The 144,179-nt window shown below is 35.3% G+C and overlaps 11 protein-coding genes and 2 long non-coding RNA genes across 13 annotated transcripts; 4 read left to right on the top strand and 9 right to left on the bottom strand.

Annotated features, from left to right (window-relative positions):
- Positions 1 to 15,285: 15,285 nt before the first annotated feature.
- On the bottom strand, positions 15,286 to 17,179 carry LOC123702284. The gene has a single exon (XM_045649992.1). It carries the CDS (start codon positions 16,672 to 16,674, stop codon positions 15,286 to 15,288), a length of 1,389 nt encoding a protein of 462 aa, XP_045505948.1. The 5' UTR covers positions 16,675 to 17,179.
- Positions 17,180 to 37,014: 19,835 nt separating this feature from the next.
- Positions 37,015 to 40,747, bottom strand: LOC123702542. The gene is made up of 5 exons (XM_045650318.1): positions 40,415 to 40,747; positions 39,282 to 40,128; positions 38,932 to 39,167; positions 37,595 to 38,625; positions 37,015 to 37,510 (listed from the first exon to the last, which is right to left on the bottom strand). The coding sequence occupies exons 1-5, from the start codon at positions 40,635 to 40,637 to the stop codon at positions 37,217 to 37,219; spliced, it is 2,631 nt and encodes an 876-aa protein (XP_045506274.1). The 5' UTR covers positions 40,638 to 40,747; the 3' UTR covers positions 37,015 to 37,216.
- A 988-nt stretch (positions 40,748 to 41,735) lies between these two features.
- Positions 41,736 to 45,549, bottom strand: LOC123702541. The gene is made up of 2 exons (XM_045650317.1): positions 45,029 to 45,549; positions 41,736 to 43,637 (listed from the first exon to the last, which is right to left on the bottom strand). Exons 1-2 carry the CDS (start codon positions 45,155 to 45,157, stop codon positions 41,736 to 41,738), a joined length of 2,031 nt encoding a protein of 676 aa, XP_045506273.1. The 5' UTR covers positions 45,158 to 45,549.
- Positions 45,550 to 50,383: 4,834 nt separating this feature from the next.
- LOC123702287 lies at positions 50,384 to 52,027 on the top strand. The gene is made up of 2 exons (XM_045649999.1): positions 50,384 to 51,890; positions 51,967 to 52,027. Exons 1-2 carry the CDS (start codon positions 50,634 to 50,636, stop codon positions 51,982 to 51,984), a joined length of 1,275 nt encoding a protein of 424 aa, XP_045505955.1. The 5' UTR covers positions 50,384 to 50,633; the 3' UTR covers positions 51,985 to 52,027.
- Positions 52,028 to 70,539: 18,512 nt separating this feature from the next.
- LOC123702301 lies at positions 70,540 to 71,700 on the bottom strand. The gene is made up of 2 exons (XM_045650017.1): positions 71,216 to 71,700; positions 70,540 to 71,128 (listed from the first exon to the last, which is right to left on the bottom strand). The coding sequence occupies exons 1-2, from the start codon at positions 71,265 to 71,267 to the stop codon at positions 70,746 to 70,748; spliced, it is 435 nt and encodes a 144-aa protein (XP_045505973.1). The 5' UTR covers positions 71,268 to 71,700; the 3' UTR covers positions 70,540 to 70,745.
- Positions 71,701 to 81,407: 9,707 nt separating this feature from the next.
- Positions 81,408 to 82,052, bottom strand: LOC123702539. The gene has a single exon (XM_045650316.1). It carries the CDS (start codon positions 82,050 to 82,052, stop codon positions 81,408 to 81,410), a length of 645 nt encoding a protein of 214 aa, XP_045506272.1.
- A 9,499-nt stretch (positions 82,053 to 91,551) lies between these two features.
- Positions 91,552 to 93,588, bottom strand: LOC123702538. The gene is made up of 5 exons (XM_045650315.1): positions 93,455 to 93,588; positions 93,046 to 93,123; positions 92,435 to 92,512; positions 92,012 to 92,120; positions 91,552 to 91,636 (listed from the first exon to the last, which is right to left on the bottom strand). Exons 1-5 carry the CDS (start codon positions 93,459 to 93,461, stop codon positions 91,552 to 91,554), a joined length of 357 nt encoding a protein of 118 aa, XP_045506271.1. The 5' UTR covers positions 93,462 to 93,588.
- A 3,922-nt stretch (positions 93,589 to 97,510) lies between these two features.
- LOC123702286 (protein ALP1-like) lies at positions 97,511 to 100,958 on the top strand. Its single transcript, XM_045649998.1, has 2 exons — positions 97,511 to 98,034; positions 100,091 to 100,958. The coding sequence occupies exons 1-2, from the start codon at positions 97,555 to 97,557 to the stop codon at positions 100,904 to 100,906; spliced, it is 1,296 nt and encodes a 431-aa protein (XP_045505954.1). The 5' UTR covers positions 97,511 to 97,554; the 3' UTR covers positions 100,907 to 100,958.
- Positions 100,959 to 108,411: 7,453 nt separating this feature from the next.
- On the bottom strand, positions 108,412 to 109,178 carry LOC123702342. Its single transcript, XR_006752859.1, has 2 exons — positions 109,068 to 109,178; positions 108,412 to 108,562 (listed from the first exon to the last, which is right to left on the bottom strand). It is a non-coding gene; the product is annotated as an uncharacterized LOC123702342 (long non-coding RNA).
- A 1,137-nt stretch (positions 109,179 to 110,315) lies between these two features.
- LOC123702537 lies at positions 110,316 to 111,689 on the bottom strand. The gene has a single exon (XM_045650314.1). It carries the CDS (start codon positions 111,687 to 111,689, stop codon positions 110,316 to 110,318), a length of 1,374 nt encoding a protein of 457 aa, XP_045506270.1.
- Positions 111,690 to 111,749: 60 nt separating this feature from the next.
- On the bottom strand, positions 111,750 to 114,332 carry LOC123702536. The gene has a single exon (XM_045650313.1). The coding sequence runs from the start codon at positions 114,330 to 114,332 to the stop codon at positions 111,750 to 111,752; it is 2,583 nt and encodes an 860-aa protein (XP_045506269.1).
- Positions 114,333 to 115,746: 1,414 nt separating this feature from the next.
- LOC123702421 (putative nuclease HARBI1) lies at positions 115,747 to 117,562 on the top strand. Its single transcript, XM_045650171.1, has 3 exons — positions 115,747 to 116,112; positions 116,197 to 116,465; positions 116,592 to 117,562. The coding sequence occupies exons 1-3, from the start codon at positions 116,042 to 116,044 to the stop codon at positions 116,732 to 116,734; spliced, it is 483 nt and encodes a 160-aa protein (XP_045506127.1). The 5' UTR covers positions 115,747 to 116,041; the 3' UTR covers positions 116,735 to 117,562.
- Positions 117,563 to 137,687: 20,125 nt separating this feature from the next.
- Positions 137,688 to 139,602, top strand: LOC123702501. The gene is made up of 3 exons (XR_006752883.1): positions 137,688 to 137,842; positions 138,057 to 139,252; positions 139,419 to 139,602. It is a non-coding gene; the product is annotated as an uncharacterized LOC123702501 (long non-coding RNA).
- Positions 139,603 to 144,179: the final 4,577 nt, after the last annotated feature.

The following is a 144,179-nucleotide window of genomic DNA, read 5'->3' as shown; positions in this document are numbered from 1 at the left end:
TTTGTTTACTATTTGAAAAATTTTTAAACAACGTTTCAGAAACAGCTATCATACACTCTTTTATTAATTCAGCATCAGTAAAGGGTTTCATACGTTTTGCCAGAATGTTACAACTTAAGTTGAAGGACCCTGCCATGACTTTTTTGGTCTATAATTCTGATGAATATAAGTCTCATCTAGATAAATTATTTTTTTCCCTTGCTTATTGCTATCGCTTTGAAGTAATTGACCTCAAGAACCTATGTCGCCAAGTTTCGATATCATATCGTTCTACGTGTACAGAACGTTGGATTTTGTTCCGTGTGAAAACAAACCCATTTGATAATAATATCTAGCATAATGTTTCTCTGCAGCCATTAAATCCGATGCTGTTCCTCAAGTCTATCAATAGGTTCCTTAGTTATGGCACTTCCTTCTTTACAATATAATATTCATTGATTTTGTTTCTAATTGCTTTAATATCGAAACAGTCCAAGTTTTACCAGGGGTGCTGAAAACTCTCTGGTTTCCTTTTCCCTCATTATATATTTTTTTCGGTTTTGAAGCACTAATTTCTGGAAATAATAAATATTTCATTCATTCGTATAAGCGTTCCAACCTTTTTAAAAGGGAAATTTCAATGACTTTTTTTTGTTTTTTTTTTCAAGTGGGGAAATCTTGCCTAAGATACCCACGGCTCCCGGGGAAGGAGCCGTGGGTTATGTCGGATTCCTACCGACTAAAACCCCACCGTGTACCAACGCGCTGCTTTAGACGGGATGCGGGTACACATTCGCAATCTTCCGCAAGTCCCGCCCAGCAGTTGCCCGTTTCCAGGCCCTCCGCCACTTGCCCGTTTCCAGACCCTCCACCAAATGCCTACCCCATGGCGGCGCAAGCTGTACACAAATTTCAATGACGTGGTGTAACATTAAAACTGCAGCCTTAAAAATAAACAGATAGCGACAGAAACGGGATAGGTATGATGTAAGCTGTTGCGTCGCTGTCGCACAACATATGCTTCCTGCGACTGATGCACTTGATTTTTGCTGCAACTGGTTATTTATCACTTAAATGCTCCAAATGTATGCATCATAGCTCCGCCAAAAGTAGCATCCACATTTCATCCTCAAATATCTAAGAAAAAAATCTACATTATTAGCGAGAAGTTAATTCTAATATTATCACAGGATTGGAAACATTGTGCAAGTTAGTTTGTTAATAATTAAAGTTTTATACAAAATAATAATAAATGGGTAATAAATAAATTTAAGCTTTGTAAGTAAGTAACTATTTGGACATTTCTAGAATGTTTTCGATTAAAAAATGTTCTTCATGCTCTGAAGGGCTAATGCCACATCCGCCAACACGCACTTGGCCAGCGTGGTGGATTATGGCCTGTATCCTCATAGGAGGCCCGTGTCCCAGCAGTGGGAACGTATATGGGCAGATGATGATAATGTTATGTAAATGTTAAGAAAAAGTTTCATGGTACATCTATACATATAATAAATCTGTAGAAGGGTCAATTCTGTACATTGAAAATATTGAAAAAATAAATAACAGGGGGTGTTCCTGGATCGATACCAAACCCAAATATTTGATTAAAAATTTTTTTGTCTGTCTGTCTGTCTGTCTGTCTGTCTGTATGTGAAGGTATCACGTGAAAACTAACGGTTCGATTTCGATTAAACTTGGTATAATTATACCTTATTATCTGGGCATAAAATAGGATACTTTTTATCCCGGAAAAATACGTAGAAAAAAAATTAAACTTAGGCGCAGGCCAGACAGAAGAGACGTAAGACGAGGACGCGTCGCGGACAGGGCGGAGACGAGACACGGACGCGACTTTTGAAGTTATATAGAAGAGACGGGGCGCGGACGCGACGCAGTCGCGCAGTCAGGACTATTTTCGGCATTCAACAGTCTGATTTTGTCACGTCGACATGTCTTCTTCTGAAGATGAAGATGTACTAGCACTGGTACATCTCGCTAATATACAGAGGGTTAGACGTTACTGGGTACATCCGGTATGGCTAAGCAATGAAGACAGTCGACTTTTTAAAATAATGGAGGACCTACACAATTACCCAGATCGTTTTGTCACAGTGTATAAAATGACTCCACAGGGTTTTAATATTATCATGTCCAAAGTGAGAAATGCTTTACAGAGAAAGCACACAAATTGGAGAGTATCTATTAGTGCTGAAGAAAGATTACTTATAACGTTAAGGCAAGTGAAATACATTATCTTTTTTAATTACTTTAATACTAACAGAAAATTGTGATACATAATAAGGTTTAATTAACTTTTGAAATATGTGCACGCTCAAACCGATGTTGATGTGTATAATTTTTCTTCTCACTAAAGTAATCCGATGGATTACTTTGGTGTAGAAAAATTGTACGTGTAGTTTAGAGGTAATTTTTCATTCAAACAAGATGTATTGGTGACGTGTGCAGCCGAAACTGAACTAATTGTTGAATAGGGTGATAGAGTGAAAAACGTTGGGGTATTCTCATCCTGCACAGATATTGATGGAGATGCAACATTCTGATTTTGCTCTATTGTTGATGGAGGTGCAACATTTTGATTTTGCTCTATTGTTGATGGAGGTGCAACATTTTGATTTTGCTCTATTGTCGATGGGGGTGCAACATTATGAAACGGCTGTTGTATAGAAGATTAATTTTTCCGCGCGGATGGAGTCGCGGGTGGAAGCTAGTATCAAATATACACATACTTCTTAATGATGATATTTTTTGTTAGCTGTGTTTGTGGAAATTTTATATACTTGTTCAGTATATTAATATTATTTAGTGCTGTTGTCACTTCTAGTGATGCAACGGAACTGGCATAACGGAACACCATGAAAAATTTTTTTTTTTTAAATTGGTATTTTAGTAGTCAAAATTAATCAGCGGCAAGTTATTTTTAATAAAGAGTAACTTGGCCGCTTTTTCACCTTTCAGCCGATTTCGATGTTCTTCATATATTAAACCAGCTCCGCTAAATAATTGCTCACTGGCTAAACTGCTGGGGGGAGCTGATAAGTATTGGCGAACTATTGGCAAAATATGGGGGTATTTGTGCGCATTTCCATTCCACCACATAAGGAAGTGACTCACTTCTCTCACAGCATTTGATACACTAGGCTGGCTTAATCCAAAAAGATCATTCTCACTACCTTTTGGTATGAATCTGTTGCATAGAAAGAGAAAGAAAGTGCTGTTAAGACCTGAAAATTGATTATTATAATTTAATAAATGGGTAGAGTACTAGAGAGCGAACATGCTTAGACAATGCTGCGAACAATATTAGGAGTGCGTTCAAGTCAATTCTGTGCGCCTTGAATTCAACATCTGTCATGCTCAATGTCCTTGCTTGGTTACGAAAATTTCGCCGTAACCAAGCCACACCATGAGCTTGTGACGTATAACGACGTCTATCTGACGATAACAGCTTCGTGGTTTTCTAAATTGATTATACATGTTTTGTACTCTTGGTATTCACGATATTTGTTGTATGTTTTTTGAATATCGGCATTTGATTATTGAAAATTTCCACAAGATCTTGTGTTTTGCCTTCCATTTTTCCATTTTATCATCTATAAAGATGTGTAGTGAGAAAAGCACGAGTATAATAATATACTCGTGCTTTTCTATAGTCCAAACAGGCCATTTAATTTTGCCATCAATTTCACCCGCTCCTCGTTTCCTTTAAATTTTTTTTCCGACCAAGTCTAGCACCTACTATACATACAATCCTTTGATTTAGGATCACATACCAATTCGGACACTATGAAGTTTAAATCATCGTTGTCCCGAAATCTTGCTTCCTGATTGGTTGGCATGTATGTCTTTGATGCCAATATCAATGTATGAACTGAATTTGCTAGTTATTTTGCTGCATTTGTTAGTAAAATGAAAATATTAAAGCGTGTAAAAATAAGTAAACTCATTTTACGACATTAAGGCGTTTAGCTGCCTTTGATTTTATAGGCCTCTAATTTATTTATTTATAGTGCGCTAATTATGTATACGACAGCCACAGAACACTTTCATGGTCTCCCGTTTTCCTTTCTGTCTTGGTTGCAGGTGGTTGCTGTTGTTCTTTCGTTCGGTTACGTCTCTTTATGCGCTGTCTAGTCATATGTATTAGAACCAACATGACCGCACACACAAGTATCGTATAGACAGGTATCGTTGTATAATGGAGGATACTTGTTTGCACGCTGTCAATATGTAAAGGAGGCTGGACTAAGATTTTATCTTGGACGTGGTGTAATCCTCGCAGATCGAGCGAGTTGAGACTGAAGCGGGCTGCTGCAATCTTTTGATTTCCAATGTCATATGTTCATTAATTAAAGGGGTTGGCCTCTGATCTCATCGTTGTTGTTAGCAATAGTCAATTGTCCTGTCTTGAAACGACATCCAACAGGAACCGCGATGAGATAGCTTCCTTGAAGTGAAGCTCCTATTGTTACAAGTAAGAGGTACTTTAGTTTGCTGAGGGATTGCTACAATGTAGTGCTGATCATCGAGTTTTTCTATGGCCTCCCGTAACAGATTTACTGTAGTGAGTTCGCAGGATTTCTGAAGGATTTGGTTCACGATGAACTGGTTACGCTTTGTCGCCTTTCTGGGGTAGGACTTGCCCAACTCGGCATTCGTAGTTTTGAAGGTATGGGGTTTTGGTCGATAAGAAGATTGGGGCGTTTTAGGGATCTTCTTTCTTTGTTCAAAGTTTGTAGAAGTTCTTGATGTTCTTGCATGCAATCCGATTTGGTACGAATCTAATGAATTTACCACAGAGATACCAGTTTTTCAACTTCGGGCATTCTGCCTCTATGTACACGAACGACAACTCGTTGGTTGCTATGAAAGGAAAGGATGGTATAAGGGCTTGGGCGTATTTATTAGGAACTATGGACAAGCTATAAAAGTCATAATTATCTCAAGATACTATTGGAAACTTAAAAACGAAAACTATATTCCTACCGACATAATATGATGCCGGGATATTAATACCGTAATATTTTCTAAGTTCTTTATCTAAAATCTGCTCTCTACCGTAAATTACTTTTCTACTAACTATTGATTCTAGTATATCTATATCTATCATTGAATGATGCATACTCGAAGCACGAATAAAAGCTAAACTATTTTCTATCCTAAGTAATTCTTGAGTTAGATCTTCTACATTTTCAGTTAACACTTCTAGAATTATTTGTTGTACATGCTGCGGTCTCGGTTATTTTATTTAAGATACCGTTTAGCAAGCACAAATTTGAAAATTCGCTACCTAGTTCGGTGCTCAAATATTGCACCACTACCTGATCGCATATTCTTATAAACCGTGGTAAAATGTTGGGGTTTACATCAAAATCGGGAACAAAAGGATACGACGACACTGACGATACGTCCATTTAGTCTTCCTTTTGGATGCACTCCAAATGGAAATTTATACAGATACGGTACTGTTACGCGAGGCGAATAAAACCTCTTTTTAAAAAAGATTATTTATTATTTAAACACAATAATTGAACTTATGGAATTAATACAATATTGAACTTATAATATGAATTTGCCGGCAACCGTACTCTGTGGATGTAGGATCTAGACTGGCTGGATGAGAGACGCGTAGGAATCATGGCGGGAATGGAATGTGCTGACAGGATAGCTAGGGGGATGGCTGTATACATTAGTACATACAGTCTCGGGATGTAACAGTACCATTCGCTATACTTCCATTTGGATGCATGGCGTCACTACGAACTTTGCAATCGTATGGAACGGAAATAAATAACACTTTGGATAACAATACTTTACTGGTGGCAGCAGCTGTGTGTATTTTATTAAAAAGACAAAAAAAAAACCTAAGAGAAAGTGGATGAAGGATTGGATGAAACAAAGAAATACTTTTACACATACCAACTTATTGTCGGAATTGTCTCTAGAGCCCACTGATTGGAGAAACTTCTTAAGAATGGACGAACAGACGTGTTTCAAATTATTTGTACTTGTGACGCCAATAATAAAAAAACAAGATACTAATATGAGGCAAGCCATAGCTGCTCACGAAAGGCTACACTTCGTTTTTTAGCCTCAGGAACGACATATGAAAATCTGAAATTTCAAACTGCTATTTCTGCACAGTGTCTGGGAACCATAATTCCGGAAACTTGCAAGGCAATCATAACGGTTTTAAAGAGTTATATGAAGGTAAGTAAATAATACAATGTGTATTTAGTATTTTTATAATCGAGTATTAACAATCATTTATTAGAGTAAAAGTAACATATTTAAAGTAATTATTTAGTGTTGTCTGAATCTGTGTCGCCTATAGCGGTAACAAATGCTTCATACAATAAATTATGGTGCTGTTGTGAAGATCCAGGCTCATTTACTGAATTATTCACAAAAACAGAATTGTCATTATTCTGGTTTGGCAGATTCATATATATTTGCGAATTATTTTCATTGTTCTGGTTCAAATGAGCGTCTACAGTGTGCGAATTTTTTACATTTCGATATTTGGAAAACGTACTCCATCTCTTTTACATCAAATGAAGGTGCTGGTAAACACTCGATTACATCGTTTTGATCTATAATAGATAAATCATTTACAATTAAACGATATTTACTTTTATTGTTCTTGATAGATTAAAATCCTTGAACCACCATTTTGTCGCAAGTAATTTCTTCTATCCTGCATACGTATTTATATTCTTGTTTGACTTTATAAGACGCAAATTTTGCTAACACAAATGTACCTTCTTCTAGAATGTTATGTTTCTTTAAGGTTTGTGTAGAGACTACTTAATTGAGATATGGGGATCATCTTCCAGAACAAATTTAGATACACTACAAATAATAATTAGAAAAAATCCGCTAGGTATTGGTAAATATATAATTAAAAAAATACGCTAAATGTCGCCAAATCGTATTGATAACAATCAAGCACTGTTGCCAGATTTTTTTTTCGCTTTCTATACGCTGCCTTCCAAATTTTTCCCCTCCGACAAATTTCGGCGAGCAAAACAAAAGGCCACATCTCCGGTTTTCATCGATTATTTGCAGTTTTATGTTGATTTCCGTATACTTACATAAAAATCCTGAAATTCCGTATAAAATTCCGTATGTTCACTTTTTCCGTCACGAACCTTAAAATTCCGAATAAATACGGAGAAATGAGTATATCTGGCAACAGCGCAATCAAGTCTAATGATCTAATTTTGATCACAGACTAATAAGAGTACTAGGATCTTGATTGAAGTCCGCGCATCACAGATAGTGGATTGTCTATGCACCATAGCTTAGGGTTTTTCAGAGGACAACGATCGTCTGATTTTGGCAAATATTTTTATTTTTCCCAAAAAATTACAGCAAGTCAAAATCAACGTAGGTATTTATTAAAAAATCACAACAGAAAAAAATATGGTTATTAAAAAATCTTCATACATTTTCTAACAATTACATACTTCAAAATCAAAACATATGTCAACCGGATATTCAGTATCACCAGCATTGGAAGTGGAGACCTCTCCAATGTGTTCACCACCTACTCTAGGCATTGGTTTTTCGACTTGTTAATCAAGTCGAAAAACCAATCTGGCAGTCACTTCATCTGGCAGATCGTAACTCGAGCAATCCTTATTTTTTATTGGTTTCTAATGAGTAAAATGGAGTTTAAAGTTTGTTCTGAAATTTTATTTCGGAGTTTGTTCTTCACGATATTCATGGTGCTAAAAACTCTTTCTATTTCTGCGTTTGAGTTTGGAAGTGACAATATTGTGATAGCAAAATCACATAAATCCTGGAATGAATTTATTCCTATAGAATTTTTGTATGAAGCTACTTTTGCCCAGAAACTAACAGGATCACCGTTTAAAGGAGACCAATCCACAAAGTTAATGGTCTGCCATTGCTGTAAGATTTTATCAATTTTTTCTTCAGACATGCCTACTTCTTTTGCAAGGTCTTCGGTCATCGATGATGACCGTTACAAAATGACGTCACAGGCACATCAACTGGTACCGTCGAAAAAAATAATAACTGTATTTCTACTGCATTGTTTTTTTATGATTGCATTTGAATTGGCCTTCAGACTATAATGATAAGAGATACAAATTTATGAACTTGTTATTAGACTAAATTAATTTATTTAAGAAATTAAAATAGATTATTTATTTATTTCTTCTTAATGTACAGTCAACCTTGAGGAGGTGCAGAGAGCTGTGTTATACTATTTTTTTTTGTGGTAAAACCTGGTAGTCAGGGAGAATTTCTCTAGCGTCCGTCCTTAAGTTAAGTACGTTCTGACCTGAACTACGGGCTAATTCTAGGATTTCGAGGTTTAAGTGGGTCGTCATTGCATGGGTAAACATAGAGAGGGGTAGTCTCTCGTGTAAACGGGGATCTACACCAAGCATCTTTATAAGTCTCGTTGACCAATGGTATAAAACCTGAATAATCGAAGTTCTGACAATATACATCTTGTGACGGGATTAGCGAAGAATGCGGCCCGATATCGTAGAGCGGCTCATCTCGCATAGGGTCTTCAACGGTGTCAGGGACAACCGTTAGGGGAGAGTGGGGTAATTGCGAACACTTAAGGGAGAATTGAAATAGAACAAAACCATACCAAGTTACGAATACTATTTATTGCCAAAAGTTTACTTAAACTAATCAATCTTCTGTTCTCATACTTAACGTAGATATATTTTCAAAATAAAATCAACTAGTATCAAAAAAACAAAACCCTTGTATCCGGGATTACCCCACAGCACGTGGGGTAAGTACGGACACAGTGTGGGGTAATCTCGGATGCGTTGGGGTAATAACGAACGCGGTCTAACTCCTATAAAAATCACAGAGAAAACCCTTTGAAGTGCTTTCACCACTTGTGCAGTTTTCGTGGGCCCACAACCTACATTTGTGACATTCAATCCAGTCTTCACCTGGAGGATCTTCATACTTTTTGGCACAAATCAGACAATAATACTCTTTCTCCGTCGTAGCTCCTTTATCGACTTTCTTCTTTTTGCGTGGTACATTCCTTTTTTGCTTCTCAATTTCATAATTCTCATCTGCAAATGCTCTAACTTTCACTCCTTTTTTTCCTTTATTTGTATTTACGGTCTTTTCAGTTTCTTTTATCTGCTCTTTATATTTCTTTTTTTTTCTTTTTCCTCAAGACTGTCTTTCATCGGAGTGCTCGTTATTACCGTAGAATGTTTTTTTCTGGAAGTTTGTTTACTCTTTTGTTGTGGCATTATGGGAACATTAACAATATTTGTAAGTGGAATGGATTCATTTAAGTTAACCAAAGATGTGGCTGGTCTTTGCTGCTCAATTGATGTTGGTCATGTTTGTGAATCAGGGGTCACTGCTCTTTGTAAAATGCTGGGATTTTCCTGTGATGATGTTGCTGCATCTACAAACTGTTCATCAAATTTAGTTGTATCTATGGGCCAAATACCAGTTGCGCGGAATCCGTTTGCTGCTTTCTCTATATTGCTGATGCGGTTAAAAGCCTTCGTAAAAAGTTCTACGACCTCATACTGTGTAATTTTTCTGCCCACATTTGAAGCCATGTATAAGTCGCATTCTCTATTATAGGTACTTCAGGACCAGTTTTAACTGGTTTAGATTAGGTTTCCTGTAGTTGGAAGACCTAGCTGTTGGTTTACGATTTTTCACACGCGACGGATCAAAAGGAGCTGGCTCAAAGGCCCAGTCTTGTTGCATGTTGCGATCATTAAAATGGTTATACGCACGCTGCGCGTCGCGAGTAGCTCGGCGGTTACCACCGGAAAACTGGCTTCTGCCACGTGGATTTCCACTGTTATTTCCATTATTCATCATCTCAAAAATGAGGAATTCGAATATTGTCTTAAAAACGACAATCGACAATAAAACGACAATTAAATCAAAAGCAATTGTGGCGTGGGAGATTAATTAAAGAATCAAGTTAATCAACTCAATAAATATTTCATACTTGTAATTTTTTAGTAATCAACACCTGCCATTAGTTCAACACACTCATCTCTGCACTGTCTGCATCACTGAATTCAATATCTTCACTAGAGTCACTGTCAGATCCTACTGAAATGATCAGTTCTTGTTCAATGAGCTGCTAGAGCAAGAGCAGCCTATCCCGTTCCCGATATTCTTGTCGTAACCGGTCAATATGGTTTATTTCTTTCTTCCAGTCCTCTGCAGTGATGCTTTTCATTGCATTTAGTGTTAGTTTTTCTATTTCTTTTTCGGATTGACTGACGTTCTTTTCTGCGATTCGGTATTTTACTAAATTCCTTATATACTCAATGGGATTTAAGTCACATTGGTATGGCGGTAGGCGGAGAACTTTATGACCGTAACTTTTGATAAGTTTGTCAATTTCGTATTGTTTATCCGGTTTTGCTCTACATATTAAATAGTATAGTTCTTTTTTTGTCATGCGTGAGTCGTAGTTTATACCATTTTCTTGTAGCCAATGGTTTATTTATTTATCTGCTATGGTATGGCGCGTTATCAAGCACAAGAATGCTATTTGGGTAAAATAATGCCGGTAAAAGCTTTTCTTACAGATAAAAGTTTTGTCGTAATAATTTTCCACATATTAGTTTTCTCACTTGGGAAGTTAAAGTCCTTCTTGGCTTGTGCTTACACTTTTCGCAAGGTGGGAAGTTCTTTTTTTGTTGTATAATATTGCTCAATTATATTGCGTATTGAGTAAACCATAAAATCATCGATATCCAATCTCTTCTTCGGAGGTTTACTCTTTTTTGGTGTAGACAATTTTATATTTGTAGTGCCTGAAGTACCTGTTGTTGGCGACATGGCCATTTTGTGTTGATAATAATAATTTCTAAGACAGGCTAGTGGCACATCTAATAATTTCTCAATTACACCGCGTAACATTGCTAAATAATCACCACCTGATAATCTTCCTTCAATAAAGACCGGCCAACAATGATGTTGCCAATTATGCCAGCCCAGACATTGACACTAAAGCGGACTTGATGGTAATTATTTCTGATTACGTGTGGATTATTTTTATAATGTGTACGTGTGTATTTCTTTTAGACTAGCGAAACGCGGATCGAGCAAAGAGGCTGCGACAATATTTTCAGTCACAGGAAACCTTTTGTTCAGACTAAGATGCATCTGGTTTCTTAGACGTTGAATTAATAACGATTCATCATCTGGCATCGCCAATAGGACGTCTTCTATTTCAAATCGGAAAATAAGTGCCAAATTAAGTGATGACACCTTTTGCGACGTGTATCACTAAGCGCGGCCAAATCTGTTTCCAATCTTTGCGCCGAGCAGACTTCGATGTACTCGAAGCTTGCGAACCTGGACTGCTGTTTGCCCCCACTGCCACGTGTGACGCGACTGGTTTTTTCTGATCCAAATTCAGTGATGGCTCAGATTTTACGCTCCCCACGTGTAAACGCAGTTGAGAAAATTTTGCAGCAACCTCGTGCCCTTCCTGGCTTGCCGCACCACGTGCTCTCGAGCGTGTCCTTTTTGGTGTGCGGAACATGATTCGGCTCGAAAGACCACTAATGTTGGTGGTGGTGTAGAAATAAAAAAGGCCAGTCGCGTAGATGAACAGATGGAGGCAGACAATCTTGACCAAAATATATTATAATAATTTATTTAGAAATTAATTTATTGAATGGCACGTCGCTTACACGTGTATTGAATAAACCCACTCTACCAAATGTGGTTTCATCAATCCAAAGATTTGTAGGCCGTTCAGCAAGCAACCAGTTACAAAAATTCACTCGTGCTGGTTTGTCAGATTCCGTGAGTTCCTGAACACGATGAAGGTGGAATGGGTATTTGCCTTCATTGTGAATGACACTCCACGCGAAGTACTGTGACACGTTGAACCTTCGCGCTGCGTCATTAGTACTCGCTGAGGGGTCCGCCTCAAAGAACTCCAGGATCTCTTCGTGTTCATGTACAGTGTGCCTCGAGCGCCCCTATCCCTCATCCTGTGCTGGGACAACTGGCCGTAATCTCGTAGTCGCTGTGTGGCTGCTAACATTGTCTCTCGGCTTGGTATAGGTAAGTTCAGATACCTAGCATATTGCCTACAGTTTGAAGTAAGATAAACAAAGAGATTGTGTATTGATTGATAGTTTAAAAAACTCAAAGAGATTGTGCATTAACTAAAAGGGATAGTCTAGAATTGTAATTTTATTGAATAAAATATAATGTGATGTTTTTTGATTATTGTGTGCAGTTGTTATACTATTATTTTATTTATAAGATTTCATTGGTTTATAGAATTTTATAACAAAAAAAAAGAATTCATATACATGTAAAGTATTCATATTATGTAAAAAAAAACAAAATATCAAGAAATAATTATTTATTTAATTCTTTGAGTGCTATTATTTTTTTTATCTCTAGAATTTCCATTTCCGTATAATGTTTTTCCAATAATAATTTCTTCTCCAACTCAAATCTCTCTTCCATATGCTGGAGTCCATTAAAGTAATTCCCACTAAAGTAGCAAATATTTAAATATGCGATCAGTACCCACGACGTAAATTGAAAGTGCTGTTAACAATTTCAAAATAATAGTTTATTGAAATTGTGTAATTTTCTTTTCCTATTGTTACACAATATATATGGAGCAATTATATTTTCCTTCTCACATGCGTTATACTAAATAAGATAAGATATTCCAAAAAGCGGTTCCAACAAGGTCTGCGAATAATGTGAAAAAGTATGCGCATAAAAACGTGAAACGGAACATATAGTCCCCTCATCACAGCAGAATACGAGCAGAGATGTGTAGAAATATATCAGAATATATAATCCAAACAACAATATGATGAGATGATACCTCAAGATCATGGAATCATTTTAACAAAGTATTATCATTGATTGTTGGGTAGTGCTTCTGCCCCCAAGGTTGCCAAATAATTATGCCTTTTCTTTAATCACTTTATTATTCTTCACAATACATGTGTTGTTTAAGCTAGCCGTTATGCACTACTAAGTTACTGACTCTAATAATTATTCTAATAAATCTAAAAAGCGTCGGGGAAACAATGTGGACGCACACATATACAAAAAGCTCGATCAGCGAATTGCACATGTGTGTCCCTACATTATTCCCCCCCCCTTTTTCAAAAAATAATTATACACTCCAAAAAATACAAAGACAAACACAGAAATTACCGTAAAATACAAAATGAGATAACAATGCAATACTGAATACACATATTAATTCGTAATATTTCTTAATTTTACATCAATAAAAGAACATCTAAACGGCTTAGCCTAATTAAAATTGATCGGATTACGTAGATAGATTACGATATGGTCACACACTCACTATTCACTACACGAATTTATCCTTATGTTACAACTACGTTACGATATTATTTATTTTACGCGTATCCCGCAGTGGGCGGCGCAGGCTGAGTCACTTGCCCTAGCGTCGCGGACGCTTGTCCTTGGTTGGCCTTATCCACCTCGCGACGTAGCCAACTCCTGATTCGGCGGTGGCAAAAACCACGCAGGCCCAATAAGACTATGGCCGTAATGATCACAGCCAATACGCAATTTTATTAGAGCAATCACGTGATTGCTCTAATAAAATTGCGTCCTAGCTGCGTAATTTGCAATCGAGTCCCTTTGCATAGTCTCGGCGCTTCGATATTTCTCATTAACAAAACTGGAACCCCAACTTTCAGTCTCAGCTTATGAGACGGCACTCCTGACAGCTATAAACAGTTTAAAAACTCTGTAGGATAAGATGTCACCTGTTCACTGTCCATGACAATCTACTGACAAATATTCGACAACATCGCCTTGCACATGTGACATCATTCGTTCATTGATCTGTCCCACGATTTCATTGGTCGGTGCTAATATTGCCCTTTCACACAGCCACTCTCTATTCCTTATGTTATGTTCCAAACCGGGATAGACGTTGTTTTTTAAGATCTTTCAAGTTGTGGACAGCATTACAAAATTATTGATTTAATGTAATCATGCCGTAGTCATACGGCAGCGGCGGCGATGCAGAGTACCTATTCGTTAAAAGGAACTTCAACTTCAAAAGCCAATTTTTTTTAACTTGATACAGTATACTCTAATCAGTATACACCCAAAACTTCTAAATATGATGTTCCTAGGTTCAGTGGTTAAAATTTTGTATACAAAATGTTTGGCTTCCTAATTCCCGTTCCGAATCCGTTCCGTTCCGTTCGAATTACGGGAATTCCGTTTGATCCCCACGAAATTCTATTTCACCCCCACGGTGGTAAAAATTTCAAAATGCTAGAACAAACGATTTTTTCAAAAAAAATTCCGATAATGTCGTAGCGATCCTCTTGATATGTTGTTTAAAGTGGTCCTGAGCGGATTGCAAAACGTCTTTTGTTAGATCTTCATTATTTTTCCGCTTTGTTTGCCGTTAAAAAAAAAATATCAAGATCTATTCCCGATTCATCCGGATAAATTTGATTAAATATTGAAATACCTATGATATTTTCCCCATTCATCCGAAGAGTAAATGGTATGTCCGATTCATCCGAGAGTTTTAAAGATAGTTATTAATAAAAAAAGTGATGGAGGGTTGACAAATAAAACAAATATTTTAATTATGTAAATATATATTATTTCTTTGTAAAACTTTAAATAGTAAGATGTAACATATAATATAACACCAGTAATACAGTACCATAAAAATCAACTTTAGGACTTATCTATTATTCTTCCTGTATAGGTTTGATACATATAAATCTGGATATACAACTATTTGTTAATTCTTTTTTAAGCTGTAAACAGTAACAAATACAATATTTAAATTACTACATTAGTAATAAAGTGTTACAAAATCAACTTTAATGCCTATTGCCCTTTTTGTAAGTATAGGTTTGATACATACAGATTTGGATAATAATATTTTTTAACTAATACACTCAAAAATCAACTTTAGGACTTATCTATTATTCTTCCTGCATAGGTTTGATACATATAAATCTGGATATACAACTATTTGTTAATTCTTTTTTAAGCTGTAAACAGTAACAAATACAATATTTAAATTACTACATTAGTAATAAAGTGTTACAAAATCAACTTTAATGCCTATTACCCTTTTTGTATAGGTTTGATACATACAGATTTGGATAATAATATTTTTTAAGTAATACACACAAAAATCAACTTTAGGACTTATCTATTATTCTTCCTGTATAGGTTTGATACATATAAATCGAAAGCCTATGATGTATAAATTTCAGACTTTAATATTAATAACTACGTTAAGTTGCAAATTTTTTCTAAGCAATGACCCAAGGTAATTTCACAGTTTTGATGCTGCGTAATTATATGAGCGAGACGTTTATCAAAATCTATGACATTTTTGTTTCTATATGAAATTGGAATACCCTGTTCAAATTGTTTTATTTTGAGATCAAATTCTTTTATATTTTTCAATAGGAGATCTAAAAATTTAATAAATGACGGTTTTGCATTCGATATTCCTTTATTTAACTTTGAATGCCACCCTTCTAAATGATTTGTGGTCCTGAATCTTTCACCGTAGAATGACCATTTTCCGAAAAAACTAGATTCAATCCAGGCGTTCACAAAGTAGTCATTAAAAGCTAATATTTGCCCGTTATTGGAACAATCTTCCATTATATATAAATAACCATCACTGATTAAGTGTTGTGGCAGAAGTGATAAAGCGCCACAGATTGCAACGTGAGCTTTATGTACGGGATTTTTATTTAATTTTAATTCTTTTGCTTTTTTTCTTAGAGCACTTTTAAAATGAAAATAACAACCTACAATTTTACAATTAGGCATTATTTTTTGCATTGCGTTCATAGCTGCTGCCTCGTAATCAGATTGAAATTTTTTTGGATTCCAATCCGGCACTTGCGACTTTATTATTTGAAAAAGGATTTCATAAGTAGCCTGTTTCTTATTTAATAATAACGCGTATACCAGCGGGACAACGTTAGATGTTTCTTCGGAACTACCCAAATCTCCATGGATTGTGTAAAGTTGGTAGAAGGGCTTAGGACATATTTTAAACGTACCATCTGCAAAAATATGTTCAACTGTTGCTAGTAAGTGCTTCGCATTATGTGTTCCAAATACTATGATTCTGTTCCTTTGGTCTGTATAGTCAGCCAGCAATATTTTGTCTTTATATGCATCTGGGATTTCAACGGCAGAAGCAGTTTGAAATGTGGTTCTTTTCACTCCCAGTGCTTTATTTCTGGAATGGTATAAACTGTTCTTTATTGATGTAAACTTCGGTATTGTTGCTACTAGGTCGAGGCCAAAATCAGCGAGCGAAGACATCTCATTGTTGAATAACGTTGGTATTGGGTCTGATTTCGTTGCAGCTAATTTTCGGCATTGGTTCAGTTGTTTCTTTATTATGTTGGCAGCAAAATTTGGTTGGCATGTATGAGGATCATCACTCACAACTAGATTGTTTTTTGTGACTACACGTCCACGACATTTCCGAGTTTGCCACTTCACACAACACCAAACAGTTGTACCGTTTTTGTTTTCGCGTTTTTTGTTATGCTGATAGCCACCACGCAATAAAAGAAGTCCTCCTCGTTCTGATTGCTCAAAAACTAATTGAGTCTGACTGGAACTACTAGGTTCACAAGTAGAATCCATGATAAACTAATCCAAATCGTAGGCAAAACAACAAATCCGATCACGAGCAAGGGTCAAATGTTCAGAAAGTGATTACAGTAAGTGATAGTAGAGATGTTTCCTGATCGCGAGCGAAAAGTCAACTAAATTTTCATTTATGCAAAATATGTGACATAATTTTTAAAAAGAAGGGTGGTTTTGCGTTATGATGCCGACAAAAGCAAAGTTAAAAACTTTTTACATTGTCTTTTTAAAATTAACAATTACATTTAAATAACAATATTTTAACAAATACTAATCCATTCCGAAAACTCTCACCAGTGTTATCTATCCCATCATAAAACCCCTTTTATGCAATATAGAGCTCGTATTTTTAAATACCTACCTGACGCTCTGTAGCCCTTTTGTTCGGTTGCCGACTGCAAAATTCTCGTAATAAGAACAATTGGTTAGGCACACTTATTAACATTTTTTTGTTAATATATAATGGAAGAAGGGAAAAGGTATTATAAAAATATGGTATCTACCTATATATATATATATATATATAAATACCAACTTGGGCACTAAGTTGATCCAGCCCGACTGCCGTGCATTCCTGACTCCACCTTTTCCCCGATATTACTCGACTCCGGTTGCGTAGATCTTGCCCGGAGTGGCAACGGCGCAAATTTTTGGGCGATGTTGCCAAACGTATTCGTGGAGAAATTGATATACTCAACATTTTTATTGCTAAGATCTTGAACTGAATCGACTCCGTAACGGCCGAAATTCAGAAACCCATAAACACTTGTTGGCTCCGTTTTATATACCAAATCCAAAGTCGTATGTTGATCATAATCATTTATATTATCAAAATTACAGCTTTATTTGATCCGACAAAACGAAACTGTATATTAAGTAACGTAGATTAATTTTTCGTAAACACTACAGTATTTGTTGGCTCCGTACACAAACATATTATAGTTAGGTAATGTTCCATACATTGCTAAATCCGCCTAGACTAGACGAACTCGACTCAGTAACGGTTCAAATTTTGAAATGCTCAAACACTTCTTGACTCCGTTTTCCAAATCATAAGTCGTATGTTGATCTGTTCCATTTATATGCACTTGCATGACATTGACATGGGGATATGAAATTAGGGCTACCAAAAAATCTCCTGAGTTTTATGGAAGTTGAAGAAGTCGAAAATGTTGTGAAACTAAAAATACGGAACCCTAAAAAGATAGATATTTGGACGAACCTTTCGTCATGGAGCGACGGTGATAATTCTCAAGTAGTATGCATCCTACAAATAACAACCTACCTCTTGAATCATCAGTAAATATCAAGATAATTATCATAATATTTATTGACGTATAGCGTTCGCCTTTGCCCTGATGCTGATATCAATCTGATAAAATAATTAAAATGTAAGATTTAGGTCAAACAAATGAGGACTCATATTTCTGCACAAATTATCCATTGCGGAGTAAATATGAGTGTACGCAGATCGCCAATACGTTTAACCAGCAGTGGTGCAGTGGGTACTGCCGGTGGATCACATCCCGATCTACCGAAGCTAAGTTCGTTTTCTACGAGTTCTATGCCAACTGATACTCAAATTACTTACAGAAAACGGAAACAACCGCTAGAACAAGATTGCAGATGTAGTGATGATATGAAGGATATTCGGTCGGAGTTGAGCCGTATTAGTACATTACTTGACAAGTGATAACTGCGTTAAAAACAACCGACTTCAAACTTGCACTTGCAAAATTTACAAATACCTACGGACAAAAATGCTCATAAAATAAAAACTACTGGGCCTATCCGAATAAAATTTTTATGGGACCAATTTGACACCATCCCGCATCGAACAAAAAAAGAATCACGTAAATCGGTTCAGAAACCTCGGAGTAATCGGTGTACATACATAAATATAAAAAAAATTAAAAAAAAAACATACCGGCCGAATTGATAACCTCCTCCTTTTTTTTGAAGTCGGTTAAAAAATATGTATGCTCAAATGAACAAATAGTAAACAAAATTCATGAAAACATTTCTGAGGTAAAAACACAAATTACCGAAATTAAATCGTCCAACGAACAATCCTTGAATTTAATTCGCCAAAATACGAATCAAATCAATGAAATTAAGTCATCAGCATACAGTATGATAATTACTGAACAAAACATATTGAAGAGTACTATTTCTCAATTAGAATCCCAGATTAACCAGGGTAAGAGTAAAATAAAATCACTGAAATTAAATCTTCAATCAATAAATCAGTCAGCGGGTTTTACGTCTAAAAATTAACTTCATATAAATGAACACTTAATCAAGGAACTACGGGACAGAAAGAGCAGCGAAAAAAATGTAATTTTTACTGGTTTCCCAGAATCGACATCTTATAACTCAGAGGAGAGGAAATCTAAAGACAACTACGAAATTTTAAAAATTACCTCACTAATAAGTTCAGACCTACCGAAGCCAGTAAAAATATAAATTTATAAATAATTATAAATAACCTTAATTCAAACTGTAGTACAGGTCTTGATGGTATTACTACAAAAGCAATTAAATGCATCAAAGAAAAATTAAATCATACCTTAAGCGACTGTTTTAACCAAGCCATAAGTCAAAGACGTTTTCCGGACTCGTTAAAAATAGCGAAGGTAACTCCTATCTATAAGAGTGGCTCAAAATTTGAACCTGGTAACCATAGGCCAATTTCGGTTTTGCCAGTATTGTCAAAAATATTGGAGAATATTTTACACACGAGATTAGAAAAATATTTAGACTCATTTAATTTTATTTCAGTGCGTCAATACGGATTTAAGCCAAAAAGTAACACTCTGTCAGCGACTATGGACCTAACTATTAAAATAAAACAGAACATTGACGCAAACAATATAGTTTTGGGAGTGTTTATTGACCTACAAAAGGCCTTCGATACCGTTTCTCACGAACTTTTAATAAAGAAATTAACATCCATTAACATTTATGGTAAAGCACTAGATATGCTGAAATCATATTTAAAAAATCGATCACAAATAGTTAAAATAGATAACCACGATAGCATTCCCTTACCAATTACATGTGGCATACCACACGGTTCGATTCTAGGCCCATTGCTTTTTTTAATTTATATTAATAATTTACAAGATTTAAAGCTAAATGGTCACCTAACACTTTATGCGGATGACACCTGTCTGTTTTATTTTGGTCCCTCTATACATGACATGATAGCGCAAGCACAAAATGAATTAAACAAGTCAATAACTGTGTTAAAAAACAACCGACTTCAAACTTGCACTTGCAACATTATTCATACAGACAAAAATGCTCATAAAATAAAAACTACTGGTCCTATCCGAATAAAATTTTTATGGGACCAATACGACAACATCCCGCATCGAACAAAAAAAGAATCACGTAAATCGGTTCAGAAACCTCGGAGTAATCGGTGTACATACATAAATATAAAAAAATTAAAAAAAAAACATACCGGCCGAATTGATAACCTCCTCCTTTTTTTTGAAGTCTGTTAATAAATGGTTTCAATGCAATGTACTAAAAATAAATATATCTAAATTCAAAGCTCATAACAAAATTATTCCACCACACGCTCAACTTAAAATTAATGGTGTTGTATTAGAACATAAAACCCACGAAAAGTACCTAGATTTGCGAATCGGCAGCTCTCCGAAATGGAATTATCACATCGACCACCTAAAAAATAAATTATCAGCACTTCTTAGATCTCTGCGTAATATTAATCCTTGCATTCCTCATAAATTACGCCACACCATCTACAACACGTTAGTAAAGCCGCGCAATGGGGGAGTGCTTACAAAAATAAATTAGCGCCACTCCAAATTTTACAAAAAATCATTAAAACTATCTTTAACTATCCTTTTTTAACTTCTACAAATAAAATCTACGACGACACTAAAATAATGAATTTAAAACAATTATACTTTTATAATACGTGTATGTTCATCCGCAAAGCGCTACATAAAAACATAAATACAAATATTATAATCTCAACATCAAATCGCCACTATCCTAATAGACGAGCTAGCTATCTTGCCCTCCCGAAGATCCGAACAAATTATGGAAGGCGAACGGCAACATACGTTTCTATAACGGGAATAAATGTCTTGAAACCTTCAAATGGCTAAGGCCGCAAGCGACCAATGGCTGAGCTCGGTGGGCTGTGATTGGCTCATTTGAATCGGATCAACAAGAGCTAAAACGCAAAAAAGGTGGATTTGTATAAAAAGCACGTAATTATTATTATTACTGATGGTGACACTTGTGGCTCCGTTCGGATCCACATACGGACGGTGGTGTGGCAATGGATCCACAAATACCAACCGGATCAACAAGTGAAAACGGATCAAATAATTACTAACTATATGGCACGTTTGATCAACATAGTGCCCGTGGAGATATCTATATATATATATATATATATATATATATATTTTTTTTTTTTACAGGTTGGTCGTGTCACCTGACCGACGACAAATAAAAGATTTTGAATATTAGAAGATATTATTTTTGTAGTAAGTAGGTAATGTTTTTCTTTTTAGTTTTTTTTTGGGCATTTTAGATAATGTAGGAATAGATTCGTACAGTTTATCTTATAAAAATAAATTTAAAAAAAACCGACTTCCAAAAGGTAAAAATAATAAACCTTCCCGACTTCTAACACGTACTTAGAAGTCGGACAGGTATATTCAATTCACTTTTTAGTGTTGTAAGAAGGGTACAACACGAAATTTCAAGCGAGAATTCGTTACGTATGTAGGTACTTCTTCTTCTTTTAAAAGTCGGTTAGTCTCTATCTACATTCGTATGCAAAGTTACAACACGATACGTGCAGTAGAAGTTAGTGTACATCGTCTCGCAAGTTCGAGAAATCGACCGATTGTCTCCGCCTGGAAACTACTGGATCGATTTCAAATATTCTTGAAATGGGCCCACTCGGAATATATTTCGGGTCGAATGTAAAAAGAATCACATCAATCGGTCAACGCGTTTGGGCGCTATCGATGTACAAACACACAAAAAAACACAACTCGGCAGTTGAGACCCTCCTCCTTTTTGGGAAGTCAGTTAAAAAGTGAAAAAATATTGTAAAAAAGTGAGTACTTGTATTTATACATACATATAATTTGTAATACCTAATACAGTATATTAAAAATATGAGTTAATATATTTTAAAATATTTTTTCTGCTATCTATACTTTTTCTTGTCTTATTTAAGGATATTTTCATGCCGGATGAAAAGGGAATATTTTTTCGGATGAATTGGTAATTATATAATTATAATTTGGATTTCGGATGAATCGGGAATATTTTTTCGGATGAATCGGGAACTAAAATAATTCGGATGAGTCATTATTTATTTAATTCTTTGAGTGCTATTAGTTTTTTGTCTCTAGAATTTCCATTTCCGTATAATGTTTTACCAATAATAATTTATTCTCTAACTCAAATCTCTATTCCATATGCTGGAGTTCCCTCATGTGAATTTTTTTCCTTACTCCATCAAGAGTTTCCACGTCCTCATTATTTTCTTTCCTTTTGCTTGGCCTTCTTATCTGTTATGGTGCAATAGTCGAGGAAGCAGGCTCTTGACTTGAGGCCGATGGCTGTTCTATGTTGTCTTGGCTTGACTGTGCTGGGATAACTTCCAGCCCAGTCCTAACGCATATCCGCAGTGCGGACACGGCTTGAGTCTTAGGCGTTCTTTTTCTAGTTAACAAATGTTTGTCTTGCTAACTGATTGTGAAGGGGCGGGAGTTTTTCTTTTAGGCGAAGCACCCACCGGTGGTCTTCGTCTGCGGGGTGTTCTTGGTTTGTCTGCGGCTGGTGGGATTGGCATTGTAGCTTCTGGTGGGGTAGTGGGTTGTGGTGGTGGCAGGTTTGCTGACTCGAAGATAGGGGGCTGGCTGCTAGACCCTGGCACGTTCCATTAAAACAGTAAAAATATATGGATGTAACAAAAATAGTGAATACTTTCAAGAGATAGTTTAGATCAACAATCTAAACAACTTTCCCTATGAGACCAACAATTTCCCATGCGGAATAATAGATTTTCAACGCTACTGCTGACGCTGACGCTATCAACCAAGTTCAAATTCATGTTATGCTTTGTTCGCAAGTGGGTGTATATATATATGCCTTTAGTAGAGCGAGCAGAGATTTTTATAATAGCAGGACATAACTTACATTTAGTGCTTGATCCATTTTCCGCTCTTAAGAAATGTTTCCATACTTCACTCGAGCTTTTATACTCTTTATAAACTAAATTGACACTCATTTTTAATAATAAATTGTATTTTTTCACTCGTAACGTGCTCTTAGCACTTTGATAACTTGATAATAAAAAATAATAGTCCTCTCGTACGTTACGTAACCTTTTCACATCACAAGTAAGACGCAAATGACGCAATAACATTCTTTGACACTTGACCACGCGCAAAGGTCCCCGTGCGCCCTAGGGGAATCCCCAGTCATAGAGTACTGGAACAGACATTGATTACGTTCTGTTCCGTCCGATAATAGTTCCGATCATCGTCTGAGCCTATTTTTCTTACTTTTTTTCAATCCCGCGAACGTATGGGATCCCGCATGAGTAATTCCGCATTTTTGATCCCGCAAAAAAGGTGCGGGATTGGATTCTCTACGGCGAACCATTTCACTTTGGGTTGGTAAACATTGCCACTAGCACCAGATGTGGATGATTTCTTAATCTTGTCTAGTTCAAGGTAGTATGTCGAACGAATACTTTTTATTTTGCTTTTCACATATCTTCCGGTGTGAATCCTTCAATTTCCATACCAATGCACAGATTTTGCAAAGCAGTTTGGCGCATAGTTTTGTTTTTATAATGTTTTGATGTTATATCCTATAAACACTGATTTTCTCTGTATATAGTGACTTACTTTTTAGTTTCGTCTTCAGATTTTAGCTTTAATAAGAATAATATTGTAATTATACTATATGGAGATAGTTTAAATATAAAAAATAAGGATATTGATGTAGGATTTCAAAAAATGTTGGAAATTAGTAGTCAGACTAAATGTAAATTTATGTTGTGTACATTGCCGTACCTACCTGGTTTGACACAAGAACAAAATAGATTAATTCATAATATGAATTTAAAATTGTATAATGTAACAAATCATCATCGTGATGCATTTCTTTACTTTGACATTAATTTGTGTATTAAATCTTTTACTTTGACAAAGAATACAGTGTATCTGCCATCTAGATATAAGCGAGAACTTGCTATGTTAATAGCATATAATATTAACCAGTCTGGTACATGTTTGTTATCAGACCCTGGATCTACTATAATTTTATGTAGTAGTAATAATAATTATATACACCAACCTTGTGTTGACAGAAAATCTAGCCCTAAGCTAGATTTAAACTAGTATATAAGACAACAGCTAAGCAGACTTTTTCTATTGTACATCAAAACATTCAAGGCTTGGCTAGCAAATTATTAGAAATAGAATTATTTTTAAATCATAATAGAATTAAGGTTTTTTGTGTAACAGAACATTGGCTTAAACAATGTCAGTTGGTAATAAATATTGATAATTATACATTAAAAAGTATATACTTCAGGACATATGCTATTCATGGAGGTTCTCTTATTTTTGTACACAATAGTGTAAAATGTAAAGAACGAACTGACATTGTTAGTCTTTCTGTAGAACGGACCATTGAACTGTCCTGTGTTGAACTGGAGCGTTACATTATTGTTTGCGTTTATAGACCCCCTTCCAGTGACTATAATATGTTTGAGACAGTCATGGAAGAAATATTAAAGCGTTTAAGTAGGAGTAAAAAAAAAGTTATAGTATGTGGTGATTTTAATATTGATATACTTTTACAAACACAAACGGCTACACGAATTGTTAATTTGTTTCAGTCATTTAATCTGTATAAACTTTTTAATGAACCCACACGAATTACACCTACTTCTGCAACCTGTATTGATAATATATACTGCGACTGCTTCTGTTTAGAGAAAAATATTCTCAATACACTCACTTCGGATCACTGTGGCCAGAAAGTAGTTTTTGAATGGGATTGCTTACCTGAATTTAAAAGAATTATTGTTAGGCCTATAAGTAAAAAAGGCATTAATAAATTTAGAGATAATATTGATAAAAACCTGCCCGTACTGAATGATCAATCCTGTAATAATAATCCTTGTGAAATGTTTAAAAATCTTTTCAATTTAGTTCATAATGAATTTGAAAAAATATTTAAAGTTAAATCTTTAAATATTACCAAGGATTTACCATTTAGTAAATGGGCGACACCTAGCATACATAGGTGTAGGATCGTTCTTTATGAGTTATATGGTATGAAGCAATATAATAAAGACCCATCTTTTCTTAGTTATGTTAGAAATTACTCAAAAACTTTTAAAATTGTTTGTTTTACTGCGAAGCGATTGTATATCAGAGATAAAATACGCGAATCGGATAATAAAGTTAAAACAGTTTGGTCTATTATTAATGGTGAAATGGGTAAAAGCAAATCAAGTAATACTATAAAACTTGTAAATAATGACAGGGTTATTGACAAAAGTGCTGATGTTGCTCTAGCTTTTGAAGAATTCTTCAGTAGTGTCCCTGTTACTATTACTAATAGTTTAAATTCGTCTTCAGCACTTGCAGAAACCTTTTTGAGGGACCATGTTGCGGGGTGCAGTACATTATTTGAATTACGACACGTAACTGCTAGTGATATTGTTACTGCCTTTAAGACGCTTAATCTAAAAAATACTTGTGATCTTTGGGGAATGTCCGTAAATTTAGTTAATAATATCATAGAAAATATTGCGAAAAATTTAGCTTTTATATTTAATAAGTGTTGTGACTATGGTACATTTCCTAATTTACTAAAGCTTAGTAAAGTTATACCTCTATTTAAGAAGGGCGATCAAGAAGACTGTAACAATTATAGACCTATCTCTATTTTACCAACATTAAGTAAGGTATTCGAGAAGTTAATATTAAACCAACTGAGTAGTCATTTTGCATCTAATGATTTACTGCACACCAAACAGTTTGGTTTCACAAAGGGGCGCTCAACCACAGATGCTGGGGTTGCACTTCTAACACATATATATAAAGCATGGGAAAACTCAAAAAATGCTCTGGGGATATTTTGTGACCTCTCCAAGGCATTTGACTGCGTTGAACATTGTACTTTGTTACGTAAACTTCATCACTATGGAATTAAAGGAAAAGCACAGAACCTCATAGCCTGCATGATAGGATACAGACTGTAGTTGTTAATGGAGAACGTTCTAGCGGTGCGTCAATTAACATTGGTGTTCCACAGGGGTCAATTTTAGGTCCCTTCTTGTTCTTGGTATATATCAATGATCTTCCCTATTATTTGCAGGATAGGTGTGAAATAGTTCTGTTTGCAGATGATACCTCATTAATTTTTAATGTGGATAGGCATGACCCAAATGTTGACGAAGTGAACAGTGCTCTTTTACACATATCTGAATGGTTTAATGCCAATAATTTATTATTAAATGCCAAAAAAACCACTTGTGTTGAATTTCTACTTCCTAACGTAAAAAAGTTGAACAGAGATATTACCTTGAACGGGGAGGTATTGCATCCTACTGAGTCTACTGTATTTCTAGGGTTAACATTGGACGAGAAACTACAGTGGGGAGCCCATGTCAACACCGCTGCAGGTAAGCTCAGTTCAGCTGCATATGCAGTCCGAAAAATAAGGCAACTCACCGATGAAGATACGGCTAGACTGGTTTATTTCAGCTACTTTCATAGCATTATGTCCTATGGAATTCTACTGTGGGGCAGGGCTGCAGATATAGAAACTATATTTATCTTACAGAAAAGAGCCATTCGCTCTATATATAATTTACGTGCTCGGGATTCACTAAGAGATCATTTTAAGAATACTGGTATCCTTACTGTACCATCACAGTATATATTTAATAATATTTTGCATGTACACAAAAGCTCCGACTTACACACAAGAGTAGGAGATAGACACGATTATGGCACAAGGAACAGGAATAGAATTGAAATGCCATTTTTCCGATTAGCTAAAGTTAAAAATTCATTTATGGGTCAAGGTATACGCTTTTACAATAGAATTCCTCACAATATTAAAGAGTTTAGTAGTTCTAAATTTAAAACTTATATAAAAAATGTATTAGTTCAGAGAGCGTACTACAGTATTCAGGAATATATGGACGATAAAAACCCATGGAGGGTTGTCGCGTAAAAACCACAAGACAGTTCATTGGCATATTATGTAGTTAGATATAAGTTTCATATATTGTAATATTTACATGATTTTAAAAGAGCAACTATGGAGTTTCTTGCCGATTCTTCTCCATAGATCACTGCTTTCCGAATCGGTGGTAAATGTTAAAATAATTATGTAATGACGATTCGAAAGTGCTACTAAATAGTAGTCTAATTGAATAAATGAATGTTTGAGTTTGAGTTTGAGTTTGAGTTTGAGATAACTTTGCACATAGCTTGAAAAACGAATGAAATCAACGGGTTTTTTATCGTGAGATAATAAAAACAAAACAACTTTTAAATATGCATTTAATATATAAAAATATAATGACATGAAATACAAAAGGCTGTGGCAGTTTTAAGTAACTTAAGTAAAAATAATTAGGTAGCTTCATCTTGCTCTTCCTCCACGTTGTACATTAGTATATTAATCAGGATCTTTTGCTATTTCATATTTTGATGTTTTTAAGGTTTTATAAAAATAATCGCACTCCCTATCTATAAAAGGTAATAATTCTAATAGATCCTTTTTTTTCTCAACAATTATTGGTAGTTGCATTTCGGAAATGACAGTTAAAGTCAAAGGAAGATTTTTAGTTCTTCCGTGCCTTTCGAAAGATAGTTGAATGAGCGAAATGAACTAGGATCCTTGTGATTGAATAGCCATCTAAGAGGTCTGTGATCAGTGACGATTTGAAATTTGTTAGGTATGGGCCGGTTACCAGGATGTTTTTGCATCCAAACAGAATAGCTAACATCTCCTTCTCTGTTGTACTGTAATTTGTTTCGATTTTATTTAGAGTCCTTAATGCATAGGCTATAACTTCCTTGAGAAAGGACACTGGACAGAACAAACACAAACAAGAAGCACTTAAGTAACGGTATATTTTTTTTATAGTAATATAAAATATCTTACGTAGTATTTGTATTCTCTTCGATAAAATACACTGTGACACGAGTAGGGTTGCCAGGAGTTGAAATCGAAAATCCGGTCGCAAGTGTTAAGAAATCCTGATTTCTGTTAAAAAGTCCGGTCTTTGTCGTAAATAAAACTCTATAGATTATAAATAGGTATGTTTAATTATAGTAATAATATTGAATGAATGAATGAATGAATGAATGAATGAATGAATGAATGAATGAATGAAAGCCTTTATTGCAAGATATTTACAAGTAATAATAATTTAATAGCTTAACTAGGTTTCTTCTGGGTATCTTGCTTGCCTTTCGACAAAAGCCTCCTCCAAACTCTTCCATGATTGCCTTTGAAGTGCTATTCTTCTCCAGGTCGCTCCTCCTACAATTTCCTTTAAATCATCCTCCCATCTAATTTTTTGTCTCCCTCTGTTCCTTTTTCCTTCCCTGGGATACCATTCCAAGAGATCTTTAGTCCACTTTCCTTGTTTATTCCTCATTATATGCCCTGTCCAACGCCACTTTAGAGATTTGACTGTCTTCACAATGCTATGCAATTTCGTCTTTTTTCTAATATTAGTTATTTTTACTCTGTCGCGTCTTTTAATTTTTAACATGCTTCTCTCCATTCCTTGTTGGCACACCTTTAATTTTTGTAACTGTTTTTTGGTTAAACACCATGTTTGGCAACCATAAGTCATCACTGGGCGTATGCATGTATCAAAAACCTTACTCTTTAATGTCTGGCAGATGTCGTCGTTTTTAAAAATATTTTTCAAGGACCAAAATCGTTTCCAAGAACTTGCTACCCTTTGCTCTATTTCTTTTGTCATAAGATCATTGGGAGATATGATCTGTCCCAGATAAAAATATTCTTCCTCATACTCTATGTACCTGTTGTTGACTTCTATTGGAATTTTAGTTCTATTGGTCATTATTTTTGTTTTTAATGTATTCATTAAAAGTCCTACTTTTGCGCTTTGGTCGGCAAGCTGTTGTAACATTTTTTGTAGAGTTTCAGATGTTTCAGCTAAGTTAATGTTATAATGTTAGTAATAATATTATATATGTACGTAAAACGGAAATACAAACATCTCCTCAATTTCAATCAACAATTTCAATCTTATTTGTACCTATATTTCTTTCCACTAGCAACAGCTTTCAAAGTCTTTTTGCTTTTTTTTTGTAGAAATTTCGTTGTGAAATTCTTGACACGTCAAGTGTAATTTTAAAATTATACTGTGTTAGTAGTATTGCCCTTATGGACTCCACAGAAAATCTGTTTCTCTCCTTCGTCCACTGAGAAGTCATGAGAGAAAAAACCCTTATCATGGGGCATGCATTATGGGGCATCATGATACTATAAAAGTACTGACAAATCTTCAGTAATTTGGCAAATCGAGTGCTGTCATTGCAGGCTTCAAAGAAAATTGTCCATTTTTCGCTGCGAACGGCAGAGGCTACTTGAGCCGTTTTGAGAAGTTTGCGAGATTTTTAGTAACTTACGAGTCTTTTGTTAATTTTTTTTTCTAATATTTTGGACTTAGCAGGTATAATAGAAATAGGTCTATAATTTTCGACATAGTTCCGGTCCCCAGACTTGAAAATTGGAAGCACAAGGATAAAACTCACGAAAAACATATTTTTTATTTATTTATTCTATTTTTCATTATATTACTATGGCAATGTCATGAATGTTCCCGTAGTTCCATATTTCTTTTGAATCTTGGATCGATCAATTCTGGAAGGAGGCAGTTCTTATAAAATCGAATTAAATGTGTTTCCATATTCTCTTTTCAAAATTTATCGTCTTTGCCAGGGCCCTTCCAAATAGCAAAGACACAAGTCTTTTCCCCTGTAATTCGTAGCTGACCTTGAATTTGGAAATACCATTTATGTTTGTGTTGTGTTTGTGTTCACAATTAATTGGTTCGAATTCGAAGCGTATTTCCAAGTCTACTTTTTTTTGTCGTATCGCTTCTTTTGGGTCCATTCCATATGCTGACGACGCGACGCGACGGGCATTTGATTTCTACCATGCCGTGTTCACACTTTCCATCAGGACTTGCACCGAGACAAGAAATTTCTTTGTCGTTCGACAACCCGCACTGCAAAATTTCCGTGTTTAGCATTTGTTCAAGATCGCGTAGTGCGGCGTACTCATTATTTACGACATAGGTGGTATATTTATATGACAAAGAACCGTATTGAGCTGTGTAACTCCGGCACCAACAGTCATAATACCGGCGAAATTTATAATCCCATAAGTATAACTATAAATAAAATCTTACCTTGGTGTGGTTTGTACTAGCTTCCGCTCTCTTGTTTTAATAAAAAGTGTTTAAAAAATTAAAAAAAATATCTGTTTACAATAGGTATAAGGTACCTATGTATTCCAGGGGCCAGCGTCACGTTGTGTACAAAAATATTTTAAAATTACCAAATTTAAAACATTTTTGTACACAACGTTTGCTGTTTTGTTATTATTTGTTAAAATGTGGAGATTGAATGGACTCGACACTCGTGAGCAGGCCACGTACAGTTGGCCATGCTAAAAATGGACACCTGCTTCTTTAAGTGTTTGTTAATGGTCATTGCGAAGGCTGGTTTGAGGGGAAACTGGATTCTTTTAAACTGAAAAGGTAAATCTGTAGGGATCATGGGTATACGGGGAATTAAAACTTCTTCGTCTTTTTCCTGTTCCTGTCATTATAATTGCTCTAATAATATTGAGTCTTAGCTGCGTAATTTGCAATCGAGTCCCGTTGCATAGTCTCGGCGCTTCGAAATTTCTCATTAACAAAACTGGAACCCCAACTTTCAGTCTCAGCTTATGAGACTACTGCACTCCTGACAGCTCTAAAGAGTTTAGAATTTCTGTAGGATAAGATGTCACCTCTTTACTGTCCATGACAATATCTACTGACAAATATTCGACAACATCGCCTTGCACATGTGACATCATTTGTTCATTGATCTGTCCCACGATTTCATTGGTCGGTGCTAATATTGCCCTTTCACACCGCCACTCTCTATTCCTTATGTTATATTCCCAACCGGGATAGACTTTTTTTTTAAATCTTCCAAGTTGTGGACAGCATTACAAAATTCATGCCGTTAGCGTCCGTACTCAAGTTTTTCAAAAATCAAATTAAAGGTTTTTGGGCTTAAACAATTTTGTGAGTTCACTTCACATGCGTTCTTATAAACATTCTATAGCTCAATCATGTTACTGTAAATAGGCTCTAAATATTCTTTGCTTTTGAACAGATTGTAAAACTTCAGTAGTTGTGTTTGAAATTGAATGAGTATCGGAAGTTGTTTGTGTGGCTGGAGGTGACTGCGGAGTTGACTGCGTGGCTGGAGGTGACTGTGGAGGTGGCTGCATGACTGGAGGTGACTGCGGAGTTGACTGGGCGGCTGGAGTTGCTTCACTTTCAATTTCCTGAAACAATTAATTTTTTTACAGTTCCCATTCTCGGAAAAAGAATGGAAGGATGTGGCCGAAGTGTTCGAAAAGAGATGGAACTTTCCGCACTGTCTAAGCGAGATGGATGGAAAGAATATAGCAATTTTTCTTCCTCATGGATGTGGCTCAGAGTATGTCAACTATAAAAACCATCATAGCATGGTGTTATTGGCAATCGTTGATGGAAATTAACGATTTCTTTTAAGTAATTTTGGAACAAATGGAAGACTTTCAGATGGTGGCGTACTCACAAACACTAAGTTTTTTGAAAAACTTGATAATAATCAGTTGTGTATTCCAACCGACACAGTTGTCGCAAATAGCACTAGAAAGTTGCCTTATGTGTTTGTGGCTGACGATGCGTTTCCACTTAGAACAGATTTAATTAAGCCATTTAGACAAACAGACTTGACCACAAATAAAACCAGAATTCTAAATTACCGCGTATCACGAGCAAGGCGCATTGTCGAAAATGCGTTTGGGACCTTGGCCTCTATTTTGAATTTTTCACATAAAAATTAGTATTGATCCGAAAATAATAGAGTCAGTCGTGATGGCCAGTTGTGCTTTACATAATTATTTAATGAAGACTTCTGGAAGTTCTTACTGTCAACAAGAATGCTTCGACGTAGAAAATGTTGATGAAGGGTCAATAACCCAAGGATATGATATTCCGCGATTCAGCGTATTCAGCGATAGTAGAACTGTAACAGTTACGTAATTATGATTTTTTATGTGTCTTTCCACATTAGTAAAATCCAATTGATTAGCTCCATTTTGAGCTATAATTATTTCCTCGTTTTTACTGTAAGTTTTACCCATCTTGAAGATAATTTTTACTTTTTATTAATTAAATAAGTAGTGTACTTTCAATGGGGTTTGTTAGCAATTGAAATAAATATCTTAAGTAAGTAAATTGCATTGTGACTGTGATCTACATAAAAATATGCATCGCTTATAAGTATCTACTTGGTAATTTCGTAACTCGCCCGCTTCGTGTGGTACGAGGTACGTACTTACGACGATAGAAATCCATATCTATCGATAGAATATTTTAACTATACCCAAATGTGACGTATGCAATTCTTTTAAATTCCGATTTCGCAACGAATTCGGTATCTTATGACCTCGCATTAGACACCCATTTTCATACGATAACTGTAATCTACAAGTAAAATATGGTTTAATTCCAGCATCGCTAACTGCTAACTTTTTTCAGTGTCGGATCTTTAAAATAAATCTCTTCGTGCCTTGATAAACAAGCGACGTCGACGACGAAAAACGTTTTTCATTTTCCTTATTTTCAGATGATTTGTTTTCTTCGAGTGTTAGATTTCTTATGCCCATACCACGCGTATGTCTGGTATTCACGGTTTCAGGAAGTATGCATTTATGGTAAATCTGTATTTTCAATTATTTCGATGTGGACTGGCTCTTTTCTCCAGCCCAAATACCAATACCATTGCTGTCGGATTGGTAGAATTACTATTTTTCAAAGTGTTGCAGTACGCGTTTTTTTTTATTAAATTTTAATATTTGTATTTTGTTTTCTGCAATTGCTTTTTTTCATGCCAATTTTTGATGCTGAAAAAAAGACATTTAAAGTCTACGAGAATGTAATTTCCAATGAGCCGAATTGTTGTTGTATCTCGTACAATGTTTGCTGCTCATTTTCAACACCATAAGCAATTGATGCAACATGCCTATTTTTTTCTTTATACAGTATATTTTTTACCAGCGGTGCGGTGTCTTTTGATACTTGTCTTTGCAAATAGGGCAAAAATTAGAGGCAGTTATAAGATTTTTTATCGAATTTCTAGCCATTCGCTTTTTAATATTGTGTTACGTTCAATCGCGTCCTTGTCAGCAGTAAGTTTCCATTTTTTTTTTAATTCTAAGGATAGGATTTGGGCGCCCACTTGCGTGCTCGGCTGCGTAGACCGTCAATATCAATATCACCTCTAAACTGCCGTCGGTTCTGTGTAATATGTGTTCCGCTCACTGCCACTTCATGAAGCTAATTGATAGCCATCAAATATAATTGTTAAATGTCGAATCTATCCCTCATAGGTAGTTTGCGTGGGAATTTGTGGGTTAATAGTGGGTTAATTATTTCTGATAGAACACATTTGAAATTTGGTTGGAACGTTTTACAAATTTGTCCAATCATTGAAGCAGTTATTCTTTTTCTACGTTCAAAGATCCATAGATCGGAGTTCGATCCTTTTGTTTGGCCATGAATTCGTCCATCGGCATATCAGGCTCACTTGTGACGTTGCCGTAATGCTGGTCCGCCGGCTTTGCCGCTTTGTTCGCTTTATGCCTAATAATATTAAATAGAAATAGAGCGTTTTATATGCCACCACGTAAAAAAATATAAATCTTCAGTTCTGCGTTTTCTTTTATTTTTAACTAGATTTCCGCCCGCGGCTTCGCCCGCGTTTGCAAAGGAAAACCCGCATAGTTCCCGTTCCCGTGGGATTTCCGGGATAAAAACTATCCTATGTGTTAATTCAAGTTACCCTCTATATGTATGCTAAATTTCATTGTAATCGGTTCAGTAGTTTTTACGTGAAAGAGTAACAAACATCCATACATCCATACAAACTTTCGCATTTATAATATTAGTAGGATTAATGTTTGTTTTTTTGCAATATATTTTTCAGTGTATGAACGATAAGGCACTCCCTGTGGGACACCTTCACTAACACTCTCGATTCGCGGTATAAAAGGTACTGGAGGGGTTCGGCTAAATCAAACCAGTCTTGTACTCAGAGTAATTCATTACCACCAAAACAATGTTGAACTGACAATAATATGATCTTAGCAAAAAATAACTATGGCGCGATTTAAAAACGCTTAAAATAAATTACCGCCCGCCACCTATGACTATCTTAACGGACAAATTTAACTTACAATCGAATGATCAGTCATGAACAGTGTACATATTTTTGATGTTGTCATCACAAGTAAGATTTTTTTGTATCTTTTGCCCAGCTTGTAGTCTTTTGTGTTGTATGCAGAAACTGCTGCATAACACCTTTCTTCATAAGTTCCTCGAAGGGAAAAGTTTACTCGCTTTCCAGCAAGGAATTTTGATATTATTGAGTTGAAATTTTCTGCAGGTCTGCAGTTTCATTTAGTAGGAGACTTTCTGCATTCTGTGTCAACCATCCCAGATTCTCATTAATGTCAGCCCATATGCCACGCACGCGCTTTCAATTGACGGATTAAAATTTAGTAGGAGACTTTCTGCATTCTGTGTTAACCATCCCAGATTCTCATAAATGTTAGCCCATATGCCACGCGCTTTCAATTGACGGACTAAATTTACCTCCACTGTATTTTCATTTTCACAATTCAAAATTTATTTATATTTATTTTCCATAAATTTTTACAAACTTTCACATGAAATGTAAATCCCTGGTTAACCCACTAGGAATACCTGTGCGAGGTCAACCAGTGATTTTGCAAAAGTAGTTCTTACATGAATTATGAAAACCAAAAACGTGACATGGACCGTTCAGTAGGTCTTCCTTTAAGCTATTAATTTTTTCTTCTAATGGTATGTCCAGCTTTGCAGAGTGTTCTATAGCTTCAGTTACTGCTTTATGTAGGCGTCGAATCGAACGGTCGAAACGGTCACTCAGTATTTTGCGTAGTGTTACAGGTACTGGTCAGTTTCGCGGTACAAAATTTGCCATCTTTATGCTTTGAGTGTAACGTAGAGTCTGGTTTACAAAGCTTGACAGGAACGGTTACAACATATCTTTATTCTGTATTGACTCGCTTGGGAAGAAGCCTTAAATATAATCCTGACTGACTTGATATAGCCTCTCTTAACCGATTCAATGCGGCTGTAGATTTTTTTGGCCTTTCCATTTCTTCAAGAACAACTTCGAAGCAGCAGAAAATACTTCAACAGATGTAGCTGGTCGCAATGCATCAATGTCTTCCAATAAATATTTTCTAAAATTCTTCCCTGTTGTTTGATCCAATTTAGTACAAATCTTCTTTTAAGCGTGAGCCCAACACATTTTCACAATCGTTTCTTTTCCAAACACATCACGAAATGCATTCTGTATTTTTTTGCCGCGTCCCAAACTAGGATCTTCGGTTCAAAGGTTCAATGAGAAAAAATGAACAAAAGATTGCTCTTTACTCCTTGAAACATTGTTTTAAAATCAGCTTAACATTCATTTGTAAATACTGTCAAGCAAATCGGGTGAAATTTTCTGTTTTTATCGGTTGTTCCTACTATCAATACAGGATATTTATATGTAGCATCTGCATGCAGAATGTCAGCAGAAATACATTGTTTCAACTAATTCTTAGTAGATAATACGATACGAAAACTAGATGGATCACTTTCTAAAATATCACAAAGACTTCGTTCTCGTTGTCAGGAACATTTGTATGATTAATAATCCATTTTTCTAGCTCTCCTAAAGAAATTGTGGATGGTCCATATTTGATACGCCAGCGATCTGCTAAATAGTTATAAAGCTGCCGTTTTGTAGGTATTAAATTAATTAAGGTAAGGTATTATTATTTGTTTTAAGCTCAGAATTTTTCTTCAAATTCTCCAAGATTGTTTTCGGCTTTAGGTCGACGTCATACAGTTTATTAATTAATATCTTTGAGTAACTATACATTCCTTACACCGGGATTAAGATGAATGTTATGGCATGTTTGTTATAAGTAAAAAGAGTGAGGTATTGAACGAATTTGAACGAACTTAGTGCGAGTTGTGTGTGAACAACTGTCAAGTCAACGTGACATTCGTGACAACTGACAAGTAGGTGGTGTTCAGTTTTAAATATTCTCGAGAAGATATTATCGTCACTGGAAAGCCAATACTACTGAAGCGCCAAAAGGCCTTTTTACAGTAGATCAATTCAAAGTTTTTTTTTCCACAAAACCAGACATAACTTTTTTTCTGATTTATGCATCGAAAAATGCTTAAGGAGAAAAAGTTTTGTGACATTATTACGCATCTAATAAAAATAAAACCTTCTGCATACTTATTTTAATTCAGGAAATAGCTGTCGCTTTAGTACTTTTAATTTATGAAGTCAGTAAACAGAAAGTACTTAATCTGTGAAATATAATATTTGGGGTGCGGTGTCAAAAAATACTAACAGCGCAGGTTTGTTAAATTATACTAACGCAAATATTACTAACGTGCATTGCGGATTAATAATGTCTGAGGGTATTATTACTGAACGTTCTAATATGTCACTTATACCGTACGTTAAAACGATTTATATTATAGTAAGTTAGTACTATTGTGTCATAAAAAAAAACTAATGTATGAAAATATGATTTAAATTTAAATCTATTTTACTTATGGCGCAGTTGACATTAAGTAAATTAGACAAGTGGCAACAAAATAACTCAATCCTGTTTATTAGCAGTCGCGCGAGGTCTCATCCAGGTAGTTCTAGGTATATCTACGCTAAAAAAACCATAATAGGTTAATCACATAATATCGCAAAAAAATATAATGGTTTTAAAACAAAATGTACACAGTTTCGTAATAATCTTTATTGAAAAAAAAAAAACGTTATTTTAATCAGTCTTGTCTTAAACTTCTTATTAAATAATTATTACTTGATAAAAAAAAACTTAAACAATGTCATTTAAAGTAAAATATAATAATCACAAATGTTAGCTTTATTTGGTATCATTTACGAAAAGATCAATCAATTAGGATGCATAATTAGATCCTTCATACCCGTATGAAGAATATGTATTTATGTAGTATTTTGAAATAATCATAGTTATAAAATTTTAGGTATAAAAAATATTATTTAACTTAATAATAATTAGAATTTTAATTTGTTGCCATTTTTTGTAATTAAACGTTGTCTTCGACATCCGTTTCTTGAAGGCTGTCCTGGATATTCATGGCATTTGGAAAATTTGCATATTCTTGATGGTAGTTTTCAGGAATTATTTTTGTTGTACAAAGTTTCCATAAATCTTCGTATTTCTTTTTTGATATAGGTAGGCGACTCTTGTAAATATTTTTCGGTTGTAGATTTTTGTTTTTATTAATTATTTCAATGTTTTCCTTTGCTTCATCCGTCGCCATTGTATATTTAACTGTCATCTTCTGTGGTTCAGCTTTTTTAAATGTCGCTGTACGCACCTGTAATATTTTTAAAGTTAGAATATTTATATCAAAATAGTCTCCTAAGTGTAATTATGAAAAGACAACGATTGAGTTACCTACTTTCGATATTTTTCCCGTCAGATTTCCCTTAAAGTATTTATCTGCGACAATATCCCAGCCGCAAAAATCCTTAAATGTTAAGACATTCACATGATAGGGCTTAGGATTCTTTCGGGCTAAATTAAACACTGTCGGCCATTGAGATGGTGCCCAAACAATTGTGTTTGTAACACTTTTTTCTATAACAGAATGCATTGAGTCCACTGGCATATAAGTGTGTCCGGGCAAGAGATAATTCATTTGGATGCTAGTTATATTCTTGCATTTTTGTAGACAAATATGGATACAAGCAAGGACGATTTTGTTTTTATTTTGTCCGGGGCAGGCATCACTGTAAAACAGAAGATGTTTGATAGAGCCACGACCGTCCACCATCTTGATGTATTTTTCTAAGACAGTGCACACTTCGTTAGCTCCGCGTTTTCCTTCTGTTTCCGTCCAAGTGTAACAGTAGCCTTCTCTAGTTCCAGATTCGTAAAAAGTTAGATTATATACAGCCAATTTGCGACTGTAATACAGTAACATACTTTGGCCATACGGCGTATTCAGAACTTTCTGTAAATCAAAAGATACGCAAAGTATGTTTCCATTTTGAATTTTCTGATGCGCTTGAAATCTTTCATAAGTCTCCTCTTTGTCTTTCAGATGAGCCAATTTCTCTTCTTCTTTTTCTCCTTTTTCTTTTTCGAAACGCACACACTTAGCACATTTGTCTTGTTTGTTTGTCTTGTCTTTACGAGGTATATGAAAACCAATATTATATTCTTGAAATATCTTCTGAAAAACTCTTTCTCCTATTAATCTTTTATCTTCGCGTATCATAGATTCTTTGTAAATTTTATACAAATTACTCATATTTCGAAATTCTTGAGGCAGATAAAATCGTTTTGAGTTTTTGCGGCAATAATGAGACGGTAAATATGGTAAACTTTTAATGTAATTCCTTGTTTCCTCTACAATGATCTCTGGTGTTTTATTTGCTGGAACATGCTTTCCCCGTAAATCGTCTTTAGATGAGCCGTATGCAGCTTCTGTAATAATGTTATATAAATATTTTTGTTTTATATCTAATGTGTTCAATAAAAACTTCAAACAAACTTTTCTTTTTCCTTCGCCTTCATTAATAAAATAATCAAAAGTGTATTGTCTACGACTTTGGTCTTCTTTGATACGCTTCCTCTTAATCGTCGTCCTCTTGGCATTTCCCACTAACCAATCTCTTCGTCTTTCAGTGCTTAGACTCCAATAATGATTAAAAATAGCTTGTCTTTTTTCGGAACCAATCTTATAGCATTCATTATGGCAATTTTCAGGTGTACATAAGTTATCCTTCATACTCTTCTCTGCAACAACTTTGCCAGTTATAGATACATACTGCGTTCCACTATTTCTTAATTGTTTTCTAACTTTGTTTTTATTAATCTTTCGCTCTTTTTTTTTCGGCTCTGAATTTTCTTTTGTATCGTCAAAATTATTCAACTTCTTTGTTTTACGTTTCTTCTTTAAACGCTTCTTTTTTTCATTAACACGGTCTGTATCATTTGATTCTGTTGAATCCTGTCCAGTGCTCGAACTATAAACAAATTCGTCACTGTCTGACAAGAAATCAATATGCTTATAAATTCGATTATTCTTTACATTTTCTTTGTTTATTGTTGTATTAATATTTTCAATCTCTTCTTCATACTCATTTTTGTTTTCTTCTGGTTCAATATTAATAACTATAGTTGCGTTGTTTAAGTTTTCAGTAGAAGCAGTTTCATCCCTAATTTGCTGTATACAAATGTCCATTTCCTTAAGATGCTCGTATAATCTTCGTTTTTTATATGGTTGCTTCAAACATAGTTCAGAAGATGGAGATCCAAAAGATGTGCTTGCTTGTTGATTATCTTCATATACTTTTCTTTTACCAGCTTCGTCTTCTTCCAAATTGTCGTCGAATCGCGAAATTACTGTTAATGAATGATTTATGGTCGGCTCTATGAACGTGTTTGACTGTGTGAAATGACTTTTGAATGGGATTGGTGCCTGTTTAGAATGTATGTTATTGACGAAGGATGTTCCTTCCTGAGCATGATCTTCTATTGGTAGTAGATTATCTTGATGTATGTATGTTTCTGCCTGTATCAAATCGCATGTTTGTGAGATTGATGCCTGTGTAAAATGTATGTCTTGAGCAAAAAATGTTTCTTTATGAGTGTGGTCTTCTAGTGGATTATTCGGATCGATGCATATTTCTGCCTGTGCTAAATCGCCTGTTTGTGAGAATAATGGCTGTGTAGAATGTATGTCTTGGGTGAAGGATCTTCCTTTCTGAGCGTGTTCTCCTGTTTCAAGAGGATAATCTTTATGATTGAATATTTCTGCCCGTTCTAAATCCCTTGTTTGTGAGTTCGTTATTTGAGTGGGATAGTTTTTTTGGACTAAGGATACCCCTTCTTGAAAAGTACAGTCTTCTATTTCTGATGAATTCGGATGTATAAATTGCGATAAATCCAATCCTTGTTGTGAAAAACCAGCTTCTTTCATCATACCTGTTTAAACGACAAGTATTATTAATAAGTGATTTAATGCCCCATTTTTTTTTGTTGTTTTTACTTTTCCATATTTATATTTTTTAATATTGTAGAAAAAAATATTTTAATTATATTTCTTGTAAATAAGTATAATTATTAAATGTTGTTTATTCACACATTTATACACACGACATGACATTCACCCACATCGTCAGACAGGCAGAGTTATCTTAGCTAAAAGAATAGTATTGATAGCTTAGTGCTAGTTAAAATTTAAAGTTAAAATAAGTAACTGAAACTTCACCGTCTTTTGTTGGGAGTATCTCCAAAATTTTATATTCTTCATTGCGTGGATGCCGTAAATTTGTGACGAAACTATCCTGTTCGGAGTCTGACCCAATATCGCTTTCGTCTTTGGCAAATAGTCTACGAACAACATTTGGCTTAGGCGATGATTCTTTTGAATTTGCGTTTACAGTACGCATGTTTGTAAATTTTCTAAAAAATGAGGATCGTCGACTGTCCATGCTCCGTTTTCTATGATTCTGAAAATTTAGATTGTAAGTGCCTAATAATAATAATACAATAATTATGAATACCTAATACAAATATCTGACGATAACTAGTATAGGTAGAATACGCACTATTTCAAGAATGATGAAATAGAAATAACAGAAAACATTGTACCTATACATATCTATGTATTATTTGTGTAGGTTACTAGTATGTTATCAATATTATTAAACTTCCGTAATTTGTACACACATTCTCGTTACCTATCTTGTCTTGCAAGAATAATCTCTTTAATTAATTACCTTTCCTAACAATATAAATGGGCAATAATACCAATGAATACCTACTTATTCTTAAATAGATAGGTAACGACAATTACGACAACGCAAACAAAGCCAGATAATAATATGCGAATAATAGATCATACAGAAATAGTTTTGTAAAATGCAGGAATAATATTTACTTACCTAGTTTTAATTATACGAACAACTAACTCGGCCGCCGCGTAGGCGGAACAAGCAAAAATGCGTCACTCAGTCACCGCTGCTCGAAACCGACTAACAACGGTCAACTGAACCGCCGTCAAATCCCGCGCAATGTAGGTATTCTAAATACTTAAAAGATGTAACCAGAACTTATTTGAATTTCAAAAGACTAAGGTTAATCTTTATGATAAGTTTACGAACTTCTTAATACTAAACGACTAATGTAATTTTTTTTTTGTAAAATAATCCATACTAAAAGTACAATTCTCTTCAATTTCACTGATTGCAAATATTCTTACTAAAGACTCAAACAAATATTTAAGTAAAGCAAATATACTTACACTATTATCTATTAAAAAACTGTGTAAACAAAATATACTAACGCGCCACCACATCTGTTTCTACGTAAAGCAAAGGATCATGGGCATTTTTGTATGAGAGCTGGGCGTAAAACCAACAGAAATAAAATGTGTTGTAATTTACTTTATTGTACTTCTAAATACCCCCTAAATACTTGTTAACCCCAATATCGACCGGGTATCACTGCAAAAAAGTCCCAAAGATTGGTTAAATAAAACACACATATTTGTAATAAAATAATAAATATTGATACCTTTTATTTAAATATCAATGGTTATCATCAACTATAACATCTAATAAATGTTCTGCGGGTGCAATGAAAGGCTCGTGCCGTCCTAACCCCAAAAACCACAAAAGTGAAACTATGTGGGCACAACTTCCTACTGTTCTTCTGCCTGTTAAGCAAGTACAGTAATGCTCAACTATCGCATTTCTACCGATTTGGTCTCTATCGATCAAAATGTAAGTGTTATATGTGCGCGATCTGACATGCCGCGACTGTATTTTAATTCGAAGCAACCACACATTAGTTTGCAGAATATTACATCTGTTTAAATCATCTAATGACTCCTCTCTATATAATTCAATTAAATAAACACCATCGCGGAAATGTTCTGCGACATACGATTTTGCCAGTTTTATATGATAAGTTCCCAAAGCGTGAAGCACTATACATTCCTCTGTTAAACGTGGAAAATCATTTAGGAATGGTAGATTTGCTTCCATTCTTACAAAGTCTCGACGTTGTCGATTCAGATTTTTAAGTTCGACGTAATCGAATAAACGATTCGGGTTGTTTATTTTTTCATCAATAATGTTTATTATATCTGAAGCTAGTCGATGGTTTTCAAAAACTGGGCGAAAAGCATTTAAAAGGCTAGCACCAATTTTGAAATCTACAAACATGTGGGGAAGAGCTCTATTAATATATGTTTGTCGCAGCAGTCTAAAACACTGTTTTATTTTGCCATTCATGGCTTCCACTACCCAGCGGCTAATGGTAATCGTTCGCGATTTATTGGCTTGGTCCGTTGTTAATTGGGTTTCGTTTCTGTCTTTTGTGGGTGGTATGTGTACCTCATAACCCCACTCTTCAATACTAGCTAAGCTATCCCTAAAACCCCGATCAACCAAAATAACGTCGTTTTGTTGAAAAATCCAATGCCAAGCACTATTTTCATCACGCATAATGTCTTGCATGATTGTTGCATCAGATGTAGTGGCGGCATACGGACCTAGGACATCCAAAATGTAGCCATCAGTGCTGACAATCATAAAGGGTTTTAGTAAATTCTCATACTTATGCAAGCTGTAAGACAATCTTTGAAACAAAAAATTAGAACTTTTTTCTATATAAATATAAGTACCATCGCAAATAACTATTGCTTTGCTGTTTTCACTGTTACCGAATATGTGTTTTGGTATCAACAAATTCCTCTCTAAGATATTATTCCTTGTGATATGGTCAAACCCTAGATGTAAAGGGGTAAATTCTGCCTCTATACATTCTCTAGCGATTTTCAATTTTCTTTCTAGAGTTCGACGAGACATACCAAACAATGATGCCAATCGTTCATTACTTTCACCTGTGCGAAGTTTTGTTAAATATACTCCAAGTACTGTCCGGGGACGACTTTGATTTGCGAGTGAGGGTGTTTGATTTAAAATAATGTTAAATTGTTCGTAATTAAATCCTACCCAAAAAAACAAGTCTTCGTTGTCTAATTCAGTCATTGAATCAAAATCGAATCTTGTACCACGCGAAGCAGCGTTTTTAAAAATATTACAAATATCTGTAAACTGAGCAGCATTAAAATCGTGATATGTGCGACAGTTGTTAATTAAATCATTCCAGTTATTGCTTTCAAGGTGCTGTCGACACGCTCTAGCTTCTCCAGGTATATACAAATTATGTTCACATAACATGTGTATTTTTATAGACATAGGAATTCGTAACCGTGTTTCGTTATGACAGTTATTAAAAATACAACGATCTGCTCTGTTTGGAGCTCTCATAAAATCATCTACTTCTAAAGTTCGTTCCTGAGGTTGTATAGCTGCATTAGGCTGCACTGCTTCATTGGGATGTACTTCTTCAATCCTTGGAACATCATTAGTTAATCGTTGCCAGCATCTATGACACGTTGAATAGACGTTATTGAATTCAACCTGAAAAATAAAAACACAAATAACTATCGTGATGTAGGTACTTCAAGGTAAAATCACAAATGCAACGGAGATAAAACGACATATGTCGGTATAGTACTTATAATAATAAATATAATTATTTTTATATAAGAAATATTTAAAAATGTAACTATACACACCGGCACAATTAGCGGAACAGAAAAAAAAGTGAGACTATGAGATAATAACGCATATATTTGACGAAAATGTAATTAGATACAAAATAAAAAGTTGATTAACATCTTTTAACAACGACTTTGAAAAGTCTTCGTTATTTTTTATTGAAAAATTAAGAAATTTGAAATAAGTGAAATTTTTAGATAATTATGAACCATCACAAAAAAATAAAAAAAGTAAGCATTAAATGATTTGACAATAAAATTAAAGCAAAATTAATAACGAGTGTTTCCCCCTCTTGCTCTGATTACAGTTTCCATTCGTCTGGGCTTGCTACAGATTATGTTATCGATGATTTCTTGAGGCAACCGCTCCCACTCCTCAAGTAATGCGTTTCCAAGATCATTCAGATTGTTGGGGGCTGGCATTCTGGATTTAACCCTTCTTTTTAGCAAGTCCCAGACATGCTTTATCGGATTCATATCGGGGGAATTTTCTGGCCACTGCATCTCCGGTATACCTACGTGGCTCAGATATGCCTGTACCGATTGTGCACTATGAGCACGAGCATTATCTTGCATTAGAATAAAGTAGTCACCAATAAATGGGGAAAATGGTACAACATGTTCTTCTTAAATGTCTCTGATGTATCTATCTGCTGTCATGGTCCCTCCTGTGACTATCACTAACTCCGTGCGAGCTCTCAAACATATCCCTCCCCAAACCATTATCGAGCCGCCACCATAAGCCACTGTGTGTTCAAAATTAGACTAAATTTGGCGTTCTCCTCTGTGTCTCCATATTCGCTGTCTCCCATTGATCTGTTTTAAAAGAACTCTGCACTCATCAGTAAAGAGAACCTGCTGCCATTCGTTCAAATCCCAGACGATGTTCTCGCGTATCGGTTTCTGTTCCGCTAATTGTGCCGGTGTGTGTATAAGTTAAAAAAATGAATAAACAAAATATAATTAGTCGCTTGCTTTGTCTTTTGCGATATTTTGTTGAGTGAGCCATAACAATACTTTTCACAGAACAAAAGTAACTAAAGATCTTTACGTTTTACACGCAATTATGCTGCTTATTGCTAAAACCTTATACACTTGAATGGCATTAGTAAACATTTTGTTCATTTTGTTTATGGGTCATCTTAGCACTGGATTCGTCATCGGGACAGGTAGCAGATAGGTAAAGAGTTCCAATTGTGCACTGCGGTGTATGTAAATATGATTATATCATAGGTAATGCGTAATACTTACATGTATCACGGCATGTTCTCGTATATATGCTGCCATTTGTGGATCGCGCTGAGGAATATCTTCATGCAAAACATGACGTCTTTGTCGATAAACAGAGCGTTGACACATAACACACTGTCTTTCTTCCATTGTACTTAACAAAAACAGCAGAACACAAGTTGAACACACCTACTTTCCGAGCATGAGTAATGAAAAATATGAATAACGACTGACGCGCATTGCCCGGCCTGCTCGCACCCTTGTTTTTTGGTCGGCGCCTGATTAAGAGAGAAGTTAGAAAGGGATGGAATGTAGTAATTCCGTTAGGTTACCAACCAATAGATTGGTTTCTTTGGCCTAGCTTTGCACAACATCGTGTCGTGTTATCTCCGGTTTTTTTTTGGATTCTATAACAAATACGTTTGAACATCACTGAATATCTCTGCTCACCGATTGTTTGGGTGATTGCCGTCATAGTATAAATTTAAGTAATGGTCATTAGCTTTCACATAAAATATATTTTAAAGCTGTTGGTTTTACGCCCATTTTGACCGTGACTCTTTAACTTACAATCGAATGATCAGTCATGAACAGTGTACATATTTTTGATGTTGTCATCACAAGTAAGATTTTTTTGTATCTTTTGCCCAGCTTGTAGTCTTTTGTGTTGTATGAAGAAACTGCTGCATAACACCTTTCTTCATAAGTTCCTCGAAGGGAAAAGTTTACTCGCTTTCCAGCAAGGAATTTTGATATTATTGAGTTGAAATTTTCTGCAGGTCTGCAGTTTCATTTAGTAGGAGACTTTCTGCATTCTGTGTCAACCATCCCAGATTCTCATTAATGTCAGCCCATATGCCACGCACGCGCTTTCAATTGACGGATTAAAATTTAGTAGGAGACTTTCTGCATTCTGTGTTAACCGTCCCAGATTCTCATAAATGTTAGCCCATATGCCACGCGCTTTCAATTGACGGACTAAATTTACCTCCACTGTATTTTCATTTTCACAATACAAAATTTATTTATATTTATTTTCCATAAATTTTTACAAACTTTCACATGAAATGTAAATCCCTGGTTAACCCACTAGGAATACCTGTGCGAGGTCAACCAGTGATTTTGCAAAAGAAGTTCTTACATGAATTATGAAAACCAAAAACGTGACATGGACCGTTCAGTAGGTCTTCCTATAAGCTATTATTTTTTTCTTCTAATGGTATGTCCAGCTTTGCAGTGTTCTATAGCTTCAGTTACTGCTTTATGTAGGCGTCGAATCGAACGGTCGAAACGGTCACTCAGTATTTTGCGTAGTGTTACAGGTACTGGTCAGTTTTGCGGTACAAAATTTGCCATCTTTATGCTTTGAGTGTAACGTAGAGTCTGGTTTACAAAGCTTGACAGGAACGGTTACAACATATCTTTCTTCTGTATTGACTCGCTTGGGAAGAAGCCTTAAATATAATCCTGACTGACTTGATATAGCCTCTCTTAACCGATTCAATGCGGCTGTAGATTTTTTTGGCCTTTCCATTTCTTCAAGAACAACTTCGAAGCAGCAGAAAATACTTCAACAGATGTAGCTGGTCGCAATGCATCAATGTCTTCCAATAAATATTTTCTAAAATTCTTCCCTGTTGTTTGATCCAATTTAGTACAAATCTTCTTTTAAGCGTGAGCCCAACACATTTTCACAATCGTTTCTTTTCCAAACACATCACGAAATGCATTCTGTATTTTTTTGCCGCGTCCCAAACTAGGATCTTCGGTTCAAAGGTTCAATGAGAAAAAATGAACAAAAGATTGCTCTTTACTCCTTGAAACATTGTTTTAAAATCAGCTTAACATTCATTTGTAAATACTGTCAAGCAAATCGGGTGAAATTTTCTGTTTTTATCGGTTGTTCCTACTATCAATACAGGATATTTATATGTTGCATCTGCATGCAGAATGTCAGCAGAAATACATTGTTTCAACTAATTCTTAGTAGATAATACGATACGAAAACTAGATGGATCACTTTCTAAAATATCACAAAGACTTCGTTCTCGTTGTCAGGAACATTTGTATGATTAATAATCCATTTTTCTAGCTCTCCTAAAGAAATTGTGGATGGTCCATATTTGATACGCCAGCGATAGTTATAAAGCTGCCGTTTTGTAGGTATTTTAAGCTCAGAATTTTTCTTCAAATTCTCCAAGATTTTTTTCGGCTTTAGGTCGACGTCATACAGTTTATTAATTAATATCTTTGAGTAACTATACATTCCTTACACCGGGATTAAGATGAATGTTATGGCATGTTTGTTATAAGTAAAAAGAGTGAGGTATTGAACGAATTTGAACGAACTTAGTGCGAGTTGTGTGTGAACAACTGTCAAGTCAACGTGACATTCGTGACAACTGACAAGTAGGTGGTGTTCAGTTTTAAATATTCTCGAGAAGATATTATTACTATTAAAAAGATATGAGCAAGAAACGCAATCGCTCCGTTAACTGGGATGAATAACTGGGGTAATTTAGGTTGATATTGCGTGGTATTTTCTTGTTATATATATAGATTATATATAGATGTATATATTTAAATCGCCGAAGACTTGTTGCGTCTTTTCAAAATCGAACCCTATGGCGTCTACCATTTCCAATGACTTTTTAATTGTTATTCGTGCGAATATATATTGCTTGCATGTGAATTCCATTGTCGACGAGAAATTTTATTTAGGTACGAAAATTAGATATTCAATTTGAAATAATTCTTGCTGGTTTTTTGCGTCCGTTCTCGATAGAAATCATGTGACACATTGTATGTTTTTGTATTCATACCATACATTTAATAGTTTTTCCTACATCCATCTAAATGTATGGATATATTGATACCGTATATTGTACTGTATTAATTCCATGCATTCTACTAATTAGATGACTCCTTACTATATTTGAGATTATATCGGTACCGTATATTATTTTTGTATGTAAGTATAAACTGTTAAGTTTGTTGCTTCCTCCTAACCTTAAATAAATAAATAAATATTTCAGGACATTTTTCACACACGGCACGATCTGATCCCATACTAAGCTTTCGCTTGTGTTATGGAAACCAGATGGCTGATAAACATAGATATATAATTTTAAATAAATACTTATATAGATAATTAACACCCAGCCAGCAATAAAAGGTAGCCTATGTTCTTTCTCAGGGTCTAAAGATTGTCTGTGCCAAATTTCGCCAAAATCGGTGCAGTAGTTTATGCGTGAAAACCATACATACATACAAACCTTTATAATATTAGTATAGATAAGTCCACTAGGCTAATAAAAGAATATTAAGGATATGATATTTAGGTTTGTGTGGGAGCATTTTATTTATGTGAGCTGGTTTCTTCTGAATTTAAGTATGAACACAAAATAAAACAATTGTTTTTATAGTAGGTATTTTAAATTTTATTGTTTACAAATCAAGTAGGTACAGTCGGCCAAGAAAGTGGTGTACCACCCTAAGTTTGAATATCGCTTGCAGATTCATAGGTGATAAAGATTAGTTTCGCTTGCAGATCGATCTGACAACTTCTATTGCTGTCTTTATCTGATTATTGATAACGACGATTATACTGTTTGTAACGTGACAGCTGTTCTTAGTTTGAACTTGATGGAACCAATGACGTCGTAAAATCAACGGCAACGGGGGCTGTAGATTTTGATGACAAAATTGTATCTACAAATTCAGAATTGTAATCAACAAGTTACATAAAATTGTAAAGGCACAAGGCGAATCCACAAACCTACAATTTCTGTAAACTTGTAATTATTACAATATCAATAAAAAACAAGCTAAAAATAGATTTATCCTTTTATTAAATTTCTAGAATCAATTTTAAAATACTTATAACAAACAAAAACATAGCATATATAGTAATATTTAGAAGATATTGAAAATTTTTAAAAATTAGAAACGGGTGTAACCGCCGTTGGCCTCTATAACCTCTAAAAGACGAGACCTCATTGAACCAACAAGCCGTGAGCAAATATCGGTTCCCCGCATTTCCTCCCAAATATAATTACAGTGACTAATAAGAGCTTGTTTGGTTCTTTCATTTTGATGCGACCATCGTTGGACCATAAGGCCCCATAGATTTTCTATCGGGTTGAGGTCCGGCGATCTTGAGGGCCACTGAATTACCCTTACGTCAGTGTGTGAACAAAACCAGGCTCTTACGATCCTCGCATTATGAATTGAACAATTATCTTGAACAAAATCAAATTGTGGCACTTCGTTCTCCGGGTAAACATTACGGACTGTCGGTAGCATTGCATTCTGAAGCACGTCGATATAATTTACAGCCGTCGCTCGAGGAGGTAGAGAACACAATTCTCCTACACCATCCGCACTCATCCAGCCCCAAATATTTACGGAAATTCGACCTGATACTCTATTTGGGATTACATGATCATCTTTATACCGTGTTGAATTATATCGCCAAAGGTGAAGACGTCCATGCTGACTGGATTTAAACGTTTTTTCATCACAAAACACTGTAGTAGACCAATCAAACTCTAAGTGCTCTCTGGCGAAGTTCAGACGAGCAAGTCTGTAAGCATCCGTCAAATATATTTTCTTGGCTGTGGTGCAACCCCATGTAATGTAGATGATTCCTTATTGTTTGGGCACTCACATCGAACATCTCCGCAAAATGTTTTGTGGGCTTAAAACCATTGATTTCATATTCATATTGTTATTGGAGAGTGCAGGCCGGCGACCACTTCTTCTGTGATCGAACAAACTTCCCTCCTCTCTTTCACGACGATGTCAGTTTTCTTTTTCAAATGGAATTCGGTTGTCTATTTAAATAGTTTTTATTACTTTTGTTTGGAAACATTTCAATTGCTTTGTAGAAACTAATTTCCTTTTCATTTATACTAAAAGCATATACAGACGCTCCGATTTGGTTGGTGCCAACCATATTGGAACCGATATGGCAACCATTCCAACATTGCTACAGATTGTCCGACGGTTGGCCTTCCAGCTGTCAGTTGACCATAGAGTAATATAATATATGCAGTTGACTTTGCAAGAAGTAGTGAACGGACGTCTTGCCTCATGCCACCGGTATTATCGAAAAATGCTAAAATAGCGTTGGTTGCAGCAATTATTGTTGCTACAGCACCGCTACAAAAGGAACAAAGGAAAAAACGAAGAGAATGGGCTAAATTCTACTATAGAAATAGAATAGAATAAGAATAGAATAAAATACATTTATTAGAATCACCAAAGTACCACCACCACATAAAAAAAAAAAACAATAACAAAAGCACTCTTAAACACTGTACGCGCCGCCGCTAGTAAGTAGCTTTAGAAATTAGTAACCATATTACTTGATCTGTGTTAGTAACGAAATAAACGTTATCAAGATTAGACGTGCGTTTTACTTAATCAAGTTTTACCAAGCAAAAGTGAACCTTATTGCCTCAACATATGGTCCATCGCCGGATAGAATCAATGAGCGTTAATGCTAATTACATCGACGAACCGGTTTCTACGGAAGGATTCTATTGAGTGACAAGTTACAGATTATTGTTATTTACTTTACACGTTTATTCGTTACTCGTACAATATTGATAAAAGACTAAACATGAGTGGTGTCGAGCAGTTACTGGCCTTATTGGAGGATACGGCTTTATTGTTACAAAAGGCGCAAACTAATTTAAAAAAGTGTCCAAAACAACGACTGACGAAGGGGTACGTGGAAGCCCGCTTACAAAGTATTGAGGAGTATTGGAACACTTTTAAAGAGGCTCACAATAGTTTGGTGAGAACAGTGCCTAAAGAAAAGAAATCTGAAATATCGTATTTTGTGAACGAAGATTTTTTTGTATTTGAAGATCTTTATTTATGCATCAAGGCCGATCTAAAAGATCTTTTAATAAACGCTAATAAGAGTCCTGCCTATGGAACAAGTTTGGAAGTAGCAAATAACGCGAACGAGCAGTTAAAGCTGCCTAAAATCTTGCTACCGACGTTTTCGGGCTCATATGAAGATTGGCCCTCGTATAGAGACATGTTTCAGTCATTGGTGCATAATAACTCCGCGCTTGGGGATGTACAAAAATTATATTACTTAAAGAGTAGCTTAACTGGTGAAGCTGAAAATATATTAAAACATGTTCAGATAACACAGGCGAATTATGAGCAATCCTGGAATTTATTAAATAAACGATTTGGAAATAAAAAAATGATGGTTAATTCAATATTAAAAAGATTATTTAATCAAAAGAAAATGAGCTCACAAAATTATAAATTAATAAAGAACTTACTGGACACTACCACAGAGTGCCTTAATAGTTTAAAAAACATAAACATAATCACAGACTCTTGGGATCCTTTAATTATATTTCTGGTTGTACAGAAATTGGACCCAGAGTCACATAAGGATTGGGAAGAGTATGTCCAGAATGATACCGACAAATTACCAAGTTGGGAACAATTACAACAGTTTTTACAATTAAAATTTCGTACTTTGGAGTTATTATCGCCATCGACATCTAAAGAAAGGTCATTCCATATAGCGACGCCCGCAGTGCAATTTAAACCCTGTCCAAAATGTCAACTAGAACATGCTTTATGCCACTGTAAAGAATTTATATCACTTACACCACAACAAAAGAATGAGTTTGTTCGTTCCAATAATATTTGCTTTAATTGTTTATGCAGTGGGCATATGGTGAGCAAATGTCGTTTGCGGGTTTCTTGTAAGGTATGTCAACGGCGTCATCATTCTTTGTTGCATCAGTCAATGGCCGTGGTCAAACCCAGCAACATAGAATCGCACTTTAATCAGGTGGAGGATGAGATAGACGAAGAACAGCAGGAGCAACACTTGGAGGAACAGGTTAACACTATCTCTTCTTTCGTAGCAACCAAACAAGGTTCTGCTCTGCTAGCTACTGCTCTTGTCCCTGTTACAGATGGCGCCGGCAGAATAACTGTACTCCGCACGCTAATAGACCAAGGCTCACAAGCGAACTTCATAAGCGAACGAGCTGCTCAACTGCTTAAAGTTAAACGTAAACCATTGGCTATAGATGTAAGTATTACGGGAATAGGATCTACACAAACTAAGGTAAAACACACGGTGGGATTAGAGCTTTTATCAAGATATGACGACAAGTTCAAACTGTTCATTGATGCATATGTCATTTCTACTACTCGTTTAACAAATGTATTACCATCCAAACATTTGATAGACAGTGAAAATTCATGGTCACATCTTCAAGGTCTTGTATTAGCCGACCCTACATACAATATACCTGGACGGATTGATATGCTGCTGGGCGTAACCACATATGCACAAATAATCAAGGAACCTTTGATCAAGGGTCCTCCTGGTTCACCATGCGCACAAGAAACAAGCTTGGGATGGATATTATTCGGTTCCGTGTTAGACAATACGGAAATGAAATCTAATAATGAAATGCTAGTTATGCACCATCGTATAGATGTGGATGAAATGTTGCAAAGGTTGTGGGAGCTGGATCCTGAAACAAACAAAAAATTAAGCATAGAAGAAGAAACATGTGAACGAACATATAAAGATACATATACAAGGACAGCGGAAGGAAGATATGTTGTAAAATTACCTGTAAAACACGAACCCCCACGAGCAACACAAGGTGATACCCGTGATATTTCAATTTTCAGATTTAAGCAATTAGAATCCAAATTTGTCAAATCCCCGGATTTAAAGAGAGAGTATATAAATGTGATTAATGAATATTTAAAGTTAAACCACATGGAAGAAGTTCCAGAAAGCGAAATTAATAACCCATCTATTTACTTACCGCATCATGCAGTTATTAGAGAAGCAAGTGATACCACAAAGGTTAGAGTAGTTTTCAACGCGTCTGCAACAGGCAAAAATAATATATCGCTCAATGATGACTTACTTGTTGGTCCACTGCTACAAGAAGATATGAGATCCTTGATTATGAGATGGCGACTTCGGAAAATTGCCTTTGTCGCAGACATAGAAAAAATGTATAGGCAAATATTAATAAAAACAGAGGACGCTGACTATCAAAGAATTGTATGGAGGAATAGCATTGATGAACCTATAAAGGATTATCGTTTATTGACAGTTACTTTCGGCACAGCATCGGCACCTTATCTTGCTGTAAAAACTCTTCACCAAATTGCTAACGATGAAGGAAAAGGCTATCCTGCGGCTGCTAATGTAATAAAAAATGATTTTTTTATGGATGATTTACTATCCGGTCAGGATTCGGTGGAAGATGCTACAAAAATAGCGAAACAAATTTCAAATATACTTAGTAGAGGAGGAATGAAATTACAGAAATGGTCATCAAATAATAAGGATTTTTTGAAAAACTTTTCTTCCGATGAACTAAGCTCTCGCCTGAGTATAGATTTTAAGTTTGAAGGAACAGTAAAGACGTTAGGGCTATCATGGAATGTGGTCGATGATACTTTACATTATTATGCTGACTTACCTGCGTCACCAGCAAACATAACCAAAAGAACCATACTCTCGGAGATTCAACGCTTGTTTGATCCTCTCGGTTGGTTAACTCCTGTACTCCTGCCTGCCAAAATAATAATTCAAAAATTGTGGTTGATGAGAATTTCTTGGGATGAAGAAGTAGTACCTGAAATAAAAGAAGATTGGTTAAAGATTAAAGAAAGTTTAAGAAATATAAAAGATATAAAAATAAATAGATGGTTATACAGTCATACTAAAAATATGTCTGATGTTACAGTGCATGGATTTTGCGATGCTTCTTCAAAAGCATATGGCGCAGTAGCTTACCTGAGAGTCAAAGTAGAAAATAATTCATATGTTACAGGCATTATAGCTGCGAAGAGTCGCGTTGCACCGGTTAAACCTGTATCCCTGCCTCATTTAGAACTATGTGGCGCTGTTTTACTTGCCAAATTATTAAAACAAATAAGTGACGCTACACACATACCAACCGATCGGATATATGGTTGGACAGATTCAACCGTAGTTTTGTCCTGGCTTCAAGGAGATCTTTCTCGATGGCAAACCTTTGTACGGAATCGGGTTGCAACTATATTAGAAACTATAGGAAATAAATGGTACCACGTACCTTCTGTAGAAAATCCTGCCGATGTTGCTTCACGTGGAATGTTATTACCTGAACTTAAAAATTGTAAATTATGGTGGGAAGGTCCAAAATGGCTACGAGATGAGCAGCTTTCTTTGAAAAATTTCGTTTATAACACCAACCTAGAAAAAAGGAAAAATATTATAGCAAATACAAAAATAGTAGATGAGGCACATTGGTCAAATAAATTTAAAAATTTTAATAACTTATATGAATTACTGAGAGCAATAGTCTATTGCACACGGTTTCTGAATGTAAGGAAAATTAAAGAAGTTAAGGCTATAACTACAAATGAGCTACATGACAGTTTAAACAAATGTGTAAGATTAGACCAAAGGGAATCTTTTTCAGTAGAAATAGAAGATTTAAAACAAAAGAAAGAAATAAAACGCAACAGTTGTATTAAAAATCTTAATCCTTACCTGGACGCTGAAAATATTCTCAGGGTGGGCGGCAGACTCAGGCATGCCCATCTTGTAGAAATCGAGAAACATCCCATGATTTTAAGCAATAAGAGCTGTTTAACTACTTTAATAATAGCTGATGCACACAAATACCAGGCCATCTACCAGCTACTTTAGCAGAAGATGGCATACAATGGCACTTCAATCCACCTTACAGTCCAAATTTTGGAGGCTTATGGGAAGCGGGGGTGAAATCCATCAAATATCACTTGCGAAGAATTTTAGATAAGCATCTAACTTTCGAAGAGATGACAACATTGCTGTGCCAGATAGAAGCATGCTTAAATTCCAGACCGTTGTGTCCAATCGACAATACAGATACCGATAATTTGAATATTCTTACACCTGGTCACTTTCTCATTGGTGAAGCCCCATTCAATATACCAGAACCAGATTTGAGAGACATAAACCTTAACAGACTTTCACGATGGCAGTATGCACAGAGGTTACTACAAGACTTTTGGAAGAAATGGCAAACAGAATATTTGTCACGTCTACAGCAACGACCCAAATGGTTAAAACGACAAGATGAATTCAAAGTGGGAGATGTGGTCCTGGTTGTGGAAGAACATTTACCTCCTGGTAAATGGGCTTTAGGTCGTATCCTAGAAAAACATTCGGGAGCAGACGGGATATGTCGGGTGTATTCTTTAAAATGCCGCGGAAAATTGATGAAGCGATCAATTTCCAAATTATGCCCATTACCTATAAATAATGACTTGGATTTTTAAATATTAGTTGCCTAGTTAAATTATAAAAAACAAAATGTTATTACGTAATTAATCTAAATGTACAATGTTTAGATAATAACAGCTACTGATTGTTGATTTATATAACTTAATTTTAAAATCCTTTTGTTGTTTGTTTATTTGAAGAATGCATGTTTAAGTTTATATTCGATAATAGTATGTAATGCAAAACGTTTAGCAAAATGTTAGCCAATTAAGATAAAACCTAGTTACCTATAGGTTTTGGTGGGCGGTATGTACGCGCCGCCGCTAGTAAGTAGCTTTAGAAATTAGTAACCATATTACTTGATCTGTGTTAGTAACGAAATAAACGTTATCAAGATTAGACGTGCGTTTTACTTAATCAAGTTTTACCAAGCAAAAGTGAACCTTATTGCCTCAACAAACACTATCTATGGACAAAAACAATATAAAAAAGAAAACTTAAAAGCTAAAAATCTAATATATAAAAATTTGTGTGGCGACTGGTGACCTAAAGGGTAAGGCCACTCAGCATATGCTATGCCGCACCGGTATAGTCGGCATAGCGCTGATTTTCAGGGCCCAACCAGACAACAGACCCGTAAGTCTAAAGTGTCCCTAGTAATAAAATATAGTTATATAACAAAAATAAAATGAAATAATATAAAATAAAACAAAGTAGAAAAATTTAAATAAATAAGTGAGTGTTTGTATTTATAAAATATTAACATTTACAAATTAATGAAATAAATGAAACAAATATCAATACTTAAATTACATAAATAAATAATGAAATATTACATAACATATATATTGAATGCAAATATATTGCATAGTATATATTGAATGCAAAACATAATATACAACGCAACTAAGGTTTCCCGACGAATTCGCTAATCAGGTGTGTTTTATACTTATACTTAAAAGAGTGTTTGGAAATCGACTCACGTAGCGGCGGCGGAAGGTTATTCCAACACTTAGTTGCGTTGTATACAAAACTGCCTCTAAAAGCGGTTGTGTGGTATCTTGGCATAACCAACATGTAAGTGGATCCTCTTGTAAAGTGCGAGCCATTTTTCTCACCGACCCATCTAAGCTTACTGTGCAGGTATTTTGGTATTTGAGACGTCACCACCTCAAAAAGCATCACAGCAAAGTGAAGGCGCCTGCGTCGTTCCATGTTGAGCATTTTTGCTTCGATGAGATATGGCGTAACATGATCTCTTGCAGGTATGTCCCAACAGAACCGAGCACACGCGTTCTGAACCCGCTGTATTGCATTCTTGGTCCTTGCAAGCAATATTGCACCGTACATGGTATCTCCGAAATTAAATTTCGAGAGAATTAGTGCCTCACAGAGCCTTATACGTAAGGGTGTGGTGATGTAGTTCCTGATGCGATAAAGTAGCTTTAACCTGTAGAAGCAATTTGATATAGTAGCTTGGAAGTGTTTTTCGAACCTGAGATGCTCATCGAAAACGATCCCGAGATTTCGAGCTTCGACGACCCGCTCTACAGGTTGACCTTCAATGTTTAATATCGGATTGAATTCAATGACTTTTCCGATCGACCTCGGTGTTCCCAAGACCATGAATTTAGTCTTTGCTGGATTAAGAACAAGTGAATTTTTCTCCGACCATTTCGATAGGCGTACCAGGTCTGAGTTCAGTTCAGCAATAGCATCAGGAGTTCGGGACGGATGGAATGAGATATACAACTGTATATCATCCGCATAAAGATGGTATCGGCTATATATTATCTCCTTGGTGATATCGGCAGTATATAATATAAAGAGAAGCGGACCCAAGATAGAGCCCTGTGGGACTCCTCTGGTAACGCTTCGCTGATTAGAATACACGACCGATCCATCCTCCTTGCGAACTGCTACCGTCTGAGTGCGATTGCTGAGATAGCTATTGAACCAGCTAACCGTTTCCTTGCCAAACCCATAAAACGACATCTTAGAAAGAAGTAATGGAATGTTAATCGTGTCAAAGGCTCTGGTGTAATCAAGAAAGACGATAACAGTGCTCATGCCCGAATCTTGTGCTGTCAAGATGTTGTCAACAACTTCAGTCAAAGCAGAGACGGTACCACGACCTTTCCTAAAACCGGATTGTAGGTCTGGTAATATTCCGTTCTGCTCCAAGTACTGATAGAGTTGGTCGTGTGCTATCCTCTCTATAACTTTAGACAGGCATGGGAGAATACTGATTGGCCTGAGATCCTTTGACGTAACTGGATTTTCTTTTTTAGGTATTGGCTGCACAAGCGCTCTTTTCCAAAGTTCAGGAAATTCGTTTGTCCTAAATGACGTGTTTATAATGTGCGTTATAGCTGGCAGAGTTTTGGAAATCGTAAGTTTTATCATATCAAGCGATATGTCATCTACTCCTACTGCTTGTGATTTTAAGGTTTTTAAAGCCTTAAGAACCGTATTTTCTGTTACAGATTTAAATTTAAAACTGGACGTAGCGTCGCTGTATCGATGAAATTCATAGTAAGTAAGGCTTGAGAGGGCAGTTTGACTGTTTCCAGGAACATTAAGAAAATCGTCATTAAGTTGATTTGGATCATTGAAATGTGGTGGTAACTTGTTATCCTGTTTAGGCTTAATGACAACTTGTTCCTTAATATGTTTCCAGAGTTTTGGAGGATTGTTGATGTTATTATTAACATAAGTATCAAAGTAGGATTGTTTCTCTCTATGCAGGGCATTACTTACCATTTTTTTTAATTCTCTGTAATATTCCTTATTTTTTGTGTCCTTACTTCTCCGGGCTACGACCTGTGCTTCATCTCGAGATTTCATCATCATTTTGATGTTATATGTAACCCAAGGATAGACCTTTCGTTTCAAGTACTTCACTTTCTGAGGAGCGTAATGATGAAAAATAATTTGAATGTATGCAGTAAGAATGTTCACCATCTCGCCGACATCATCCAATTCCAAAATTGTTTGCCATCGCACTTCTTCCAAAGTAGCTTCAAAACTTTCCATGTCAATGTCCTTGAGTGACCTGTACGTTATCCATTTTGGAGTATATTTATCTTTAGGTACATCTAATGTACATGATACGAAAGCATGGTTAAATAGAGAAAATTACAGTCATATGCGGCTCCTTAAGGAATTGGATGATGAAGATTTCCGAACATATCTTCGAATGACTCCAGAATCATTCGGTGTAATATTAAATCTTTTGAAAAAATATATAGCGAAAACCGATACAGTAATGAGGCGAGCTGTAACTGCCGAAGATAGATTAGTGGCTACTTTAAAATATCTCGCGTCAGGAAGAGAATATAATGATCTTAAATTAAGCACATGTATATCACCACAACTACTGTCTGAGATAATACCAGAGACCTGCGAAGCTATCATTAGAGTACTCAACGATTACCTAAAGGTATGTATTCAATAAAACAACTTTAATATATAAAAAAAATAGTTTATTTATTTTTATAAAGTAATAGTATACATAGTATAAAACAAAGTGTCTTTCCCTGTCCATATGTCCCTATGTATGCTTATATATTAAAAAAAAAAAACTACGCAACGGATTTTGACGTGGTTTTTTATCAAACTCAAATTCTTCTTCTTTTTCTCTTAAATAATGGCTCCTAAGTCAAACTCAAACATTTATTTATTCAATTAGACTTCTTCAAGAAGAACTTTTGAAACGTCATATTTTTAACATTTACCACCGATTCGGAAAGCAGTATCTATGGAGAAAAACCGGCAAGAAACTCCATAGTTGCTCTTTTTATAGATAGAGCGATTCAGGAGGAAGGTTTTAGTATATAATTTATTAGGTTTTAGACAAAGCGGGCGGAAAGCTAGTAAAAATTAAAATGGAAAAGTACGAATATCACTTCGAAAAATTACTTTTTAAAAATCAAATATATTTTTAACTGCTTCCCCTTTCCTCTGACTACCTGTTGTTGATTGCTGCTAATGTAATTAATTAATGAATTGGAATCTAATTGGATTGTTGGCAAATCATAGATTATTTGTGAAGACGAGTCATCCGATGTAAGCTGAGAGGACACTGCGTGTTGGTTATATGTTTGTGGCACCTGCTTCTGGTACGCGTACCCCTGACCTAAATATTGTACTGATCTTCTTTTTACATTTATTGATGTTTCAAAAGTAAGGACTCCTAGTTTTGCATAGAACAATGTTTCTCCTATTAATTTTTCGGCAAGGCATCTTTGTACTTTTGGGAGCTCCTTGAGCTGAGAACTCACGGAGTTCCCGAAAGCATCAGCTGATGTGCCGTCGCCAGATATTAATATTTTAGCAGACTCTAGTAATTCCGACTGTTTCTTTAAAATGTCATTTTGCTTTCTTCTCGTAACGCGTTCTCTTTTTGTTGCAGGTTCCTGAAACAGAAAATGACTGGTTACAAATAGCTAAAGACTTTGAAATAAAATGGCAATTTAATCATTGCTTGGGTGCTATTGACGGCAAACATGTTATTATCGAGAAGCCGCCAAAATCGGGTACACTGTACTATAATTATAAGGGAACTTTTAGCATAGTCCTGCTTGGTATTGTGAATGCAAATTACGAGTTTATTTATGTAAATATAGGTTCTAATGGCAGTATTTCTGATGGTGGAGTATTCAAACATACAACTTTTCATGAAAAAAATGAAATCGAACCAACTCAATTTACCATCACCTTCTATTTTACCGCAATCAAATGTTATCGCCCCATATTGTTTTGTGGCAGATAATGCATTTGCCATTAATGAAAATCTTTTAAAACCATATCCAAGAAGAAATTTGACACATGATCAAAGAATTTTCAATTATAGACTCTCCAGAGCAAAAAGAATTGTAGAAAATGCATTTGGTATTTTAGCTGAACGTTTTAGAGTATTAAAAAGACCAATTCAAATTAATGTTCATGATGTACCCAAAGTTGTAATGGCTTCATGCACACTGCACAATTATTTAAGAAAAAAGTCATCAAATTATATAACAAGAAATTGTGTTGATACCGAGGATACTGAAACATGTACTTTTCGGCCAGGAGACTGGAGATTAAATGACAACTCAGTAGGCCTTAACAGAACAGAAAGGCAACGTACTGCATATGGTAATTCTGTTAGACAAATATTCACTGAATATTTTAACAATCAGGGCCGGGTACATTTTCAAGAAAGAATGATTACTACTCTGAATATTTAAAGCTTACCTCATCATTATGTGACTGGGAAGAATTCGTCTCCATATTATCAATGACCTCTGTCATCGGCGTGATTTTTTCATCCAAGAATAAGAGGTGTTCATAGTACCATAATGATGGCGTATGCACCTCATCGTTTCCAGCGCTACTAGTCTTGCTAGCTTCCACCTAAAATATGTAAAATATCCAAATTTATTGTTTACTGAAACCCATAGTTGTTTTATTTCTTCAATAAAGTACTTAGAATATATTATAATTATTTTTTTACTTGTTAAGTATTGTCAAAACATGTCTTGATTTACCATTATGCATACTTGCTAGTCTTGCTACATCAAGACATGTTTTGATATCACGCAGCCGTATATCACTTCATATATTTTCTCTTGTCATTTAGACTGTAGAAGCCAGTCTAGGGAATGGGTGAAATCCTTTAGCAATCATGTCATCCATACTAATATTATAAATGCGAAAGTAACTCTGTCTGTCTGTCTGTTACTCAATCACGCCTAAACTACTGAGCCAATTTGCATGAAATTTGGTATGGAGATATTTTGATACCCGAGAAAGGACATAGGCTACCTTTTATTGCGAAATATGTACCACGGGCGGAGCCAGGGCGGACCTCTAGTAATATTATAAATGCTAAAGTAACTCTGTCTGTCTGTCTGTTACTCAATCAAGCCTAAACTACTGAACCAATTTTCATGAAATTTGGTATGGAGATATTTTGATACCCGAGAAAGGACATAGGCTACCTTTTATTGCGAAATATGTACCACGGGCGGAGCCGGGGCGGACCTCTAGTAATATTATAAATGCTAAAGTAACTCTGTCTGTCTGTCTGTCTGTTACTCAATCACGCCTAAACTACTGAACCAATTTTCATGAAATTTGGTATGGAGATATTTTGATACCCGAGAAAGGACATAGGCTACTTTTTATCCCGGGAAAATGATGCAATCCCGGAAATCCCATGGGAACGGGAACTATGCGGGTTTTTCTTTGACTGCGCGGGCGAAGCCGCGGGCGGAAACCTAGTTAGTTATTCATAATGAAACGGAATAAAAATAACTACGTAAAAACAACCGACTTGAAAAATGGAGAAGTAAAAAATAAAAAAGATTTGATATTATTAATTACCTTCTACAATCTACATATTATTTAGATGTGCTATTTATTTATTTAATAGGTTTGATATTTATTAAATACTTTTTAGTGAATCAAAGTTGCTACATTTCAATTATATTATGTCATCGAGATCAGACAAAAATGCTCATAAATGAAAAACATAAATTATAAAACACATTATTTATTTATATACATAACAGGATATTTGACTTGATTGATTGATGATTGATTGATTTGCTTACCTTTTTTCGCTCCCTCCTATAGGATGTACGCATATTGTCCAACTTATTTTTTAAGGTTTTTAATGTAGCCCCACTGTCAATTTTTTTTAATACTTCTAACATAATAAAATACGCTTGGTTTCGGGCATCTCTATTTGCGTAATCTTTGTTAGTTAAATCCCACAAACAGGGAAGGTCTATATAGTTCCAGTAATTTTATTATTATATCACGTTCGGTGACTGAAACTCCCTCGGCGTTCATGTTGACGTACACCGGCGGCGTTGCGAATGCGAATGAGTCAATTACCTATATTACTCTATGGAATGAGCCGATTTGGTCGGAACAAAGCTTCCAAACGTTCCAATTTGGTTGGATCGGATAGGAAGTTGTTTTGGTCGGGATCACCGGCACATCCGACCACGTCAAACCAATATTAGAAAAGAAAAGAAAAAAAGAAAAGAAAAGAAACATTTATTTATCAAGGACAGCACAACACACACATATAAAACATAAAGAACCGTAAAAGATAAATAAGAAAGCACCACGACAAGAAAATAGCAACAATATTAATAATAATTATGTCGGACCGACCGCTCTCTTCACTTTCCGATTTGGTCGTGGTCGGATGGTTGGCACCAACAAAATCGGAGCGTCTGTATAAGCTATAAAGGTTAAAATGTCATGTTCTTATATGTGACATATGACGTATGAATACTAAATAGGTTTACGTCATGATAATGTTGTCTCTTTCAGTAATATCTTTTTATAACGAACCTTGTTGTAATTTTCAAACTAAATCAAAACTGGTACACCACTTTCTTGGCTGACCGTACAATAATAAACCCATAGTCATAATAATTAAATTGTCGGACAAATCAAATACACCGAAATCAGAACATAAAAGTAATTTAAGAAAAACAATTTTAAGAACGATCAGTTGAGCGGCTAATTTACTGTGTCATTGACTATAATTCACTTGTGTATGTGACACGTCGCCGTCGTTAAAATTTAAAAAGTTGTAATTCGTTTAGCCGTTAAATAAATAAAATAAAGATGATTAGAAAATTATTAACCTGAATAATCACATATAAGACATACCCATCAGTACAAAGTCTCAAAAATAAAAAAAGCCATTTAGGCGTCAACAAGTAAAATAAAAACGCTTTAAAAAATTATTAATGTACCTATCAAAAATAAAATAAATCAGTCCTGAAATAAAAATTACACAACAATACTCTTATTAAAACATAAAAGAAGCAAATCTATTGAGGTAGGCGTTCACATCACTAAATATTAAAAATAATTATTATAAACTAACAAATCAGCCATGAGCTAAACAGCTGTTGCTTGTATGGTTATTAATATTAAGGCTTCATATAGTTATACTAGCGTTTAGCTACTATTATGTATTCTGTGGTTATACCTTATTATATTAAAAGATGAGACACAATATTAATTACTTAAATGACATAATATACATAATATATTCAAATCACTTTGGAAACAAACAAAAATAATACAAACAAAATAAAATTGGTGAGGTTATGCTGAAATTAAATCAGTCAGAAGCTACTATTTCTTAGTGTAAATGTTTTGTATAAATACTTTTATTTTTGGCCAATCTTTATTATGCAGGAGGTCTCGGTGCTTTTCTTTAAGAGCCTCACATTCATGTCTTTTAGGTGGTTGTTTGATTTTAATATGATGTTTAAAAAATGCAGAGCACTTTTTTTTGTTCTGCAGTCCATGGTATCAGGGTCCTCTTTTTGCCTTTCTTGACGTGATGATCAGACTCCAAGGTATTTGTTTGAAGACCAGATGGTCCTGGCTGAGGTGGTGGTGGTGTTGATCGCGGTGGTTGTGACGTATTTCCGTCTGTTATATCTTGCGCTTGTCCACGTGACTCGACATCATAATCCAAAATTACTTCATTTTCTGTCATCCCTTCATCTAATTTTTCATTTAAATCAAGTTCAATCTCATCCAGGGATTTGCCTCTGAAAGCGTCTGCTTTCCCGTCTTCCATTAGGATGAGCAGCTTAGATATCTTGGCTGTTTGATAGACATCATCTGGTAGCCGATATGATTTTTTGTGTACATCATTTGTATGGCCCATAAATGTAGCTAGCTGTTCCATGTCATTTTCAGTCATACTGAATATTTGAGATAACGTGGCTAAATGTTTCCTAAGCCTGGTACTTGATATTGATTTCGGATTTTTTGCTCCAGATAGCCTCGCATGCCTTTCTAGTACTTTGTAACCATATATTGTATTTTCAAAACCTGGATTACCAAATAAAAAACGATTTGATGTTGAAACAAATGTGTCTCTGATCGAGAGCAATAATTTAATGTCATCTTGAACCTCCTTATTAAATAATACTGGAACCCCACGCCCACGCTTGCCCCTAATGACAACTCTTTTAAATTTCTGTACCAAGACCCTTTCCGATAAAGTAAGAGCCCGGTCAAATTCTTCGTATTTATCAGCAGCATTATTATCAGGTTTCTAAATAATCGTGAACTTTGATTCTCTGAAGCTCTCCAGGCCTGCGCCTGTTCAGTAACAAAACCCTACAATATACAGTCTCTAATAGCTGAATATAAGTCGAAACATTATACAATACAATACAATTGTATAAACCTTCTTTGATTTTGTTCGCAGCTTCTTCTGATTTTTTTCCGAGGTATTCTTTTAGGATTTTTAAGTCATTAGCTAACGGGACTATAGTTACTTTATTCCACTTATTTGTGTTAAGATCAGATGCTGCTTGGCTAGATATAATATCAAATTTCTATTTTTACAATGATTTGAAATAAAGTTTTTAGGTCTGCCTCTATTTCTGCCGTGTTTGTTTCCATGTAAGGTCCTTGTTTTTTTATCAATGGTATCGTAGTGTATCGGTCTAAGTGCGTCAAATAAATCTTTTATGGAAAATATTGTGCAAGACCCCTGTGGCAACAATAACTCTTAAACAATTTTTTAATTGCACCTGCATGCCCATAGCCAGTATAGGGAAGCGTCGTTTCCATACCCCAAAGAGTCGTTCTATCGGATTTCGGCTTCTGATTTGGGACTCATTATAGAGTATCTCCTCAGGTGTTCTGGGATCTTCCAAGGGCATCATTATGTATGGTCGGTTCATATACCCACTGTCTGCGAGTAGAACTGCATCTCCATATTTGTTATTTTCAAATTGAGCATTTCTGTATGATGCATTCCATATAGTTTGGTCTTGACTGCTTCCTGGCCATCGTGCAACCAAATCAATAATTTTTAAGTTAGCACTACCAATCACCTGTACATTTATAGACATGTATCCTTTCCTATTTCTAAAATACTCTGCATTCTCGCCACCAGGTGAACGAAGTCGTACATGTGTGCAATCTAGAGCACCCAACGCTTTTGGAAACCGTGCTATATGTATTATAAAAATCCAATTGTGATTTCCTCAGTTCTTCTACAGACTCTGGAAATTTGATATATTTATAGCTGAGGGATGCTATAGCAGTCGTAACCCTGTGTATAATCCTATGAGAAGTTGATTTACTAACTCCACAATAGTCTCCTACTGTTATTTGCTGCGAACCTGTGGCATAGTATCTTAATGTCAAAAGCAATTGGTTTATTGGTGAAACTGATTGATTCCTGTAACAGAATTTAAAATCAAGATAAGTAAATTTTATAATCATAAGAAGAGCCTGAGCCCTATTAGTTGTAGACGTAAAGGGTTGTTGATGATGAAGTTTACATTTTAGGTATAGTGGTATTCAACACTAGATTTGACTCGCAGGATTATTATGGTTTAATTAAAAGTAATAGTATGTAGGTAGGTACCTATTATCTTCCTATTATGCACATAAATATAAATATTACCTCACTAGATAGTTTTACTTACAGATCCGATGGGTATTCGAGTTTGTCTTCAATTAATTTTAATACTCCCAAAGCCGATTTTTCGATAAACGAAATCTTGTGGTAAAATCAACATCGTCATATTTATCAAAATAATGACGACGTACTTTATAAATCCTGGGCCGTCGCACTATACCATCCAAATTATCCAAATCATCCAATAAAATATCTTCATTTTCAAAAATAAAATTGTATGCAGAGTCCATCTTGACAGCAAGAAAACATCAAATCATTTTTTCTAATCGCTTGTTAAAAATTTAAAGAGCCTCTATCCCACGGGTTAAATATGATGCCGTGTTAAGGAAACTAAACCTCGATTAGGTCATGGTGGGACACTCCCTTACATTGAAGTCCCGTTAAAAGAGTTAACAGCGTGTTAAAGTAACTAACAGAGCTTGGTGAAACTGGGCCTAAATCTTTTTCATTTCTTACAATAATTTCGCTAACTCCCTCATTTTTCGAGAAATTACATTAACAAAATGTTGTTCCTTGTGGGTTTTCATGTACTGGGTTCCAAAAGCACATATTAGGACATCGGATTTGGCAACAAGTGATGTTTTATCGGTTCTCATTCGCAGAAATACAGTATCCTTAAGTTTTTCATCTATTTTTAAATGTCTTAATAATAGGTTTTGGGCTTCAGATTGAACATTTACAGTAGTTTTATTCGAATTTTGGAATGCCGATTTTTTAATGGCAGCCATCGCAACTGACGCTTTGTGATCTGGTGCGTTGTCTTGGTGAAACAGCGTTCAGGTCCGCAGTTTGCCATGTCTCTTTTCCTTACTAACCTACCGCAATCTTTTAATTTGGTCTGTTTAGTAAGAGCCCAATAAAGTGGCTACCTTTTTAAAATATTCCACCGTAATTATTCCTTCAGCGTCCCAAAAAACTACCGCTTTAATCTAACCTACTGATTTTCACTTTGAATTTCTTCATCGTCACTTTGGAAGCTCGCATCCAGGACATTGATTGTTTTTTGGTTTCAGCATTAACATGGTGAACTCGGGTAACGTCCGTGATCATAAAACGTGACAAAAAATTATCCTGATGTCATTAAAAATTTTGAAATTTACCCTCTACATGTCGAATCATTGTTTCTTCTTTTCGTCGGGAAACATTCTGGCACGCACGGTTCACATTCAAATTAATGTAAATATGTAATTGGAAACGTGGCCTGTTGATATGATTTTTTTGTGATTACTTAGTGAATACATGAGCAAGCAAAAAAACATTTATTTTATATTTTTATGTGCACAGGAAATACCCAATTATCATTACTTTTGGATCAACCTAGTGCATTTAATATGAAAGATTTTAGCTTTTTTTTTCTTTTTTTGGTTTTCTGCTTTAATTACTTCGCAAATTTGATGGGAAGTTCATTTAGAAACTGTAAATAGAGCTCCTCATCGTATTGCACAATGAGGACATCACTTTGAAAATCTGCTATGAATACAAAATGTATGGGAAATAAAATGTATGGTAGCGTTTAATGTAACATTTTTGAATATTTCTCGTTTTATTTTTAAAAATTTATTATGGCCATTTTAGTCATTAGGTTAAGTACTTTCGATATCAGTTTAAAGTTTTTTGGTATCTGCAATAGTTACGGAATAATCGCTTGTGCACACTTAACGATTACACCCTGTATATATACTTGTTATATATATAGATATATTACTATTAAAAAGATATGAGCAAGAAACGCAATCGCTCCGTTAACTGGGATGAATAACTGGGGTAATTTAGGTTGATATTGCGTGGTATTTTCTTGTTCAAAGTTGTGGTATTTATTTAATGCTACCGTTGTGTTGTTTACTATTTAGTCAAGTTCCAGCGACCGCGGGATGTCTTTAAAAAAATATATTTTAATTTATATGAATTTAATTAAAGTCTGTACAATACGATGGTTAGTGTGTAACTGATTTATTCTATGTTTAAACAGTACCACGATCTGGAGATCGCGTCTTCGAGGTTTACTCACAAGCTGCTCGTCTGCATTCTTCCTGAGTTACACACACTGCACGACACTTTCACACGATCACTTGACGAATTTATTTGGTTCGGAATTTTCGCATCTACGTATAGATATTCCTTTTACTTAGATATTCGCGTAAAACTGAGTTTGGAGTTTTTGCGCGAAAACATATTACTATATAAGGATTACTGAATATAGGGATTTCCACGCGAAAATCCTACCGGCTGCGCCAGTCAAGTTCTAGCGACCGTGGGACGTCTTTTAAAAAAAATATTTTAATTTATATGAAAGTTCTGTACAATAAGATGGTTAGTGTGTAACTGATTTATTCTATGTTTAAACAGTACCACGATCTGGAGATCGCGTCTTCTTAGAAATGATTAGGGATGTCGTCACGACGGTTGAGTGGGCGATTCTCCGTAATCACTTCTAAAATCATAACTATTGCAAAAAAGTGGATACATTGTTGCAAGTACTAATATTTAGGTAAACTACTAAAATATGGATTCAGCAGGTTTTGGATGTATAAGTCCTCCCTCCGTAAGTTCGAGATTATCATCAAGGGTTTGGGGATGATTTCGAACATTACAATTTCTAATTACATTTTTATACGATTTCTTATAAACTATGAATACAAGACAAATATTTAAAATTAAAACTGTTAAAACAATGTTCCCTATACTATACTCTTAAAAGCTAAAGCACTGTTTTCACCCCTTTCACTAATTGCCTTTTCACTTATCACTTCACTTTTCTTCAGAAATACGTTTAAAAGCTGAATATCGGTGAGGTCAATTTCCTTTAAATTTAATGGTTTTCTTTCACCGACTGTTTTCCATATATGCGGTAAGTTAATAATAATTATTGGTATACTGGCGGAAACAATGTTCTTTCCTTGAGATTGTTTCTTTTCAAAGTGTGGTCCTATACTCTAACACAACAATCATCATCTACAGTGACCAGGTAAGTACCACGGAGTTTTTTATGGCTTAACTCATTATTACAAAAATTTTATATTATAGTTTCAGTTCTGGTGTAAACGAGCCATCGATTGAGTTGTAAAAGTTCAATCTTAAAATTTTCAATAATAATGGGTAATGAACGGCATGTACTTATGTTTGATGAAAAGTTAATAAGTTCTGTAATACATTCGTCCGCAGCAAGGATGTTGTTTCCATTTCAGGACATAAGAAACGTGTTTCGTCGAGTTCTAAACAGGACTGCTTGGGCATACTCAGGGGTGCAACATCGTTCATGAAAAACATCGATGTCGAAATATCGATGTTTTTAAAAGTTAAACATCGATGTCGAAAATATCGATGTTTATGAACGATATATCGGTGTTTTTTAAAATACTTACAGGATTGACAAAATGGCCTTGAAATACAGAGAAAAAGCGTTTTCTTATCTGATTTATATAGTTAGACTGATTACTGATAAACAAATGACTTACCTACTTTAAATAATACAGATATAATTTACTAGGATATGCAGTCTGCAGAGTGGAAGAACTATGAAATAAACAAAATCAAAAGACACGAAGATAAATTTATTATACCTAAGAGGAATTTAACAAAACAACAACCTATTTCTTTTTCAATACAGAATTAAAAAATAATAATTTCGATAATCTACTGCCAAGCAATCGGTTTCTTTCTCGAGTAATAACAGCTCCAGCTTCGGAAAATAACCGTTCACTGGGGACTGAAGTTGCTACTATTGGCAAATGTTTCATAGCCAGTTTATATAAATATGGAAATAAAGTTTTCATATCGTTCCAGATTTCTATCGGATCTCCTTTTATTGGGGTAACAGGTGAAGATACAAATATGTGAAATTCTGATTCCACTTTCTTTGTGTCCGTGGTTTTATTTTTCATATTATCGGGTGACAATTGTTTGTGGTAACTCCATATATCAAATTCACGTTCTGTCTTTTCATCTTTTTCTGATTCGTCAGAAGACTCTGTGGGTAAATTCATAGTTTGCATATTTTTTATATAGGTGTTCACATAATTCAAGACTTTAGATTTTGCCACTGCATCTTTAAAATAACGAGTTTAAAGCGCGGATCCAGTGCAGTTGCTAAAGCCAAAGACGAGCAGTGTTCTAGCTTATCAAATCGCTTAATCACCTACTTCTGAATTTCTGTCTTTAAAGAAATAGCAGCTTCAAATGTCGGAGAAAAGTTTTCCAAGTGGGATGACCTTGCTCACGGTGACATATTCCTTTCCACAAATATCCTTTGTCAGTCATTTAAAAGGTTGTATCAGATGGACGATTTCACGCAGACAGCCTATTTCACTAGATGTCAGCATTGGCGGAGCATCTGAACGGCACAACAATATTGCACCAATCGTCGTAACTAATTCCAAGAAACGTTCTAGCATATAAAACGTGGAATTCCAACGTACATCTAGAATCAGCTTCTTTGTTTGTCCATCTTTTAAGCCGTCATCTCTTTGTTTTTTTACGCAACTCATCGCTCGCATTGACACTGCGATTAATCAACTTAACAATTTAACTATTTCTTCAATGTTGCTAAAATGCAACTCGTCACTAGTTGCAGTAAGGACTCCTGTTTGAGGTTTTTGTGTATGCGTTGGGGTAGATGCATTCAGCATATGTAGATGTCTATATATATATATTTTTTTTATAAAAGCACCCGCCATCGCAGGGCATTCTCTGGAATATAGTCCAGAGACATTTATTTTACTTTTAATCAAATAAAATACCATAAAATTATTTATTCACAAATTAGGCCTAAAATAAAATACAATTAAAAGTAAAAAATACAAATTAACAATTGAGGCAATGAGAACCATAGTAGCCATAGTTTAAAAAATTCTTTGCATACAGTTACATGCAAGCCATCACAATTAGGAACCTGATACACCCTTGAATTTGAACGCCTAGATTCAGCAGAAGCAGTGTGACATGTCTTTTTTGGCATCACCTTAATTAAAGAAAAAAGGTAAGATGACTGCAAGTTATAATTTCCCAAAGCTCTTGAACAGAATAATTTGCTGACTAGGCAGAATCTTTTCATGACACTTTTGTTGGCAATTACACTCACAAGCCGTATCAATTTGTTTTGGTGGCACTAGAACACCTTTAACATTAATATATTCCTCACCACTTGAACGCTTTTCCTTTCTCACATTCTTCTTCCATTTGCTTGGTTGTCTTACTCTTTTTCTGGGTTTACTTTGAACTGGAGTTATTTCAGAAGTTATATTATTTGGAGATTGGTTTTCGTCACCTAAAATATCAATTAAATCTGTACTAGATGCCGTCGAATTACGTCCAGATGGCTGGTATTCTGAACCAGAGTCTTGAAATGGGCCTTCTTCTGCTTCAGACCCAAAGATTTCTGTAAATAATGAAAACTCTTAGAACACTATTAACAAATAACACGTCATATAATTATTTCAATACAATGGAATATTGTAAAACATACCTCGACGTTCGGTATCCACATTGTTTGAGCTTTCTTGTTGATCGTTTTCCATATTACTTATTAGAGTCAAATATCCACTTCACAAAATATATAATTTTACTGAAAGTTATAGCCATAGAGTAGTTAAAGCACGCACGGGATACGCACGACATTTGTCATCAACAGATTGCCAAAAGTATGTCATCCTGACAGAGAAGTTTTAGCGGGCATAAACCATAGTGGCCTATCTTATTTAGGCCAGTATGGCCCCTCAAATTTAGATCACAGACTAAAAACCATAACAGTGATTATGCTGCCATCTAGTGAATATTCGTTGTATCACTTTTAGGCCACCCTGGTTCTATCAAAATGTTCAATTTTAGCTGAAAAAAATCATTGTAGGGCGATAGACCCAGTGGTGGGCTACGTGGCTAGTGTTGGAGGGATTTGTTATAAAATCAAACTAAAATTTACACTAATTTATTTCTAAAATCACTGCTATTATAACTCTGTTACTGGCTAATGTTTATCTGTTAATGCTATAATTGTTCATTATATTATGTTAATTATTCTGTTACATAAATGTTATAATTATGTTATGTTATATGTTTAGTGTACAAAGGCTGGGATCTTCAAATGAAATACTGGATATGTTGAACTACTTTATTACATTTATAAATTTATACTTTATTACACGTTAACTCAGATCGGCGAGTAACAGGCGACTGGCTCTCGCAGGAGTGTCGCCATTCGCCGCGCCACAAACCGCTGAATTTACGATATTTGAAATGTGAATAATAACACACACTACATATGTTTAATGTTAAAATGTTACGCGTCGCGCGGTAAAATGATGTTTATTTATTTATTTATTTTATTAAGGCTCATTAGCAGCTGTACATCAATTTTTTTCAGAAAGAATACACAAAAAATATAGGACATGATGGACAACTAATAAAAAATGAGCACTGTATGTATATATGTTTTGTGGACTGATTGAATTTATGTTAAACGCCGCCCGCGATACCTAGTATTGCTGACTAGGGTGTTCGGTGGTCATTGCACCGAACATGCTCCCGGGCGACAAAGATGAGTAGATATGAGATGAAAATGTTAGAAAATGTTACAAAGATTTAAATGATCCAATGATAAGACGTATGAAATATGTTAGTAATTAAAATGTTCAATATTTATGTTTGATTAATCTAAAGTAAAGTGTCAAATATAAAGACTTAAAATTCTAAATGTATGTTAGTTTAATCTAAAAGAGAAATGTTAAATTCTTAGTCTCTCAGCACACACTATCACTATCACTGATACTATCACGAACACTATCACTAACACTATCACTAACAGTATATTCACGAAATAGCCTCACGTTATTCTCGACTTCACAGTAAGCAACTTATAAATGTCTTGGTGATATGATTCACCGTCAATAAAATGTAGAGTTAATTCTTGGGAGAGCTGACTAGTTATTATTATATTTTGTAGTTCTAATTTTAACTGTTCTGGGGCCATGAGGTGTAAATTAATTAGACTCAATATTGCAAAAAAATTACTTAGGCCACTATGGTTCTCATGGCCTCAATTTACAATAAAATTTCCAAAATAATAATAAAATACGACACTTAAATATTACGTTTAAAACTTACATTATTTAAAAACATTACAATGAGAATAATAAAAAAAAAGAAATAAAACAATACGGCACAACACTTATAAAACTAAACCCTAACATCACAACTTATCACAATATCTTTTATTTATCACCCTCACAATTCGTTCACAAAATTCCAAGAATTCAGTCCTCATCTTATCCCCCTGGGCCGCAGGCAGATTCTCACCCGTCATCGCGATGCCCAGTTTTTACTCAATAACATATCTATCTCTTGCAAAAATCGGACACTCGAGCAACAGGTGACAAACCGTCTCGTCGACTCCGGGCTGACACAGGCACGATGGATTCTCCTTCAGCTTGAATCTATTCAAGTAGAAGGCGAAACCACCGTGTCCAGTCAGTGCTTGTGTGGTGTGGTGTGTGATGTTTATTTTCCGAACTATCGAAGACTTGGTCGGCTGAGATCTCTTTAGGGATCGCTTTAATTACAGCTCTTAAGGAGCGTTCCTCCGGAAGGGGGAACGAAAAACGGGAAGAGGGGAAGGCGGTTTGCGGGTCACGGCGTTGCCCGCGGTCGGGTCTTCGGATGCCTGAGGGGCGGGGGGCGCACGGCTAGGCTCGGCGCGCGAGGAATCGCGAACGGCCTGTGAACCATGAACGCAAATACTTGTTTTATGTACAATACAAAGTATCTTCAATTATACATTGTTCTTAAAACAAACTATTGAATTAAAAATAATACGCGGTTTCGGGCGCAGCACTCAATACGTAATTAATAAACAATTAAGAAAACAAAAAACAATTATTTTACTTGTCTTTTCTTACAACAATCAGGGTTTTAAGCAATTGATAAGAAAAAAAAAAATCCTATAGAACTGCGTTAACCCAAGTCTCGTCCAAATAATATATTGGTCGTCCTTCATCTCGAAACTTCTTTATTTGTTTAAGGTACTTGATGCGCCATAAAACAATATCATGCCTTTCAATTAAAGCGCTGTTTCTTTTCTTTTTTACGTATTTAAATTTTAAATGTCTTAATAGGCGCCAAAGTGATGTACGGTTGAAATTGCTTATTGGCTTATTTAAAAGAAGAAGCAAATAATACTTACATGAGAAACTTCAGTACTTGTAGTTGGACGATACTCATTCGAGTCTTTCAAAAATGAGTGCATTTCTTCAAACCAACAAGTAGTTATATACATTGGACGCACCAGAACCAGATCGCTTTGAACTTTCTATTTTTTTAAACTCTGTATGATATACCGATCTTAAATTTTTAATTTTTCTTTTCAACATTTTTAATGTAAAATTTGGCTCGTCATTAGTACTTAATTTATCTGGGTAAGCATTATTTCGAGCAATGTTGTTTTTATACAGAGGTGAACGTGGATTCCACAAACACTCATGGTTACGGTAATTAATAACAAAATTTATTATTATTTATATTTATTTCTTTATTTAACACTTTATTGTGCAATAAATCAGGTACATGAAATAACAATTTACAATAAACAAAAGCACAAAGGGCGGCCTTATCACTATGCAGTGATTTCTGCCAGGCAACCACGGGGAGAAGGCAAAGAAGCGAGATAATAAATTGAGAAACAGAAGAAAAAAAAAAACAATTATTAGATTAAGTAGAAGTAATTATAAATAAATATTAAATAAATATTACAGGACATTATTACACAAATCGACCTAGTCCCACAGTAAGCTCAATTAAGGCTTGTGTTGTGGGTACTAGGCGACGATAAATATAATATTTAATAAATACATATATAGATAATAACACCCAGACCCAAGAACAAATAATTGAGTTCATCACACAAATATTTGCCCTGACCGGGGATCGAACCCGGGACCGTCGGCTCAGTAGGCAGTTAGTTTACCACTGCGCCAACCGCGTCGTCAATTATATAATACAATAAAATGCATATACAAGATACACACAACATACTATACATTACAATAAACTAATCATATTAATACAACTAAAGACACACATACATACATAATATATAAACATACAAATACATACTAAATAGTAGTAACTATATAACTTAAAAATATATATAAATATACTTATACTACATAAATATATACTAATCCGAATTAAAGGCAGTTGAGAGATAATGGTTACGGACTTGGTATTTAAAAGAAGATAGGGAAGGAGCAAATCTAATTTTTACTGGTAAAGAGTTCCATAACTTGACTGCAGAGACAGCGAACGAACCCGCGTAGAAATGAGTGCGTTGAGAGGGTTGAGAGTACACAGAATACGTCTATCCACTGATCGAAGGGAGTAGTTTTCGCAGTGTTGAAAAATGAAGTAGTTTTTAAGGTAGGAAGGAGAGAAGAGAGGAGAGGAGGAGCATTTTCTCAAAAATAGCATGCTTTCGTGCTACTTTCGAGCATGTGTATCTGTAGCTTGTGTAACAGTAGCTTAATTAAAGCTACTGTTACACATGCTCTAAAATAGCATGCTTAAAACCTAAGCTAATGCTACTGTTACACATGCTCTAAAATAGCATGCTTAAAACCGTGCTATTGAGTATGCTCAATACGAGCATGCTGGTGAGCAGTTTACATTTGCTAGCAATAGGCATGCTAGTTTTAAGTATGCTCCTGAATAAGCATGCTCAAAGCAGACATTCAAATACACATGCCATTTTATAGCATGCTTCCTTGCTCTCTGTCAGTTCAAATAAAGTCATGGACTATCAAACAGCTATCCGTATGGAGCTAAACAAGATCATTATTTTGCTGGCGATGCAATGCATCCAGAAGCTTATATCAGCTCGTCAAAAAAAGAAAAGAAAGAGAGAGATTTGGGTCTGTGATTGGATATCTAGAAGAGAGGACTTTGGAGCAAGTGCTCAATTGCTTACAGAAATGCGAGTAGAAGATGCTACGGGTTATAAAAACCATATGCGGATGCTACCGCATTAATTCGACTGTACTTCACTATCTGACTGACTTTTTTGTAGAGACTTTTTCTTGTAGGGGTATCTTGAATCTAAAGTGTATGCCAACAAACCAACTTCTCTAGAGCATTTAAAAGAAAATATCCGGCACGAAATGGCAGCCATCACTGTGTCTACCTGCCGAGCTGTCATAAATACTGTAATTTTACTGTTCGATTAAATGAGTGCCGTGAACACAATGGACTGCATTTGGACGATATTATTTTTAAGAAATAAATTCCCATATTATGCACTTTAATAATTAATAAACATTTTTTCAATACACCGCTTACTTTTTTTTTTATACATCCACAAAATATAAACTTTCTTTTGAGACACCCTGTATTATAATGTAGGTAAATGATAAAGAAATTCAGGGTCAATGCCCTTTGCTTATCAAAAGCGCATGTTACCATTATCATTAGTTATATAAAATTTATTTATTATCGATATACAGGTATTATTGTTTCATATCTATGAATTTTATTTTTGTGTGTTCTGTAAAAATACTGGAGCTGAAATTCTGTATATGATAAACTACCTTTCTGCCAGCGGCTTCGTCCACGTGGATTTCCCTTCCTCAGGTCTCCAGCTATCTCTTACCAAATTTGAAGTAAATCCATTCAGTACTTTTTGAGATTATCCCGATTTTTGTCTGTCTTTTTGTTTGAGATATACAGACAAAAAGACAAAAATGCTATAAACTATATTTTTGATTTCGGTATCTAATGTAGATCATGCCCCAAGTATTCTTTTAAATAAATTTTCATTCCGGTTGCAGAGCTTGACCGACCATCAGTGCGTACGTCAGTCGCGCTTGTCATATGTATGGAAACTACAGCCGTTCCAACGTGTAAACGAAACACACACGTTTCTCACGAGAATACAGTAAGCGGCTATGTACCGCTAGTTCACGGCCAAGGTCTGCCAAATAGTGACTTCCTGAGTTGTCACATTTAATAAAATAATTGTGTAGTTCTGTATGTATGCGGGTATAGTTTGAATGCGTGTAAATATAATATTATAATCTATTGTAGGCGTATTTATAGATAAAAAGAGCGTGTGTGCTGAGCACACGTGTCAGAAGTGAAACTTCTTTGGCAAGATTCAAAGATACCAAAATGGTCGCCTTGCTCCATAACGTGACGGTATTGCCATGATGTGACCTTGAAATTATATTCGCCTAAAGAAGTTTCACTTCAAAAATATCACATAAAATAGTGTGCATCTGTTTATTAGATAGGTCAAGGTCGATCTTTCATGGGCTCCCAGGCTATTCATGGAAAATAGTTTTCCGTTTACTGTTTCACCCGCGGCCGCGTTATCTACAACTGAACAAATTATTTACTGAATCCTTCCTCGAGAACCATACTAGTCACTATTGTAGAAAACAAAATTTAAAATTGTGAAGGTATTTTGGAGTTTATAGCGAACAGACAGACAGGATATTACTGGCTGCCCCAGCAGACGTTGTTCTTTCCTATTCCTTCTTTTTCGTGTTTTATCTCTATAAGAACTTTCCTTGTACATTAACAAAAACATTAAAACAAGTGATAACTGCGTTAAAAACAACCGACTTCAAACTTGCACTTGCAACATTTACAAATACATACAAAAATGCTCATAAAATAAAAACTACTGGGCCTATCCGAATAAAATTTTTATGGGACCAATTCGACACCATCCCGCATCGAACAAAAAAAGAATCACTTAAATCGGTTCAGAAACCTCGGAGTAATCGGTGTACATACATAAAAAAAAACATACCGGCCGAATTGATAACCTCCTCCTTTTTTTTGAAGTCGGTTAAAAATGGCAGAAACCAGCTGTTCTCCAGTTTTACGCTTATTATTTGGCTATTATTTTTGCGGTCCGCCCCGGCTTCGCCCGTGGTACATATTTCGCAATAAATGCAACGAATGCAAAAATTTTGCAAGGGCTCAAGTCTATTCAACTGGACTTCCGAAAGGTCAAGAAAGGATGTGTCAGCGTAATCAAGGTGGGACAGGAGAAGGGAGTGAGCTAGCATTATTTTTGTAGGGATAGGTAGCAAGTTGCGCAGGCGCCGAAGTGAGCCAGCAGAAGCCTACATCCTTCAGCTCACTTCCTTGAGATGGAGATCCCACGATAGAGTTTGGTCAATGTAAATACCTAGGTTTTTGACGTGAGTGCTGTATTTAATTTGTGTTCCGCCCAACGAAACTACTGGAAGAGTTGCCCAGTCAAACCTTGACAAGAATGACGGACTCCCGATGACGATCGTTTGGGTTTTGGACGGATTAAGTACTAAGCCGAAATTTTTGCTCCAGTTAACAATCATAGATAAGTCATCATTCATCTTGCTGATTGCATTAGGCAAATCTTCCAGAGTTGCTTGCGTGTAGATCTGGACATCGTCGGCATACAGAGAGTCTGAGCATCGTCGGTAGAGAGAAGTTAAAGATTGGGTTAGAGTATAAATAAAAATAGCGAAGAGGAGTGGAGACAAGACGCATCCTTGTGGCACGCCGGCATTGATATTGCGCCAAGACGAGGAAACGTCATCGAGCAAGAATCACACGCTGAAGGCGACAAATTAAGAGAGCGTAGCAAACTCAACAATAAATCGAAATCCACAGAGTCAAAGGCGTTGCTGAAATCGAGTAACGTGAGTACTGTGAGTTGCTTATTGTCCATACTTACATAGTATAAAATAAAGTCGCTTTCTTTGTCCCTATGTCCCTTTGTATGCTTAAATCTTTAAAACTACGCAACGGATTTTGATGCGGTTTTTTTTAATAGATAGATTGGTTCAAGAGGAAGGTTTTAGTATATAATTTATTAGGTTTTAGTCAAAGTGGGCGGAGCCGCGGGCGGTTAGCTAGTAACAATATAAATTAATAGTCATTCAACATATTATTTCAAAAATATTTAACGGTGCATTTACATCAAACGAATGCTCATTCTAAACCCACTAAGTATGTCAAATTATTTTAGTGTAAACAGGCGTAGAGCATTCTTTCGTGTTCTTAGTGTTCGAAAAGATTCTATGCAATGTTATAATAACAACACTGAATACGAGTTTTCGTTTGCACTAAAAGATCACGAAAGAATGCTCTTGCTCTAGCTCTATGTTCGTTTGATGTAAATGCACCGTAAGACGAATCTAGCGACACTAAAGTTAAAACTTAAAATCCATCAAGCCATTACGCTGAAGAGCGTAACAACACATACATATACATACTACATAATATTATATCACTCTAAAAACATAACCCCTGACCCCTTTTTTTAGCAGTCGGGCAAAAACTTCGTCAAATGCGATACAGGAAGAACTGAATTAAACGATGCGATGTGTAGAACAAATATCCATGAAACTCAAAGATTATCTTCGAAATAAATATTTTTATTGCCGCTGAACATTATAAACTTAGAAAAAATTCAAGTGACTACACAATGAACGAGAAGACCGCACTCAAATCGGAGACAAGATGCACAAATGCTTATGGATAAAAAATGCGGAGTTGATAATTCTTATAAAAAATATTTAATGAGTCATGTCTAATGAAAAGTACCTTCGAAATATGATTGCAAAGTTGGTGGCTTATCAGTTGGTTTCTAACTTTCTACTAATATGAAAAACAAACATAAAAGGTACCTAGGTAAAGCAAGTTTATTTAGTTTTTAGAGTAGAAGTAGGTTGGTACTCACTTTTAATACGCATTCTTATGATTTCAGTTATCTGGTATGGTTCGTTAAAAAATAACGCCTTTTCTAACGAATCCGCACATATCGAACAAATAGCACAAATGTTTTTAAAATCATTTGATACCTGAAAAAAATAAGAGAAAATTATGATGAGGCTTCAAAAACAATGCATTTAAAATTTCGTTGAACAACCTTATTAAAATCGAAACAAGCTTCCAGCATTTGCGCGTGAATTTCGTCATTGTTTGAATAAATAGCAAATATGTCGCTTAACACTACAGCGCACGCGCCCTTTTTTTTTACATGGTTGCTCGCGTGCTCTACCATAGTAGAAAACTGTATTTGAAATATTAAAAAATGGGTGGTCCTAAAATAATAATACTCAGTAATATTAAACTTTTAATTATTGTAACAAATAATTATAGAAAAAAAATAAAATTATAATAGCATATAACTCAAATTAGGATCAAATTATGAGATCAAGAAAATAATCAACATTTTTGGCAAGTTGGAGATCAGCTCAAAAAAAAAGAACTTCTAATAAGCGATGACCGACTTATTGGCCATCATCCCGACATTCAATACAGACCACAACTTGGTGATCAGGACAAATCCATCTGGCACATCGCTTACACCATTTTTTTGTCGACCGATTTCGAGCTCATCATTGTGATTACGACGACCCGAACTTGAGACTTCAATGCCGAGCAACAATCCAATAAATGCCTTCATTTCAACCAAATCAGTTCTCTTTGCATCTCTTTCTCTATGGTATCGGATCTGTATTTTATCAATGTAAATATTCGTGCAATTAACTAAGATTTCGAAAATATTTTCATCAAAAAATAGTTCAAAACAAGATAACGGTGTTTAAGCGTTTCTTGCGTCACCTTTTGGCCCTGGAATCTGAATCGGATGTTTTGAGATCTTGCCCGGGTTGCTGAAGGACATGATTTACTCCAGCGTGTTCCACATAAAAGTCATCACGTGTATTGTTTTGGACAAGTTCAGAAAGAGGCGTGTCATCTTCATGCATGCAGATGCATGATTTTCACTTACAGCTTCCTGTATCTGATTTCTAGCTTCCTGTTCCATTGGTTGTACATATACTTCCCCATCGTCCCAGTCACTTTGGATCACTTCCTTGTCCTCTAATTCTTCGTTCAGCATTGGGTCACGCGCGCTTCCAATACGGGGTCCATTTTTTCGTTTAAGCAAAGAAATATTAATTATTAAATACATCATGACACACGAAATAGTAATGCAACTGTACATAGTTAAATTCGAAAATTTAAATCATTCAATGTCCATTGATAATAATTTAAAAAACCCAAAAAAGAAAGTTTTACTTACCTTCAGTTTTGTTACACCAATACTCGCATGTACTACTATAGTAGAAGCCGAACTTTGACACGTCATAACAGGAACATACGCGTACTTTGCAAGTATGTGCCATACTAATCCGTTCGGCAATTTTGTCGACTTAACTTATCTGGGAGCCGGGGGGGTTAGGTGTAAGAATGAATGAATGGCGGTAAAATAAGTAAGTGCGTTCTACTATAGTAGAACGCGCGTGCACTGTAGTGTTAAATCGTTAGCGCTCATGCAATTAATGCAACGTTTAAAGTCTTTTTCGTCCTCCATTTTCACCTTACAAGTAAATTAAAATCATGTCGGCCGACTGAATTTTCCAATGTCGACGGTATTGCAACGTACTACTCGGTTACATTATCTCTGGACCTGGCGTCGATGACGTCACGTTGCAACGGCGTTCTGGTACAGTGTGCAAAATAAGCATCACAATATTATTTTAATAATTATAAATTACATTTTTTTTTATAACTTGTGTTGTGTTGTGTTGTGATGATGATTATAGAATGATGACAATAAATTAAAGAATGTTGTTTAAGTACAAAAAGTATTTATTTATCTGACAGAAATATTATAAATCATCGTCAGAATATACGATTGGTTCTATGCCAGTCATTGAATCTTCTTCTTCATTGTCGCTATCCCCATCACTTATGTCACTGTCCGAACTTTCTTCCCCTAGGGATATAATAATTTCTCGTACATTATTTTCTTCGAGATGGTCTTTTTCCCAATACTCTCGCTGAAGTCGTTCAATGTGTTTTACTTCCTTTTTCCAGTCGGAAGGTGTAATAGAACTAAGTGCATCTCTTGTCAGTTTTTCTATTTCTTTCTCTGATTGATTAACATTTTTGTTTGCCACCCTTTGTTTCACTAGATTCCAAATGTATTCTATAGGACTTAAATCACAGTGATAGGGTGGCAGACGTACTATTTCTTGACCATGCTCTTGCATCAGTTCATCGACAACATATTTTTTTGGCGGCTTTGTCCTTAAGATAATAGGATACAATTCCTTTTTCGTCATCTTTTCGTCGAAAGGAATGTTATTATCACGCAACCAGTTTTGCATATCAGCTTTTAGAGACGCGCTTGTGGGTGCCTTTATTGATTGCCTTGAGTGGTAAGGCGCATTGTCAATGACAACTATACCGTTCGGCGGTAAGTTAGGTATTAACTTTTCTTTCAGCCATTTTACAAAGTTATCTGTATCCATCTCATGATGCCAGTTGTTTGTTTGCATTTATATAGCAACTCTGCACCCGGAATGAAGCCGTTTTCTCCCCCAGCATGCACAAGAATCCATCTTTGTCCGGGATTAAAATTTTTTTTCACGCTGCTGTCGGTACTGTTTTGCCAACATTTATTTATCGTATAGTGTGAATGGATCCACGTTTCGTCAAGGTAGGTAACAGGTTTTTTATCTGCACCAAGATTATTATTTTCTTTCATTCGGCGCAGGTAGCGAGCCCTCCAAGCGGCAATATCTGGCTTTTGAATAAGCACCGTACGGGCATTTTTGCATTTTTTGAATTTATATCCCAACTGGTCTATTAATATTTTTCTTAAGAAAGATTTTTCGCCTTTAATTTAAATCTCTTTTAGCGACTGCCAGGATTTTCTTTAATGTAGGGATTTCTTTTCGGACAGTATAAAAACTGATAATAATATTCCTTATAGCACAGATGTCGAAATTATCAATTTCAATTTTCTTGTTGTATCGCTTTCGCTTCTTACCCGGTGTTGACAATTTTATCTCCCTGCTTGGATTGTCGTTGCTCGTACTTGGGCTAGTACTCGATGAAGCAGTCGGCGGTGCATGACGTGATTCTTTTACCTCCTTTTTTATATTCATCAAAGTTGATTTTGATATTCCAGTTGCAGCACAGGTTCGTTTGACAACTTGATCTACAGGTATGGCGAATTGCTTGTTAGCTTTCTCTAATTCGAAAAATTTCATCACCTTAAGGATTAAATTCCTTGCTTCACTGTGAATAGTTTTTCCCATATTTTTGGAGTAGAAGTGCACGTCAAACTAATAACTAAATAAAGTCCAAACTTAACCGTAAATGTCCAAACGTAACAACAACAACAGTTCAAATATAACAAAAAGTCCAAACGTAACACAAAAATGTTCAAAAATAAAGCAATGATAGCACGAAAATATCAAGACGCGTATCGGCAACGAAATTGCTAACCGTACTGACGCGCCGGGGCGAGCGCGAGGTGGTGAAAGGGGAACGGGGAGGGGCTTCACATTCCAGCGAGGTCCAGAGATAATGTAACCGGGTAGTATAAAGTCTTCTTCGTCCTCCATTTTCACCTTACATTGAAGTAAATTAAAATCATGTCGGCCGACTGAATTTTCCGATGTCGACGGTATTGCAACGTTTAAAGTCTTTTTCGTCCTTAGATTACAAAATAAAAGACAGTGGAGCATGACAACCGCCCGTCGCCCTTGTCAAAGAAAATACAAAATCAAAAGCAAATACGTCGCCACAGAGTACTTTTGTATATACTAGGAATAGAGAGCTATCTCAAGGACTAATACTGGAAACACAAGACTACTGCCCTCTATTAGCTTATTTCTAAACTACACCGTTCATAAGGCAGGTGGGGTAGGTACTTACCTACTTGAATGAAGCAAAATAAAAGGAAAATTTTTTCGCTTACAATTAAGTTGCTGCAGTATTTGAAAATTAAAATACTATAGCAAATTAAATGTTAAATACATATAGCGAAAAAATTTTCCTTTTATTTTGCTAAATCTATTAATGGGCAAAACTTTTTATGTTTTCTGTGTAAAAATAAAACAATTTCTTAACATTTTTGTTTTTTATTGACTTCAATTTGTTTTTCCAGGAAAATATATCGGTTACTTTCTACATCTTTCTAGAAATTTCTAGATCTTATACATTATTTAATCATATTGCACAAACTTTCAGGGGTTTCTAACAGAGCAAATATACAGGGCGTCCTGCGGCGATGCCCCACATGGAGGGTAAGTACCTTAAATATTAAAGATTTACTGAAACTTCTTTCAGTAAATGGCTCTATCTTCAATATCGCCGCGGGACACCCTTTAATAGCTATACATATAATAGTTATTTGTTTTACATATGGGGAAAGTTGATTTTTGGCGTGAGTGCTTAAATTGAAACCTGAGCAAGCTAAAGGTTTAAAGAAGAACCCTGAGCGTTGCGAAGGTTTCAAAACACTAAACGCTAAAAAACTTTACCCATGACTGAAACACATTTTTTACCACAATAGCACAAAACAACTAACGAGGAAAATAATCAAAAACTTGGCTGATAAAGTACTTTACTGCTCGACGGAGCCGGAAAGCGGCATTTTCATTTAGCGCAGCAAATACAATATACGTATTATTATAAAAAAAACAAAGGCATAAAATAATGCAAAAGTGATTTAATCACGTTTCATAGCGTTATTTTTAAAGATTTTGAGTGGTCATATTCTTTTACTCACTTGAGAATAAAATAGAATTTTCCAGTCAGAAATCAATGAATAAAATTGGCGTTTTATACGTAGTGCTAATGTGGTGAAAAAATATTGAAAACAAAACAAATAACGACTTTATCCCTAAAAACAAAACAAATAACGGCAGATTTGCCTTACACTTAAAAGTCCCATTCAGCTGTTATTTGATTTGTAATTTTCTTTTAAAACATTTTTTAGCCAATTTTTTAGCTTTTATTTTGTACGAGTCCTCATCATCGTCACACTCTCTTTTATTTGACAAAATGTTATTTATTTCTTTACAATAATTATATATGAAAAATCTGCATGATATCTTGATCAAATAGGATATTACTCTTTCCTTGTGGTCTTCACAGTTAACAAAATTGAAATCAATGTAAATTAGTGTGATTGTTTTAATCAACTCCTTCAAATTTTTTTTATTTAAGTTTTTTTTTATAACTGTTCTGTTTATATCCTGCAGATTTGACACACATTCCACCAAAGCGTCACTAGGGCAGCAAAGCCACTTTTTTTTTGCGTACTCTCTGTATTTTAAGTATTCTGATTCATTTTCGTTGAATAAATCCTTTTTACATTGCTCACACCCCTTGAAATTTTTTTTTTTACATTTCTTAAAAAGTAACCGGTGACATATTGAAGTCCACCAATTTCCCGCGGATCGTTTTTATTTTCAAGGGGTGTGAGCGTTACACTTGGTATTGTATCGAGCTCACAGACATTGGGATCTTTGCTGCCCTCGCCACCAGTGATGAGAACTTCGTACAATACAAAACAATCGTCTATTTCACAGTTGGCTCCAGGAGCATGGACACTAGAGATGTTATTCACCAGCAATGTGGAAAATGCGGACTCAAATCTTTCTGGGGTAGGATTGATATTGCGACATCCATGGCTTCTTATGGACCCAAAAAAGTTTTCTAATGGGTCCTGATTTAGATGTCGCAACCAAACCGATGTCACCCCATAATTATTTTCCAGATTTTTCAATATCTTTTCAATTCCCTCTAGTGTCCATACCCAATTTTTTAAACAAGGTACTGACTCACTTTTCATTGTTTGTGGGTTGATAAATTTCATAGTATTCAAAGTTTCTTTGGCTTCTAGCCATGTTTTATGATGTATCGAATTAGGCGTTGCTGGCCCCAGCAGTGGTTTGCCGTGCTTCTTCCTCTTCCCAAAACTGCCATTTACTGAATCAAATATTTTGTCAAATAATAAAAGGATGTCAGCTGTTTCTTTTGTTTCCTCGGGCAATATCCCTTTATCTGTAAAATATAAAAGTAATCATTGTTTCATTTAATTCAATAAAATAAGTCCGAATAACATAGAAACGATAACCAGGACAACTGACCAGAACTTAGCAATTATTTACCATAGTTAATTATATTATTCATATAGTTAAAATAATAATTAATTACCTGCAAGGTATCCCATATTTGATGCCACAGTTTGACTAAATAACTGTGTGGCATATTTCACCTTCATACGGGGCATTTTGCTCGGATCACAGTGAGCCTCGGTTAACTTGGGGATAAGTCTTATTCCCCTGTATCCTGGATTTTCCTGGTATAACAGCCTTATATGTGACCATTTTGCTGTTTTTGTTTGATTATCTTTCTTATAATTCAAATCTTTGGTTATCAAATTATTTCTCATGCATTTCAATAAGTGTGGTGGGTCATACAGGGGAATTATTTCTTGTTCATTAATTAATATTGTATTTTCTTTGGGTTCTTCTCCTCTTCTTAGAAGAATGCCCCGTGTTTCTTGTAGAAGATATTTTATACAGTTTACATTATTAGTGCCCTGATCACAGACTGTGCCCACAACAATAAGGCCTCCTGTAACTGCGTAATAATTAGTTTCAGTTGTTTGGCTAATTCAGGGCCTTTAGTTGCAGATTGCGAAAATGTGTATGCAACAGGCTGTTTATAATTTTTTATTAGTCCTCTAACCATGAATACTTGCGCATGGTCTGCAAACTCTGGTTGTATTTCTTCCCCATCGGTAACAAATCCACTTACTGTATCTTTTCGCTCATTGTAAGTCACATTTGGCTTTAGTGACATCTCATCGAATAAAACTATGCACAGTTTGTGCTCTGTTTTTTTCATTTTTTCTGTGGCTTTTTTTATTTGATGAAATACATTTTTATTAATGCCAGCGTTAACATTCGCTGTGTGCAGCAATTTTATTAGTGTCTGGCGCGATGGCAATACAAATATTTTTCGTAAGTACCTATTGTTGGTGAAAAGAGTTTGTATAAACAAATGTGTATGTCAAATACCTATGTGTCATCTTATAATTTTTCTCTTCCGTCTTTACCCTTCGTACTACGCGCATCGTCTAATAAAGAATCTTAAGTTTATTTAACAATCTTTGCTTTTTCCTGCCCAAAACCCATCAGGTTATGGGCCCAGGACGTTATTTTTTGCTCTGTATATAATTATTTTTGAGTTTTGGCAGAATAAAAGTAATTTTATAAATAAACTAAAACGCCCGTCCATACATGTAAAAATGGCGACATCGACATCGGTTTCGACTTTAACTCCTGTGGAGAAGTTGAGCGGCATAGAAAACTACAGTAATTGGAAGTTCCAACTGAAAATGCTACTCATTCACGAGGACTTATGGGACGTCGTTTCGGAAGATAAAACTGAAGATGTCAAAGATGCGGCTCATATGAAGAGATCTCAGAAAGCTCTTGCTAAGATCTGTTTGTCAGTAAAGCCTTCGGTTTTTACGCATGTAAGGAACGCAGAGACGGCGCGGGATGCATGGATTAATTTGCAAAAGGCGTACGAAGACAAGGGGTTGTCAAGGAGACTGAGTTTGCTTCGTCTTTTGTTTGCAACAAAATTATGCGAATGTGAAAGCATGGAAGCTTACGTTGCGAAGATTAGCGACCTAAGTCAACAGCTGAACGATATTGGTTCACCTCTGGAAGATGATTTCGTTGCAGTTCTCTTACTGAGTGGCTTGTCTCAAGACTTTGATCCACTCATAATGGCACTTGAAAATTCTAATATCAAGTTGTCGAGTGAAGTGGTCAAAGCGAAGCTCATGCAGGAGAAGCATCGACGTGATGAAAAAGGTGACACGAGTTCAACAGCGTTGGTGGCGGCACGTAAGAAAATCAAATGCTTTAAGTGCAAGAAGCTTGGTCACTTCTCGAGGAACTGTAAATCTGTGAAACCAGTTAAGGCGGAGAGCTCAACAAACCAGTTACTATTGACAGCATTATCAGCTTGTGTGCAGAATGATATATGGTTAATAGACTCTGGTGCGAGTAGTCATATGTGTCATGACAGGAATATACTAAATAACTTTGTTCCTGGTTATGTGTCTGAAGTCAAGGTGGCTAATGGTGAAAAACTATTTACTGCTGGTCGTGGTGATGTAAAAGTAAATTTGAAATTAGGCATCAAAACAATCAGTGAAGTTTATCATGTACCGAATTTAGCTACAAACTTGTTGTCAGTCAGTGCGTTAACTAGGAAGGGTTTTAGAGTTATTTTTAATGAAAAATGTTGTAATATATTCTATGGTAAAAAGCTAGCAGCTACAGCTGTACATAAAAATGGTGTTTATCAATTAGAAACTGCAGAATCTGTTAGAGAGCGTGATCTGTGTGTGGTAGGATGTGGTGGCTGTTCTATGTTTTCAGGGAATAGTGTAGAATCTGCGACTACCAAGGTAAATACAGAAGCTCAAGATTTAGTGCAGAAGAAAGCATCTGAGAGCTGTAAGAAAGAAACTGAGCTGAGTTTCCAGGCGGCTGCTAACTCTGTTACGCAGGAGACATGGCACAGGAGACTAGGACATCTCAATATGAGGAGTATGCATTTGTTAATGAAAGGTATGGCTAGTGGTATTACTTATGATAAATCACAGTTCAGTCAATGTGAAGCTTGTGTTAAGGGGAAGCTTAGCAAATTACCTTTTCCTAAGAAGGCACAAAGTAGGTCAAATGAACTGTTAGGTGTTGTACACAGTGATTTATGCGGGCCTATGCCAGTGAAATCTTTCGGTGGTGCTAGTTACTTCCTCACGTTTATTGATGATTGTAGTAGGAAAACATGGATTTATTTTCTGAAAAATAAGAGTGAAGTTTTCGATAACTTCAAACATTTCAAGGCAATGGTGGAGAACCAAACCAATAGAAAAATAAAATTGTTGAGGACGGATAATGGAGGCGAATATGTCAATTCTATATTCCAGGAATATTTGAAGGATAACGGCATCATTCACCAGACTACCATACCGCACTCGCCTCAGCAGAACGGTGTTGCTGAGCGGGCCAACAGGACAATCGTCGAGAAGGCTCGTAGCATGTTACGAGACGCAGGCTTAGATGGGCAGTTCTGGGCAGAAGCGGTCAATACCGCTGTTTATTTGAAGAACCGGTCCCCTACAAAAGCAGTCTACGGTAGCACGCCAGAGGAAAAATGGACTAATGAGAAGGTGAATCTTAGCCATTTACGTATATTTGGTTGTGTGGTTTATGCCTTGACACAGAATCGTAAGAAATTAGATTCAAAATGTAAACCTTACATTTTTGTAGGATATTGTGAAAATAGTAAGGGTTATAGATTGATTGATCCAGAGAATCTCAGCAAAATTATTAAATCAAGGGATGTTGCTTTCTTTGAAAACAAATTCTATACAAAAAACACTGAAAAATGTGAAAATGGTGATTTTTTCATGATGATAAATAATTTACAGACTGAGAATTTAAACTCAAATGATTCTCATGTTGAAGTGGCACAGTCTGAAAATTCACTATCACCAGAAAAAGGGGAAGAAAATGAGATTGTAACTAATCCCAGAAGACAGTGTATTTTTGAGTTAGATGACTCTGACAGCAGTAGTTCTGTTGATCCTTCCGATGTCACTTACATTCCAGGTGAATCGACACTTGAAGATGCGATGGATACATCGGAATATGACAGTGCGTGTACTGCAATGCTGACCTGCATTGGAGATGAACCAGAGACAGTTCAAGAAGCTCTAGGAGGGGCTGAAGCTGTTCACTGGAAGAAAGCAATGGCTGATGAGTATCAATCATTTATTAAAAATAAATGTTGGACATTAACTGATCCACCTAAAGATCAAAAACCGATTAAGTGCAAGTGGGTTTTTAAGAAAAAGAAAGATCTTGATGGAAATCTAAAGCAGTATAAAGCCAGATTGGTAGCTAAAGGTTTTACACAGCGCTATGGAATTGATTACGAGGAAACTTTTTCTCCAGTGGTTCGATATTCCACTATTCGCATATTATTGGCTTTAGCAGCTGAAAAGCAGATGGATATCGATCATTTGGATGTAAGAACTGCTTTTCTAAATGGAGATTTGCAAGAAAAAGTTTTCATGGAACAACCGGAAGGTTATAAAGTAAAAGGCTGTGAGCATAAAGTATATAAATTGCATAAAGCAATTTATGGCCTAAAGCAAGCTTCGAAGTCTTGGTATGAAAAGATAAACCATGTGTTGGTTACAAAACTTTGTTTCAGAAGACTGTCCTCAGAGCCCTGCGTGTATTTTAAATCAAATGGTGAAGAATTAGTCATCATTGGGTTGTATGTGGACGATATATTATTATTTTCAACCAGAAATTCACAAATGAAAGTTGAAATAAAGATGGGCCAGCCAGCCATATACTTGGTATGCGCATCACAAGAAACCAAGATAATATCTATCTTGATCAGTCTAGTTACATAAAGAATGTTTTAGACCGTTTTCATATGACTGACTGTAAGCCAGCTCAAACTCCAATGGAATCGGAATTGAAACTTGTAAAGGCTGATAAAAAGGAGGAGAATTTGGAATATACAAATTTAATTGGTTGTTTAAATTATATTTCAGTTAGCTCCAGGCCAGACATCGCGCACGCGGTAAGCATGCTGAGCCAGTATAATGATTGTTATGATCAGCGTCATTGGAAGGCCGCGAAACGCGTACTACGGTATTTAAAGGGTACTGTAAACTACAAACTTGTTTTTAGTAGAAGTGATCTAGACATCAATGGGTATATTGATGCTGACTGGGCTTCGTGTGAGGTCGATCGTAGGTCGTACACTGGGTTTGTGTTTCAAATTGGGAACTGTTCTGTATCGTGGGAAAGTAGAAAACAGCGAACAGTCGCTCTTTCTAGCACAGAAGCAGAATATATGGCTCTATCAGATTCTTGTAAAGAAGCGTTATTCATAAGAACTCTGTTGTATGAATTGTTAGGTAGGCATTGTTCTGTTACGATTTTTAATGATAACCAATCAGCACAAAAATTGTGTAAGAATCCTATGTATCATGCTCGTACGAAACATATAGATGTGCGGCATCATTTTTTAAGAGAAGTTGTAAAAGATAATATTGTTAATTTGAATTATTTGTGTACTTCTGAAATGACTGCCGATATTTTAACAAAACCACTTACTAAAGAAAAGCATTATAAGTTTGTAACGCGTTTAGGTTTACAATAAATTTGTTAAATTCTTAAATTGTAAAAACTAAACTTGTTTAATGTTGTACAATAATTATGTACCTACACATTTGTTTAAGGGCCAGTGTTGGTGAAAAGAGTTTGTATAAACAAATGTGTATGTCAAATACCTATGTGTCATCTTATAATTTTTCTCTTCCGTCTTTACCCTTCGTACTACGCGCATCGTCTAATAAAGAATCTTAAGTTTATTTAACAATCTTTGCTTTTTCCTGCCCAAAACCCATCACCTATATGCTTTAGGACTTTGTTTTAATATGGTCAAAGCCATAATTTTTTCTTGTAAACTGAAGTGACGTCCTTTATCCTTTTTCTTGGATTCTCTGAATTGCAACAGAGTAAATATTTTTGCTACACTTGAAAAGTTTTCAAAAATTTTAACAAACTCAGGATTGTTTGTGATACTTTGTAGCATCTTGATTTTCAATGTCTGTTTCTTGAGTTTGTTGCGGCATTTGCTAAGTCTCACTACAACTTGAAGCAGTTTCTTATAAAGGGCGTGCTCTGCATCAGACACTGCAACATTTTTCAAGCGCTTTTGACGAAAAGACTTTCCAATCTTTTTACACTCTGAAAAATAATACAAACAAACTTAAAATTGTAAATAAAAAGAATTACCTAATATTAAAAAAATTCACAAAGAAAATTTAAACTCTATAGTATTAGGTCACTCTGTAGGTATTAACTACATGAAATTCAATAGCACTTACTTTCATTAATGTGAGTTGTTTGTAAAAAATTTTGTATGTGGGACATTTTTGATCCAGAAGATTGTACAGATGACGACACAGTAATAGGATCTGAAAATAAAAATAATTTGAATTTTAAAATCTGAAATATTGACCAAGAAATATAAAAATACAATTTTTTGAATATTTTTTGTTATTTATTAATCATCTTTTTAATGTTTCATCCATTCATGTGGAGTATTTTCATGAAATTTATATCATTTCATGAAAATACTCAGTATGCCTATGAAGAATACCTCATCTTGTAAAAAACAATTAGTAACCTAACATCCTCTTTTTTGCAGTTTTTTTAAAGATAAAATAGAACACAGACTGAATAGCATATACACCCTTTAATGCTTGTTTTAAATACAATGTCAGCTCTTGACGAGATTAAAGCTGACCACTCTGTTGAGTTAATTAAGGCATTGTGTAATTTAATATTACCTACCAATATTTTCTTTTACTTCAACATTTGCAGGCATAATTTTATCAGCTGATACTGGGAGCAGTGGGGTCAAATCCTGAGAAAGCTGGGCATGAGAAGTCACAGTTTCTGAAACAACATTTTACACAAATATCAATATTGTTTAATAACTCTATTACAAGTTCTATGCCAAATCTACAACCATTACTTTGGTGTGATCATTGTTTTCATCTGAGGATCATTTCATTGTTAACCAGAAAAAGTAAAAATAAACTAAATATCTATTGATTTTGTGAACCTTTGCACCGGGAACGGCGAGGGGTGGGTTATTTTCATTATAATTTTGACTATTGTAACTTGTAATATTTTTATTTTATATTCTAAGTAGGTATAATTTTGTGAACTAAATACTTTCACTTTTAAAAATCTTGTAAAAAATGTACCTTTTGATGTAGACGGTTCTGTCTCTTTTCTTTGAATACACTTCAAAGGTTCTCTTTGAGTGATTGTTGATTCAAGTCCTGAAAATACATACAAAATAACTTTCATTTACTGTGTTTTAATTTTGTATGTAGAAGTCATGTGACCGACACAAGTAGTAGGGGAAGGCCAAAAATTTTTTCACAGATCGACCAATATTTTTTGCTAAAGTTGTTCTATTTCACGAGTAGATCATACAAAATTTGGCAACTGGAAAAATAATCTATACTAATATTATAAATGCGAAAGAAACTCTGTCTGTCTGTCTTTCACGCCTAAACTACTGAACCAATTTTGATGTAATTTGGCATAGACGTTGTCTAGACCGGAAGAAAGGACATAAGATATTTTTATCCCGGTGTCATGTTCCCGTGGGATAGTACAGGGACACGTGATTTAACAGAATTCCACATGAACGAAGTCGCAGGTGGACAGCTAGTTAACCTATAATTTACAGTCCAAAGCAGTAGTGAAACATGAAATGTATGTTCTGTAGAAACAAGCTTTAGGCAATTTCCAAAACTATTTAATCGAATAGTGAATTTCACTTTTGAAAATCTTGTAAAAAATGTACCTTTAGATGTAGACGGTTCTGCCTCTTTTCTTTGAATACACTTCAAAGGTTCTCTTTGAGTGATTATTGATGCAAGTCCTGAAAATAAAGAAATTTATAACTTTCATTTACTGTGTTTTAATTTTGTATGTAGAAGTCATGTGACCGACACAAGTAGTAGGGAAAGGCCAAAAATTTTTTCACAGATCGACCAATATTTTTTGCTAAAGTTGTTCTATTTCACGAGTAGATCATGTATAAAAAATTTGGCAACTGGAAAAACAATTATCCTATAATTTAAAGTCTAAGGCAGTAGTCAAACATGAAAATGTATGTTCTGTAGAAACTGAGTATAATACCAATCTGAGTTGAGTTGAGTATATTATTACGTTCCTAAAAAATATCCTATTCAATGTTATTCATTACTCACCTGGCATATTTTTAGTGGGAACAGCTATATGACTGAGACGATTGTTTCGACACAAATATTTTTCCTCGAAGTGTAAGTGGCATACACGACGGTATTTGAAAATGTGCTCATTTTTACCCGACTGCCAAAGAAGGAGGGTAATGTTTTTCGAGTGTATGTAAGTATGTATGTATGTCTTTTCCTTTGTGACCACCTGTAGCCTAAACGGCTTGATGGATTTTGATGTATGAGGTATCGTTAGATTTGTCTTGATTACGGGAGTGTCATAGGATACATTTTATCCTAAAAGTCCCACGGGATAAAGACATAATAATATTTTTTCTAAATTTCCCTTTAAAAAAATATGTATGCGGTATCATTAGATTCATTTCAATCACGGGAGTAATTAATATAGGATACGTTTTTTCTCAAAATTCCCACGGGAACATGTTAATTCTGCGTCAACGCAAAGCAACTCATGCGTTAGCAAGCAAAAAGATAGGGCGTGGCCTGGCATGCGGCGCGCGGCGCGGTGCGGAGGGGGATATGCTCGAGTATACAGCCCGATTGCGGGCACACGCATGAGGGCACACGTCGTTGACGGTCGTCTCTAAATAGCGATTTTTTCGATACTTCGTCGTCTGACGCGAAACTTATAAAGTATAAATAACTCGTTCTTTTTTTTTTCTTTCGTGTTTCTCTCTTTAAATTTATTCGTTCTTTCTAATTAATTAACTCGTTCTTCCGTTCTTTTTTTTGGTTCTTTCTTAAATTCTTCATATTAATTAATAATATAATAATAATTATTAATAAAATAACTAGGTAGGTAGATATTTTTGGTTAGTTTAAGTAACATACTTTTAAACAATCTTCACTTATTCTTTTTGTATTTTTTTTTTTAGTTATAGTTCAACTGTTTTTTTTTATTATTATTAAGTACTTCTCCATTAGTACTGATTTTTTCGGCAATAGGTATCAGATCATTTTAAGAAATAAAAACATACAATATGGGATTATCTCGCAAAACAAAAAGGGCTCAGGCTCGGGCTAAAAAATTAAAAGCCGAATCTCCTGAGGCACGCGAAAAAAGGCTTTTAGAAGCAAGAGTAAGAATGTCCCAATGGTACAGCCAACTTTCACCTACTTCACGTCAAGAGCTTATAAATAACAAAAGTACCCGTAGACGTACTTTACAAGCACGTGAGTCTAGCGTTGATAGGGAACAAAAGCGGCGTAGGCTTGCAGCTAGCAAATCTGAAAAGAGAGCTGCTGAGTCCCCGTCGTCTCGTATGACACGACTCCAGCAGATGCGGGAATATGCCACAAACGTTCGTGAACATGAGTCTCCATCATCTCGCGCTGCTCGACTCGAGCAGATGCGGGAGCATGCGGGAAATGTTCGCGAACACGAGTCTCCACCAACTCGCGCTGCCCGACTCGATCAGATGCGGGAGCATGCCGAATTAATTCGTGAGCATGAGTCTCCATCATCCCGCGCTTCTCGACTCGAGCAGATGCGAGAGTATGCTGTGCAGTCTCGTAACAACGAATCACCTGGCTCGCGTTTAGAAAGACTTTCGGCTATGAGGTCACAGTCTCGTGTTCGACGGCAGTTGTTTACAAATAGTGATGCCACATTCAATGAAGCGATTTCTCAAGTGGCGGATGTGGTGTGCTACGTATGTCATAAGCTTCTATACAAGAAACAGTCACGCAGTATCTTAACTGCTAATATTACTGTTCTACCACAAAATGTTTCAGACCGCATAGATTGTTGCAATAGATGCGCCAACAAATTGTCAAGGAATCAGTGCCCGTCAAATGCATTTTGGAACAACATGACTGTTGCACCTATTCCGCCTGAAATTGAATGTCTATCAGAGATGGAGCTGCGGCTCATTTCTCGGATAAAACCGTTTATAAAAGTGGTGCGTCTGGGTGGTCGTTACGGACAACAGGGATTTAAGGGGCAAGCCTTCCTCTTTGCACAGCAAGTTGAAGAGATACCTGAACAGCTTCCATTGAATATAGCAAATGCGGGAATAAGTGTGGTCACTGAAAATTTAGATAACGTGACAAACAATCGACGATACTCGGTAGACATCGAAAAAATTAAGAAAGCATTAGAGTGGCTATTGCGAAACAATCATTTGTACTCTAATGTGCAAATTAATACTAACATTACCAATGAAGAGATACGGTCAAGTATTCTGGAGGCAGTTATCACATTAGAAAATGCAGATCACATTAGAAATGAGCCAAAAAATCACTTCAAGGCTTTGGGACATGACCGTCACATCTTGCGTGGGTCTTTTCACCAAGGCAGTGATCGGTTTGAAGAGGAATCCCGTGGCCGCCAGTGCACGGCTAATGCCGCCACGGCTATCGCCTACTCCAGTTGACTTACTTGACTTAATGTCCTGTGGCCCCTATGTGGGGCAGAGGGCGTCCACAGTGCGCCGCCATCGCGTTCTGTCTTGGGCTACGCTCTTCACCTCCTGCCACGTCAACCCAATCGCCCTAGCCTCCGCCGCCACCGATCGTCGCCAGGATTGCCTAGGACGGCCACGCTTCCTTTTTCCTTGCGGAGTCCATTCCAGGGCTTGCCTAGGTATATGTGAGGTATTCCTTCTGAGGGTGTGGCCGATCCAAGTCCATTTTCGACGTAAGATTTGACGGGATATAGGAGTTTCATGGCAGCGTTCCAATAGATTGTCGTTGGATATCTTGTCTGGCCAGTGGATTCGCAGTATTTGGCGGAGGCATCGGTTGACGAAGACCTGAAGTCTATGCGTGATGTCTTTGGTCACCCTCCACGTTTCACTCCCATATAAAAGGACACTCTTTACGTTGGAGCGAAATATTTTAAATTTCACTCCACGCGTTAGCTTCTCCGATTGCCATATGGGTCGTAGCTGCGCGAAGGTTGCCCTTGCTTTGGCGATTCTCGAAGTGATGTCCTCTTCGGTTCCACCGGAATTAGACACAATACTGCCGAGGTACGTAAATTGCTGGACACGCTTTATTTGTTGTGGGCCTAAAGTCAGTGGTTGTGGATTTCTCCCCTCAGTGCGCATTTCCTGGGTCTTTAGGGTGTTAATTTTTAGTCCACAAACAGCAGCTTCTTAGCCTACTCCAGTTCCAAACCATTAAATGAATGGGCCCCATCTGACTTGGATCGAATTTTATTAGCTGGTAACACATATTTCAACAGGTGCATGTCACGACTTGCAAACAGACCGCAATTTTTAAATACTGAAGAGCTATTACCCGCAGTTTCTGTGGCCGCTACAGAATTCGAATTAAATATACAGCCCGATGTTGTCGTTGGAGTTGTTAACTCGAGTGCGCCATCTGACGTTCTTGAAGGATACTTCCCTAATTTGTCTTCGGGGATTGAATATTTTTTTACAACACACGATAAAGGAATTATTACATGTCAAACAAATATTGCATTGGCGGTAATGAAAGTAATCGTCGAACGCAATCAGTCTCCCGATGTCGAGATCCCAGAATATTACTTATTCGACTCACATTCTCGGGGACCCGTTTTACTCTTTTTTTAGTGTGCAGTCGGGTATTTTGTTTTTTTAATAATAATTTTTTATTTAGTTGTAGTATGTCACCGCCGATAGCGTAAACCCATGTGTTGAACAAAACTTTCCTCTCAGGATTTGGAAACTTATGCAAAGGGTACTCCTTCGTACCTAAAATAACCAAAAATATTATCAATAGAGGCGCAATACTAATAGAAAGGATTTGTTTTTACTACATATTACATAAGTGAATTGTTAGACGAACCTTTGCTGTTAATACATCCCGGGACACAACACTTTTTGTTAGACATGTTATACTATATCAAAAATACCACAAACTAACTAATGGAGTCCTGTCTCAGTTCTAGATTACACTTCGATTAAATCCACAGATTACTTTTTTATATCGTTGCAAGCACAAATTCAACACGGCCGGAGGAGCAAGGGCTCTACTCAACGGACTTAGGTGGAAAAGTTAAGATAAAACATAAGACAAATTAATTGAAAAACAAAACACAACCGTTAAGCCGGGTCCGCAGCGACAATTTTCTAACAAAACATGTTATCGAAACATGTTACCAAAACATGTTTGCAAAACCGCTCGTCCGCTGCGCCTATTTTTGTTATTGTTTTTATTTCATTTCAAAAATGAGTTCCGACGAAGAAGACGTGGAAGTTGTTTTAGCAATAGTTGATTTAGTTCTCCAAAGAAATAATAAAAATAGGTTCCGGGTCCGACCCTACCTGCAACCTCGTTCCTTCAATATTTATCAAGAACTAAAAATTGATGATAGGTTCGGTATAAAAAATTTTTTTAGATGTTCAGAAAGCGATTTTCAAGAGCTATTGACTATGATTTTACCAGATATAGAGAAGAAAACAACATGGAGGAACGATGTGATTCCTCCTGACATGAGATTAGGTGCGACTTTACGCTTTTTAGCGACGGGAGACAGCTACACCAGCATAATGTATCACTTAAGAATCTCTAAACAACAACTATCAAAACTGATTCCAGAAGTCTGTTTAGCTCTCTACAATAGACTGAAAAGTGTGCATCTAAAAGTAAGTATTTTTTTTCTTATGGCGAAGGTATACAATACAATATTATGTTAAGTGGCGCCGCCATCAGTAGAAATACAATAACTACACTGAACCATATTATTTAAAGTTGATAGGTTATAAATAGTCTAAAATACCAAGCAATTTGAGTACAGGAATTGTTTTTTTTTTAATGGGATATTTATTTAGCTAGGAATGTTTTTTTGTTGATGAGGAGAGGTTTAAAAAAAATAAAAACATTGCCTATCATCTACAACAGATGGCGTAAAAATTTAAAAATAAACTCTTTTGACATTGACGCTCGGCTTTAAGACAGCGCCATCTATTGTTATTGTTAAAAACTGACATTTTATTTTTTTTAAACAAGCTCTCATTATAATGGGAATGGAAAAATTTTTTTCAAGACCACACTTTTTATATTTTTTACTAATAGTTGGTCCTGTCAGAAGCCTGTTACAGTAAATAAATAAATCCATTATGGATATGGAGTTATGATTTTTTTAAAGTTTGAGGAAATTAGGGTTAGGCTGAAAAAGGCAAACCCGTAATTTTGACAAATTTAAAAAAATCCTAATTCCATAATAAACCAAAATTTACTAATTTTAATTACTGTTAGAGGCTTCTGACGGGACCAGCTTTTAATAAAAAATATATAATGGGGATCTTAAAAAAATGTCTCTATGCCTATTACAGTCGTGAATAGGTAGTTATTAAATAATTACTCTTCTTTTTATGAAATTAAATCAATCTTTATTCTTATAATAATATTCTTATAATAAAAACAATATTTATTTACAGAGCTGGGCAGAAAAACGCAAATTTTTGAATATTTGTTTTTATGCAAAGTCGTGGTACAAAAGATATCATATAAAAAAATAGCTCCGTATGAATTCAATAAATTTATGAAATTAGGTGATATTTTTTTGTGTTACAAAAACAATTAACAATTAGAAAAATTTAAAAGAACGATCAAAGACAAACATTGAAAAGGAGTAGTAAAATCACGAAAAAGATCTGTTTTTTTTTTTCGTTAACTGTGCTCACATTTGTTTATTTTTTATTATATTTTAAAAGGTTTTCAATTGCTTGATTTGTTTCAATTTGTGATGTATCTGCATCAGGGCATAACACCATATCGTTTTGTAATATTACAACATTTGAATGTGGTGGTGAATCTGGTTGATTACCCGTAACTTCTATAATTTTACCATTACTCGAAATCACAAAGTATCTAGCAGTCGGACTTGTGGTGGCTGTGGTTAGCGAAATATTGGGCTGTTCGTAAGTAGAGGTGCTGGCAATCGGAAATGAGGTTGGCATACTTTCTGTTTCGGGTTGTGTGTAGGTCAAAATTTCGTGCTGTTCGTAAGTAGAGGTGCTGGCAATCGGAGATGAGCTTGGCATAGTTTCTGTTTCGGGTTGTGTGTAGGTCAAAATTTCGGGCTGTTCGTAAGTAGAGGTGCTGGCAATCGGAAAAGAGGTTGGCATACTTTCTGTTTTGGGCTGTGTGTAGGTACAGGTCCTGGCAGCAAGACTTGTGGTTGGCATTTGTCTGTAGGTTGAGGAGCTTTCAATAGGACTGGATGGACCGGAAGAATAGCCATCATTATATAATGTATTAATCGCCGAATTATCGCTCATACTAGAGGTAGATCTACGCGTACACTCGATATTTTCTAATTCATATTTACAAAGTAGACTTTGAATGTCTAATTTTAGTTTGCTCTGTGAAATAGCATTAAATTTGCGCATTTGAGCAGCAATGTAGAGCCCGTATGTAGTGATTTCATCTTCTTGCTCCGGCGTTTTATTTCTTTTTTCTCTAATTGCTTTCAAAGTAAGCAAAGCCTCTCCATATAAACCAGAATTTCGCTTCTTTTTTTGTGCGTCCGATCCTTTGCCTCTCAGTGGTGTCGAAGTAATTGGTGGTGGTGTCGGCGTTGTTAGTGGTGGTGTCGGCGTTGTTGGTGGTGGGACCGACATGGCTGGCGGTGATGGTGTCGGCATGGCTGGTGGTGAAATCTGAAATAAATGAAATGTATTTTTTTATTACTTACAGACACCTTCAACTGCTGCAGAATGGAGAAGAATATCAAGAGGATTTGACACTAAGTGGAATTTTCCTCATGCACTAGGTGCTTTAGATGGAAAACATGTAGTTATGGAAGCCCCAGCAAATACAGGAAGTCTGTATTTTAACTACAAAAAAACATTTAGTGTTGTACTACTGGGAATGGCAGACTATGATTACAATTTTACCTATATAGATGTTGGCTGCCAAGGCCGAATCTCTGACGGAGGGGTTTTCCGGAATTCCACATTGTTCAGAAGTCTAAATAATAGTACTTTGAGTTTACCCGATGATGAGCCTTTACCGTGTGGAGACGTGAATTTGCCATATGTTATATTAGGTGATGATGCTTTTCCATTGACACACTACTTGATGAAACCCTATAGTGGAGAACATCAACAAGGTTCATCGCAGAGAGTGTTTAACTATAGATTATGCCGTGCACGACGAATAATAGAAAACGTATTTGGCATTTTAACTTCGGTGTTTAGAGTTTTTAAGAAACCCTTAACAGTAGAAGTGGGTACAGTGATACCGGTCATTTTAGCTTGCGTTGTTTTACACAACTATCTAAGGCGAAATAAAACAAGCAGAAGTATATATACGCCACCGGGTACTTTTGATATAGATGAAAACGGTGAATTACTTGGGGGTCAATGGAGAAATGAACCAGAAGCAGAAGGCTTACGACCACTTCCTAGAATACCTAGAAGATCACCTATAGACAGTCGGCAGATTCGTGATAGTTTTGCTTCGTATTTTTTAAGTGAGAGGGGAATGCTTCCATGGCAAAACTTTGTTTAAGTAGTGAGGAGATGAGAATGTGTTTTTAGTATAGTATTTTTTTTTGTTCCTATTAAAATTATAGAAAATGCACAGATTATACTTTTACTGCAGTAAAATGCACAAATAACCTGTATCTAAGCATACTTATTATATTCATTCATAAATTAACACCACATTACACTAAATGCAGGTAGATAAGGAAATTAAGCAAGAAGGATATACAGGGTGTTTCTTCTAAAGTGTCAAGCCGATGCCAGGTGATAGGGGACTACTATACCTATCTTTTGGACCCCTATGTATGTTCAGCTATTTTTGATAGTTTTCAAGATATGATTTTTTTTTTTTCAAATTTTTCATGGATCTTATATTTTTTAAGTTAATATTTTTCAGTATTTTCTTTTTCAAGTGAGTCTCCATTTCATAATTTTACAAATTTGAGTATCGAGTTGAAATCAAAACCATAATGGTACTCAGATCTACAGTCACTTGATATTGTAAACAAATTATAATTAAAGATTTCATAAAACGCAACTGCGTACAAAACTGAAACTTTAAGGCGAAGGTATAGGGTAAGTGGCGCCACTATCAGTAAAAAATATTAGGGCTAATTAGTTGTAAAATATTTATCAAAAAATCACAAACAGAGCATTGTTTGGTATTTTAGACTGTTTATAACCTATCAACTCTTTGAAATATGTTTTTATTATAGGCACAAAAACTTATGGTGCCGATGGCGACCCTGACTTTTTGTGCCTAATAACTGCAGCAAAAAATATTTCACGGAGTTGATACCTAGGTTATAGTCTAAAATACCAAACAATTTACGCCATGTTTGTAATTTTTGGATAATTCATTTAATTAGGCCATAATATTTTTTTACTGATAGCGGCGCCACTTACCCTATACCTTCGCCTTAAGGGAGCTGATAAAGCCGTCAAAAGTGGGGGTCATCATGGCATTGAAACCACTCGAAAATTTCTAAATCCCTGGAACTTCCTTTCCTGGAACTTTTTATTCCACTCCATCACACACAACAGAAACAAAACAAAGAGAATTGTCACACAAAATCAACACAATTATGGCGGACGTCAAAGAGAATATAGGCGGACGGACCATAGATAAATTAGGACGGACGTCTTCTTCTCGTGAGTGCGAACATAAAATGCGTTCCTTCCCCTCCCCGCAGGCGAACGCGGGGGATGTTATCCATTCGTCTCGGCAAACATGTTATTGTGATTTTGCTAACAAAACTGTTAAGCCGGGTCCGCAGCGACAATTTTCTAACAAAACATGTTATCGAAACATGTTACCAAAACATGTTTGCAAAACCGCTCGTCCGCTGCGCCTATTTTTGTTATTGTTTTTATTTCATTTCAAAAATGAGTTCCGACGAAGAAGACGTGGAAGTTGTTTTAGCAATAGTTGATTTAGTTTTTTATTTTTATCTTTGTGTTCTTCCAACGTTACGTCCCAAAGCACCGGTCTTTCTCTAATTAGTTGTATAAAATACAAAGTATTTTCTTTATTCCACTCCATCACACACAACAGAAACAAAACAAAGAGAATTGTCACACAAAATCAACACAATTATGGCGGACGTCAAAGAGAATATAGGCGGACGGACCATAGATAAATTAGGACGGACGTCTTCTTCTCGTGAGTGCGAACATAAAATGCGTTCCTTCCCCTCCCCGCAGGCGAACGCGGGGGATGTTATCCATTCGTCTCGGCAAACATGTTATTGTGATTTTGCTAACAAAACTGTTAGGCCACGCCCCTATTCGGTTAGCAAAACATGTTATCGTGTTAGCTAACACGATAACACGTTGCAGGGGACCCGGCTTTAGGCCACGCCCCTATTCGGTTAGCAAAACATGTTATCGTGTTAGCTAACACGATAACACGTTGCAGGGGAAGCAATGAATATCAAAAGCTTTAGAAGTGACATATCTAGCAACTGGAGATTCATTACATACATTGCAAGCACTTTACAGGGTTGGAAGTTCTACTATATCGATATTTCTTCCTGAAGTTTGTGAAGCAATATAAAATGCTTTGAAGGATTATACAGGGTTACTTGTAAAACACCAGCAACCTCGCAGGACAAGATTGCTAACATCATAAGTAACAACATTTGTTCTACGACTTTTGATAATTTGTTAGATTTTATTTTCATACAAAAATAAATATTAATTTAATTTTCCGTTTGAATATTATAAACTCTAAATAAAGGGTTAAAAAATCATTTAAAAATAATTTATTGCGTTATGCCAAAAGTCGTAGAACAAATGTTGTTACCTATCTTGTCCTACGAGGTTGCTGGTGTTTTACAAGTAACCCTGTATAAGGGTAAGTAAAACAGTTGATAGTAGAGATAAGGCATTTATTAAATGAATAATGTTTAATCATTTACGATGTAATAACTATACATACAGGTACTATTATTTTTTAATTTGTATTAGGTACTAATCAACAACATTTAAACATATTAAGTAATAACTAAAGATCTTATACTAGATGCTTCTATCCATACTATAATATTATAAATGCGAAAGTAACTCTGTCTGTCTGTCTGTCTGTTACTCAATCACGCCTAAACTACTGAATTAATTTGCATGAAATTTGGTATAGAGGTATTTTGATACCCGAGAAAGGACATAGGCTACTTTTTATTGCGAAATATGTACCACGGGCGAAGCCGGGGCGGACCGCTAGTTTCTTATAAAAATCAATCAACATTTGAACATATTAAGTAACTAGGTTTAAGAAGAACGCCACGCTTGTTGCAACAAATCAACATTATGAATTGTGTAAAATTGTGTCTGTTTGTGGAGCTGCGCTCAAAACAGAGCTTGTTGATATAGTTTGTGTATATGGAGTATTAATTAAAGTTGATTCCGTCGCGGCGTATAAGTTAGGGCACAGATGGCGACGTCTTGCTGTAGTCAAAATGTTCTGGATTTGAGTTTGTACGTCTAATGCATCATACAGTGGCAGGCTTCGTAGTTGGGCTGCAAGATTCAGGCCAAAATAATGGAATTCGTCATATTCTGTGTGTGTATTTATCGCAGAACTTATAACTGTGAATCAATGCAATGAATATCAAAATTTTTAACAATAACTAAATTTACTTACACATCATGTCGCTATCAATATCCACAGCGATTGTTGGCATGACATTTGGCATAACGGCCAAAACTTGACTTTCCAGTGGGACTTCCCCTGTTTGAGGCGGGGTTTGGGCCTCCTCCATTTTTTTTTTGACTAGTATTGCATTGACTAGTAATTGTTTTCGCATCTCTTGCTTTTGATTTAAGATTTTGCCACATCTTCTTACAGCCCGTTCACACATGGGAGTCCGTTTTACTTGAACGTTTTTAACGGATACGTCATAAATTTATGCTCTGTTCACACATAGGCACCGTATAACGTTCAACGGATCCGTCATTACTGGATCGGATGTGTGAACAGAAATCTCTATCAGTATACCGCCATTATTCTATAAATCAATGTTTATAATAATTATTACACACAATGCACGCACGCGTTCTCTTTGAATGTACAATAAAAAATGTGAGTCAAAACCTGTCGCATCACTCTACTTCTACACCCCGCACACACCGCTCTTCACGCACACAGGACCTATCCGTTAAAATTCTACGTATCCGTATATTTTTACTGTTCCGTCGTCCAGTATTCGATGACAAAACGGAATGTAATTTTTTTACGGAACGATATTTTTTACTGTATACAGTATACTGTGCCATGTGTGAAGACGTTCATACAACTACATACGCCATCGACGAAAAAAAAACGTACACGATAAAACGGAACAGTAAAACGGAGACATGTGTGAACGGACTGTAAAATAATGCAATTAAACATTTCAGTCATTTAAGTTATTAGACAGTTTTATGTACAATATTAGAGAAAAATATTAATATATTTATTTATGAATTACCAACAAAGCATATAGATATTATTTAACATAGCTTATTATTAAATACATGGTCTAATGTACCTTAATGATAGGAATGTACAGTAGTACATTTAAATTACATACAGTACTCCCAAACTGATAATGCGCATAGAAAAATTCGTCACTGTTCGGCAACTGTCACATTCCCCGAGCCTCCGAAGACGATATGAATATAGAGTGGTTAAATGTATTTTTTTCATGCATAGTTTATTAGAATTATGAGTTTTATTTCGATAATTCAATGTAAGTTAATAGCGAGGATAAGCCACACGATTGAGAATATAATATATTTGTTGTATTGATTTACTTGGAAAATTAATTAAACTTAGAACTATTAAAGTGTCTTGCTGGAGCTGGCGTGATGATGGATGTATGGAAGGTTAATAAGACAAAGTTTATATTTAAAAAAATATTTTCAAACATTGGTTTACATTTAAATTGTAGAAATCTTATCATTAAAATCTCAGTCCAAAGGATTAACAGAATCAGGGATTATCTACTACTATAACTATTTCTGATATCGTAGAATGATCAGAACTTTCATTATGCTCTTATTAACTTTCCCTTCCCCACTGCTATCTGCTACATGTGTAAATAATCATTTTATCGGAAAATTCAACTTTGAAACAAAACTAAGAAGGGTATGTAACAGCAGCTCTATATAATTCCATACAGAGATGATACGTGCGGTTTCCACCAATATAATATAAAGACGACTGACGGATTTTTGAATTTTTTGACTGACAGGCTACCGTCACCTACCGCCCGAATTGTTTTCGATTGTGTATGACTCTGAATTGACTCCTATTTCTTTCGAACAAGGTGCAAGATGCAAATGCATTGTTTAGGGCACTTACGATTCAATGATTCGGGGTGATTCGGGTGTTTCTGGAAATACGATAATTAGCGAAGATCTGCATGCGCATTATTAATATTGGAGTACTGTACAATATGTCAATTTTCTAAAATTTTAAAAACATACAATACGATAAATCTACATAAATATATTATATAATTAAACTACTTACCGGATGGGTTATGTTTCGAGAGCTATTGAATTCCACTGTTACTTTCTCCCAAGCCTCATGCTTCTTCTTCACAATAATGCTGCCAGTCTTTATTTATTTATTTATTAGGTTTACCAGTACAGTTAAGTGTTGTTACAAGTGATTGCACCAACCCTAATAAGAGTTGCTTTTCGTATTCGGTGTGCGGAAGCTTTTTTTCCATTCTAGCGCAGTCGGGGTCCATAAACAGGCAAGGCTCGAAAACAAAGGCAGGATCGGTAAACAGGTAGAATGTGCAAAAGGTAATTGTCAGTCAGGTAGCAGTATCAAGTCCGTTATAACAAGCGAGGGTCGGAAAGATTATTGTAGAAATATCAAAAACCGGTAGACAGCAAAATTCGTCAGAAAAATATAATAATGTTATAAGACAAACGAAAAGATGCAACGATTAACAAAAAAATGTCACTCAAATCGACATGATGATTCGATCTACTATAACAATATATTAAAATGTGTTTCTGTCCTAGGAAATTGGTTTAAAATGAAGGCCTACATGATTTATACGCATAGTCATGTAAAGTTTACTTTGATACCAAAGTCATGATTATCGGGTCCTTAGCCTTTACTATAGTCCTTTTCACCTAAGATGATTTCTGTGACACATCGATTTTTGACACGTGTAGAGATGTCTTTACTGAAATCGTATCAATTGTTTCCGATAATCGATAATATTTTATATGGAAATGAAATCGATTTGAATAAAGTACCAAAATTAGTTTTTTCGGCATTTGGCCAACAATTAACCAAGGAAACTTAGCCAACAACAGCAACAAAAAGTCAACAATAACAATTAGTAACAATAACAGAATACCACGTAAAGTATCAATATAAAAATGCAACTTGTATACAAGGCTGACACACTAGTAGAGACGATTGACTCGATTGACAAACGATCACGAGATGGGCGCCGATTATATGATTTTCCAACTCTATGATTTTTTAACGATCCATTTCATGTACACGAACTGCGTAGGTATTGTATTTTTGTGTTATTTTATTTTATTTTATATTAAACTAAACGATGCTGTTTTTGATTTATAAGCTTAAGATGTTTCATTTTTATATATTTGGTAATAATGCCGCCCTAAAATAAAAATATTATGCACTAAAATTATTTTGGAGTTTTAAACATAAAATACGTAATTCGGAACACGATGAAGTGTCACAGGACTCAGCATAGGTGAAAAGGACAGTACAGACAGACAAGTAAAGTACGTATTTATTCAATATTATTATTTTAATTTTTTTTTTGTTAATTTTTACGTATTTTTATCATGTACTGTATAACATGTGTATATATTTTATTGTATTCTTTTATTATTTCTACCCTATTCTAAAAATATGTTTTATTTGTTTTACACATAGAGATCTAGAGAGATGCCAATCGCTTGCGCTGAGTACGAAACCAGTGTCTCATAACAAATTTACGCACACAACAGTAAACAAAATAAAAACAATACTTCGCGTTGTGTGCGTGTCATCACACAAAAATTTGAGAGCGACTATTCGTTCGCACACTAGATTGTAAGTAACGTACGTATACCACACCACACAGCCGCAAGATATGCGTTTACGATAGGGATTGCTTGTCGATAAAATGAGAAACGTTAAAATTAAAACAATTTATAGGCAATACAGTAACTAGGTAGAAAATAGAAATGGACACCTTGATGGTAGCATTCATGGTGATGAAGTACATAAAGCATTGCCTATTGACTAATATTGTTAAGTAAAATAAGTATTAAATAAGTGAATTTTTTTTAATCCATGTATAATAACTTAGAGCATTAAACCAACCGGAGACGACACGCGCAATTCTTTCATAGTCAAAAAGTCTGTCATTTCCTGCGGGGGGCACGAGTAAACACATTTAAATAGTGTTAACACAAACGCATTTTGAGATTACGTCGCTACAACACGCACACGACAAAATAATCAAACACCAGCATGACTATACACATACAAGTACAAACCTTGGTACAAACACACACATAGACACCGTGTCTGTATTCAACGTCAATGTAAACATCGATAGTGCGAAAACGCGTCGATAATTGAAGTCGATAATAATTATAATACTTATCGATACTTTATGCTCAATGAATTTAGAATTTTAATTTTAATGATAAATTAAATATTTGTGATTTGTGACATCTAAGTATTCATAATGAATAACAAGTTGAGAGGTCGTCGTGACGTCGATTTGACACTTTCAAAACAATGAATATGCGTAACAAAAATAAAGATGTAGTATAACCTCTATAGTAATTTTCTAGTTTTCAAAAATTCATATCTCAAAAACTAAAAGTTTCCGTCAATTGCAAATTTTAGATTTAGGTTCCGTAGGACAACAGCTAACCTCAAAAAAATTTACGCCTCTCAACTCGACGTCCCATAAAGTTTAGCCTAATACCATTTTTTTGTGAATGTCACAATTTACATATAAAACAAGAAATAGTGAACAAAAAGACAGCTTCGTCGTTCATTTACATCATTTATTTACAAATATTTACATTTATTTTAACGCAGAAACACTAGTTAGTGCTAGTCCGTTTAGGAGTCCATGAAACATGATTCGCATTCGGAGATCGAATCCAAACATCCCGAATCACAGCAGCTTTTAGAAATCTGAAAAAAAAATGAGAATGAAACAAACTGATAAAATTTATCATCATCAGCCATAAGACGCCCACGGCTGGATAATATTTATATTGATATTATTCTTTTACCGTCCCATCCCTAATTTTTATGCAGTGATACCAGAATAACGAATTAAAAATGCCTTTTTACGTACATGTTACGAACGTAAGTAATTGCATTATAATTAATAAAATACAAACTTAAACCAATAAATGAATTTGCAAACGGTATTTATCATTAATTCATAAAGTTTATACAAATTATACTTCACGTTATTTATGGTTTCTTTGGCTAAATTTTATTACTCTATAATAACAAATATGAACGGTGATAAAAGTTATAATTAAATATTAAAACAGTCTACGTACTTTAAAATTTACCCAAAAGTGGATGTAGTACCATTATGTGGCAACACTTTTACATTGACAATATATTTCAGTATTTTGCAAATTTGCTGCAATATTTCACAATATTTTGACGTAAAAGTACTTACAGATGAAAAGTAACATTATCCTTAATTACATTCCACGTTTCTGACCACTTCTTACACGTAAATTCACTTCAATTTGGCATATTTCGCTCCGGTTTTTTCACGTTCACTGACATTAGCTAAATGGCGTTGGGCGCGCGTCAACTAGTTTTATATAACAGGTATGTAACGCGTACTCAAACCTTTGGCGAGCGGGGAACGCCTGCCAATGGCCACTCCGGTTGGTTTAATGCTCTAAGTATAATAATCACTATAAAATTATTGCTCGAGTACCTATCAAATAATAATAATACAATCAGATATTAAGCTAATAGTAATACATTATGATATCAAAATAAGGTAGTAAAATAATACATAATACGATAAAAAATCCGAATCTTATCGACATGTACACACTCGACGCGCATCCTCAAGTAACGACCGCGAGCAGCGGCCGTACTACACGATCGAACGTTTTTGTTAGCTTTAGTATCTGTTTATTGTGTTAAGGTTCAAATTAGCTCAGCAGAGGGATATTGAAGAAAAATACGTGTATTCACTTTGACTGTTTATTTCATACTGGATTTACATTCATCGCATCGAATCTATCAATACATTTAGATCATTAAGTAAAGTCAATACACAAGAAAAATTCAATTAATGTAAAATTCTCCCGAACATACCGGCGGCCAAAAACAATAGTTTTTTATACAGTAGTAAAATCAACATGAACTACATCCTTCCTCTTTGACATGAACTCATCTAATAACATTCAAATAAATTTATACAACAACTGTAAATAACATATTAGTGGACTGTAAATTTTTAAATAACAATTGTATATAAATGTAAATCAAATAAACTAAAAATCTTGGCAACGCTATCAATTTGTATAATGGCCGTTTAAACTCATGATTACCCTGGCACTGTACTGTTACCACACGGACATGGTTGTCTGCCCCGGGATGTAGATCCTTCACTCGTCCCATTAGCCATCTAGCGGGAGGCATATTATCCTCTTTAATAACAAATCGATTGACTCGCATTGCTGGTAGCGGACCCATGAACTGGCTCTTCACTTTAGCCTTGTCTATAATGCATATCTTACAATTCCGAATACATTGCTTTACTGCTGACTTCACTCCAATCACCCAATATTTAGTTCTAATGTAAGTTAACATTAGTTGTATGCCACCATGGAGCGTTTTTGTATGTGCTTCGTTAACTAACAACCTTGTAATGTATTGATGACTCGGTATTATAATAGGATGTTTAGTTGTATCTGACAGTGATGCATTCTGCAACCGGCCCCCTACCCTCAAAATTCCTCTTTCGTCTATGAAATATGAATGGAGCTAGTGTTATAAGTGTACTTCGTTTCTTCACTCTTCCTTCTTTCTTTAGCGATTCTATATCCTTTTCATAAACTAAGTTTTGATAATATCTTATGCATTCTTCTAATATGTATTCCATTTCATGTGATGTTAAATAATGATGTGTTTGTGTTGTCCGTTTCTTACGAAATCTTCTACAATATGCGAGTACCCGTTTCATTCTTGACATAGTGGAAAATCTCTCCCAAATTGGCTTTTCTTCTATAATAACATTACATTTTAGCTTCTTCATTTCTAAATCTATTTTTGGAACATCACATCTCTCAAGTTGAAGGTTTGTTTGTTGTAACCAAACCGGTCCCATCCACCAAATCTCAGAATCTACTAGATCACATGCGTCAATGCCTCTGGTTGCAATATCTGCAGGATTCTCGGCAGATTTGACGTGTCTCCAACATTCATTATCCAAGACTCGTGTTATACCTCCAACCCGATTTGCAACAAAAGTCTTCAAGTGAATCGGTTGACATTGTAACCATGAAAGTACAACCATTGAATCCGTCCAGGCGAATATTCTATTTTTAGGTATCTTTAGCACCTCCACAAGATCTTCAATCAGCTCCGCTAGTAGGGCTGCAGCGCAAAGTTCCAATCTTGGTACTGATATTTGCTTCAATGGTGCAACCTTGGTTCGTGATGCAAGTATAGTTACATGTATTTTGTCATCATGAAAAACTCTCAGATATGTTACAGCAGCGTAAGCTTGAGCAGATGCATCTGCAAAACCGTGCAATTCAACTTTGTCATTATCAAGTGTAGTTTTTAACCAGCGTGGTATCTTGAGGTTTTGCAAATGTGTAAGTTGTTCTCTGTATCTTATCCACTCTTCGCGTAAATCCGGAGTTAGTTGATCGTCCCATCCTAGGCTACATAACCATAATCTTTGTATTAAAATCTTCGCAGTAACAATTACAGGCGAAAGCCACCCAAAAAGATCAAAAAGTCGAGCCACATCAGATAGAATTGTCCTCTTTGTTACAGGAAGCTTCATTTCTGGTAAGTTGACTGATACCTTGAATGCATCATCTTTTCTATCCCATGTTAATCCGACAATTCTTATTACATCATCTAACTTTATATTTATCTTGTCCCTTGTATCAATATCATTTCTTTGTAAATAGTTCAATACTTCTTCTGAATTACTAGACCATTTCTGCATTTGAAACCCTCCTTTAGCTAATATCTCTATTATTTCTTTACACATGTTCTTTGTCTTCTCAATATTTTCATTTCCTGTCATGAGGTCATCCATATAGAAAGCCCTTTTAATAACAGCAGTGTCCGTATAATTATGCACCTCATCATCTGCTAATTATATTAAAGTTCGCACAGCCAAATAAGGAGCTGCTGCTGTACCAAAGGTTACAGTTGTTAGGTCATATTCTTCAATTTGATCATGAGGATTATCTCGCCATAAGATGCGTTGTAAAGGTGTATGTTTAGCAGTCATGTTGATCATTCTATACATCTTAACGATGTCCCCCACAACACATATCTTATGCATTCGCCACGCTATAATTAAACTTCTGAGGTCTGGCTGTAACACAGGTCCAATCATCATACAATTATTTAATGAATAGCCATTAGAACCTTTAGCCGATGCATCAAAGACGACTCGTACCTTCGTCGTTTCTTTGTCATCACGTATTACTGCATGATGCGGCAGATAAATAGCATTATCGTTATTGACATTCTTTACCTGTTTCATGTGACCCATTGCCTTGTATTCATGTATAACCTTTGTATATTCTATTTTCAACTTCTTATCTCTTTCGAATTTCTTTTCTAGTTGTGTAAATCTTCTCATAGCTTGCTCTTTTGTTTTTCCACATAATTTAATCGTGTCTTCTATACTTTGTTTTAACGGTAAATGTACTTCATATCGTCCTGTTGAATCTCTTCTTGTTGTATTCTTGTAAATCTCCTCACATAGTTCTTCTTCTTTTGTTTGAATCTTCTTCTTTTTGTAGACATCTGTTTCTATTTCCCAGAACCTTCTAAGTAAATCATTATCTTCTTCAACCATTCTTGTTATATGTAGTGTTAATATATTGTTATCCATAATCTTTCCATCTCTTCGACCTGATATAATCCATCCCAAACGTGTTTTCTGCACCACTAACCCATCTGACAATTTTACCAATCCTTCTTCTATAATTTTGCAATAGACATCCGCTCCCAACAACATGTCAATTCTTCCTGGTGTATGATAGGTAGGGTCAGCCAATGGTAACATTTGGAGCTCTGAACAGTTCGTCTTGATGTGTGTTGAGGGCATACTTGTTGAAATAGTCTTGAGAATGTAAGCCCTGACTTCAATACTATCATCTTCTTCTTTCCATCGTGACGAAACTGCGAGATCGACTAGATGTTGTATTTGTATACGATTACCTTCTCCCACTCCTGAGACTACACCGTTGATTTTGGATTTTGTACAACCCAAAAGTGCCGCTGCTCTCGCAGAAACGAATGTGGCCTCTGATCCCTGATCAATTAAAGCACGAAGCATGTGTGTGTAACCGTTCTTCGCTTTGACCATAACTTGTGCTGTCGCTAACAATACTTGTTGATCGGGTTGTTCTCTAGAGAAGTGTGCTGTTGTGATGTTTTGTTCTGGTTGTGGTTGTTCATCTTCGTCCGTATGTGTCAGTCTAAATTTATGTAAAAGTGAATGATGTTTTCTTCCGCAAACTCGACATGTTTTCCTTTGTTTACATCGGTATACATTATGATTCGGTTGAAGGCAATTGTAACATAAATAATTCTTCTTCACAAACTCTTGTCGCGCATCAACCGACTGATTCACAAATTCCTTGCAGTTGAATATGTAGTGCTCACCCTTGCAATATGTACATAATACCGGTGAAACATGAACTCGTGGTGTTTGATAAATATCCCGGCGGCCGTCTTCGACTGTGGCGTGATGTGACTTATATGTTGAAGGTTTCTCCCTAGTAGATGTTGTTACTGGCGTGACAAGTTCAAGTGTACGAAACTTAGCTTCAAGAAACTTCTTCAGTTCTGACCATGTAGATAGTTCATCACTTCCATCCTTGTGTGTAAGTTCCTCCCAGTCCTTTAACGACTCTGTATCCAACTTCTGCCCCACCAGAAATATTATTATAGGATCCCAAGAATCGGTGTTAATATTCAAATTATTAAGGCTCTGTATGCACTCTGTTGTTGTATCTAATATCGCTTTAATTTGACTTGCAGACTGGTTCACTACTTTCTTTTGGTTAAATAATCTTTTTAAAATAGAAGTAACTATCATCTTTTTGTTTCCAAATCGCCCCTTTAATGTATCCCACGCTTGTTTATAATTCGACCCGGTAATAGGTATATTTCTTAACAACATCTCGGCTTCACCACATACACTTGTTTTCAAATAATGTAATTTCTGTACATCCCCTAATGAAGTGTCATGAACGAGCGCTTTAAATAAATCTTGATAAGAGGGCCAGTCTTCATATCTTCCCGAAAAAGTTGGCAATTGTATCCTGGGTAACTTAGAAACCGATTGTTGACCTTCTACGCATGCTATTGACATATCACACGGCGGAGCGGATTGATTCAGTTGTTTCAATTTAATTAATAAATCCCGTAAGTCGGCTTCTAAGTTTAGATACAAATCTTCATATAAGTAATATTCTTCGTTAAGGAAGTATGTCAATACTCCCTTCTGTTCCCGTGGCGTACACTTAACAAGACCGTTGTGAGCTTGCTTAAACGATGCCCAATATTCTTCAATTGTCTGCAATCGCGCTGTGATATACCCTTCCGTTAATCGCTGCTTAGGACACTTCTTTAAATTAGTTTGTGTTTTTTGTAAAGTGCTAGCTAAGTCTTCCAATGTGCTTAAATATCCACTTTGTTCCATAGTAGGCGGCGACATTTTTTATATTCGTAAATAGTAAGTAAATCTTCCAATAATCAATCTTCACAAATGTTATAAAAACGTAATTATCCAATTCTAACTTGTTTACAGCAATACCGATGCAAAGAACACCTGCGTTATCTAAGGAATGTGTCGTCTTTTGTCTTCGCTGGTCGAGCTCGCTAATCCCTCCGTTCAATATAATCCGGCATCGATGGTCCATATGTTTATTGTGTTAAGGTTCAAATTAGCTCAGCAGAGGGATATTGAAGAAAAATACGTGTATTCACTTTGACTGTTTATTTCATACTGGATTTACATTCATCGCATCGAATCTATCAATACATTTAGATCATTAAGTAAAGTCAATACACAAGAAAAATTCAATTAATGTAAAATTCTCCCGAACAGTATCTTCATTATACATTGCGGTATTCGAACTCCACGTTTGAATAGAGTCACGTACAGAAGAAGCATTGTAAACTATTTACATAAATTAATGTGACTGTCGTTCTGTCACATAATGAAACCAAGAAATCACTCTATGTAATATTGTTTTTGAAATTATAGTAAGAAAATCGTATAATTTTCAGTACTTACCGATGGTATGTGATTCCATTTGACTTAAAGTTGCTGGTTTCACTTCGGTTTTTACAAACTTTAACGGAACAACGCGGCATTGTCAAATAATACCCGGCCGACGGTCGAACGTCAACTGAATGCAACAAACAGCATGTGTTCTTTTTTTGGGCATATTGCTGCGACACCGGCCCCGCCCCCTAACCATATCTCCCTTTAGTTTCTGTGATCTGTGGTTTTACAACATTTTGCGCTTCTTTGCCTTTCTCCCCGTGGTTGCCTGACAGAGATCACTGCATAGTGATAAGGCCGCCCTTTGTGCTTTTTAATCTTATTTTTTGTAAACTTTATGTATATTTTGTTTCTTGCACAATAAAGAGTTAAATAAATGAATAAAGTATAGTTTTTGGAAAGTAAAGATGAGCTTGACACGACTTATATTTTTGGGGGAAAGTAGATCTTTCCATCAAAGTAAAGTTTAAAGTGCGATGTATGAATCTCGGCCTATGAATCAACAGCTTGCCGAGCTTCTTGCCGAACCATCTGGGGAGTTCGATAATTTCGTTCGAATGTCACTGATTTTGAATACCTGCTACAATTTATCCGATGGTTTTTAAGCGAGATACTACCTTATACTATATTGAAATTGTGATTTTTTATTTAAAATATTAAGTTCACTTATCTCACGCATAACAATTAAGGTCTTTTTGGCACTCAATGATGTTTTGCAAGATATTATTAAAGTAAGAAAAACTTCATGTTACTAAGTATTATTTATTAATGTTTAAAAGAAAGAGTTACAAAATAGTTCTAGATGTTTCAAAATACAACAGTCTTAATTTTACCATGGATGAATCATCATGAAACAATGTTTAGCATCATATGAACTTTTCATTTGTGTGTTTTATGCGTCTTCATATGCCTGATATAATATTATATTTTGAGTCTGAGATTGGTTGTACGTTCTATCAGATAATTCTGGTAAATGAAGTTCAACATGTAGATGATGTTTGTAGCCCTTGAGCAGATGAAGACAGCATTAATTTTGATTGTGAATATATTTTATCATTAGACAATATCCGAATACGTTGAATTGAGCAGTATGTTTTTAATGAACCTCAAACTCATGAAACCTCAAACTCATTTTAATGAACCTCAAAAGTGCTGTGAATCAGTTAATTGATTTGATACAACCATATTTAAGTGTCACATCCAAAAGGTAAGGTTATTTTTATCTATAAGCACTAATAAAGGGCTTGTATTGCTATAGTATCAGCATTATATAAAGTTCTTATTTTTCCAGAAATCATGGCATATCTGCCCTTCATCAGATACTTTTGGCTCTACGATTCTATGCATTGGGTACCATGCTGGTGTCCGTTGCAGATTTTATTGGAGTATCTATAACATCTGCTAGTCGTATTGTCTCTGATGTGTCTAGAGCCATAGCAAGATTGTACTCAAACTTTATTGTGCTACAAAATCACACTCAACAAGAGTTTTATAACATTGCTGGATTTCCTAGAGTACATGGAGCCATAGATGGCACCCATATATTAATACAATCACCAAGTAAGTAACTTCATCCATACTCTTCATCTAGATCTCTGCTACGTATTCATACTTGATAACTATTTAGATTGGGACACTTAATTGTTTTTTGTCGTATATATCTTCATATAAGTATTTCTTTTACAGATTCAAATATAGGCGAAGAGTTCAGAAACAGAAAAGGAACATTCTCTATCAATGTGCAAGTTGTGTGTAATAACTCTCTAGAGTTTCTAAATGTTGTTGCCCGATGGCCAGGATCCACTCATGATGCAACTACATATATTTAACCACTCTAATTTAAAAGGTTACTTATTTTGTTGTTTATTATGTGAATTACACTGTTCCTAATGCAAGGTCTTACATTATTATAAAACTTGCACATTCGTGTGAACAAGGTTTACTTGGAAATCGTTGGCTGCTTGGTGACAGTGGCTGTCCGTGTAAGCCCTATCTATTGACACCTCAACCTCAAGCAGTTCATCGAATCAAAAGCGCAATTGGCTGCAAAAAAGCTCGGCATTTTGGCTAAAGTAAGACGATATTTCACACCAGACCAACTTCTCAGATTATACCAAGCTCAAGTGCGGTCGTGTGTCGAGTACTGCAGTCATATATGGGCAGGTGCTGCCAAAACTCATCTAGGGGCCCTAGATTCGATGGAAAAGCGCGCGAAAAAACTTATAGGAGATCCAAGTCTGCTAAAGAAGAAGCTCCTTACTCTTGAGCATCGAAGAAAAATAGCTTGCCTATCGGTCTTCTATAGGCTTCACTTCGGCGAATGCGGATCCGAGTTGCACAGCCTTGTACCGCCTTCTCCTTTCCACTTTAGAACTTCGCGTCGAACGGCCGGTTTCCACCCCTTCATGGTTGACATTCCTCGAGTGCGCACCAAGCGTTATCAGAACACTTTTCTGATCAGAACTGCGAAGGAGTGGAATTCCCTTCCTCCTACTGTGTTTCCCAATGAGTACAATTTGGATTTATTTAAGAAAAAAGTGAATAGGCTATACCTCTCTGATCAGGCATGCTAACTGAGTGGACCGCATCTGCGCTTAACATCAGGCGAGATCGCGGTCAAATGCCTGAACAGTCTTTGAATAAAAAAAAAAAAAAAAAAAAAAACCTCTACTCAACCCAAATACTCCATCAGAGCAACGATATAATGAAGCGCATATTAAAACAAGAAATACTATAGAAAGGTTTGTTTTTGTAAATTGGATGCAGTGACAAAAAAAATTACTTAATACCTACATTTTAGATGCATTGGAGTTTGGAAAAGAAGATTCCCCATAATGTCCTTAAAAATGAGGCTTAAATTAGAAAATATTCAAGCAGTTATTATAGCCACTGCCGTTTTACACAACATTGCCAGAAATTTGAATTTGGAAGAAATAGAGCCAGAAATATCAATTCCGGATACCATACAGGATGAAAATGTAATTGTTAATGACAATTCTCCTTCTTTAAATATATCAGAACGGCAATTGCTAATAAATAATTACTTTCATGTGTAAAATAAATAAGATAAATACATATTTTGTGTACATTTTTATTTTCTATCACAAATTTCACATCACAATATCACACACTTAACAAACTAGGTAATCACTCAATTAAAATATAATTACAAAATTAATTAACTAACCAATTAATTAATTTAAATCTTTTTTTAATCTAGCATTTTCTAATCTAGCATTTTCTAATTTGTTGGATAACTCAATATGATCTGATTTAAAATCTGGTAGGTAGGTATATGATTTATGCGGGCGAAGTCGCGGGTAAACTCTAGTGTGTTATAAATACACTCACCGGCACGGAATCTTGGCCACTTACAAATTTGCCGATAAAAAAAGTTTGAAGTGTTTTTCACGATTTTTTTGTATGCAGATATGTTAACATATTATTTGTTTAATTTTATGGTAAGAAATCATTGAGTTTGAGAATAATCTTTTACCACTTTTTAAGAGTTACTCGAAATTTGTGATTTGTGCGGTTAAGCCGAAGTTACGAATTGTTCGTTTTAAACTTTTTTTGATATCGTTTATGCCGTTTTAAGATATTGTTATTGTTGTACTGTAGTCAATGATCATAACAAACAATAAAAAATGCCATTAACATCTGAACAACCTACTCAGGCCATCACAATGATAGACCAATAACTGCCGCAACGTAAAGTACCTAATGTACAGTATGTACCTCGTTCAGCAATGCACTATGCATGGAGAAGATACCAGAAGACTGGCAGCCATATGTGCAGACCAGGAAATGAAGGTGTGAGGTGCACATCAGCTCGAGAAGACCCGTTTATTGTTCGAGAGATACTCAGAAATGGCTTTCTGACAGTTTTTAGGATACGCCACCGGCTCTAAAACACCAGGATAATAAATGTGAGTGAGCAATCGGAGAGAAGACTAATGAAAGAAGTTAATTTGAAGGTTTGCAGACCAGCACGCCGTCCAGAACTCCTCAGACATCACAGAGAAGCACGTCTTCGTTTTGCACGAGAACATGAAAACTGGACCCACATCCAGTGCGCTCGTGGGGTGTTCACAGATGGCTGCTAAGGCACTTTACGAGCTTCTGATAGCCAACAGTCAGTATAGAGGAGACGAGAAGAGAGGTTTTCACACATCACCACACTCAAAATGCGATTTTTCATGGAGGGTCAATAATGGTATGGGGAGGTATAAGTTCTGATGCTCGCACGGAGTTATTTATCGTAGATAATGGCTAAAATTTGATCAGGTACATCGAGGAAATTCTCCAGGAACATGTTCAGCCCTATTACAGGTTTATCAGTGAAGAAAATTTGCTACTTATACACTATAACGCACGTCCGCGTGTCATACGATACGTATAAGAGTACCTTCAAGAGGTTATTATTGAAAAATTGGAGTGGCCAGCTCGTAGCCCAGATATTAATCCAATAGAACACATCTGGGACATGCTTAAAAGAAACATAAAGTTCGATTCCAACCCAGGACTAATGTTAGATGAGCTTAGAAATACAGCTGAGGCCGTTTGGTACACTATAGCTCAAGTGGTCTCCAAAAATGTCTTCTAGAGTATGCCAGACTGGATGCAAACAGTGTTTAAGGCAAGAGAAGGAAACACCCTTAACTGAAAGGTTCAATTTTTTTTATGGAAACGTTCTTTCTAATTTTTTAGCATTTTTTAAGAAATCATTTAAATTTCACAGGAAAAGCGTAAATTCTTGTTTAATTCATATCTACTCGGTAGTACTTCTTATTAACTTCCAATTATTACTAAAAGTTAGTAAAAACATTAAAGTAACTAGTTTTGATTAAATTTTTATTGAATTTTGTAGTAGAAAAGAAATAGTGTTATTTTACGCAAAAATTTGCAGTGGCCAAGATTCCGTGCCGGTGAGTGTATGTTAAGGTATAATGAATACTCACTCATAGTCATACTTACAGTGCGACATAAAAAAGTAGAAAACGCTGATAGCATGAACTAAATATTTTAGTACAAACTATAGGTCGGTCTTGCCAGGTTATGCGCGATTTTGATGTTCTCACGAAGTAGTGGCGCCCTGATTTATTTTCTACTCTTTTGTGTCGCACTGTATTTATAAGGCAAACTCAAGCGTGTGCGCTATAAAAAATTATGTTATTGGATGAGTTTGGTTAGGAAGCATAAGTATAACATCGGACTTAGGTTTGCTTTAGGGTGCGTCCACATCTGGCGAACGCGCCGCGAATGCGCAGCTCGCGAACGGCGTGCGAGCTGTGTGTGTGCATTTTATACTCGTGCCGTGCGTCGCTACTGCGCAGCTCGCACGCCATTCGCGAACCGCTCGCGTTTGTTCTCGTGTAAAGTTTGCTTGTAAGAAAAAAAGGCTTACACTAGGGATGAGTGGTCTTAAGGGTGCGTCTAATGTGCGCCGCGAATGCGCAGCTTGCGACGCACGAATATAAAATGCACCCGCGCAGCTCACGCGTCGTTTGCCAGATGTGGACATACCATTATAAATACAGGCACTAGTTTCTTATGATTGTGTATGTATGAAACTAAAGCTAGGAAAATTATTTTTCTTAAACTTAAAAAAGAAACTTCTAAAAGTTCTCAGCCTTTAATTAAACCGATACTGTAGTACGGTTGTTCGGTGTCTCACCTGCTATATTTGAGGAGCTTCTGTTCAAAAGGAGATAAATCCACTTTACATTTTTATTTTTTTTTATTTTTTTTATTGTTCTCTATGTTCGAATACACCAACTTGTGCACACATTTTGCTTCAAAAAGCTATATTTCCAATACAAAACGACGTTCAAATTTCAAGTTTCAATCAAAGGGAGATAATTCCGAACGATATTTTTAGAAATAAATGTTTTGAACAAAAAGAGATATATTTCATATAAAATGTCGACTAGACCAAAATTATCGGTACAAAAGGAGATATTTTCATTTCGTTTCGACTACGATTATTTTAAAATCGATTTGTTATGTCAAAGACGGTTAAAAGAGCTTGTATCCAGAGCTACAAAATGTATGATTAAAAACAGTTTATTTTTTTCTATTTCGTCATTCGTCAGTCACTTCACATGTCAATTTCTCCTGTGATTTCTGCCAAACGCGTTGACTATTCTGTATTTTTTTAGAAAAAGATTATAAAATAGACAATTACATCCGTTCAGCGTGTGTTTTTTGTAAAATGGACACTGTAGGCCAGTTGAATTCTGGTCCGAGAAAGAAACAACGAAAAGATCGGTCTACTTATAAAAAGAAGACGTAAGTACTTTCTTTACCATGAGGCCACTGAGCACTGTTCATGTTCTAGTACAAAGGATCACAGTATGGTCTTCAACTTTGATAATTTTCTGTTTTAGGTACACAGATAAGGATCCTCTTGGAATTAATTTTAAGCAGCCATGTCAACACAAGACCTCCAGTAAATTCAAATGTTCTTCGGTAACACTTCGGAATGTTATAAAAAACCGAAAGTTGTTTTTTGCACAAAACAGTAAAGTCAAACAAGATGTTTATTTGACGAGATTAATGACATCATATGAACCTCAGAGAAGAAGAGGTGGTTTAGGAATTGGGCTTAAAAACAGAAAAATGTCTTGCTCCTATAAATGTCTAAAAAGCGATAATTCCGAATATTTTTATTTTTTTATAAAATACCATGCTATTAAAAAAAAATTATTGCCATGATTTTGAACTGTTGTGTTGATACTTACCCATCACCTTTTTTTAAATATAACTATAACCTTTACTCAGCTAATTATCAGAAATATTGCTTTTCTGAAAATTCTCTTATGGTGGATTTATCTCCTTTTGAACAGAAGCTCCTCATTTATGGTAGACAAATGCTTTGTCACTGTTGGTCAACTATCCTTTGACAACTCCTTAACATATCTTGATAATTTAATTTCTAGAAAAAAAGAAACCCATAATTATCATTGAAGAATCAGATGAGTCTGATGACGACAGCCAGCCATCACGAGGGTTTAGAAGTTACAAAGATGCAGAGATTCAAACCACCGTAGCAACGAAATTCATAAATTATCAATCTCCTTCCGACCCACGGAATATTAATTTTGCAAGGCTATAGTAGCGTCCGAACTACAATTTCTACCCGAAGAAAAACGGTCTTATATATCAGAAATATTCAATATCATCAGAGTACTAAGAGGAGCTTCACAATTGTCAGAAATAGTAAACATTTTGCCCAAAATAAGTAATGACAAAAATAATGATGATTTGACACCGGATCAAACAGAGGCTAATTCTGAAAAAAGAGACCCATTTACGACGATGATGAAACTCAAAGCGACGACTATTTAACTCAATGCGACGACTATTTAACTCAATGCGATGACGATTTAACTCAATGCGATGACGATTTAACTCAATGCGATCACGATTTAACTCAATGCGATGACGATTTAACTCAAAGCTATGACACTTTTACTAAATGCGGAGACGATGAAACTCAATTTGATTAGGATGTAACTGAATGCAGTGACGATGAAACTCGATGTGATAAAAATAATCATGTACTGACAGAAGTAAAGGAAATTCAAACGAACGAAGGCGAAATAATTGATGCTTTCATATACAGACAATATGTAAATAGACTATCTTATTCGATCGAAGCTTTACCTAAAATAGACTTCCAAAATGATAATTCCTTAGACGAACGCAACAAAGATGTTGCAAGAATTATAGCATTCGAGTTAGAAATTATGTCCGAAGAAAGTCGATCGAATACATATCCTCAAATATTGAACTTCATCAGGATTTTGAGAGGTGATTCAAATCAAGTTGTGGCGTTTGTTCCTGATTTAAGTGACTTTAAAACAGATGCAGATAGTTCGTATAACCCAGAATTTCCATTGAATACATTTTAATTTTGTTAAGATTAATTAAAAGACTAATTGAATAATCAAATATTTATTTAAAATCACAACAGTTGCATATCTGAATAATAATTGTGATTACAAATACACTCGACGGCAATGAAAACGGGTCACCACGGGTGACCACAGACCAACAACATAAATCTTAATATTTCGGAAACTAAGAATGACAGCTTATTCAAACAAAAACGGTCTGATCATCCTCTTAAAAAAGTATCAGCACATTAAGAAGGACCCTGTATAAATTACTTTAAAAAATAATCAAATTAATATATTAAATTATACAGATTTTTTCCATATACTTGATTGATATAATTATTATTAACTTAAATACAAAAGCTATTAGAACGGCCTTAAAATTATATTGCTTTGGCGACAATCATCACAAATCGTATATCTAGCTTTTATTACACTTTCTGTTATAAAATATTTATTGAAAATCACAACAGTTGCATAATTGAATAATAATTGTAATTACTAATAATTACCTAACGTTGGCACACATTTTCAGTACGATTAGAAACTGGAATTAACAATAATGATACATTTAAAAAAATTAACAATATTTTCAACAAAATATCTTACATTCGAAATTGATTAATGTTTTTAAACTTTGAAATTATAACAACTAATCATAAACTAAATTTTTCAGCGAAAAGTGATAAATTATTTGAAAATATTACTAATACAAAATAACAACCTTAAACATATTGTATTCAAAACTAAGACGCATTATCTTAAAATGGTTTTCTCCTTATGTTTGATTGATCTAATTATTATTTACTATCACTTAATTACTACTACTATTTTGGAAATTTATTTATTGATTGGAGAACTACAATTCGTACCGCCATGTATGCGATCAGTAGCTTATATGAATATATGTACTTAAATATGTTGATTCTTTAAAACATGAGCACCGCAAATAATTCAAATGAAACTAACTTTTATTTCACAAGATTTACAATATCCAATGACTTAATTTTAAGAATTGATTGTAAAATGTAATAATCAAGAATATCAAATAAAAAACAACAACTTAAAGGTTCATTCTTCACATTTGTAAATCGAATTTAAAATTACTAACAAAACTGGTTTGCTATTCTATAATAATAATTATGTATGTGGATAAGTTTTTTCTAATAAATCTTTATTTGCTCTAATAAAAAGCATCCTTTGCAGCAAATTTGAGTCCAAGTTGGTCCTTAATGGACTTAGCAAAAACTTTAACGATGAAAACAACCTTTCTACAGAAACCTGTGTAGCTGGACTAGCTAAGATAATGTCAGCGATTCTTGCCAGCTGGGAATTTGCCGTAGTTTTAGAGCACCAATGCTGAATAATATTTGTCTCTAATGGTACCCTGGGTAATCCCCGTAATTCTCTTATGCATATATCAATCGAGGGTCTCGTTCCAGTTGAGAGCCCTCGTGACATTTTGGTCCTCACAAGCATGTCCTCTATTGGTAACAAGTCTTTATTAATATTTGGTACGTCTAGAGGTAATGGAGGTCTAGTACTCGGGCCGGGCTCTTCTATATTTTCGGGGGCTAAATCAGGCGATTTTTCGGACAATGTCTGTATTTTTTTCCATGTTTGCTTTAAAAGGGCCCTGGCCTTTGCATATTGTTCATCTGACAATACTACGTTTAAGCGGCTGTCCATGTACAGTCCTTCTAGAACAGTATCCGTCTCCAACAGCTTTTTTTCCCGATTTTTCATCGCTTCGCGTAAGTCACGTGCAAAGGGGCTATGCAGTGGTTCAATTTTAGTCTTGCATTTCACCCATGAAATGTAAAAATCCCCAATCCCCAATCGTCAGTTATTCTCGTTGCAATTCCACAGTTGTGACGTAAAAAGGCTCTAGACATTTTACTAATTCGGTTATTTCGTCCCAAAATGTTGGAGAGGTCAGTCTGGTAACAGCATCAATGCTTGCACTAAAGTTTTTCAGCTCTTGCAATCTAACAAGCATCATGTATTTCGAAGACCATTTCGTTGCAAAGTCGATAACTGGGATTTTCAAGTTGGCCAGTTGCAGTAAATTCCTGTTTGTAGGTGTGCGTAAGATCCGAACAATTTTTCTTGCTAAATCAATTATGGCTTGGGTCTCTACATTTTCTTCAATCGCGTCTTTTATCACCAGCTGCAATGTGTGTGCAGCGCAAAGCATGCCTCTAATTTTTAAATGTGGCTCTTCGTCTTCTGACCGTTCTGACAGAGCACTTTGTAAAGCTGTTAATGTTAATTCGGGATCCGTAATTAAATCAGAAAAATCAGTTATTTCATTGTCTTTCTCGTTGTCATCATCATCGTCATCTTCAAGGGTGTCATCATCAAGTATTGAGTCATCTGACCAGAAGTCACCCTTTAAAAGTTTGGTCATTTTCTTCATATTCGAACCGTTATCTGTCGTGATGGAATAGATTTGTTCCGTTGGGATAACAAATTCGTTTAGGATGTCGATCAATTTTTCCTTCAAGAACTCCGCAGTTTGCCTGTGATACACCTCCAGTACACTCAAATTTCTTATTATTATTTTCTCATTGTGAATATATTGAATATTCACACCTACGAATCTTCGTTCAGCGCAAGTTGCAGAGTCGATCTTGAGGCAAATTAGCTTATTTTCTATTTCAGCTGCAATTCTAAATTTCATTGTATAAGCAACTTCGGGGATCATGAGTCGTACTGATTTTTCATTTATTTCGTTTGATCTTGGATTGGATGAAGCGGCCATATGAATAATTTTCTGATAGGTACTATCATTTAGTAATGCCAAGGGCGCCCATGTACAGCAATTAATTGCATGGACAAATATTTCATGGTATTTATTACGTTATCACATTTGCTGGTACCGGGTCGCTCTAACTCTTTATGGCTTTTATTTATGTTGATTACTTCAACATATTCGATGGTATGTTTGGCTGCTAAATGAGATTTTAAATTACTGGTGTGTTTTCCCTGCAAAAATAATAATGTAATTTTCGTTAATAATGTAAACAGTAAATGACGTAACCAACAAAAAAAAGAACTTTATATAATTTTTAGAACGTTATATAATTAATAAATATCATTAAATTTTTAATAAAAAAAAATATCATAGGGAAGCATATTTCATGCAGTTTGTAAATATATACAATTTTAAAGCATTTACAATACAAAAACTACGCGAAAAAAATCATTCGCGTCATGATGACGGTGTAAATGTTTTCTACATAGTAAGTATCGAAAATCAATGTAAAACGTCAGCATCCGTAGCGTATTGACATTAAAATGTATGTATTATTAATCAATTTTGCTCAGAATTTTGCTCTATTGTTCCAAAATTCGAAACAACCAATCAGAGTCAAGTGTGACTGGAATGTTGTGCTTTGACTCGGAGAGAAATTTTATCTACATAAATTCCTCAGTACATTTCCGTGCGGTGGCGGTGGCGTATTGGTATCAGAGTGACAGTGATTTTTATTTATTAAGTGAGTATATTAATTTGTTCTTTTGTATAATTTACTTCTCTTTATTAAAATTAGTGTTATTTAAAATACCTATTATTTGATTTTTTTATCATAATCCAATCAAATGTAAAAGTTACATACAATATATAATTTTTTTTGGATATGTCTGAGGAAGCTGATAATAATCAGCCCTCAACATCTTCGGGAAAAACAGGAAGCTTGACTTTCATAACAAGAAATGGTGGCTTGGTTTTAATGAGAGCTGGTTACCAATACACAAAAAAGGGAATATAAAAATGGATGGACCCATTGGAGATGTGTGAATGTTAAAGAGTGCAGTGGATCTTTACAGATAAAGGTATGTTACCAACTTCTTACATAGAGTTTAACTGGCTTATTTATAATGGATTAGTGGAGCTTTATAAGGCCTTTGTAGGAAGCTTGTTAAAAAAATGGTATTCATAATCGTATTTTAGAGGTAAAAACACTCTTTATTTCTCCATTAAAGTTAATTTGATTTAAAGAAGCCATGACCCTTCTTTAAACGTTCGTTAACAATAAAATGGCCGACATCAATTCTATTCTATTTCTTTAAATGGCAATTAGTACCGATGCCGTTGTCGACAATTCTGCCATTGTCAAAAGTGAATTGGAATAGCAAGAGTAAAAAAAAACACTAGATAAACAAAAAAAAAGGGAAACAAATGGCCGACATCGATCAGTTGTTTCGTGTTTGACGTTCGGTTTACAATGTCAGTCAGTTAGTATTAAAATACCTACTTTAAAATTCCTACATATAGCATTGTGGTTGTTCGCGTATAAAATTGTATTAGCAGAGATTCGATGCATTTTATCTGGATGACGAAGAATTTCGTAAATGGTACAGTTTTTCCAAAGAAACGGCTGCTTTTATAATTAATTTAGTCGGTGGTGTGGTACTTCACCAGAATTACAAGTATTAACGGCAACGGCCTTTGCCGCTTTTTCCCAGATTGCATGATAACAAATTCAACAAATTGTTCAAAAGACTAGGTAGTTCAAACTATTCCCTCCTTTACCTTGGTGTACGTTTTTTATGACAGTGTTTAAAAATGCATAGACAAATTTTCTGTGACCAGAGGCAAACAACGTTAAAATCGACTAAAATCGCATATTTTTCTACAAAATGGCAACATTGTGTACGATAGTGGCGTTTAGTTATGGGAGCTCTAAGAAACGATTATGAATAAGAATTTTTATCGAACGTTCGGTAGGCTTAAGGTGAATGCTCCAGGGTAGCCCGCGAAATTCAAATTTCCGTACGTTTTTTGCAATTTGCAGCTGAATATCGGATATTTTATTAATAGAAACTAAATTCATGTAATAAATAGTATTTGCTCAAATTGATTAGATTCCTTTTTCATATAAAAAAAAATATAGAAGTCAGACTGTAGTAATTAATCAAATCGTATACAGTGTATTTCTATATTAATCAAATACAATACGTCATTTATCATTACTTTACTGGTCGTAAACAATAATAATTAACGGCCAAAATCATTACATTAGTTTTAAATCAAATTTGTATTAAAATCAAACGAAGGGGTAGTAAATTCAGCAGTCTTATAAAAACCACTTCAAAAACCCTTTCGGAAAGGCTTTTTTTAAGCGCTTCATAAATGCATGTGATAGTCGTTAGGTAACTGCTTAGCCGTATTAAACCCACTTGTTTTAAGCACTTAACTTCATTGGATTGGATATTGGATAGGGTTACCCTTACGAAAGTAGCGGTATCCCAGTGACGGCGGTGACGGTAACCTCTTCATAGGGCTAAGCAAGTTAAACGGGGTACCATTTCGAAAGGTAAGCATATTGTTTGGGCTATTCAATGAACGGCTAAGCCGATCAACGGCTTTTTTCTGGGAAGGGGTGGTCGGGTCCCTGGTAAAACTCCTAGTTGCTGGCGAAAATATTTTGTAATAAATAAAGATGATGCCACTGCAAAATGTAAATAATGTCCAAAAGCATTAAAAACGTGTAGTAACACTACAAACTTGAAACAGCATATGGAAAGGAAACATTCCGCTATTTTACAAGCTGACAAGGTAACACTCATTCAATGTAAAAATTATTATTTAAGACTGGGTTCACTGTTTGGGAAGATTAGGTTTTCCCGTAAGAAAAGACCAGCTTCTGGAAACGGTCTCAAAATTAGTGGAAACATTAAAGCGCCCAAAACCATTTAAAGATGGACTGCCCGGTAGACACTGGTTTCAATTTTTTTTAAAAAGACATCCTACAATTTCTAGACGAGTTGCACAGAATTTGCCAACAAATAGAAACGAAGTAAAAGAAGAGGTTATAAGATTGTGGTTTGGTCGTGTGCGTCAATATTTTGAAGAAAATAATTTAATTGAATTACTAGATGATCCAGCAAGAATTTTTAACTGGGACGAAATTGAATTATTTTTGTGTCCCAAGGCAAAACAAGTCATTGTACAACGAGGCAGCAAAAAAGTATACACTCAAATGGCGAATAACGAAAAAGAGTGCTTAACGGTATTGACCCTAATATACAAAAACTCGCAATAATACTGGATTATAACGCCACGAAAATCGGCGTTGACACGTTTGACCAAAAAGTAATTCTAAGACAACAGCAAGAAAAACACGAAGGTGGCCGCTTATATTTTTCTACGGCATGCTTGATGCGTAGGTATAAATAATGAGCGAAAAATTTCGGCAAGTTTCTAAAATATTTTTTTGAGTATTGAACTATTTTATTTACTCAGAAGTGTGATAAATATATCTGAGATACAGTTTCTTAATCGTGCAGCGAACTTTATGAATTACTTCTTATTAAAAAACTCAAAAATGTAAATTAGTATAACTACTTTTGTCACCGGAGTTACTCAAAGTGATAACGCTGCAATTCTTAAACAATAAAAGACTTCAATTTTTATTTTGGTGGATTTATTCAGTCATGCAAAATCAAATAGTTTGGTATACAGCATTTGTATATAATTTTAAAACTTAGGCCTCAAAATATGAGAAATATGTATGCTGAGTTACTAACGGGTCATACATATTCTTAATTTTCTCTGTACTAACTTTTTTTATTTTTTTTTTTTTCTTATACTGTTAACATAAAATAATCATTCAAATAAAATCAATCCCGTATTGTTACCTTACAAATTTAGGGACAAATCGTAACGCATGAGACAGTTTTGGTTAACTCTGGAGACAACAATTTTACAATCTATATATTTCTGAACATAACAGCTATTATATTACTTATCTATTATATTAATATTATATGGCAAAATAATAACAATTTTTTTTGGTAACGAAATAAAACAAAATGCAAATAACAAGTAGGAAATAACTTGAATGAGATCAAAATTAGTCTTATTATTCAAAAATATTGATTGCTGTCTTAAACTCGTTGAATATGAAATGAATGGTAAAGTCGGTGTCCTCTTTTTAAAATTGTAGGAGTTGGTAAGATAGTTATAATGTCTTCATAATCAACGTAGCTGATATCCGAAATCTTTATCTTTTTTACAAACGAAAGAATAAACCATATTTTTATTTGCGCTTGAAACATTCACATGTAGAAAATCACCAACAGACACCTGCTTCGGGACATCCATAGTACTTGTTGACGGCTGTGGAGCATTGTAAATATGATAATGAAATATAAATAATGAAATAATGAAATATCATGCCCATGCATGTTAATATGGGCATGATATTTCATTATTTCACTGCTGCCGGACGATAGCAGTACGACGTAAATCGTCTTATTTGAAGAGATACGCGGCTGCAGTCCGATCGAATTTTAGTTATTTCCATCGAAACCCAACTTTAGTCGGTGCCATGGACTTTGACGAGTTATTGTTAGATCTCTTGCTTCGGCAGAAACATAAACGACCCCGTACTAGGGCGTCGCCAATGTTTTCTTTAAAATATAAAACTGGTGATTTTTATACACTTTACCCTAGATTAAAAGAAAGCTCAGCTGATTTTTTGAACTATTTTAGAATGTCCAGAGAATGTTTTTATGAATTATATCACTTTGTTCAAAATGGAATACAACGTCAAGAAACTAAATTCAAAAATACTATATCCGCCGAAGAGAGCCTTGTGATAACGATACGGTAAGTAATATACAAATTTAGTATTTTAATAAGTATTTATTGCTACAATTATACAGATCCGATAGAGTTTTGATGATTAATGTTTTTTGTTGATACTCACGCATTTATACTGTGTCACCATTGCTAAAAAGTTTTTCGTATAAAGTAAAATCAGAATTTTTTATTTTATTTTTCGTTGATGTATTAGACATAGGTGATTGTTGTTGTAACTCAGTAGACGGAGCATGAGGATGACTACGATATTCGGAAGATTGACCTGTGTAGTAACCCTGTTGTTCATAATAATCAGCGGCATATGAACTTGACCCGACGTATTTTCTTAAGATTCCAATTATCTCGTATTTAGCATCCATTTTAGGATGTTCCGGAATTTTTTTTTAAATCATTTAATAATGACAACAAGAAATATCTATCGCAGTCTTCAAAATTGTCTGCATTTGCATTTTTTTTGTTTTGCAGTCTTTCAGCAGGAAGTTTTAAAATCTTACTCGTATTAGTCTCATCGTTGCTCGAAGATGCTTTTTTTAATTTGTGATGACGATGCTATTACAGAAGAATCGGTTTCAGGAGAATCAGATCGTTGGTACCAGAGTTGGAAGGTTTTATAGACATCGGGACAAGCTTATGTCGGTTAAAAAGTTAATCGACCCATATATTCTATTTCAATATATATTCAATAAAATATATATCCAAGGCAAACACTCGCAGGAGTAAACTGAAAAGGAAATACTTTCTAAGAAACCTAAGCCTTCAATTAGTACAGCCCTACGTGAAACGCCGCCTTGATAATGTCAAAAATTTGCCCCAATCTCTTAAAGTGATCTTCATGTTTTGAGAGTAGATGACAGATACTATTGTGGCGGCTACTTTATTGGATTGTAGATTTCAATCACTTAAAGACATCGACATTTACATGCAAAATCAAAACACTAATAAAGTAGAATTTTTGAGCAAATTTGTGAAGAATATTTTGAAAGATGAGGTTGTTGTTGACCCAGCAAAAGATGCAACGCCTGGACCGAGTTCCGCGCCTACACCACTAATAAATTTCTTACCAACAAATGTATTTGGGTCAGAAGCACAGCAGTACGACGAAGATGTAGACAGTGAGGTAGAAAATGAATGCTGGAAGTATTCTAGCACAGCTAGTGTCAAAGATCTTCAGCCATACGACGGTAACGTATTGATGTTCTGGAAAGACAGAAAGATCTCCTTGCCACAGAAGATAAAAAATTAGATGGGCTGACATAAAAGTTTTGAGAGTTGATCAAGAAAATCCAAATAAGTTTTTTAAGACTTTTTATGAAGACAAAGACTTAAAATCTGTGTCCACATTGGCTAAAAGACAAACAAGGTAAAACTTTAAACTTTAAAACACACAAAGTTGTATACAAAAACTAAAAGTTCCTCACACTAAAACACAGGGTACTCTGAAATTAAAAGAAAAAAATGTGATACCAATTTTATAGTTGCCTTTGTCGCAGACTGATTTTATTACTTACTGTTATTGTTATATTTAATAATGCCTTAGAAACATAAATACTTTAAGTACAAATGTTGATCTCTTATACATATTACAATATACTAGTTCTAGGTACAAAGGATTTTAAGCATATTTACTATGATTGTATAAAAACTTTTATAGTGTGTTATGTTTTATATCATAAATAGTTCCCACTACGTAAGAGGCAACGAAAGGTAGGAAATTAAAATACGCATCTAATGATATATAACACAAAATAATTGAACTAAGGACTGTGATAAAACTAACAACACAATTTTTTTTTATATGCTCTTCTGAAAAAAATGGCATTTTTAGATATGGCACTTTAGTTTATAAGCAGCAAAATATGTTTGCATGCGGGAATGGTATTCTGGAAAAACCGTTCTCAATCATTTTGCACAATATCAGATAATATCATCAACCGCCAGCCATTTGGACGCATCTGATTCCTATTCTAAATATGATTTAAAAAAAATCTTCAGAAACGATGGTGATCTACATCTATACAGACAGATCCTCAGCGCAGTACTCCTGTCATGACACAGTGTTAAGTAATTAATTATATTATGAAGACCTGCATGTAAGGATTAAAGAACGCCGCACTGTAGTAACAGGAATATTGATATATTTATTTATTTATTTACTCTTCAATAAAACTATACATAGAAAACTTATTGCTAATATACAGAACAAAAAAAAACAGTATAGTTTATTAGGCGGCCTTATCACTTAGAAGTGATCTCTTCCAGGCAACCTGGGCAAAAGGTAACAAGCTTATTAAATTACAATGGTAGGTGGTAGAAAAAAGGCAAGGATAGAAAAAAAAATAAAAATAATAAATAAATAAAATTAAATTAATAATTAAAATATATTTACAGATAGATATATAAATAAAGATACATATGAATAAATATACTGCACTCGAATATATACAATTATTATATTATTCATAATAATATATACATCATACAAATTACTTACACAAAATAATATACTTATATGACTATAATTTTTATATACATGGTAGTTGATACCATGTAATAATATTAAATACATACATACTACATAAAACAAATATAAAATACATACTATAAATACATAGATAGATACATATCTGTGTATAGATAATAATATGTGAATACAAAGTTAATGTGGTAAATGTGCCGAGTTGAAAGCAGTAGTGAGAAAGTGTCGTCGCAAAAGGTTTTTAAAGGAAGATACATTTTTAGCTTGTCTAATAGGTAGTGGCAAAGAATTCCAGAGATTGACAGCAATGGCAACAAACGATTTAGCAAAGAAGTGAGTACGTCGAACAGGAACACTCAAGGTGAGTCTATCAGCCGAGCGAAGAGTATAGTTTTCATTGTGCAGGATCCAAAGACTATACAAACAAACAAACAAAAATACTTTATTGTGCACCAGACCTATACTTACAGAATCCAAAGAAATATCTTGAAAATGTAAACCGATCTGATGATACACTTACTATGCCAAAGAAAAAAGTCATACTATTGACGAAACTTTTAACCTGGATGTTTTTGGTGAATCAGATTTGATCTTTCCTAAACCAACAGAGAATTCGGTAGCAGTGCCAAATTATAATTATAAAAATACTGAGAACTGTTTACCTAGAGGAGTTCAGGAGCCTTGTCATATTGTACAGCTTGTTCAGGAAAGTTTGACAGGAGAAATCGAAAAGGTGATGCTTCTTATTTTTCGACTTTTGAAAAATTATTGTGTCAGCTCGCCATTCGCTTAGGTGATACCTAAAAACTAACCTATGTTTTTTATTTAGATCGAATGCAACTCGTCGTCACATTATTCCGTATAAGGACACTCATATCCACCCCTCTCCCAAACGCGGCAGAAATCGGCAGAATATCTTTGATGAACGCTTATCCGCAAGCCTCGACTATGCTAAATTAAGTAACAGAAAAGCAACTGTTGTTTTGACATCAACGCTCAAAAGTGCGGGTACTGATCCATCAGAGTACAATATAAATTCATCCTCAATTCGTCGCCAGCGTATGAAGCAAAGGCAAAAGATATCGGAATCCTTAAAGAAAGAATTTAATCCAAATACGCCACTTACTCATTGGGACGGTAAATTAATCGAAGACATAACAAGACACAAAACGGTGGATCGCCTTCCCATTTTAGTGTCAGGACAGGGTAAAGATTTTGGCAGTACCAAAACTCAATCGTGGAACTGGGGAGTCGTGTGCTTCAGCTGTTTATGATACTATTCTTTATTGGAACCTTGTTTATTAAATCACTCGCCTCCTCTGCTTTCAATTCTCTTTTATCAATTTTATGTATTGCACTTTCTCCCCACAACTTCGTAAAGGCGTCTTTGGTGAGCACCCGATCGTCTGTTACATGCTTAGGTTGCGTTACGGTGATGTTATTTTTATTTGCAGTATCTAGGCACTCCCTACACTATCTACTGCATTTTCATCAAAAAGACATAGTCCAATTGCTCTAAAACCATTTATTTATTTATTATATTATTATATACGTTTTATGACTTTTTATATAGTATCTTTAAGCAATGGAACAAATTTAGTTTTCGTTAACGCTTATTGGTTATTTCTTCGCCATTCTAGGTCAGTATTCTGCCAATGTGTTTTAATGGTTTAAACGCGGAAACGTCTGCAGGTTGAAGGAGCCTAGTACAGTAAGGATATAACGCTATAAGAATTATAGCCAAACAAGTACATATTTCACTGGTAGCAAACATCAGGTGTGATGTCAGGTGTTTGTGGCCGTCTACAAAAAGTACTACATGGAATAGTGTGCCAGTTTTAACGAGGTGAGGATGTGAAACGTTTTTGATATACTCAACAAATACATCAGAATTCATCCATCATTTTTGATTGTTTAAACATAGTAAAAAATTATTATAAATTTATAAAAAAATATTGTCATCAGTTTCACAGAGAAAAGAAAATGAAAGTGCAATTATCGACTCAACTTTTAAGTGCATCTGTTGCAGAGTCTCTTCGTGAAAAAAACAACGTGCTTTGAAAATAGTGCAGCCACAGCAAGTTTTATTAGGATTTTCAATTATTTATTTGACATTTAAAATAGTCGCACCATGAAAGCAAAAGGATGGAAATAGACTTATCGCTAACTTTAATTGTGAGAATGTATGAGAATTTTTTGAAAATGCAGAGAGGTACATTAGAAACCTCAGATTCACGGATTCTACAATTGTATTGAAGTCGAGAAGAAAAACCGGGTTCTTAAGTTTTATCATTTGTATAAGATCTATACGACATATGTACTATCTTCACGTTTAGCCCAAATCAGACTTCGAATACCTAACTACCTACAAGATCAGAGATCACCTTGAACTTTTTGGCGCTATTCGTGCAAAAGATGGGTTTAATCATAGAATACATTATTACAAACGGAGATAGAGTTGTCAGTCAAAGATATCAATTGAGGCGACAAGTGGCTGAACTAATATTTTTTATCACATACCTTCAACTAGCTAGAATGTATACCCGTAGTACCCTTGTTTTCCTTTTTGCTTAAAATTACAAATTGTGAATGTTTTCATTAAAAATGCTTGAGTGGACTGAATATTTTTATTTTTTCCTCTTTTCACAATATATAAAAGCAATTTTTTGTACTTCATCATTTTCATTCATATCTAGTTTAGTGCCATTTAACAATTTATTTGTATCTCTGCATCAGTTACATACTAAGAAATTACAATTGAGATTGACCATAAAATCTTCTGCAGATTGTTTGTTTGTGTCTTGATGTAATTTTTAATATTATGTTTATTACTTTTATGACTTAATATGTAGGTGACCACAACTGTATTTCGGAAAATGTTTGAATCAAATCATTCCTCGGGTATGTCAGGCTTTTTTCTTGCCAAGTTGTATTCTTTGTAATTAAGGCTTGGGTTAACTCTGCTTTTATTGTAAAAACATTTCTCGCATTCTTTACAATTTTTAAAAACTTTTTGTTTTGTCATTCTCAACACATAGGGAAACTCGGTACACTTGACCCTAGGGGACACTTGGTAACCTTGATTTACGAATCTACCAAGCGTGTTATAGTTTTTTAGGTAGGTAACACTTATTCGTTTATGGCAATCTTATCTTTCTATCATGATTTCGTTTGACAGATATCAGACGTTTAGAAATGGTGGCCGACAAAATTTTGTTGTTGTGAAATATTTAAGTTACGGTAAGTTTTGACAAGATTTATTTAATACGAGGTTATGAAACTGCTTCCTGATCCCAGCGGCTGGATGACTGTTGCTACCTTTGTGGAATTTATGAAACATGTTCGATCCTCCAAGGAGAACCCATGCCTCATTATATTTGACAATCACGAGAGCCATATAAGCATGGATTCCATTCAATACACTAAGGGCCATGGGATTCATTTACTTACCATACCCCCCCACACACATCGCAAAAGCTGCAGCCGCTGGACCGCATACTATTTGGATGCCTCAAATCCCATTACGACAGAGCTTGCGATGACTGGATGACAACTCATCCTGCTAGACCGATTACTATCTACTACATCAGCGGCTTGTTAGGAAGAGCCTATCCTATGGCCATGACACCAAGAAACATTACCAAAAGTTTCGAAATAACAGGCATCTGTCCTTTTAATTCAGACATCTTTACTGATGATGAATTTTTGTCATCGTATGTTACAGACAGACCTGAATCAGACCAACCTGAAAACTTACTGATGCTGAAGATATAGACATTAATTTGTTGCAACCTTGTACGAAACAAAGAGAATCACCCGCTCCTCCTGTAGCACCTTGTGATATCACGACAGAACAGTCACTTACGGACAAAAATTCCCCTGTCCTTGCGACTACGGAAAGAGAAACATCTCCTTCCCTTATTGAACCAAGCAATACCACAATAGAATGTTCACGTGCAGATGAAAGCCATCTTATAGTTGTGACTAGAGAAAGAGAACTGAAGACTAGACAAAGAGAACTAGAAAGTAGTTTACCTCTAGAACGTTCACTCACAGATCAAAATCTGTTGTGGTTGAGCCTAGATCTACTGCAACTAATTTTCCAACTCTGGTTGAACAATCTCTCTTGATTGTTAATAAAATATTAACTGTGTGTGTTACTACTTCTCTCGACGTAGACCTCCTGGAGTCATCTTATTCAAACGTCACCACCTCTGCTATCTGTCTTGATTCAGCTTCCGTGACAACAACTGCACGTGCTGAAACTACCGTTCCACTATCGTCCACTATCTCAACTGGGACTTCTATCGTCTCTGATCATCATTCTTATGACAATCTTGCACTTACTTCAGAACTGTGTGTAAATTTTGATAAAATATCACCTGTCGTGAATGCTATTTCGCCTGCTACGGCTCATTCAAACCTACTCGTAGAACCTAGAATTTCCCAATTGGGTGAAAAAAAAATTGCAACGTATTTAACTCGTATTATCGTCGTATACTCGTATCATGTACTTCAAACTGTGCCTCCGACAGTTGAGACTACCGATGGTTCTAGTGTTTCACTCACAGAACAAACAGGTAGATATACTTACTTGTTTTTTTTTTTTTTTATTTAGGTATTCTAGCCACAAATTTCTTTCAATCTAGAATTGAATCAACTGCCCTCGACTTGCTGCACCAGGCCAGTGCTCAAGGCAAATGGACGGGTGGTGCGGTGACCGTGCGCATTGTCACAAGAGGGTTTCCCTTGTACCCAGGATAGTCGCTGGCGCATTAACGTTGAATACACAAACGAGATATTGTAAAATGTTATACATATTTGATTTTATTTTTTATTGTTTTAGTTCTTAAAGACAATGACGAAAACTCGTATCATGTACTTCAAACTGTGCCTCCGACAGTTGAGGCGCCCGATGGTTCTAGTGTTTCACTCACAGAACAAACAGGTAAATATACTGAAAACTTGTTTTTCTTTATTTAGGTAATCTAGCCATGTTTTCTTTCAATCTAGAATTTTTGCAACTGTATTTATTTGTTGCAGACATTACAAAGTTAGTAGGGAATTTTGGATCTTGGTGTAGCTGACTAGACTTATTTTTAGGTAAAAATAATAACGCTCTTTCATAACATGTTTACAATTTTTCTTCTTTATACTTTCAGGTTCTATAATTGACGGTGATCCCTACTTTTCCTCTGATTCTGAAATTGATCCATTGTACCAGCCTGTAAGGAGAGTTTCAGAGACTTTTACCTCTGAAAATATATCTAACAGTTCTGAAGAAGGCAATGAAGTAATATGGAGTAAATACATTCAAAAACATGTCCCCTCTACAAGCAAATAAGCAGACTCGGACACTTTGACAAGAAAACGTCAAAGAAATCCACTTGTGGAAACGTAATATTCAAAATACTTTAAGGCTAGCTGGAAAGGAATATCTTAAGGCGACGAATTTTTTGTGATGAACATACTTATTAGATGTTTGCTCTGTGTCTGGGTGTTAATTATCTAATCAGCCATCTGGTTTCCATAACACAAGCGAAAGCTTAGTATGGGATCAGATCGTGCCGTGTGTGAAAATTGTCCCGAAATAGTTAAAAAAAAATTCCAGTGATTGGTAAATTTATCCTATAGGAGCTATGTATGGTAGTGTGGCCGCCACTGCTGGTGTTGTTGTTTTTAAACCAGCTGTAAACTAAAAATATTTAATAACCTTTACCTAAACCGTCTATAGGCAAAACAGCACAGATAGCAGCGTGAATAAAAATTTTAACCCGGGTCAACGGTGGTGCATGCTGGAGGAGAAAACGGATTTATCCCAGATGCAGATTTGTTATACAAATGCAAAAGTACTACTGGCGATTACCATCATGAAATAAATACCGAGAATTTTTTGAAATGGCTTAATGAAAAGCTGATACCAAACTTGCCCCCAAATAGTATAGTCGTCATTGACAACGCGCCTTACCACTCAACGCAGTCGGTGAAGGCGCCCACAAGTGCAACGTTAAAAGGAGACATGCAACAATGGCTTCGTGACAACAATATTCCATTTGATGAAAAAATGAGAAAAAGAGAACTCTACCATATTATAAACGCAAAGCCCCCCAGCAATATATATTGTCGATGATTTAATGAAGCGACAGTCGACATGGCCATGAAATCGTACGTTTGCCACCCCACCATTGTGACCTCAACCCCATTGAATATGTCTGGAATTTGGTCAAACAGAGGGTGGCATAAAAAAACGTAGACCAACAAGAAATAAAAATTGAAAATCTCACCAGAGATGCAATAATCACAGCATCAGACTGGAAAAAAGAAGTTATCTATGTCGAGACTCGAGAGACTACAACAGGTCAGTTCGTAAATAAATTATAAATCTAAAGTATGTATGTTTGTATTGTGATATTAAATAAAAATATTAGTACTTTTTTGGAGGTACATATTAGTAATTCACTAAATTGATACAATTAATTTCAAATTTGTGGTAAAATTTATAACACTATTTTATTTATTTTCAGGAATACTGGAAGATGACGAGAAAAGGTTGACGACGTACTACAGCAACTTGTAATCTATCTTGGAGGAGAGGAGTCATCCGACAGCGAGATCGAAAGTGAAGAAGAAGACAGTTTAAACCATTACTAATATTGTACCAATTAATTATTTATAGTGAAGATGAATTTTGAATAAATATTTATCTATCAACATAAGTAAAATAGTTTTTAATTATATTGTACAAAAAATACATGATGCAGCATATTGCAAGATTAACAAATAAAACCTATGCTCCAAAATCAAAAATATTGTTTTATTTAGCACCGTCCCTGACCGCCAAAATGACGTCATCAAAGCCATGCGTCAAGTTAATGTGACCGCGTTGTAGGAGCTAACGAAGAGCGTGTGGTAATCACCTAACCATTCGATCACCTATACCTAATAATTTACCAGATAAAGAAAGCACTAATTTTTATTTTTTTATTTATCAATAACAGTAAAAACAAAAAAATGTGTGTTCTATGGCTACAAACACGTAGGCGTCCATGTAGAAACATCGTGGGTTTAATAATAATCCGTCAGTCCGACAATTTATATCGGCCTATAAGCGATTGCTAGTCTACACTCAAATGCTAATTTCAAAAGCGAAGGAATAGGTAATATCATTAGTCTGTGCGAATTAAATATTTTCACAAGCTCGTCATTTAATTGATATATCAGTTATATAGTTATATTTCGACTGATAGACAGAAAATGGATGATGATATTATTCATATTACACAAGGAGTAGAATTTGGAGATTATGATCTATCCCGACTAACTGAATTCGCAGAAACAATTATAGAGTACATAGCAGGATTTTTCGTCCGGAAAATAAAAAAAGTTGCTTAGATAGTTTAGAAAAGTATAGTCCAAACATCCAAACATATAACATAACACACTGAAGCACTATAGAACTTTGTTTTTTTTCCCAAATATGCGAATCATTCATGCGTCCAATAGTTCCGAAATCTATATATATGAAACGGTTATGTGCATTAGCAATACAAGCATTACTATAGGAAACAACACCACACTATAGGATTATTAGGAGGATGAATATAGTCGCGGAAAAATTCCAACCAATACCCGCGGCCCCATCATTAAAGCGGCTCGACGGAACACAGTGGGGTTTTAGATGGTAAGAATCCGACATAACCCACGGCTCCTTCCCCGGGGGCCGTGGGTATCTTTGGAAGATTTCCCCACGATAAAAAAAGGAGGATGAATATAACTGGTTGGAATTATCATGTTCGGGAATTGCACCACAGAGCGAGAATTAATTTAAAAAATTGGGTAGCCGCAGGTAATTCGGGACTTATTTATTAATATGATTTACAGTAAAAAGACTTTTAAGAATAAACTAAAATGGTGTCAAAACAATCAGGAGAAGATAAAAATGGACATCTTAGCAATGCATAAGCAGAATAAAAATTTCATAAAATTCTAGGAGTCGACAGAAAAGCTATAGGGCAAAACATCTGCCCCTGCTTGTATAATAATAATAAATCTTTATTTCAGACACCAATATCCATACATAATATATAATTACAATTACATTTACAATTTGGCATATATTTGGGACAATTAACTACAGTCGACTCTCGCCAATACAAACCTGCCTCTCTATAATTCAAAGTTATCACGAGTTCCCTAAAAAATCTCTTTATATTTCGAACTAAATCAATACATTTTTATGCACTTGGTAATTCGAATGAAAATATGCGTCCAACACTCGACAATTTAAAGTTGCAGAGAGAAAGAGGTGGAAAGATTATAAGCAGGTAAAAATTATTGAGCAGTCTGAGCAGCAGCAAATGTGCTTTGAAACAAACCAGTATAACCGAGTTCTTTCGAAAAATTTATTAGTTCACATTATAACACATGTATGTACACGAATTTACCTCTAAACTTTAGTCATTTTTATAGAATAGCATTTTATAAATAATAATTGAATAACACTTAATAATTCGAAGTTTTATTGATTATCTCTCATAAATTTCGAACCATTTGATATTTCGTAATATTGTGAATCCCTCGAGAACCGAATTAACGAGAGTCGATTGTATTTCAGTTTAAAAAAAAAGAAAAAGCAATTCAACTATTTACTATTTAAGTTCTTACTCAGATGACCACGTCATATACCAATACTTAAGAATGGGACTGTTCAAGTACTCGGACAGCGTATATAAAATTTTGTTATTAGAGGAGCGTATACGCGACCAAAAAGATGCTATTCGCAATCTAATAATTGCGAAGAAGTTATTGATTCCGCCATCTGCAAACATGCTAGACGCACAGCAGTACCTAGGAAATTTCATAAGGATGCGGTATGCATCATTATACTGCACCCTAATGTTGCCAAAAGCTTTTCTAGTGAAATTTGACCATAATTGACAAGTATACAAATTTTGACAATATGTTTTGATAGTAGTGGTTTGATATACGAATAGAATCGATTTTACCTCTGCATTACATTTACAAAATCTGCGTGCTAGCATGTTGCATCTGACGGCAAGCGCTTGGCGCTCACGTTCAATGTCATCATTTAGATTTTCTGTAAGAAAGTGTCCCAAGTACTTAAACAGCCCCACACGTTCAACGGGTGTGCTTTGCTATTCCATTTATTTACGCAAGTTTTATACTAAACGTTAGGGAGCATATCCGGCCCTCGACCTGCCTTAAAGAACATCACGAAAGACTGGAAACCCATTACAGCATAACGTTCAATAAATAGGACGGACGGAAATTTCTTATATTTAACTGAAAAACTATTTAATTTGGTAGTTTTTTATTTCAAATAGTAGTTTAATATTGTTCCTACATAGTCCATTGAAATGTTACATTTTTTTTGGCCTAACCTTGTGTTTTTTAGAGGACGCAATTTTATTTTTTTGATGTGTAGGGGGGGTCAGTGTGAAGCTAAAACCAAGTTTGTGGGATCACTACCCGTGTCCCATGGCCGCCATCTTGAAAATAGCGGTTGAAATGGTTTTTACGATATATCTCTTAGACTATTAATCTGATAAAAAACAATTGTAAACATTATTTGTTGCAAATTAAATTCTCTACAATTTTGGTCCAGTAACTTTTTGTCGTAGAACAGTAAATAAAAAAGTTATAAGAGAAAATGTTCAGAAATTAGAGCTATTTATATTTTTCAATAAAACTTTTTTTTATCATTTTACGAAGAAATGATATCAGACCATTTTTGTAGATTGTTTTTTGAGGAACAACTTTTAAATACATCATTTTTTCATTACGTCAATATCTAAGGATTTACAGCGCCCTGAAGTGAGTACTATTTTTCAGTACTAACTATACATAATATATTGGCTATTGGCTCTTTTCCCAGACTCTAGAAATGGAAGCACACAGCAGAACAATTCAGCCCTGTTTTTCAATGTAAAAAAAAAGCGCTTCCAGGCTCTCAGTTGCGCCTTGCAATTTAAAACATTTTGTATTCATTGTTTATAGCTCACTTATATTACGAACTATTGAATCGTAAACAATGGACTATTGTTAATTATTTAAAATAATAATTTAAAAAATATATTCATGAGTTTTCAATCTATAGTGGTTTAAAGTTAACTCAATAATGGAGCATTTTCGTAAATTTTCTAAAAAATCTCAGAGAAAGTGTAAGAAATGTTATAGTATGCTATATATTCGTGATCTACTCAATAAGCTCTTTCATTTGATACCCCACACGGCATGTTTTGGAAATTTTTATTTTTTTCATTGTATGCCATATTTAATTCCCGGGGTGGGGAGAGGGGGACCACAAAACTGGTTGGCAACATCTGTCTATAGGATGTCTGGAATCTATACAATATATATCAGAAGTCAGATTTAGGTCCGCTATTTTTTGCAAACGAAACTCCACTGAGAGTCCGGTCTAAAAATGGTCTGATATCATTTTTTCGTAAAATGATAAAATAAAGTTTTGTTGAAAAATATAAATAACTCTAATTTTTGAACATTTTCGCTTATAACTTTTTTATTTATAGCTCTACGACAAAAAATTACTGAGCCAAAGTTGTAGATAATTTAATTTGCAACAAATAATTTGAACATTGTTTTATTATCAGATAAATAGTTCAAGAGATATATCATAAAAACCATTTCAACCGCTATTTTCAAGATGGCGGCCGCGGGACAAGGTTGGCGACCCCACAAACTTGGTGATAGCTTCACACTGACGCCCCCTACATATCAAAAAAATAAAATTGCGTCCTCTAAAAAATGCAACCCCAAATGTAACTTTTCAATGGACTAACACTGGAAACCCCGTTTCAAAGAGCTGAATGACATAACTCGCTTGTCAGCTGTCATTTTCCAAAATGTTGGGACGCGATCGGACTGTTTTGAGCAAATGGTAAGTAATATTTATATTGGTTTTAAAAATTGGGCTATGTGTGCCAGTTCTGGTTACATGACGGCTTTTAGTTTGTACTTGGGGAAAAGCTCTGACAAGAAAGACTTTGGATTAGGTGGAAATGTAGTTCTCACCCTCATAGAGCTCGGAGAGTTGCCAGCCCAAAGTGGCATAAAAATATACTTCGACAATTTTTTCACATCGTTGTCATTGATGAGACATCTACGAGAATTAGGCTACTATGCGACTGGCATAATAAGGGCTAACTGTGTTGAAAACTGCCCCCTAAAAGACGTCAACTCAAGAAAGAAGAAAGAAGAACGGGGCTACAGCGATAACAGGATGTCTGACGACGTATTTTTGTGTC

This window comes from Colias croceus, chromosome 23 (assembly GCF_905220415.1).
Source record: "Colias croceus chromosome 23, ilColCroc2.1".
Classification (NCBI taxonomy): Eukaryota; Metazoa; Arthropoda; class Insecta; order Lepidoptera; family Pieridae; genus Colias; species Colias croceus.
Note: the sequence above shows the minus strand (reverse complement) of the source record. Positions and strands in the feature narration are given on the sequence as shown.

Bases quoted from the DNA above. Each gene is read 5' to 3' on its own strand.
- LOC123702284 (XM_045649992.1), bottom strand. From the start codon at position 16,674: ATGGATTCTACTTGTGAACCTAGTAGTTCCAGTCAGACTCAATTAGTT.
- LOC123702542 (XM_045650318.1), bottom strand. From the start codon at position 40,637: ATGGACAGTCGACGATCCTCATTTTTTAGAAAATTTACAAACATGCGT. The intron at 38,626-38,931 runs GTATGAAGGATA...ACATTATTACAG, and splicing joins CAAAGTTGTTGCAGAGAAGA to AAGCTGCATACGGCTCATCT. The intron at 37,511-37,594 runs GTAGGTAACTCA...AAAATATTACAG, and splicing joins TGACGGGAAAAATATCGAAA to GTGCGTACAGCGACATTTAA.
- LOC123702541 (XM_045650317.1), bottom strand. From the start codon at position 45,157: ATGGAAGAAAGACAGTGTGTTATGTGTCAACGCTCTGTTTATCGACAA. The intron at 43,638-45,028 runs GTAAGTATTACG...TTTATTTTTCAG, and splicing joins GAGAACATGCCGTGATACAT to GTTGAATTCAATAACGTCTA.
- LOC123702287 (XM_045649999.1), top strand. From the start codon at position 50,634: ATGAGTGGTGTCGAGCAGTTACTGGCCTTATTGGAGGATACGGCTTTA.
- LOC123702301 (XM_045650017.1), bottom strand. From the start codon at position 71,267: ATGGAAAACGATCAACAAGAAAGCTCAAACAATGTGGATACCGAACGT. The intron at 71,129-71,215 runs GTATGTTTTACA...CATTATTTACAG, and splicing joins TGTGGATACCGAACGTCGAG to AAATCTTTGGGTCTGAAGCA.
- LOC123702539 (XM_045650316.1), bottom strand. From the start codon at position 82,052: ATGGATACAGATAACTTTGTAAAATGGCTGAAAGAAAAGTTAATACCT.
- LOC123702538 (XM_045650315.1), bottom strand. The intron at 92,513-93,045 runs GTACATTTTTTA...ATGTATTTTCAG, and splicing joins AGAACCGTCTACATCTAAAG to GACTTGAATCAACAATCACT. The intron at 92,121-92,434 runs GTACATTTTTTA...ATGTTGTTTCAG, and splicing joins AGAACCGTCTACATCAAAAG to AAACTGTGACTTCTCATGCC.
- LOC123702286 (XM_045649998.1), top strand. From the start codon at position 97,555: ATGTTTGCAAAACCGCTCGTCCGCTGCGCCTATTTTTGTTATTGTTTT. The intron at 98,035-100,090 runs GTAAGTATTTTT...TATTACTTACAG, and splicing joins TGAAAAGTGTGCATCTAAAA to ACACCTTCAACTGCTGCAGA.
- LOC123702537 (XM_045650314.1), bottom strand. From the start codon at position 111,689: ATGGATGACCTCATGACAGGAAATGAAAATATTGAGAAGACAAAGAAC.
- LOC123702536 (XM_045650313.1), bottom strand. From the start codon at position 114,332: ATGTCGCCGCCTACTATGGAACAAAGTGGATATTTAAGCACATTGGAA.
- LOC123702421 (XM_045650171.1), top strand. From the start codon at position 116,042: ATGAACCTCAAAAGTGCTGTGAATCAGTTAATTGATTTGATACAACCA. The intron at 116,113-116,196 runs GTAAGGTTATTT...TTATTTTTCCAG, and splicing joins TTAAGTGTCACATCCAAAAG to AAATCATGGCATATCTGCCC. The intron at 116,466-116,591 runs GTAAGTAACTTC...TTTCTTTTACAG, and splicing joins TATATTAATACAATCACCAA to ATTCAAATATAGGCGAAGAG.